Genomic DNA, 144,179 nt, shown 5'->3' on the forward strand with positions numbered 1-144,179 from the left:
CCGGTCTAACCGGTCCAGGGCCCGGTCTAACCGATATCCAGAGGCGCAGTCAGACCAGCCTGAGTCCCGGTCTGACCGCCGGGGTAATACCTAGTCGGACCGGCCATTTGGCCGGTCAGACCGACGGTGAAGTCGCGATCAGACCGGCCATCAGGCCCGGTCAGACCAGCTGTGTGCGCCACTCCATCGGTTCTACTATTTGTTTGATCTATAGGGGCTTGGCTAGCAGTGCTAGAGGCTTTATTTTTACCCACAAAATCGGCCAAGAGAGGGCCGACTTTAAATCTTAAAAACTCATCAAATTTATCCTCAAAAGTTGCATCTAATCTATCTTTAAAAATAGTCATAGATGAATCTATTGTAGATGCTACTTGGTGTTGGATAGATTGTGTTACCTCTTCATTGCTTACCAAATTGGGAGCGAGCCTAGGACGTGGCCTGGGCTTGATGATCACACCTTGACGAGTCCTAGTAGACGCCCTCATCAACGCCTCCTGTGTGAGCTCCTTGATGTACTCCTCCATGGACTTGCGGTCTTCTCCTTCGAAATCATCCAATGTGATTGGTATCACATAGGCCGGCTCCACCTCCACCTTGGATGACGGCGGTTTCGTCATGGCGAAATCGAAGTTGAGTTGACGTTGAACGGATCTCCCCAGCGAAGTCGCCAAAATCGTGTTGGCAACTTTTTGTGATAAGTTGACAACAACGATTGCAACACCTTATGCCTTGCGGTGATCCTAGAGTCACGAACCACCTCGATCTAGCAAAGAGCCAAACCTAGATGGGTTTTGACAAATAAACCGGCTAGCGGAGCCAATTTAAGATAATTACCCGTCTCGTGGGCAAAACGGAAGGTTTTCAGGACAAACCTACAAAGAGATGTTGCACTCTCGCAGCGGCGGCGGACGGTTTACGGCGCAAACCGACAAAGATGGACAAACTAAGAGAAAACTAAAAGCAATATGAAAAACGATTGAATTGATTGATTGTAGATTGGTTTCTTACAATAGAACTGGCCATGTACCTTATATAGGGGTTGGTCTTGCCCTCTACAGGCCCTCCTCCATGTCCAACTTGGGATAGAAACTAAAGGAAACCTGAAACATGCCTTCCCGAGCAAGGAAACCTCGAGACCTGACGAAACACAGTCGGACTCGGACCTGCCGGTCAGACCGGCCACACACCGCCAGTCTGACCGGCCCTCAACTGGCGGTCTGACCGCCCAACACACGGCTGTCAGACCGGCCGACTCGAAGGAAACCGATAGACTTCTAAATTTTGGCAATCTTTCTTATTTTGATCCTAGGTGCCAAATTTGGGTGTAAACACGTACTTAGTACCATTGAAAAAAATTGATGATCTTTAAATATGAGTTTCTATTATTTAAAGATAAAACATACGATTCTATAAATTTACGTAAATATCATTCATGAAACGTCCTATAAATGATCTCAAACCATCATGTGTTACTTGTACAAACACTACTAGACCACCACGTGACACTGTCATTGTATAAATTTACGTAAATATCATCCATTAAATTTTCTATGAAAGCTCTCAAATCGCCATGTGACACTTATACGAACGCTCCTAAGCTGCCACGTGGAACTGTCAAATCTCACCGATGATTTTCACTTTAGCAGTGGATCCGATATTTTAAACCATTATATTATTATATTAGATGTATTTTATTTTAAAAACTAATTCCTTAATCCATATATGTATATGGGAGAATTATATAACTGTACTAGAAAAAAAATACTTGTCCATTGCTACGGATGAAGGCTATTTTAATCTTATTCTTATTATACGGTTTAACTAGGATGAAATTTACTCTGGAAATTCGCTTTTTTTTTTTTGAAAATCATTAGCTGCAATTAGGAGTCTGACTTTCATCTCAAGTTAGCATGCGAGTTTGTTTAAAGATATTTTTTATATAACTATTTTTGTACTTCCAAAAATGAACGAACATAAAAAGTGACTCAAACAAGAATCAATATTTTCAAAAACGAACGAAATTAATAACCGACTCAAACAAGAATGACGTACCAAAATATCGGCAAAAAACTTCTTTAATTTTTATAATAGTGGAGAAGTATCCATACATACGTACGACTGAAAAAAACAATGAAGCTTTACCTACTGTTCATCTAAAGAAACAAATAAACTTACGCACAGACTTACTATAAAGATCAATAAAGCATAAAAAAAACATACGTACTTAGTACCATTGGAGAAAAATGACGATATTTAAAATATGATTTTCTATTATTTAAAGATAAAACGTATCACTCTATAAATTTCCATAAATATCACTGTTGATTTCATTTAAATTGATAGGCCCGATCGATTCTTTAGAACATTGGATAATGTATACATTATATACTAAAAGTCCATTAAACTTCCTAAAAGTGCTCCTATGTTGTCATGTGTTGTTCTACAAATGATACTATGTTCATCACGTGTCAGTCTAATAAATTACTGAAATACTTAAGAAATCTAGAAAAAAACAAAGCAAATTTTCATTAAATTTGATGGACCCATTATTTATAACTATTGGATTATTTTTTTTTAGAAAATCATCTCCTTAACCCGGGCCTACCTAAACCAGTACGTATAAGTTTCATTTTTTTTAAGGAAAAAACAAACGAATATATGTATGTATGCCCCCTCTTCCCTCAATTCTTTTCTCTACATTTTTACCCATTCCTTCTTCTATTTGCATGCTTTATTAGTTAGAAAAGCAACAATTATGTGTAAAACAATAAAGCATCTACATCATATAAATAATTTTTGATCCGTTATGTAAAATCAAAGGTGTTTTTGATTATTATTCTGTGATGAAAAATTGGCATTGAAGATTATTGGTTTTGTTATTTAGAATTTATTCACGAAGTGGATTTCAGAGGTGATTACAGGTTCATTATTTCATGTGACCGATCAGACCGGGCAGGTGTTGCCGGTCAGACCGGCGTGTAATGCGCGGTCAGATCGGCGCAGCCCGCGGTCTGACCGGCCGACTCTGTGTCGGTTTCGGTTTCGAGTTGTTCCGTGATTATGTCATGATTATGGGCTTCTAGATGGATACTATACGTATGTAATACTGTTGTTCGCTACTAATGAGTCAAGTTTGAGATAACTTGGTCTCGGAATATGGTTTCTTTGTTTATTTCATGTGTAGGTGACTTGATACCTCGGGAGAATATTTGCGGTGATGGACCGGAAGTCGGCTTGGGGATAAGACGACGTCCATGGTGGTCAAAGATCATGCGGGATACTTAGGCTAGAGTTGATGCACGTGGTTGATGGAGATTCTATATGGTATACGATGGAGGTATTGTGTACGTATGGGATGCGGAGTCGAATTTGGAAGGAGTCCAAATTTGGTACGATTGGTTATATAAAGTTTCTTTCTTGTACTAGAGGGTTTCCTAAGGTGTTTAGGACTCTTAGTATGAGTTTGGTTCGTGGCTTTAGGCTGCCTACCTCATGTATAAAATAGAGGGGGAGCGTGAGGCTTAGCGGTATCGCTTTCGAGAGCAATTGAGTTGAGTTTTGAGTTAGGGTTTCGAGTTTAGTCGAGATTTTTATAAGGAGTGCTGTTGGGGCACTTTGTAAACACATAGAGAAGTAATAAAGTCGTCATCTACTTTAAGAGTTCTTCGATTTGTGTTTCATCGGGTTTCGGCGGTCTAACCGATGACTCACCGGCGGTTGGACCGGCGACAAGGCGGCGGTCAGACCAGCGGCGGCGACAGGCGCAGCAGGCGACATCGGCGGTCAGACCGGGTAATCTATACCGGTCAGGCTGGCAACATCCACTCGGTCAGACTGGCAGATCAATCTTGGTCAGACTGACTTCCGTCAATTTCGAGGGCAACTTTTATTTCGGCTAAAATTTTTCGGTTTTGGGTATACCAACCATTCACCCCCCTCTGGTTGGCTTAGTTATTGTGATTCGATCCTACACGTTAAATCTTTAAATTATTTATAACTCAATTTACAGTTGAAGATCATATTTCACAATTTAGCTTTTGAAAAGAAATGAAATTTTGGTTTATATTTTGTGACTTTTACGTGCCATTCAAGCAATTGTGAAAAGTATGAAATAATAATAATATAGATTTTATCATCGTATATAACTTCATAATAATTAAACTATGTCCATAATGATAAAAGTAAAATGAATATTCTGTGAGTTTAAAAGCAAAACTTATGCTAAAAGTAAGCAACATTAACATCTAATTCACACAACTAATACTTGATCAGATTATTTTACATTTAAAGACCCATGTCCATGGTAATTCATCTTTGAGAGGAAACATGTCAATTTGGGCAACAATTTTTTAATTTTGTATGCCATTCGAACAAATACAAAATTATAGAATAATTAAATTATATCTATATGGATAAAAGCAAAAGAGCCTATCTCTGACTAATGTTTTTAAAAAATACTCCTCCATTCTAACATTACAATAAGTCAAAATAATGTTATTAGATTGTAGTGTTTATATTTTTAATACCTACTGCGAATATACTATAGGAAAAGACAAGTATCACACAACTAATATTTAATCAGACTATTTTACATTTAAAGACCCATATCCACGGTAATTCATCTTTGAGAAGAAATCTGTCAATTTGGGCAACAATATTTTATTTTTGTATATCATTCGAAAAAATACAAAATTATAGAAAAATAGTGATATAGATTTTATCATCGTATATGATGTCAGAATAATTAAATTATATCTATATGGATAAAAGCAAAATGAACCTAACTCTGAGTAATGTTTTTAAAAAATTACTCGTCCATTCTAACATTACAATAAGTCAAAATAACGTTATTAGAATATAGTGTTTATATTTTTAATATCTACTGCGAATATACCATAGGAAAAGACAAGTAAAAAAAGATAGATTTTAATCATACAATAAAGCATTTATCAATTTTTAGCTAAAAAAGTAATACCAACTAAAACAATATAACCCATAAAAAGAAATATTATAATTATATGCGGCGTAATCTCTTCTCTTCAACTCTCTCTTCCTCTCCTATCTCATTTAATTCCTTCATCTCCTAATTTTTAACTAAGTAAAAAAACAGTCCAATAATTAGAAAGCTAAATGATTATAGTTCTTAAGTTAAATCCAATTTTTACTTTATCTGAATTGTGTTTTATTTATAATTAAATAAATATTTTAAGACCCATGTTACCCACATTCCACTCTATAAAATTAAAAATACATCATTTGAATGTAGACACTGATCCTTCGAATTGTAACCAAATAGCAAAAAGGAAAGAGAACCTAATAATAAAATTAAAATAAGTATTACATCAATGGAAATCATTGTATATCCTCTGAAGTGCACTGAAGGCGTTACGAGTTATGCATTAAATAAAAATAAAACCTTACAGATTGGAAGAAAACCATCTATCCATCAAGTTCTACTTAAATAGGTATATCCTTATTTTTAGCCAATAGATATATTTTTAGAAAAATCTTAAGCCACCATGTGTTACATATTAAAAATTAGAAAAAATGAATAACAAAAGTTGTGAGAAAAACTGGATCATCAGTTTCACTTAAATCATTTAGAAAAAAAAGAAAAAAACCGCTCATGTCCCCTGCACTTCGCCCTCCCCCACACATATGCACAACATGGCACTACCGAAACCTCCCTACTTCGCTTGAGCTCTCCATCTACCCTTCCTGTTTTTATAGCGAGAAATAATCAAAAATATTCAAGCATACATGAATTTTAAGCTATACATTTGATTTCTAATATAAATATTGTTGTATTTATAGTTAAACCAATGATTTAAATATCCATAATGCCTATATTTTGAACTGTTATAAAATAAAGCAACTAACAGAAAATGTCAATAGGGTCTAAATTGAACTGTTTAGAGAAAATGTAATAAGTTAGTAAAAAAATGGTTCTTACATTTCACTAAAATTGGACCGACCTGCATGTTCCATTTTTATAATAATTTTAAAATGCTCAAACATTAATGGTCTTACTTCTATCCTATAGCATAGCATAGCATTATGAGTTCCTCCACATATTATTACACATATAAGCCGCACTAAGGTTTGTAGTATATGGTTTGTTGACAAGTTTATTTGTTACTGTCAGACTTACAATTTTGGATTCATGTTAACTATGTATTTTCTGATGAAAAAGACAGTATAGATCACACATATCACAAGTAAGTGAGGTATAGGATATGTCTTTATTAATTTACTAGCAAAATGCCCGTGCGTTGCACTGGGTAATGTCGTGTTCGATAAATGTTGATTGAATGATTTTTTTAATCACAAAGGTTTTAAACAATTATTCCACGTGTACGTGTATGATATGAACTATGTTCATGACTCGTTAGCGTGATGATTGTATCATGGGAGGAACAAACGGTGAATGCCTTACGTCACTTTTACGCAAGAGTAGATGGACAAAAATTTGTATGATTAAAAAAATTGTATTTAAAATAGGTAAGTTTATTATAAAACTAATGAAAACCAGCTTTTGCATATTTACTCATAGTCTCGTAGTGGTGACACGTGGATGATATATAGCGCATAGACTTTAATATGTCATGTTTCGTAGAAATTTTTATCTCAAACAAATATTAGAGTAAATATTTCGATGATTATGATGTGAAAAATAAAAAAATAGTTAAAAAATATCACTCGTCTGTGAAGTATGTACCTGTACACTTATTTTTCAACGGAAATCAATTTGGTGGATTAGCAAACTATAGGAAATTGAACGCAATTAACAAGTCTACTATAATTGTAGTTTTTTTAAAAAAATATCAGTGGCCTGGTTAGATAGGCTTATCCCTCTCGCTACACATTGCGATTGTCGATTGAAAAGGTTAATGAGAATTTTAATATTGGGATTGCTATACACTATAATTTAAAAGTTGATGAAATTTTTTTCTTGATTTTGCACCGAAAGCCCATTTCTTCCTTCTTATTTAGCCCTACGCTAGTATGCCCTTTCTGTTTTCCCCATATTAGAGCTTAAAATTCGGGATAAAAAAGTCCAGAAAGATCACCAATCGGTCAGATTCGGCCTGGGCGGCTACAGGAGGCGCACGGTGCAATAGATCAGTTCGCATTCGGGAAAAAACAACGACAAAAAACCGGACGAAAACAAAAAAAACAACAGACCAAAATAAATCGGAACCTTTGTGTTTTTTTATTAGGTATATATATACATATAAATATATATTTTCTGAGTAATTGATCATAATTTTCCAGCAATTTTAAATGGATCAAAATAATGCCAAATAAAATTATGTACATAATCAAATGAATTAATTCGGCGAAATTAAATAAAACTTTATTTTGGCCCATTACTTCCATAACCGGCCCAAAAAATTGGCCCGACCCGTTTAGCACATGCGCACGAGCTGATCGCGCGGCGAACGGCCCATCTAACGGCGACGGCCCAATGCGGGGAGAACTCTGCGTGGCCCAGTTGTCTTCCGTGGCCCAACAGCGGTGGTGGCGCAGTTCGGATCGGTCCTGCACCGATGAAATAACCGGCCAGAGGGGGGCATACGAAAACCTTGATGTCCGACGAAATCGCTAGCCGATGAAATCCCCTTTCTCCCCTACTCTCCCTGATCCAATCTCCGTCTTTCTTCGTCTGTCTCCCTCCTCCACCCGAGTTGTCGCCGACCAGATCGACCACCGGCTCTAAGCCATCGTTGCTGCTTGTGTGGATCCGCCGTCGGCGCCTGTTTCCCGTTGTCTCTCCGCCTCTCTCTCACGCAGATCCGCCCTCCCTGTTTTTGTTTGATTTTGCTTAAGCGGGGGAGGACAATGTACGGACTCTCGGACTTACGACCGAAAATACGGAAAAAAAGAGAGGTGATGATCAGAAAGTTATGGATTTTTTAAATATTTAAGATTAAGATTAAGATAATTTTTTTTTGAAAAAACCGACATCTATTATATATTTATGGCAAATTTTGCTACAGAACACTTCGACTTCGTGCTTTTAGCCGTAGGATACTGTCCGAACTCATTTTTGGGGAAAACATTCCATAAACGTGCTAATTTACCAATGGACACCGCGCCGATTAGAATAATAATTTCCAGTTGAAGAGGAGAGAGAAATCGTGTAAAATGTCAAAAATGCCCTTGGGCCCACATGTCAGCTCTCCTATCTCTCTTCTCTTCTCTCTCTATCTTCTCCCAGGCGATGTCGGTCACCGCCGCCGCGCGGCGCCTTCTTGAACCGCACCCACATCCGCTTCAGGTCGCTCGCCGACGGGCGGGAGAAACCAATCGATAGACCTTTCATAATGCTTCAGCTTGGTTCAAATCATAATGTATACTCCAATAGAATCTGGTCAAAATTCATGCCAAGTTCAGGTTTACCAAATAGAATAAATTGACACTTTTTTTCAGGAATTAAAATCAGTACCCATGGCAAATAACCAATTCAGACATATAAAATCAGTAAATAAGTTTACATGCAATGAACCGATTAAGTTGGTTGACAACTAACCTTACATGACTCGATTGCAATGATGTGCACCTGTAGGATGAAGGGGTGCAGGGTTGAGGCTTGCACACAGAACGGTTGATGTGAGGGAGGTATAGATCAGAGGAGAGGCCGGGTTGCAGCGGGGATTGCAAGAGGCCTATCAAGTTTGCAAGAGACTTATGAAAGACAAATCAGAATAGGCACATGAATTATATTAACCACTGCGCCTCCTCACCCAATTGATTTGGCGGTTTCTATTGTAAATACGCGTGATTAAGGGATGAAGTGAATACCGCATGTAACGCCGAACAGGATGAGGGAGGGGGCGGTTGAGGCCGGCATGGCGCTAGGGTTCCCAGCTCCGGCGTGGCTGGCGCGTGGGGGATGGGGGAGGCAGTGCGACGCGGGGAGGGGAAGCGGCTGCATCCGCGGCAGGTCCAGGACGCAGCTCGCGCACGCGTGCATGGGGGGAGAAGCAAGCGTGGCAGAAGGAGATGGAAGGGGAAGCGAGTGGGGGAAGTCGAAGGGAGGGGGAAGCGATGGCGGGCCCGCGGCGCAGCTCGCGCGCGCGCACGGGGCGGAGAAGCGAGCGGGGCCGCTACAAGAATGTTTTTGCTCGTCGTCTCAATGACATGAACAAGAATGTTTTTGCATTTATTTCATGCTCGCTAGATGATGGAAGGTTGCTACTGCGCAAATGTGAGCTCATCTATGTACCACGCCGCTACATCTTTCCATGATTCCATCATCGACTACTGCTCGTCACCTGGTTGCCCTCTCCACTACCAGTCACATGACACAAACCAACCTCTCTATCCTTATAGAAAGATCCAGCAAAGCCACCAGGATCCCAACGTCATCATGAATTTTTGGCTGAATTATTTTTTTCTTTTTTAGTTTAATTCATCTGTGAGTTATATTAACAGTCGTGTGTGATTGAGCCTGTAATGTTTTTCATTCGTACAACCATTTTGTGATACGGATTAACAATACTCCTATATTAGTTTTTACTCTTATACTGTGTATTGAACACATCAGTAACATATTACTGCATAGTGGCTACGAGATCATAGGCTATAACGAGAGGAAGGTGTTGTTTTACTCGTAGATCACGAAGTCTAAACAATATTGATAACTGTGGTAAAAGAATTACTAGCATTGCAAGCTGGTAGTAATTCTTTTACGGACATCTAGGAATGGTGTTGTATGATGACGGGCATTCATGCGAGTAAATTTGTTACTTTTGAATGAGCAGATGTGGTAGGCTGGGAGTAAATGAAAAATTCTATGGAGTAAATTCATTGCTTTTGAAACGTGGATAGACACTAGAAAAACAGAAAACCCGGAAAGAAAAACTACACGATAAATATTTTACTAAAAAGATAAAGAAAACTAAAATGCTAAAGAAAATGCAGAGAAGGAATGAAAGAGGAAAAAATATGGATGGTTAATATTTTTCCGGGCCTTTTGATGAAGCACGGATGAGATGGAAAAGAGAAAAAAGAAACATGGAAGGTGGAGTGATAATAAAAAAGAGAAAACCGGAAGGAGAGAGGGTTGTGCGGTGCTCAAACTAATATTCCACGCGCAGCGCGCGTATTAGCGCCACCGTACAAAAAAATCCATTTTATGGTGTTCTCTATTGGTAGTAAAAAGATCTTGTTTTTATTTTTATATGTTCTAAAGTTGTCGGTAACATTTGGATTTCCAGGAGCTTTTTCTTCTTTTACAAGGTTCTCTTATTGCCATGGTACGCGTTCTTTTTCATTGCCGCTTCCTAAGTAGGGCTTATTCGGTTCACAGGATTTCCAAATCACAGAAATAGAAAAAACGTAGGAATAATATAGGAATCCATGTGTAAAACAAAGGATTGGAACACAGGAATTTTTCCTCCACCGAGCTAAACAAAAGAGGATAGAGTGAATGTTTTCATTCCTATGGAATTAGTATATTTTGGAGGATTTTTGGAGGATTGGCATAGTGTTCCTATGGAAAATTTTCCAATGAATCCTACAAACCGAATGCATGAATATTGCTTATTCCAAAGGAATTGAGATTTCCTTTAGGAATCCTTCAAAACTAATAAGGCCTAAATTTGGGGTATTTGTTTGAGTGACGAAGAACCTTCCCATGCTATTTCTGTCGCCGTTTCTCAGGAAGCCCTCCAGCTGATTCAGCCCTGGGACGAAGTATATAACTAGAAGAGGGATGGATGTTTGGTAGAGCAATTTATTCTGCTTTAATTTACTTGTAGTGAAGAAATTTACTAGGCAATGTGTCTGGCACTAAGTGAGAGCAAGAAATGAAATTAAACAACCCAACATTTGTCGTATGTATGTTGTTCTGCCACCGTACACGGCAAAAAAGAACAAAATACATAATACGTAAAATAGTGCTCAAATAATTCAATTTAAAGTCTTGCTAGTATAATACAAAACCAAACTGGCAGACGCAACGGCACCTGAATGCCGTCGGCACACTACTACAAAACCCTAAATAATAGGTTAAAGGTGTCGGTTTAGAGAAAATCATCACCTATTATCAATTATAAGTACTGGATACTAGACAAAACCAGTACCTATTATCAATTATATAGGTACCAGTTATTAAATCGACATCTATACTATTAGGCATTGGTATTTCCAAGTTGATTCTTACTGTTAAACCAACACCTATAGTTGTTCCCAACCAACACCAATAAGAATTTCGCAATAGTGGCACTCCCGTGCGAATGGCAAGATGGGGTGGGCGCTGCTGGTGCCTACAGAGCACTTCTCTACGGACCCTTTCGCAAGTGCAAAAATTAAAGTTTGGCATCCACATTTTGCTCATTGCGGACTTGACCGTAGTTTACTACTATACTACTATACTGTGCGCCAACCCTATAGTTGCTCATTACGGAAATTGTGGGGGGTATATATTTTCTGGTGAATGTGATGCATGTCCTCTTGTAAACTAGTAGATGAAGACGAAGAAATTTCGCTGTTGTTTTAATGCATTCATAATCATGCTCATTGTTCGCCAGCTTCCGCTCCTGTTTTGATTCAAACATTTCTTCCCAAGAAAATGCTATCTCATTCGTGTCTTCATATTTGGATGAGGAATATCCATCTTATTTGTCACTGCTTCAATTTCAGAATTTGTAACTATTAATGCCAAAACAATTGGATTACTCGAATACTATGTACAATGGGGACACTCGGCTTCATCCGTATCCTTTGTGTTTGTGGTTTATAAGATGATTAGAGCTTGGTGCATGACGATTACAGTCCATGGCTAGAACAGGGAATGGTAAGAATGAGGCATGGAGTGATGTGGTGATGCTGTCTAGATGAGAACTTGTCACGCTCGGAATTTCTATCCAAAATTCCAAACGCTTACATGTGTGTGAACCCTCGTCCAGGAATCAGCCGAGGCACACAATAACAAATTGATAATAGAGTACAATTATTACTCTAATTAATAAGCGAATAAAATGTCATTACAGAGGTAGATAGTTCCTCTCAATCAATAAAGATCTAAGCAGCGGAAAAATAAGATAAACGGCGCAGACGACTCCACTCCACAGGCAGCTTGACCAGGGCTACACCTAATCCTCCACACCATCAGCATCACTGTAGAACTCCTCCTCTGATGAATGATTGCAAGGTGAGTATATGACATACTCAACAAGCCACGCAGCAAATATGCAAGTGCACAGGATAACAAAGGATGGCATAGTAGGGTTTCATTTGCATAAATAGCATTTAATAAACATTTCAGAATTTAATAAAATAGTTAAGTAGTAATTAAAAAATATTAATCCAACGCTATACAACATATCCTGTTGCATAGGCCCAACCATTCTGAACAACCATCCCGGCTGCACAGTTCTATCTCAAAACCAGGAATATACCATTCCAAACCAAGAGCGAATCAAATTATTACCAGTTATAGCATCTTTTATTATGGTGAGAAGTGTGAAACTAATCACGAAAGACATTGTTAGACCCGCCCATAACCGCGGGCACGGCTATTCGAATAGTTTTACTCTGGCCAGAGGTGTACCACTGTACCCACAAGACACAGCCCCACAACATGTCACCATGCGCCTCAATACCACCACGGTACCTCAGAAAGGAGCTGTGACAGTACCCCTCGCACAACACAATCCACCACAGCGCACCATTCCTGGATCATAATCACCCCCTTATAAACAAGGCATGGACTCCCCAGCGACCCCCGTGGGCTTATCTCCGCCACTTCTCAGTCTGGTGCCCCGCAATGAACCATGCTATACAAAAGGTAAAGCCGTTGCCCACGCTGGCTTGTGGTTGGCACGGTTAATGTTTCACAACCAAAACTCGTGAACCGGTCCTTAATTGTCATGAGCACGACCATCAAAACCATGTGCTCACAACCCACCATTATCAGGTTTTAGTTGGCAAATTAATTAATTAACCAATCATGATTAACCATCATGAGCTATCATTAAGCCAACATTGAATAATAGTGAGTTATAAGTTATCCCAATAGTGTGCTAATGTTTCTAAGCATGGCTAAACAATCATATCTAATATCTAGCTGAACCAATATATAAAGCCCAACTAGTCAAGTTATAATAACCCAAGGTATCAAGGAATAAAGTAATCAAGAACAAAAGGGCTATAACAAACAATAGGTTAATTCCACCCAATGACATTCGAAAATAAATGCAATAGTTGAATAGAAACAATAGCTTTAAACGGGATCAACATGCTCAAAGGGTTATTTGGGATCTGTGTGACTTGCCTTGCTGGCCTTGAAACTCTTCAAATTCTTCTCCTGCGAAAACGGACTCTCCGGAAACGTCGGAATCTAAACAGAAAAGAGTAAAATCACCAAAACAGCACATAAACAAGCATGAACAGTACATGTGGATATTTCTAACATGTAGATCTCAATTTTAGAAAAATTTAGAGACTTGAACCAACTAAATCCGAGCTAAGATGAATTAGTTATGAATTTTAAAAGATTAAATCGGATTAAAACACTTGTATGGATTTTAATTGAATTATGACGCAATAATGAATTATTTTTGAAAAGGAAAAGGGAATTACTGCGTCATCGGCTAGGGTTCGCGATGGACTGGGTGCACGGCGACGGCTCACGGAAACGAACGACCGAGACCGATCCATCCAAAAACGAACGGCCGAGATCTATCGGTCCACGACAGGCCTACGACGGATGGCAACGATGACGTCAGCGGTGACGTCACCACCGGCGGCGGCTCGGGCGTGCATGCTCGCCGGCGAATGACGGCACGACAACGCGAACGGAGGGAACCAACACGTAGAGGGCGACGCGGCGAACTCACCAGTGACCAAAACAACGGCGGAAGATCAATGGACGGCGATGGCGTCGAGGAAGAAGCGGCGGCGACCTTCGGCTTGATGACGACGGCGGTGTTCCGGCGGTCGACAGCGACGGCGGAGGGGCGGACGAGGTCGGCGACGACTTGGTGATCACGATGGCGGCCTTCCCGAGCGACGACGACGATGACCGGAGCGGCGGCGGCGCACGGCTGGACGAACGGCAGCGACGGTGGCGCTAGGCTACAGGGTGCTAGGGCTCTACCGGCGACGAGAGGCGAAGGCGAGGGTGGCGGCGGGTAGCGGCGGGCTTGGGGGTCCTTTTATAGGGGCAAGGAGGCGACGGCGAAGGCCCACGGCGACCGGTGACGCGATGGAAGGTTTAGGGTTCGGAGGAGAGAGATCGATCTGAATTGAACTCGAATCCACGGATTTCCAAACCGAATTGGCGACGATTCCATAAGAGAAAAGATAGAGGGGATCCCGGGGATCATTTCCCCTCTATTGATTTCACCGGGAAAGGAAAGGCGCGGCCGAATTTGGAAGGAGACGGCGGCGCTGCTCAGCTAGGGTTTGGGCGCGGCAGCGGCGCGAGGAAGACGAAGACTGACAGGTGGGCCCCACCTGTCAGCGGGCGGACGCGCGCACGGGCGGCTGCTGCCGGACTGGGCCGACTGGGCCGAGGGAGAGAGAGAGAGGTTTTGGGCCGACTTTCGGCCCAAAGCCAAAAGAGAACTTTTAAAACCTTTTCCAATTTAAATTATTCATGAAATGCAATTCCATTTATTAAAAATACTTCCTTAGCTCAAATAAATCCCAGAAAAATCTAGGAATTATAGAATTAAGCAAAGTATTTAATGAAATTTTATCTGGCCCCATTTTATATTGGAATTTATTAATTAAAACTAGATCTTCTCTTCTAGGCTTTTAAAATAAATTCTAATAATTCCAATTTAGACAACAATTTATATATTTGGGATTTTTAGGGTGTGACAGTGCAGAACTCTACTAGACACTTTTAGTTTCTGAATTGCAAATTTATGGGCCTATTTAGTAGATTTCTAACTCCTAAATTTAACTCTAGAAATTAGGTCTGGAGTGGAGTTTTAGAGTTGCCTAAGCCCAGCTCTACCTCTATAGTTCATTTAGTAAGAGAACTCCATCCAGCTCCTCTCACTCCCATTTTACGCATAGTTATTAAGACCGGACTGGTAATCGAACCGGTGAGGCTCTCGATTCAATGGTTCACTGGTTCAACTGGTTGAACCGTTGGTTTAATCCAGTTCAATAACTATTAAATACATTAAGCATTCTATCTAAACACAAAGGACATGATAGCCTGGTGGTTGGGGTGTTTATGGTTCTAGGTTCGAATCCTACCCATGCATATTTTCTTTCATTTTCCCCCAACAGCGGTTTTATTCCCCAATTTAATGGCGTTTTTTCTTTAAAACCAGGCGGTTTTTCTCTAAAACCAGGCAGTCTAACCGGTTCGAATGCTACCCATGCACATTTTCTCTCATTTTTCCCCCAACAGCACCCATGCGCGCGTACAGCAGCCGCCAAGCCTGGTTGGAAGCGGTTTTATTCCCCGGTTTAATGGCGTTTTTTCTCTAAAACCAGGCGGTCTAACCGGTTTATTGCTGGGCCGATTGCATGCCGGTCTTTTTACCTGGACCGGACCGGTTGGGGCATTGGTTCCGGTTTTTCCCCGGTCCAACCGCTGGTCCAGTCCGGTCTTAATAACTAAGATTTTACGTATAGTTGAAACTGTTTGATTGAACTCCAGCTCTAGGAGACATGGAGCTAGAGCTAGACCTGTACCAAACAGATCATATATCTATCTATCTATCTATTATATACTAGAGTCCATTAAACTTCTTACAAACGCTTCAAGCTGCTACGTCGCATCCTAAAAACGCTTCTAAGCCGCCACGTGACACTCTTATAAATTCAAAAGTTTCTTAAAAATTCTATGAAAAAAGAAAACATTTAACCATTGATATTCGTTAAATATAGTGGATCTATTTTTTTAAGAATTTAGATTTATCCGAATACATGTGCAGGCATAAACGTACACACCCGCTTTCTATCTTTCGGTTGTTAAGATATAATCCATGATTTGTTACATATTAATATAACTGACGGTCAACTTAATTCCTTTACTTCTCTCACGAAGGCAAAACCGGTTGCCAAAGAAATTCTGATGCATGTCCCATGTACGGTGATGGATATGAGGTTCATCGGTGGTTTTATGTTAAATTTAAACGATTATATTTCTATTAAATTAACAATTTGAGTTCCATAATTAGACAAATGAATTTTTATCCTAAACCGCCACGTGACGCTCTAATAAATCCTAAAAATTCTATAAATAAACAAAATATCTAACTGTTGGTTTTGATTTAATCTGATGGACCTATCATTATTCGTTTTCACCATTATATCTATCTTAAAAGTCACCAATTAAATATATCCCCAAAACCGTTGCCACTGATCGGTAAGTAGGAAGGAATAAAAAAGTACGGTACGTACATAAGCACGCCCAGCCCCACGTCTTTATTTTCATTTTTTCTTCTTTCTCACTTATTAGATTAGATGAAAAACAAAACTAATAATTTAAGCTCATATGTAAAAATATATGTTATTTTGAGTTGTATTATAACCATATTTATGCTATCGGATCATACATAAAAGATACAAACAAATCGAAAATATAGATTAAATAATTGTATATCACTTTAAGAAATTAGACTTGCATTTTCAAAATTAAAAATAACATAGTAACATTCCCAAATGTCACTCACCCTATTTAAAAAAAATACTGATACAATTAAACAACATTACTAAATACTGATTCTGCTGCCCCCAGACTCTCTCTACCCGTCTCTGTGACTACTACTCTCTGGACTACTTTTTTTAACTCATCCTTCCATTCTTCCTTGTTCAATCGGGCTAACTGTAGCAAGATGTTCCCGATCTATTCGCAGCAAAACATCATACGCTCCAATAATTCTCTCAGTTTTTGTTTTGTTCACAAGTGAATAAATTTGTGCTGCACTCAAAACCTGTTCACAAGTGAAGAGTTGACTAGTTCATAGGATGGAGCATTTTCTAGTTTTTATCCCATTACGTGTCTGAGTATTTCCCTTTTTCCTGGTGAGACAAGAGGCGGCAACATGAGAACTTTGCAATTCTGTCCACCCCAAGAAGCACAAGAAAAGCTAGGCTTGCTACATTTTAGTGTACCATAGCTAGCAGCTCTCTGATTGGTATTTGATCTCGAACCGTAGCCCAGGGAGGAAACCATGATGTTACTTGGACATATGACGTTGATATGCAGGCAAGATGTATGGCTAACTTGCTCAAAATATGACAATAATGTAACTATTTTTACCAGTTTTTTAGTCACTTAATTTGGAGTTACCGACAGATCCATACTTCCATAAGATCTCGACAAATTCCATGCATCTAATCCAAAACAAACTAATTGAATTTTTATAACAAGCTTTAGTCTTTTTTTTTCGAACGGCTGGTCAGAATTGACTGGCGTTATATTGATAGAAGGACAAAAAGTACAAATAGCCAAAGGGCTAAAAAAGAGAAAAACTGTACATGACAACATGCAAACAAGCTTGCACGTAGCCTTCCTAGCTCCTCATGGCAACATTCTCCCAATGTGTTTAGCGCCGGCCATACTCCACCAACCTAATTCCTCTTGGATGCGACTAATCATCTGGTGTACTGTCGCCTCCTTTGCTCTGAAGATTCTTGCATTTCGTTCCTTCCAGATTTCCCAAGCAATGAGCAAGAAGAGAGCTCTGAGTCCTTTCTGTTTTGTTGCTTCCGGGTCGCTTGTTCCTTGTGTCCACCAATCTAAGAGGTTTCTACTTGTGTTCCATTTCGGGATGATGTGCCCTTGGTGCAGCCATGTGAGAATCCCAAACCAGATTTGCTTTGAGACCGGGCATTCAAACAGAAGATGGTCGATTGTTTCGAGATTTCGAAAGCATAGCTGGCAGAAATAATTATTTGGCCATCCCCTGATCTGTAACCGGTCAGTTGTCCACACCCGGTTTTGAAGAACCAACCAACTAAAGATTTTGCACTTTGCCGGAGCCCATGCCTCCCAAGACAACTTTGTTGATGGCGAGAGTACCATTCCATTGAATTGGAATTGGTACGCGGATTTTGCACCGTATTCCCCATTAGTTGTCCATTGCCAAACAATCGAGTCTTGTACCCCCTCTGTTAGTTGTGGGGTGTCACGGGCTAAAATTTCCCAAACATGGAAGAATTCATCAAGAAGAGGAATGGTGAGGCTGTGGCGGACGTCGTTAATCCATCTTCCTTGTTGCAGGGCGTCCTAGACGGTGCAGGTTTTCCTCTTCGAATGCCTATAAAGATTAGGTGCTTGACTTTTTAGGCTTTGGCCACCGATCCAATTTGATTCCCAAAAGCTCGCCTTTTGTCCGTCACCAATTTGGACTCTCGTTGATGCCGCGAAAAGATCCTTATCCAATTCATCACAGGGTGTTTCAGTCCCTATCCAAGGCTTCTTTGGCATCCTCCATTCGAACCATAACCATCTCAGTCAAAGAGCTCTGGCAAACTTTTCTAAGTTCGGAACCCCCAAACCACCGTACCGGACAGGTGAGAAAACTTTAAGCCAATTGACCTTGCATTTTCCGCCATGCATATTCTCATTACCTACCCACAGGAACCGCCTTCTTGCTTTGTCAATTTCTTGAAGAGATTGTTTCGGCGGTTTCAGCACCGTGAGGGTGTAAGTTGGGATGGCACTTAGAACTGAGTTCACCATAATTCGGCGCCCCCCCATGTACAACAATGATGGCTTCCATCCCGAGAACCGACCTTTGATCTTATCCTGGAGAGGCTGGAAATGCACCTTACGTAGGCGGCCAGGAGTGAGTGGTAGCCCTAGGTAAGTTAGTGGGAAGCTGGCTCTTGCCCCCGAATAACTACGCAAGACGTCGTCCAGATCTACTTCCTGGCATCGAATTGGTGCCACCAGACTTTTTCCAAGATTGACGTGCAGCCCTGTTGCCTTGCCAAAGTCCCTAAGCATGGTAATAAGAACATCCACCTCGCTTTGTACAGGGTTGAGAAAAACAGCTGCATCATCTGCATCAAGCGAAGTCCTCAATCTAGCATGGCGACTTCCGATGTTGGTTAGTTGCCCACCTTCGGTCGATAGATGTAGAAGCCTTTGTAGGGGGTCGATAGCCAGGATAAAGAGATAGGGGGATAGGGGGTCCCCTTGCCTCAAGCCACGTCTGTGTGCAATGCATTCCCCCTGGTCTCCATTTAGGACTACCTTGGAAGTGGCGGTGGAAAAGAGCAAACAGATCCAATTTCTCCACTGGGGGCCAAAACCCATGTTTTGCATCAGTTCAAGTAGATATTCCCAGGAGACCGAATCAAAAGCTCTAGCAATGTCTAGCTTGAGAAAAAGTGTTGGCTTTTTGCTGGCATTTAGGTTCCTGAGCACGTTCCGAACATACAGGAAGTTGTCTTGAATGCATCTTTTTTTGATGAAGGCGCTCTGTGCAACAGAGATCAGGCCATCCATCTGCCTGGCAAGCCTTATTGCTAGAACTTTGGATATCAGCTTGGCGACGGAGTGAATGAGGCTGATTGGCCTAAAATCGGTCACCAAGGTAGGGGCATTCCTCTTTGGAAGCAAGGTAATTGCTGCTCTGTTGAGTGCTCCAAAGTTTCATCCTGACAGGTTATACAAACACTGGAAAACATCCATGATATCCTGTTTAATTAGCTGCCAGCATTTCTTGTAGAAGGTACCATTAAAGCCATCTAGACCTGGGGCCTTTTCTGCCGGCATCTGCTTTAAAGCGGCCCAAACTTCCTCCTCTGTAAAAGGTTCATCTAGTTCATCGGGGTTAACCTGTGGTAGATCCATCGCGTTCCAATTTAGGGTGCAATTTCACGCCTCCTTGTTGCCTAGGATTGAGTTGAAATGGTTGAAAAGCGCGTCACTTTTTTCCTCATGTTCTGTCAGGATAGCACTTGTTGTATGGAGTTGGTGAATGTGGTTTTTCCTTCTCCTCGAGTTTGCGTGAATGTGGAAAAACTTTGTGTTGGCATCCCCTTCTTTCAGCCATGTCAATCGCGATATCTGCCTTTTCTTCGACTTTGCCACTGCTGCTAGCCCCAAAATTCTTAGCTTGAGGTCATTCCTGAGCTGGTGTTCATCAGTCGCTTATTATACGATTGAGTTACGGTTATAAATTAGAGATACATAGCTGGATGCATGAGTTGGCAAAATATTCAGTAGTCATTGTTACATATCTAACCAACGAAACAAAAATGTACATAAATCAATCACATGTTTTTCCCCCTTTTTTTTCCCTGAAAACTATCCACGCGTCTACACCAAATTAAGTTCATAACCTCAAGGAGTGATGAGACCCATGGTGGTTTACAGCGCGTCGCAGCCGTTGGAAATCTGTGCCAGTGTCAGCCTGACCGCAACGCAAAAGCCGGTAAGACCATGCTTGCCAGATTGCCACTAATGCTGCAGCACCAAGATGTCAAGTGATCGATGGACTTGAACTGAACGCTCCAGCGGTAATGCTCTCGGCGACTATTTCTTGAGCGACATCTTCTTTTCCCGTGGCCTCTCATTTCTATGGCATTTTTTTTGTTTTCGGTAAGCAATAACCTCAAGCTGATGCAATCGTGGAAGTATATATATAGTTTATGAGAGTTGTTCTATATAGCATATAAATATGGTGGAAATATGGGAATGTGCCACCTGTGAGTATTCCTTTCTCATTTTACATCGTCTCCGTTTGTTCCACTCTTGCAATTCACACTAATGAGGAAGGCCCAGCGTACGAATGGGAGGACGACATATGAACGGTCACAAATGCTTAGTTACCGGAATAGCAACAGTCTCAACATGAGGAGTTGAAATCTTACGAAAGAACAGTGGACCGACAAGCTACAAATGTTGAAAGAATAGTATAACAAAAAGTCAAAAACTTGATGAGCAGATAGCCATATATTTCTCACCTTCGCCTCTTCTAACGGAGTTTCTGTTAGATTTAATTGGGTAATTTATCCATTTAAATCAATTAAATCAAATAAATTTCAAGGCTCATTATGCTAGGAATTCATGTGTATTCATTCTCTTATGGGACATCAATGGGACGAAGAATTTTCAGAATTAATCCATTTGATTAGGGAATTGGTAACTTATATCAATTACTCCTAATTGATGGATGGTTGATGGTTGTGTAGTGGAGGATGGTTCATGGCTAGATGATGACAATTAGTTGCTCTATTCCTCTTCCTATTCCATTGCATTGGTAACCTACACTAATTACTCCTAATTGATGGTTGATTGATGGTTGTGTAGTGGAGGATGGTTGATGGCTAATTGATGAGAATTAGTTACTCTATTCCTCTTCTTATTCCATGACTCTTACTCTTCATCTTCCATTCCTCCTATAAAATGAGAATGGATTTGATCTCCCTAAGGAGAAGTGAGACACACTTTCATCCATTTCCAAGGCTGTTGCTGCTACGGTAATCCCATCCCGACGAGTGTATGCACACGCGTTGGGAGAGTAGGCCTCCGAAACCACGCACTGCTGCGACGTATGCACGGACGGGCGGGCGATCAGGTTTTTGGGGAGCGCAAGACGAGACTACTCACTGTTCATCAACGTCTACTTCGTCTTCACCAACATATCGAGCACTGGAGACAACGGCAACACTAGAGACAAGGAGAAGGAGGTTCCCGTCAACACCAATGAAGGCAATACTGCCTCAAACTCCAGCGGAGGACCATTCGGTATAACCTTCTTATATTATTTCACTTAGAAGTTTTAATGTTAATGTTCATCGCAATGTCAACATTGCGTTATTATGTGATTGTTGATGCTTATTCTACGTTAAGCATACTCATATTGATTACATTCGCCACTATCATTGGATCAAATCCCATTGTAAATATCATGTTTATTATCTTGCTATTTTGGATTAAAATATGCCGAATTATGACCAAATTCTCAACAATCCAAAAACCTGATAGGTCCTTTTAGGTAGTTGGCTTTGCTGCAATACTGAAACCACATGTTTTTGATGGTTCTAACTATAAGAGATGCTAAGCACGTGCACTACTGTGGTTGACAGCGATGCAATGCTTCTATATTTCACGGAAAAAACGAAGTGAACTGCCTCTCTCTCCTGAGGAGGAGGCTAGGTTCGAGGATTCGGATTGCCTGTTCCGTGGAACATTGATCAGTATACTTGCTGACAATATAGTGGACGTGTACATGCACATGCCTTCGGGGAAGGTCATGTGGAATGCATTTGAGGCCAAGTTCGGAGTTTCCGACACCAGCAGCGAGCTGTATGTCATGGAGCAGTTCTATGACTATGAGATGGTCGATTACCGTTCTATAGTGGAACAGGCTCATGAGATTTAGATGCTGACAAAGGAACTTGAGAACAAACAACTGCGAGTTGCCGAACAAGTTTGTGGCGGGTGGCATTATTGCCAAATTTCCACCTTCTTGGTCGGACTTTGCTACTTCTCTAGAACACAAGAGGCAAGAGTTCGGTGTTACTGATCTCATTGGCTCTTTGGGTGTTGAGGAGAAGGCGAGAGCAAAGGACAACAGGGCAAAAATATCGAGGGAGGTTCTAGCGCCAATTTGGTGCAAAAGAAGAACCCTCACGCATCCCACAACAACAACAACAAGAAAGTCAAGCCTGATGTCAAACCAAAGGCTACTACCAATTTTAAGGATAAAGGCAAGGGAAAGGCCAAGGGCGACTGCTTTGTGTGCGGTAAGCCTAGGCATTGGGCCAAGAATTGTCCTAATCGCAAGGACAAGAAGTCTGCCAACATGGTTATTAGCGAGGGCGGAGGAACATCGGGGTATGGTAAATTTTTACCTACAATTCTCTCTGTTTTTCATTCACCTGATTGGTGGGTTGATACTGGTGCTAATATTCATGTGTGTGCTGATATTTCCATGTTTTCTTCTTATCAAGTCGGGAGAGATTCCTCCTTGTTGATGGGAAACGGGTCGCTTGCGGTTGTTCATGGTGTTGGTATGGTCGATTTGAAGTTTACTTCGGGAAAGACCGTGCAGCTAAAGAACGTGCAGCATGTCCCTTTAATAAAGAAGAATCTAGTTAGCAGCTCTCTACTGTGTAGAGATGCTTTTAGACTTGTGTTTGAATCCAATAAATGTGCCGTATCTAAATATGGAACTTTTATTGGAAAAGGTTATGTCAGCGGAGTTCTGTTCCGTTTTTCTTTGGATGACATGCGTAATAATAATAATGATGTGAACCATATTAGCGAGAATGATGAGTTCAATGTGTGGCATTCGCGACTTTGTCATATGAATTTCGGTTGTATGACACGCTTGGCTAATATGAGTTTAATTGCAAAATTCACTTTAGTAAAAGGTTCTAAGTGCCATACTTGTGTTCAATCGAAACAACCTCGCAAACCTCACAATGCATCTGAGGCGAGGAATTTGGCACCCCTAGAACTTGTTCATTTCGATCTGTGTGAAATGAACGGCGTGTTGAGTAAAGAGGGAAAGAAATATTTCATGACACTGATAGATGATTGCACTAGATTTTGCTATGTGTACCTATTGAAAACAAAGGATGAAGCATTGTATTACTTTAAGATCTATAAAGCTGAGGTAGAAAACCATCTTGAAAGGAAAATCAAATGGTTGAGGTCTGATAGGGGTGGAGAGTATTTTTCCAATGAGTTTATGTCCTTTTGCGAAGAGTTTGGAATTATTCATGAGAGGATGCCTCCCTATTCACCCAATCAAATGGGGTAGCCAAAAGAAAGAACCGCACTCTTACTGAGATGGTGAATGCCATGTTAGACACTGCGGGACTTTTCAAGGAATGGTGGGGTGAGGCAATTTTGACTACTTTTCATGTCCTGAATAAAATTCCAGTGAAGCATAAGAAAGTAGCACCGTTCAAGGAATGGGAAAGGAAGAAACTAAATCTCTCATACCTACGCACATGGGGCTGTTTGGCCAAGGTAAATGTACCTATAGCCAAAAAGCGTAAACTTGGACCAAATACCGTAGACTGTGTGTTCCTCGGTTATGCTATCCACAGCGTGGGTTATAGATACTTAATAGTAAACTCTGGAGTACCCGACATACGTGTTGGTATAATTACTGAGTCCAGAGATGCCACATTCTTTGAGTGAATTTCCCATGAAAAATACACCTAGCACATCTAGTCAAGAACCTGTTTTACCCCATGAGCACTTTGCACCGATAGAACACAGTAATCAAACGCCTGAGGAAAATCCTGAGGAGGATAACATTGTATACTCGAAAGAGTAAGAGACAAAGGGTTGCAAAATCCTTTGGAGATGACTACATTGTATACCTCGTGGATGACACTCCAAGAACTATAGAAGAGGCATATTCATCTCCTGACGCTGACTATTGGAAGGAAGCGGTACGCAGTGAAATGGACTCAATTATATCTAATAGTACTTGGGAAGTCGTTGAGCGTCCATATGGGTGCAAGCCTGTAGGATGCAAATTGGTTTTCAAGAAAAAGCTTAGGCCAGATGGTACAATTAAAAAGTACAAGGTAAGGCTTGTGGCCAAGGGTTATAAAAAAAGAAGGTGAGGACTTTTTTGACACCTACTCACCAGTTACCCGCTTGACCACGATTCGAGTACTACTTCATCTGGTAGCCTCTTATGGTCTTCTCGTCCATTAGATGGATGTTAAGATAGGCTTTCTAAATTGAGAGCTGGAAGAGGAGATCTATATGGATCAACCAGACAGGTATGTACTAGAAGGTCAGGATGGAATGGTGTATAAACTGTTGAAATCCTTGTATGGCCTTAAGCAAGCATCTAAGCAATGGCATGAGAAGTTTGGCACAACACTTACATCTGCTGACAAATGTGTGTACTATCTCTATGGCGGGGGAGAGGGAGTGATCTTGTGTTTATATGCCGATGACATATTGATTTTTGGAACCAGCCTCAATGTGATTGAGGAGGTTAAGGACTTTTTGTCCCAAAGCTTTGAAATGAAGGATTTGGGAGTAGCTAATGTTGTTCTTAACATTAAGCTACTGAGAGGAGATGAGGGTGGGATTACACTCGTGCAATCTCACTATGTGGACAATGTTTTGAGTCGCTTTGGTTATAGTGACTGCAAGCCATCTCCTACTCCTTATGACTCTAGTGTGCTTTTAAGGAAAAACCGAAGAATAGCAAGGGATCAATTGAGATACTCCCATATCATTGGTTCATTGATATACTTGGCTAGTGCAACGAGTCCTGACATCTCATTTGCTGTGAGCAAGCTGAGCAGATTTGTTTCAAATCCGGGAGATGATCATTGGCAAGCTCTGGAAAGGGTCATACGCTATCTAAAGGGCACAGTGAGCTATGGAATTCACTATACTGTGTACCCAAAAGTACTGGAAGGGTATAGTGACTCAAACTTGATATCTGATGCTGATGAGATAAAGGCCACAAGTGGATATGTGTTCACACTTGGAGGTGGCGCTGTTTCAGACCATCTTAACGAGGTCAACAATGGAAGCAGAACTCACAGCACTAGATACTGCCACAGTTGAGACTGAGTGGTTTCGTGAACTCCTGATGGATTTGCCGGTGGTTGGAAAACCAGTGCCAGCTATCCTAATGAATTGTGATAATCAAACAGTGATTATTAAGGTGAACAGTTCGAAGGACAACATGAAGTCATCTAGGTATGTAAAGAGAAGACTGAAATCTGTCAGAAAGCAGAAAAACTCCGGAGTGATAGCATTGGACTATGTCCAGACAGCTAAAAATCTGGCAAATCAGTTTACCAAGGGGCTACCACGTAATGTGATAGAAAGTGCATCGAGGGAAATGGACTTGAGACCCACTTAGAGTTGCACAATAGTGGAAACCTGTCAATTGTGATCGGAGATCCCGTGAATTTGGATGGCGAAACAAACTATTGTGTAACCGAAAGAAGAGACCCTTAAATGGGCTCATTTTTATGATGTACTTCTCTTCTATTCTGTATGGTAGGATGGCTTATGCCTCAATGTATTCCGGGTGGCTTTCATTAAGCAGAGATGTTGACCTGCAGAACATCTTAGAAGGAACACACTTATATGAGTTCGACTGCTAGTCACAGTCTATGAGATTTGGGTGATCTCTAGATACTCATGAAAGGCCTGGAGTATGACTTATAAGCTCCAACCTGAGAGAATACTAACGGAATAAATATTTGAATATTATTGTTCCCAAATTGGGCTTAATTGAGTTCAAAATATTTCTTAGTGATGGTGTTGCACAAAAATATTACATTTTGTTAGAATAGTTGTCGTCATGAAAAAAAAACTTTGGTCCTAGGAGTTTAAGTTCTTGTGATGGAATTTTGTTACTCCTCACATGCAACATCGCCAAAAAAGTGAATATTTGTGATAAAAAATTTTAACACTAACTATCATTTATGGCTATAAAGACATCACCATTATTTTAACAATGGAGTATTTCAATCAGCCAAAGGTTCAAAGGTGACATCCAAGTAGTTGTGTGAAACTTTTGTCTATCCAGCCATTACTTCCTTAAGCTTCATCAGATACAAGGTCGCAGATAACTTCGTGTGCTTTACTGTACATCTGGCTTGCAGAGGTGTCTCAAAATCGTTCATCAGCTGAGTAAACTTCTCATGGTCCCTCTCGTTGTAAGTTAGGTCCTCAACATCACGCAACATTACTGGAATAGTCTCATTATTGACATCCTCCCGATCACCAGCCAACGAGGATTGAACAAACATATCATGTTTGTGTTCTTCCTTGTTCAGACCACCGCCAGCTTTATCCCCAATATTCTCTAGCTATTGCTCTCTATGCTTAGTCCAACATGAGTAACCATCCATGAAGCCTCGGTAGATCAGATGCATGCGTGTTTTGGCACTATTCTAAAGCATCTTCTCATTCTTACGATCAAAGTATGGACAAGTCATCCATTCATTGTTTGTTCTGCTCTTGTCTTGCTCTACAACATTTATGAAATCAGCAACGCCCCTTCAATACTCTATGCTAGATCGGTCACTTTTATACATCCATCTTCTATCCATCTGCAATGTATGAAATGAAATTAATGATATGTATATGTAGCTAGTAATTATTACATCGAAGTTATATTGGTAATTTATTATTAACTTGGAATACTTTTTTTTCAAGTGAAGAGCAAAAATTCGCCCCTCTAGCCCTCCCTCCCAAACTATGAATAGTCTGCTATATAGGAATACTATTCTTTCGAAAGTTTGGGAGTATTTATACTATGGGTTATCCGTAACGGGCCGCAAACAAGCCCCAACAAAGATTAAGGATAATCCGTGATAGGCTTCACAGTCATCTTTATCCGGCCTTAACACTAGGCTCGTCACGGATGACCCTCATAGGTAACGGGGGCCGTCACTAATGACCTTAACGGGCAAATCACACCCCATATGAATGTTGGTTATCCGTGAGGGGCCTATCCTGAGGACTAAAATTCTACCTCTCTTGGGCCATCTTTGATGAGGCTTTTTGCAGCTTGATAAAGATGACTATCTTTGTAACGGGTCGCTCATTTCCATCACAGATAGCCTGATTGTGATTCCCGGTTCTGTACTAGTGTGGATATATGCTATGTCCGTATTCATTTTTTAGAAATTCGTTTTTTAGACGGGTTGCAAGAACAAGTTTGAGAGGAGTACAAGAAGACCATGCAGTGGTCCTGACAGCTGATTCATCTTTTTCATCCCAGGATTGATGATTTACACACATATAATACATATATATGATATCAATTTTAGAGAAAGGATACGGTCGGGGCACAGCAGCATCGCTACTAACCATTATTAATTTTAATTTAAAGCTATATATATTCTGCTAGCTAGCCCACACGAGGCGTCTCGGCGACGGTGTCGACGAAGATTCGGACACGGTTGAAGCGAAAATCCTCTGGCACCGCCGTGCCGAATGGCAGCACGACGATGTCGGCGTCGGGCTTGTCCTTGAGAATCACCTTCTTGGCCTCCTCTATGCTCAGCCCAACCACCTCCGGCCACGACGTCTTCGCCGACGAGCTCATCTTCCCTCGTCTCTGCCTGCATGTGGATCGATAAGTTAAATGCCTTAAAGGTAGTTAAATAACTTCTAGCTATATATATATATACACACATGAGAACAAAATATACTTCCTCTATTCTTTAATGAACGGTGTTGCATTGGTTAATTAGTTTATTTAAAAGGAAAATAGAGGCAGTATAAACTAAGGAAAACTAAGGAATTAAAAGGTACTCCACTCACGGTCTGATCGAGTTGGTGATGAAAGAAGCTGATGGCGACAAAATGACTTGTAGAGTTCATCGAGAGCACCGATACAAGGCACGTATTTATAATAGAGTTCCAGAGGCAGGTTTGGATCAGGATTATAGCTTGCCAAGGTGGATCTGACTGTGTACGTGCCTGCATGCATATGCCACACGACGTTGCTGGTCAAGCTGTTTGATCAAAGCGTCGAGTAATTAAGACACAACAGGATCACGTGGCGATCGAGCGGATTAATGTTGACCAAGAGAAAACGAAACCTCCAAAAAGAAAAAGATAGAAACGTGTTTGATGATGGCGTGGCACGCTCGTGGCCCCAGCGGCCGGCCACTACGTACAAAACATTCAACTACCGTGTCACCTACTTTTGCCAAGTTTGAAATGGCACCACCGCACCACCATCGATCAGTCAACAGCTCTGTCCAGTGTCCACACGAACAACAAACCAGTTTGGTTTCTCACACAACAATTCCGCTCCTTTTGTTAAGAAACTACGGGTGATCTCATCCACCCAAGGAAATAGGAACAACGGTTCCTATACTAACCGGTAGAGAAGAGGAGATCGCTCCTCTCTCTCCCTTTAGCGTCCCTCTCGACAACCGACGCGATGTTCCTAAATATCGCGTCCCCTGCAGTTGACACCGCTTCACATTGTATAAATGTACTGTTGATCAATGAGAAATCTATCGATTCGCTCTGTTTGTGTTCAATTCTCTCTCTCGCTCAATCAATTCTATCCACATTCAACACGTTATCAGCACTTTCGCTCTCGCGAAGGAGATCGCGAAGTGAAAGAAGGAAGAAACATCGCTTTTGATCTAACAGAAAAGCGAACAGGAGATTCAACAGAGAAGGTACGATGCCTACCTTTCATTGGATTATGGATGCCGTTCTCGGCCTCCCTCGCAATCAGCGCGCCCGTCGCCTTCACCATCTTCTCCGTCGATCGGAGAGGAGTCGCCGCCACCACCACGGTCGCCACTAACACCATGAACGTCGGGCTAGGGCTGGTGGCCGTCGCCACCACCCTCGCCGACGCATCGTGGTGGCCACTACTCCGGCTGCTCCTCCTCCGCCTCCGTCTCCGGTTGCCGCCGTGCCTCGCCGTATCTGTGTGCAGGGGGTGCAGTACTGCGCCTACCACGGATGGACGGCAGTGGTGACACTGCCCGGCGAGCCATGTGACCTTTCCCTGGAGATGGAGTCGCTGCCGCCACCACTGACCGCCCCTTCACCACCTCCACCGACACCAAGCCGACGCCGACGCCGTTCCCCCACTCCCGCGCTACTGGGGTCCGGCAGAACCGGTACCCTGGCTGCGCGCACGGGGGAGCCGCCCTTCTTCAATCCGTCCTCGTCTCGTCGTCATGCAGGTGAAGCCGCCGTTTGCCGTCCCGGCCTCCGCCACACCTTCATCGCCATTCCCCATGGCTCTCCTAGCCGTACACTCCCTAACGGGGTGCCGGGGAATGGCGTCCGGGCTCGGCCGGCCTCCGATTCCGATGAGGATCGGGAGCCGTCGGCCTAATCCGGCCGGCAAACCGCCGGCGGACGGAGGGGCGGCCGTGGCGGCAGTGGATGGTGGATGGCGACAACGGTGGGTAGCGGATTGTGGATGCAAGCGGTGGTGGACGGCGGCGGATATGGAGGCAGCGGCGGCGGCGCATCATGCATCGGCGCCGTAACGGGGAGATGGGGGCGGCAGATGGTGCGGCGGCGGCAGAGGAAGGGCGGCGCCCCCCTCGGTGGCGTCGTTGGCGCCCCACGGCGGCGGAGGAAGGGCAGCGCCCCCTCGGCGTCCCCTCGGCGGCGTCGGTGGCGCCCAACGGCGGCATCGGTAGCAGCGAAATGGCGGCGGTGTGCGGCGAAAAGGGTGGCGGTTTGAGCGGCGAAAACGGCGGCAGCAGCGAAATCGTGGGGGCGGTTAGGGTTAACCCTAACCCCCCGACGGCTTCCCCTGCCTTTTTGCTGAGGGCCGGATGGGCCGGCCCACCGCCCCCCTTGCCTGCCAGCCTAGTGCCACACGGTGGTAGGCCGAATCCTTTAGATTTCGGCCCACCACCCAATTTACCATTTAATTTTAGTTTTTAATTTTATTTTCAGCAGCAATTACATTTTAGTCCCTAATGTTTTATGTAATTTAGTCGAAGCAGTTCATCAGTTGTACAAACAATTATGTAATGGTCCTATAGACCACTGATGTTATGTGTTTATTAACATAGGTGTTTATTTAAATACCCTGTTTCACTAAATTTATTTGTTGTCTTAATAACATGCCTTTTGCATATTATTTCAAGACACGCTCTACTTTCTCGCTTTATTAATTTACAAAATTCTATAAATTCTGTATTTTGATTTAGCAAATTCTCTTAATTATGTACAACATAATTAATGGAGGATTTAATACATGTTCCACTTCACACTTTGACTTGGAAATTAATCACATGTCGATGGAGTCCTATACTTTGGTCATATCGACCATAACTTAGGCAACGAGTATCTCGCCCATCATCAAGTGGTCTACATTTTGAGATGATTACCCGATGGAGTCCTACAAATTGACCGCACTGGTCATAACCTAGGCAGCGAGCATTTCGCCCATCTCACAGAGGTCTACATCTCACGATGATTACCCACATGTGTTATTTTCCGAGAATATGTTTTGAAAAATGAGATTATTTGAAATTTGGTTGAACACAAGGTAGTGGAGTCCTAAACATTGGCTGCGGTATATTCACCAGAATATATTTGCCTGGAGACCGTGTTTTAGGCAGCAAGTATAACTTGCCCACCATTAAGAGATCTACTCCACTGTTTAATTACTTGGATATTATCCACATTGTGCCACCTAACATTACAGAATATGAAGTCTTACATTTCGCATTGAGATTACAACCACAATATCATGTTTTTATTAATTTACCTCTGTAAATTAATAATGTTAACCATGATTGTAGGGACATGGCAACAAAAGAGTTCGACGAACTCGCCCTCGATGGGACTAACTATCCCATCTGGGCTTCTGATATCAAAATCAATTTTGCCTCTCGGGGGATTTTAAATACAATTGAGGAACCCAATGATGGGGACCCAGCAATTGAGCCCAGGAAGCTCAATACAGCCCTTTTTCTTTTAAGACTCTACATTCACAAGGATCTCAAACATGAATACATGTTAGAGACGAGCCCTCTCAACCTTTGGAAAGCTCTAAAAGAGCGTTATGATCAGCAAAAGGAACTCATTTGGCCTGAGGCTAATTATGAGTGGGTTCATTTACGCCTACAGGACTTTAAAACTATGGCAGAATACAACCATGCTGTTCATAACATTTGTTCCAGGTTGAAGTTTTGTGAACAAGAGCCAACGGAGGTAGAAAAGATAGAGAAAACTCTATCAACTATGCTTCCGGAGGACAGAATACTGACTCAACAGTATCGCGCTAACAATTTCCAGAAACATTCTCTGCTTATACATACATTGACTCAGGCAAAAAGACACCATGAGCTTTCTTTAAAGAATGCCCAATAGCGCCCACCGGGCTCTGCTCCACTGCCTGCACTTCAATGTACAGAATAATGCTGAGAATAAGAAAGGATTCAAAGGAAATTCTTCGAATAATCCTAAGAATCTGACTGGAAAGCACAAACGCAACAACAACAGGCGCAAATTCAAGGGTCGGAAGAAAGGAAAAGGGAAGGGTAAGGCACCACAACCTCGTAGCAATGGCAACAAGCATTGCAACAGGTGTGGATCTGACACTCATGTCGCTAAAGGCTGCCGCATCCCGAAACATCTTGTTCTCTTGTACCAAAAATCCCTCAAGGACAAAAAAATCTTCTGAGAACCCAAGATTTGAAGCCCACTTCAATCTTACACATGAAGAGTGCCCTGAGGTTGCAAGTTCTCACCAGGCTCCTGCTGACCCAGAGAGCAACCTCAATGTTCTCCCAGAAGATGTCGCTCCACTCTCTGCGATGGATGATATGTTCATCGAATACTGCTCAACGGACCCACTTGTTGATGCATTCCACACTTGGCATGATCGACTTGGGCACCCCGGTATCGAGATGATGAGAAAAATTATTGGCAACTCTATTGGTCATCATTTGATCACTGATAAATTTTCCAAACCCTCTGATTTCGTATGCACTGCATGTGCTACTGGGAAACTGATTTTGAGACCATCTTATCTCAAAATTAGAGCAGAACCACTTAAATTCCTTGAACGCATTCAAGGAGATATCTGTGGCCCTATTGTGCCAAAATCTGGACCGTTCAGGTACTTTATGGTTTTTGATTGACGCATCTACTAGATGGTCTCATGTGTGTCTTCTATCGACACAAAACCATGCCTTTGCCAAATTAATGTCTCAAATTATAAGGTTGAAGGCAAATTACCCTGAACATAGGATTCAATCAATCTGTATGGACAATGCTGCCGAATATACATCCCATGCTTTCGATGATTATTGTATGGCATTGGGAATTCAGGTTCAGCACTCTGTTCCATATGTCCACACACAAAATGGTTTGGCTGAATCGTTGATCAAAAGAATTAAGCTTATTGCTCGACCATTATTGATGAATTGCAAATTACCTTCATTGTGTTGGGGTCATGCAGTTCTGCACGCTGCTGACCTTGTCCAACTACGACCAACTGCATATCATGAAACTTCCCCAATGCACTTAGTACGTGGGAATCCTCCAAGTATTTCCCATTTGCGTAAGTTCGGTTGTGTTGTATACATACCGATCTCACCACCACAGCGTACTGCTATGGGCCCACACAGGAAAGTGGGGATCTATGTGGGATTCAAATCTCCGTTGATCATAAAGTATTTAGAACCCTTAACAGGTGATCTATTTACTGCCCGGTTCGCTGACTCTATCTTTGATGAGGAACATTTCCCGGCATTAGGGGGAGACTTCAAGTACCAGAAAGAATGCCACGAAATTAATTGGGATGCCCATGGTATTCCAGCCACAAACTCACGTACTACTGAAACTGATCTTCAAGTTCAGAAAATTATACATTTGCAAAGACTTGCGAATAATCTGCCAGATGCATTTACCAATTATAAAGGTGTGACTAAATCTTTAATTCCTGCTCAGAATGCGCCAGAAAGAGTGGAGGTACCAAATAAAACCACTCAACTTCCACTCACTAAAAAAAGAGGAAGAAGTATGGCCACTCAGCGAGAAACAATTGTTAATAAGCAAAGAAAGACGGTAAATGCAAACCAACCTTTAGTTGGTACACACCAAATTGATACTATATATCAAGCAGATCGTGATAGTCTACAACCTAGCTCGGTGGTGCACAATGTTGAGACTAGGAATTCGGAAGACCATAGACACATTGTTTCAGGAGATCACGATGAGTCTATAAGGGTTGATGAAATTGCCATCAACTACTCTAAAACTGGAGAATCTTTTAATAGAAGAGCTACAATTGTCGATACTAATTTTTCTGAACAAATTGCTGAGTGCCTCCAAGTTGATCCAGAACCTAGGTCTATAAAAGAGTGCCAAAAGGGCTCTCACTGGAACAAATGGAACGACGCAATTGACGTAGAATTAGCCTCGCTTTACAAAAGAGATGTATTCTCGGCTGTAATGCCTACTCCTTGTGGTATCTTTCCTGTGGGATACAAATGGGTTTTCGTCCGGAAACGGAACGAAAACAACGAGGTGGTGAGATATAAAGCAAGGCTTGTAGCATTGGCAGTACAAAATCGTCTCCGATATTTAATATCATTGGCAGTACAAGTGGTATAACTTTCCGATATTTAATATCATTGGCAGTACAAAATCGTCTATTTATGCAGTTGATGGACGTAGTGACAGCATATCTTTATGGGTCGCTTGATTCTGATATTTATATGAAGGTTCCTGATGGAATCGACATCCCGAATCAGAAGGTAAATCGTAACATGTATTGTGTTAAGTTGTAGAAGTCACTTTATGGCTTAAAACAATCGGGCAGGATGTGGTACAACCGATTAAGTGAATTCCTTTCACTAAAGGGATACACTAAAAATGAGGATTGCCCGTGCGTCTTTATCAAAAAGTCCCCCACAAGATTTTGTATTATCTCGGTATATGTCGATGATCTCAACATCATTGGCAATACACAAGATATTAATGAAGCACGTCATCATTTAAAGACGGAATTTGAGATGAAGGATTTGGGTCAAACCAAATTTTTCTTAGGTCTACAACTTGAGCATTTACCTTCTGGAATCCTTGTGCACCAAAGTGCATATACCCAGAAAATTTTGGAGAAATTTAATATGGACAAGTCATATCCTTCCAAAACCCCTATGGTGGTTCGATTTCTAGACGTGGAGAAAGATCCATTTAGACCAAAGGAAGATGGAGAGGATGTACTCAATCAATTCTATCCACATTCAACACCTTTGTTGTAATAATGGTTGGATATATACTGGATGTATACATAGGTCAGAATATTTACTCTTCATTTATATGAGAAAAAGGGACATCCAATAATGTGATCAACCAAGGACAATGATTAATTACTAAAGTGTACACAGTAGTTGATATCCAAAATGGAGATTATATTCAAGAGTACCCCATATGACACTTAGGGTGGGTTTGGTTCACGGTCATGCATGGATGGGATATGGCATCCATATTTTGTTAAATATAGCGATCCAATTTTTTATTTGGTTTATATGGATATGGCGATCCAATTTCTTGTTTGATTGGAGGATGTAGCATGGATGGAAAAAGCCAAAAGTTAGTGAGACCCATTTGTTATATATTATTTTTTTATCAAAATATAATCATCCGAGATATTATTTTAAAGATTTAATTGTAACAAATATAATGGTGTAATCAAATCATAAATTAGATAAACGGTTTAGGACAAAAAATCATTTGGAGCTTGCTTAACCGAAAATCAAACCAACCACAGCCAATCAGAACAGGACACATCACCCAGACCAAAACTGGATGGCTTCATCCAGCCAAATCGGTCGGATGCACTCATCCAGCATATTGCGAAAATATTCTCTATTCTGGGCCGCCCCATACACCATGCCATCCAACCAAACACCACAGAAAATCAGGCGGCCATCTCCCATCCAGGCTCATCCACCCAACCAAAATTACTATATACACACTAACTAAAATACCCCATGGGTTCATAAGGATGAGCTAATATCACATTATACTATCAATTGGACATACAACTAATTGTTAATTGCCAATACTAAATGTGGATCATGAATGACTCTATCAGCAACGAATGGATGGTATCCTTGAGATTGCGGCAATTTGTGAAGTTGTCCTCTTGGTTGTACATGAATTCCATCGTCCTTGTCGAAGTTGAATATCCTCTCCAATAGGTGCTTTGAATAGACATTGTTAATTTGGATTCAACCACTCGCTGGTAAAATCTTTCAGTATGTTCATCTTCTCACGTGCCACTTTAATTGAGTCATTGTGCTCCTTCATGTACCTAGTGTCCTATTGCTCACCTAGTGTTCAGCAGGCCGCTCGCCTCCGTCACGGATAGCCCGATTGAGATGTCCGGTTTTGTACTTGTCGATCATGCAAAACAATGTAACATTTATCACGAGTTTAGGCCTATAGAACTAAATATACATTTTTAAGTTAAATGGTTGTTGAAGATCTTCAGGTTCTTAAATTGTTTCACTATGTGCTCGTAGTAAGCGCATAGTAATGCTTAATGCTTGGTCTTCTTAATAGTAAGCCCTCGCATCTGCTGAGTGCTGACCATGGAAAAAAATACCAGAACCAAGAAGATATGACATATGCAATACAACATTTATAATCATTTATTATATAGGATCTGAATTAATTTTCAGTAATAATACTCCCTCCGTCCCATAACATAAGGGATTTTGAGTTTTTCTTGTAACGTTTGACAACTCGTCTTATTCAAAATTTTTTGAAATTATTATTTATTTTATTTGTGACTAACTTTATTATCTACAGTACTTTAAGCACAACTTTTCATTTTTTATATTTGCAAAAAAAAATTGAATAAGATGAGTGGTCAAACGTTGTAAGCAAAAACTGAAAATCTCTTATGTTATGGGACGGAGGGAGTATATATTAAGGTACTACTTAGAAAGTGGAATGCAAAACTTCTACTTGCTTTTGAAATCAATGAGCACTGTACATTTGAGTGTAACTCGAATATTACCGTTTTTTTTAGAAAGAATGTATCAATATCAAAGTAGCAGTTTGTATATTGTAGATAGTTTTGGGTGAAATTACATGCCTATATCAGGCCTTTTGACATAATATAGAAGTGAATTCGAAATTTTAGTAATTGCTTAGCTTCTTCTTATTGACTACTCAAGTTTTATGAGATCAGAGAAACAGGAAAGGCGTCGTCTTTGAACCTATGTTTGCACGTCAAGACAAACATCCTATGCGTACCACAGCATGGCCACCCCAGAGCACGCCGCCCCCCCCCCCCTGGGGTGGTGGGGCCTCCCGTCCCAAACCCCAGGCATCCTCAGGCCTGAGGCCTGGCCCAGCACGAAGGCGAACAAACGCATTGTGCGCGAAAGCCACAAGCAGAAGGCGAATAGAACACGATGCCGCGATTGCCACCGCCCACGTCTTCTGATCTTCTCCTCACGGCGCCGAATTCGCGCGGCGCAACAGCGCAAGGCCACGCATCGGAGCGCCGGCGGCCGGCTTCCCATTTTCCTTCCACTACTCCGCACAACGGTCGATGGCAGTAGGGCACGAGGTGCAGCATGACTCTGCGATCGCCTAGCGCCGCTGCTGCTGCCGCTGCCGCTGCCGTCTACCGCCTCTTATTTCAGGTATTACTATTAGCTAGGATCCTATGCACTTGTGCACTTACACATGGCAGCTGGATTAGCTTCGCCTGCTTCCGTTATGTATAGTGAATTTTTTGTGGAAATAATATTATTTTAATAGAAAATCACAAAATTATAGGTCGGTTAGACAAAATCGTAAGTTTAGCACCCTGTCGAACTGGGGCAGTTCAAAAGGGTACCTGTCAAACTGGGGCAGTTCGATAGGGCAGTTCGACAGGTAATAAAATAACTTAAAAAAAAGAAAAAACACTGTAGCGACAATGTGTGGTACCCACCTGTTCATGAACGAGATGGTGGATGTTCGGTAAAACCATATCAACGATCAGACGAGCTCGTCATTTAACAGCGGGTAAATTAGAACCATGCCATTATAATTTAGCTAAGTTTGAGATATGTCATCGGTATCTCAATAACATGTAGGACCCACATGAGTCAATGACATGTGGGTCAGAATAGCATATCTTAAATTTTATAAAATTATAATGACATGATTCCAATTTTCCCTTTAACAGCAGGTACTTGCCCTTCCCCTGCGTCGTGCCAGTGCTACACGGAGGCACACCACGAGCATGAGCTTGAGCAAGCTGATCACCGGAGGCCATAGGCTTTGCTACTACCACCAATTAACCAACCAACCCTTTGGAGACCGTGGTGATGGGCTTGGCGGTGAGGATGGGGGAGGTATCGTCGCCGACGATGTGCTGTAGGGATCAAGCAATCGAGGTCGGGGTCCGCTGCGGACATCCACCGTCGTGGTCGCGCTCCAAACGCTCGAGCTGGTGTGGCGGGAGCTGTGCTCGGACATCCACCACGGCGCCGTGTCGCCGGTGCGGTGACCATGCCGTCCGTCCGATAAGCCGTGGGTTCCCGCCTCACCGTGCCACAACCCACCCTCGGCGACATGTTGAAGCGCAGGATGATTCCGTCGTCGGCTCTGCCAGCCACCGCGCGCGCCAGTCGCTACCCATCTCCTCACTGTGCACTCTTCTCGAGAGATGGGGAAGAGAGAACGAAGAGGGAGAGGCATAGGATGGTTTAGATGGCTATAAAATCCGAGGCCTGACGCCCAGCCCATGAACGGCCATTTGGCCTAGCCCAAGCACGGCATGACACGATTGGTGTTGGGCCCGTGCTTGGGCCGATGCCTTGGCAGGGTGGGCTGGCCCGGCACGGCATGGCACGGTCGAAGAGAAATAGTTGAGGGACCCAAAATAGACTTAAATCAAATATATAAGGCATGACCTAAAGAGAGGGATACAAAATAGACTTATTCTAGCCACATGAGACACAACATAAAGAGATGAGGATGAAAAAATAGACTTATTATATGGAGGAGCACGATGGACTATTGTGCCTTCGGGCCGGCCCAGCGCGGCACGCACAGTCGAGAAAATAGTTGAGGGGTCCAAAATAGACTCAAATCTAATATATAAGGCATTGCCTAAAGACAGGGATACAAAATAGACTTATTCCAGCCACATAAGACACAATATAAAGAGATGAGGACGGAAAAATAGACTTATTATATGGAGAAGCATGATGGACTATCGTGCCTTCGGGCCGGCCCGGTACGACCCGAGACTTATTGGGTCGTGCGTGCAGCCCATGTGCAGGCACGGCCTAGCCCGACATGTAGGTCGAGTCGTGCTAGCCCGACTAGCCTCGGCCCAGGATGAAGAATAGATGGCCCGCTGACATGTGAGGTCCACGTGGGTCACACTTGTTATGTCAGCTAAAACTGGTCACAATATTTTCGAGAGATCAAAGTTAATATGGTTCTGTGAGTTAAGGGATGTCACAATACCAGCTATTCATGATAGAAATACCAGCATGACAAATTTCAGACTGAAGGACAAATTGAGAGAACTAAAGTGAACTTATTCCAAAATGAAAAGCAGAAGCAATGGGTGGGCCGGAAAAATGGCGAACCGTGTGATCGCACGCCACGTCGGCCAGCCGTACCTTGTACCGTGAGGCCTGCTGCGCGAGTACTATTGGGCTGCATCCTGGGCTTCCGCCTGTTTCAGTGAGGCGGCCCGCGGCCTACTGCCATAAGCTTCTTTTCCTTCTAATGCTACAAAAGTGTGCATGGAGTTTGAAGAAACGATTTTGCTAAATATTTATTGACAAATTTTTCTCCAAAAATTTAACAGATGTAATTACAGTACAATCGTAGTGTATTACACTGTAACTTGCATGTAATTACACTGTAACTATAGTGTAACTTGTATCTAACTTTCAAAAATCTCTCCGTAACATGTTATTTCGGTAAAATGGAGGTCGTGGGAACAAATTCTTTCATATATGTGTGTGCTATGATTTGTTTTCTTCCTCACCAAAACAAATCTTGTAATAGATCTAACGATTTAAAATTATGTGAAACTTACATATAAGTTATACTGTAGTTACATGCAAGTTACAGTATAATTATATATAAGTTACAGTGTAATTACACTATGATTGTACTATAATTATATCTGTCAAATTTTTGAGGAAAAATTTGTTTTGAGGAAAAATTTGTCGACAAATGTACAGGCAGTCCCACAAGAACAGCTGGGTTACCTTATAGGAACAGCTGCCCAAACATGGAGCGTTTCCACCAAAAATGGGATAGCTGAATTCAACATGACCCACAATTCATGAACTGGGTCATGTTTTTTTCATGGCACACTCGAACGAAGACACGAAATTGACAACCAAATCAAATTAGTCTGACTTCAATCCAATATCAGTCAGGACAAGACTCAAACAACTTCTGCCCCTCAATTCGGAGAAAATCAGTTCAAATCAAACCGGAAATTTCAACATCAGATTTTTGACAAAATCATCAAAAGGATGGCATAAACACAGCCCAATCCTAACAAAACTACAATGGAGCGCAAAATAACAGATGGCCATGGCAGGGATTGATAACATAACAGATGCAGAGTAACTAATCCCTGTCCAATGTTAAGAAAACATTTAACAGATCGCTCAAAACACCCAAGCAAATAGGATGTTAAGCGCAACAAGAACTCAGTGGTCAATGCTCAGATGATGACGATTCAAAGTTTTAGTTTCAGTCTGTTCCTCGTTTCTTCAACCACTCAAGTGCCAAACACAGCAAGATCATCGCCGGGATTACATCTGAGATAAATAGCCAAAAATTTCACCATATTCACAGCCATCAATCAGGCCACCAAAACAAACCAAGAACTAAGCAATTTTTTTCTTGTTTCTTCCTACTGCTTAACGCAACAACACACCTTGGTCCAAAATAAACAGCTAAATATCCTACTAGTGCATAAGACAAGATGACGAATGCAGGCGGCGGCGGCGGCGGAGGAGGAGGAAGGGGGCTCAGTTGTCGTCGTCGTCGGCGTGGGACGCCTTGGATGACCCGGCCTTCTTGGGGAGGAGGTGCTGGTGGATGTTGGGCATGACGCCGCCGCTGGCGATGGTGGCGCCGCCGAGCAGCTTGGTGAGCTCCTCGTCGTTGCGCACCGCGAGCTGGATGTGGCGCGGCACAATGCGGGTCTTCTTGTTGTCCCTCGCCGCGTTCCCGGCGAGCTCCAGCACCTGACGAACACCACCACAAGGCCAAATTTAATCTAGTGTATCACAAATTCGATCCCCACAAGAGACCCAATCCCCACGGATTCGCGGCAATATCGCATATCGAACGGATCCAAGAACACGGAGACAATGGCGACCTAGATCCCCAAATCAATCGCCATCAAATCAGATCCAATCCGAGAACGGGTGGGTACAGGAGCGAATACCTCGGCGGCGAGGTACTCGAGGACGGCGGCGAGGTAGACGGGAGCGCCGGCGCCGACGCGCTCGGCGTACTTGCCGGCCTTGAGGAACCTGGCGATCCTCCCGACGGGGAACTGCAGCCCGGCCTTGGAGCTCCTCGACGTCGCCTTCTTCGCGGCCCCGGCGCCGATCGCCTTCCCGCGTCCCGCCATCCTATACCCCACCCACCGACGAGAGAAGAAACCGGCTGCGCGAGCGAGATCGACGCGGCGGCGGAGGCGGAGGAAGCGCGCGGCGAGGCGAGGGGAGGCGGCGGATGAGACGATGTTAGTGGTCGGGGGCGAGAGAGAGATATATATATAGGGTTGGTTTTGGGTGGTGGGTGCGGGTGGCTAGCCAATGGGAGGCGATCACGCGGATCGTGGACGTGGGCCGTCGGATGCGATGGGACGGACGGCGGAGGATGCGCGTCGGGGATTTCGGTGGATCCGGAAGCGGCGGGAAGACGGGCGGAGTTTTCGGTTTGGGAGGGAGGGAGGGAGGTGCGCGCGAAGACGGAGACGGCGGATCGGTGACGTGGCTCTCTGGTTTTCGTGTCGGACCCACTGGTCGATCTCTCGTCGTGGTTCGAGTTTTGTATGCTGTGGCAAATTGGCAAATAGGGAGACAGGGAGGGACGTGAAGGAGAGTATGCAACGGCGCAAACGCGTAGTAGAAAGCAATGAGGGAGTAGCTATTTTCGGCGTAGATTTATTTTTTTTCACGTACCGTTTGTCTTAAATAAGTACAACTATTATCCATTTAATTTAATAATTTCATCTATTTTTTTCTTTTTTCAACATATTATATAACCCCATGCTACAGAGTAGTCCAACAAGGTTGTATAATTCAGTGTATAAAGTGGAGATACAAAGTCTAGAGGTGAGACTCTCTTGTCTTATTCAATCCATTCACCAAGTGTACAAATGACTGGCCCCTCCTCTTTTTATATAATGCATTCGCAAATATGCAAGGTTCGGTGATGGGTCCAATTAGTGTATTTAGACTAGGCCTTCATGGACTCCCCCTTGACACTCACCGTGTGATGTCTATGCCCTATTAAAGCTTCAAAAAAACCCAGTCGGATAAATTGGAGAAATAGTACATAGCGTACGCATATACTCCCTCCGTACTCGTAAAGGAAGTCGTTTAGTACAATGTTTAAGTCAAACCTTAAGAATATAAATCATGAATAACTCTCAAGTTATTGAGTTTGAAAATGTAAAAATTATATCGATAGATTTATCTTGAAAAATACCTTCATAAAAGTATACATATATCACTTTTCAATAAATATTTTTATAGAAACAAGAAGTCAAAGTTGTGTTCTATACACCATGTCGCTGTCTAAAACGATTTCCTTTACGAGTACGAAGGGAGTATGTCGCACGAATTGCCTCATTAAAACCCTTAATAAGAAACTAGAGGAAAACTTGTCACACCCTAAAAATCCTAAATATATAAATTGTTGTTTAATTGGAATTATTAGAATTTATTTTAAAAAGCCTAGAAGAGAAGATCTAGTTTTAATTAATAAATTCCAATATAAAATGAGGCCAGATAAAATTTCATTAAATACTTTGCTTAATTCTATAATTCCTAGATTTTTCTGGGATTTATTTGAGCTAAGGAAGTATTTTTAATAAATGGAATTGCATTTCATGAATAATTTAAATTGAAAAAGGTTTTTAAAAGTCTTTTGGCTTTGGGCCGAAAGTCGGCCCAAAACCTCTCTCTCTCCCTCGGCCCAGTCGGCCCAATCCGGCAGCAGCCGCCCGCGCGCGCGTCCGCCCGCTGACAGGTGGGGCCCACCTGTCAGTCTTCGTCTTCCTCGCGCCGCTGCCGCCGCCCGAGCCCTATCGCCGCGCCGCCGTCATCTCCTTCCAAATTCGGCCACGCCTTTCCGTTTCCGGTGAAATCAATAGAGGGGAAATGATCTTCGGGATCTCTACCTTTCCTCTTTTGGAATCGTCGGCTAAAATCGTTTGGAAATCCGTGGATTCGATCTCGAATCGGATTCGTCTCTCTCCCCGAACCCTAGACCTTCCTTCGCCGTCGCCGGTCACCGTGGGCCTCCAACGCTGCCTCCTAGCCCCTATAAAAGGACCCCCAAGCCCGTCGCTACCCGCCGCCACCCTCGCCTTCGCCTCTCGTCGCCGGTAGAGCCCTAGCATCGTGTAGCCTAGCGCCGCCGTCGCCGCCGCAGCTCCAGCCGTGCGCCGCCGTCGCTCCGGTCGTCGTCGCTGCTCGAGGAGGTCGCCGTCGTGGTCACCAAGCCGTCGCCGATCTCGTCCACCCCTTCGCCGTCGCCGTAGGTCGCCGGAGCACCGCCGTCGTTGTCAAGCCGAAGGTTGCCGCCGCTTCTTCCTCGACGCCGTCGCCGTCCGTTGATCTTCCGCCGTTGTTTTGGTCACCGGTAAGTTCGCCACGTTGCCCTCTACGAGTTGGTGTCCTCCGTTCGCGTCGTCGCGCCGTTGTTCGCCGGCGAGCTTGCCGCCCGAGCCGCCGCCGGTGATGACGTCATTGCCGACGTCATCGTTGCCGTCCGTCGTAGACCGGTCGTAGACCGTTAGATCTTGGCCGTTCGTTGTGGATAGGATCGATCTCGGCCGTTCGTTTCCGTGAGCTGCCGCCGTGCACTCGGTCCACCGCGAACCCTACTCGCTGACGCAATAATTCCCTTTTCCTTTTTAAAAATAATTCATTATTGCGTCATAATTCAATTAAAATCCATATAAGTGTTTTAATCCGATTTAATCTTTAAAAATTCATAACTAATTCATCTTAGCTCGGATTTAGTTGGTTCAAGTCTCTAAATTTTTCTAAAATTGAGATCTACATGTTGAAAATATCCACATGTACTGTTCATGCTGGTTTGTGTTCTGTTTTGGTGATTTTGCTCTTTTCTGTTTAGGTTCCGACGTTTTCGGAGAGTCTGAGTTTGCAGGAGAGGATTTTGAAGAGTTCCAAGGCCAGTAAGGCAAGTCACACAGATCCCAAACAACCCTTTGAGCATGTTGATCACGTTTAAAGCTATTGTTTCTATTCAACTATTGCATTTATTTTCAAATGTCATTGGGTGGAATTAACCTATTGTTTGTTATAGCCCTTTTGTTCTTGATTACTTTATTCCTTGATACCTTGGGTTATTATAATTTGACTAGTTGGGCTATATATAGTGGTTCAGCTAGATATTAGATATGATTGCTTAGCCATGCTTAGAAACATTAGCACACTATTGGGATAACTTATGACTCACTATTACTTAATGATGGCTTAATGATAGTTCACGATGGTCAATCGTGATTGGTTAATTAATTACTTGCCAACTAAAACTTGATAATGGTGGGTTGTGAGCACATGGTTTTGAGAGTCGTGCTCATGACAATTAAGAACCGGTTCACGAGTTTTGGTTGTGAAACATTAACCGTGCCAACCACAAGCCAGCGTGGGCAACGGCTTTACCTTTTGTATAGCATGGTTCATTGCGGAGCACCAGACTGAGAAGTGGCGGAGATAAGCCCACGGGGGTCGTTGGGGAGTCTATGCCTTGTTTATAAAGGGGTGATTATGATCCAGGAACGGTGCACTGCTTTGAATTGTGTTGTGCGAGGGGTACTGTCACAGCTCCTTTCCAAGGTACCGTGGTGGTATTGAGGCACATGGTGACATGTCGTGGGGCTGTGTCTTGTGGGTACAGTGGTACACCTCTGGCCAGAGTAAAACTATTCGAATAGCCGTGCCCGCGGTTAAGGGCGGGTCTAACAATGTCTTTCGTGATTAGTCTCACACTTCTCATCATAATAAAAGATGCTATAACTGGTAATAATTTGATTAGCTCCTGGTTTGGAATGGTATATTCCTGGTTTGGAGATAGAACTGTGCAGCCGGGATGGTTGTTCAGAATGGTTGGGCCTATGCAACAGGGTATGTTGTATAGCATTGGATTAATATTGTTTAATTATTACTTAACTGTTTTATTAAATTCTGAAATGTTTATTAAATGCTGTTTATGCAAATGAAACCCTCCTATGCCATCCTTTGTTATCCTGTGCACTTGCATATTTGCTGCGTGGCTTGCTGAGTATGTCATATACTCACCTTGCAATCATTCATCAGAGGAGGAGTTCTACAGTGATGCTGATGGTGTGGAGGATTAGGTGTAGCCCTAGTCAAGCTGCCTGTGGAGTGGAGTCGTCTGCGTCGTTTATCTTATTTTTTCCGCTGCTTAGATCTTTATTGATTGAGAGGAACTATCTACCTCTGTAATGACATTTTATTCGCTTATTAATTAGAGTGATAATTGTACTCTATTATCAATTTGTTATTGTGTGCCTCGGCTGATTCCTGGACGAGGGTTCACACACATGTAAGCGTTTGGAATTTTGGATAGAAATTCCGGGCGTGACAAAACTTATCCAAGAGAAAAAGAGTACAATCTATCCAAATTATTGCTTTGATTTTTGTAATTGGTTTTGGGTACTTGATTATTCAGATCAAGCTTTTGTTAATAGACATGCAAAATATCCCCCTAAATTTTGCATCTCTTTTAAGTGTGAACCATCAAAACTCGTTGCGTGTATCATTTTTTTCAGACATAGTGCGAGTGATGTTCCAATGGTCAAATCTTGCATGTCTATGACTTGTAGAGTTTGTATAGTCTATCAGTGCTGATGCGACACACATATCATTATCTTCTTAATAATGATTTTGGGGTTTGGACAAAGTTAGAACCATGTTACTTGCTAGAAATGGCGAACTATGTCCATGGAACTTATGTATTTTCATATTCTAACATAGTATGGTTCACTCTTCACATGTTGTAGGCTTACAGGCCTAAGCAACATAGGTTTCTCCCAATTTTATCTTAAACTCGTTCCAAAAGAGTGAGCTTTTATTTTTTATATGATGATATTCGGATCATCATCTTGGTTTGGGGCTTTTAATACTTGTATGCGAGTGCTCAATCCAAAAATATCTTTAGCCATTCATTATCAACTATAGGTCAACTTGCAGGTTGATTTTCAACCATAGGTCAATGCCAATGAGTTTCTGTTGTATGAAGAGAATATTGCCCATAATAGGTTTCATTACCAATTTCCGGTACCTAGTGCTTTTTCTCATTGTGCAGGTGCCAATATGTGTGATCTTGCTAGATTGGTTTGGGAAGAGCGTAGTGTCAAATAGACACAATTGCAGCTATTTCATAAGCGCATTATGTATCGGATGATCCTTTCAAAGGACTAAATATGTATGTGAGTATTACCGTTTCTTTTTCGAGCATACCTTTCAAGATATGTGGGAATTAATGTAATGCTCAGTTTGATGCACATCGAAGGTTCGGTGGTATGCGTGACCAAAGCAACTACATGGTATACAACCGATGCAATTATGGCGCATGGTCGGAGCGACCACAAGGTATACAACCGATGCAATTATGGCGCATGGTCGGAGTAGCATGGCGCGTTGCTAGCGCAGCATGATTCGTCCAGTGCTCGGTATAGCGGGTTTGCGAGTTAGTGCATAGTACGACATCTAGTGTGCGACGCTAGTAGCGGCCCTTGCACGCGTCATGGTTCATGCCGATGCATGGCACAAGTTTGGCGCGAGGCGCTCAGACAGTGCGCGTGACAAATATGCCATTGTTGTGTTCCAATAGACGATGTGAGATTGTTTGTACTATATTCATTTTTAAGATTCTAAATTTCAAGAGAAGTTGGCTATGAAATAGTCTACTTTAGCCTAGATTTCTTAGTGTGGACATTAATCTCACATGCTTTGGTGGTGAGTATGCTTTTCTCATCTTCCAATTCCTACATGGGAACTTTTGTGCGAGAGTTTTGCCATTCTCAAGCTATATCCTTCATAATCATTGTGTGCGACTGTGAAGTCTTTGTATCGACTGGACTTTGTCGTGTGTCTCTTGAGATTATACTTTGTGGTGCTTCTATCCACAATGTTTCTCTTCACTTTAAGCTATGCATATTATCTATGTAAATAAATTAAAACATTATTATTTCCAGACAAGGAGTAAAACTTCATCATAGAGCAAAATGAAAGATAATATTGGATTGAGAAAAATGGCCGATTGGCCAAAACCCTAGCCCTAAAACCCATTTCCTTTCTTCCAATCCCCTTTCTTCTACTCCTAATGGCGACAACAGCGGCGAATCGGGTGAGGCATCGGAGTGCCGGCGATGTGCGAGGCGGTGGTTGTGGTGCCCAGCAGCGTGCAACGAAGGGGTCGTGGCCGACCGAGTTACCCGGTGCTCGTGCAACACACTGGTGCCGTAGGAGCCCTAGTCAAATATCGTGACGGTGAGTGCGTAGCAAGGCTAATGCTAGTGCAACAGTGCAATCTCGATTGTCCTCCACGTGCGGCAAAACATGACGGTGAGTCTCAACCTTGCATGGCCCATGAGAGTAGGCGCAAGGCCGATCCATGACAACGGCGGGTTGCGTGCACAGCGGTGCTCGCGTTATGATTCGAGGAATCGGTAAGACATCAATCTTATCCTCTTAGGGATTTGCAGGGATTGTGGGGAATTTTTGGGTTCTAATTTGGGGATTTTCTTGAATTAGCATTTGTGAAAATTAGAGATTTTGGTTATCCGCTGCAATTCTCCTCCTAATTTCTACCCAAGCAGTAATCGATCTTAAAATGCAGACACAAATTTAATTAGTCATGGGCATCAAGAAATTAAAACCTAATCGAACCTAACTAATCATAATCTGATGATAATTAAGGACTAACTAACATAAATCGAAACCAAATTTTGCATCAAACCGACACTCAATAGATAGAGGCTTAGATGCATCTTATGGCTTCTAAATGGGATGATGGGATCATGAGGCTAAATCATAAGTGCTTAGCCTAACATGATCACCATAATACAGAAACTTAGGGTGACTGACCATTATTGGAAGCCATGGATGCCGTAGTTGTCCTGAGGTTGCCGATGGCCGGAGTGGATGTAGAGATAGCAGTTCCTCGAACCGCTCCGGTGTTCGGTGTAGAGAAAGTAGTCGTAGCAGCGGGGTAGGTAAGGTCACCGGCTTGATCTGTAGGGATTGCCGGCGATCAATTGCAAGATGGCGACGTCCTTCGGGGTGCCACCTGCACTGGCATGGTACCGCCGTTTGATGACCCTTCAGCACTTAGTAAAGGATCGAGATTAGTTAGTGTTTATCGAGAACGAGATGATCGTGTAGCGATCGTCACCATGACACGACGCTGGCGTTCCCTTTTTATATGGCGCTGTGGGTATCGGGGGTAATCCCAAAAGGAATGTTCATGCATGACCAATCACGTTAATGCGTTATTATGGAAATAACTATGAATTAATCGCGTTAATCTCGCATGGGTAATGGGTGGAAAAGCAACGTGTGTGATTGTCTCCCGGTTTCCATACTGAGAGTCAATTTTCCCAACAATCACCTCGTCTCGACCGTTTTCTAACCACGCTCTATTTCTTTTCCTACCTTTTTTCGTATTTTTTATTGGAATGCACTGACACTTTGCTTGTAAATAATAAAGGCGGTTAGCGTACTAGTTTGGTGTATTTTGCTATATCATTGCACATGGAAAGGGATCCTCTGACTTAACTGCTGTGCAGTTGAGTCACTGACATGTGGGCCATAGCAAAGTGGGACCCATATGCCAGTGACTCAACTGCATGTGCAGTTAAGTCAAAGGATCTGCTTCCCATTGCACATACACACTAACACATGGGGAATATACATTGTTGAGGAAGGCACGAGCGCTCGATAGCTTTGCCTCATAAAAAATAATTGACTCTTTGTGCTCACACATACGTGGCTTCGTTTTGTAGTAGAAACGAATGACATGTCTAGCGAGTGCATCGGATTGCCCAGTGCATGCATTAGAGTGGTATAAAATTTGGTATGGTTATGTGCGACTTATCTGGTTCAGATACGAGTTGTGGAGACCGTGACGGTGTTCTGATCACATACCCCGATATCTCTGTATTTCATCATCATTTATAGTCTATTTCACTCGTCGGCGTGCACTGGTAATCAGGAGATCAGGTCTACCTAACTATCGCTTTTAAAGTCCTAGAAGGGTGAATGGTGAATGAGATTTTTGGGAAGCACTACGCATGATTTCTCACTGTCCATTCACCACGGCCCATGTTGCTCACCCGTGGCGTATCGTCCAACATCCTATACAGTGAGCTGTCCACGTGATACCTGGTGCGCCTATTAGGGTGTATTTTGTTGGAGGAATATCCCTAGATGGGAGATGACGATTCAGTTTTTGAGTGTGTTTGGTTGGTGGACAAGGGTGGATAGGGCGACCTGAAAAGGAAATATTCCACGAAGATGCTAGATAAGTGTATCGGCTGGATGAGGATATCCACCTTTGCTAATCTTGATCATTAGTAATTGATTAACAATAATTAATGTATTGTGTTGTTAATTAGTAATTAACTTATCAAAATTAGTGTTGATTAGATATAATTAGTTTATTTTGTTGTTAATTAGTATAAAGAATGGCTATAGTCATGATAATTAACATATTTTACTATTAATTAATATGTTATTGTTTTTCATTCAATCCATTCTCATTCTCATGTACCTAACAAAAAAAACTGGATTGTGATATCCACCCAACCAAATAAAAAATTAGACCCCACCATATCTGATGTCTATATCCTATCCAACCTTCACCACGAACCAAACACGTCCTTAATGGAGTCCAGAGATCATCCAGAACAGAACCACCAGTACGCATTTATTATATTAAGTTCCACATTTTTTTAATCAGTTTGTCTTTGTTTAACGCCAAGATTTATTGATGACATAAATTAAATCTCTATATACATGCTTATACTTTCAGCAAGAACTATCTTTGGCATCCAATGCATTAGCTCACGCTCGGCTCGCCGGCTAGCTAGGAATGCAGCTAGCAGCCGCAGCGCTGCTGGACGAGGGTGCACTTGCCGGCAGGGTCGCAGTTGAAGGTGGAGCTGCAGCTAGTGAGCTGGCAGTTGCTCGGGTTCGCCTTCGAGCAGCACCGGCACTGCAGGCACAACGGCGCCGCCAACGTCCCTACTACGCCGCTGCCGCCGCCGCCGGCGATGGCCACCACCACCGGCTTCGCCGTCTTCATCGGCACCATGTCATCCAGCTGATCCAACGCCCATGCTAGTTAATTGATCGATATACATGCATACACACAACATAGTCAGTTAAATGTCATCCGATCCGTCAGAAAATACAGTACAAGTTCATAGAAGAAACCAGATTGAGCTTAGAATACCTCGGGACTGCACGGCGACGACGATGAGGAGGACGGCGACCAAACTCGAGAGAGGGGAGGTCATCCTCCTGCGGCAGTTCGCCATGGCTGTTTCGGTCGATCCCTATATATACCACGCTGTTGAATGATAACAACTTGGGAATGCCAACGCTTGAGGAGATCGAATGGCGAGGGACGACGAGATGTGCTCGTTTATATATAGCGACGACATGTTGCATGCCGAGGGAACAATATAATTCCTAACGTCCATATGCATACATTTAGAGGGCTGTAAATCTATCTATCTATCTATCTATCTATCTATCTATCTATCTATCTATCTATCTATCTATCTATCTATCTATCTATACCTCTCTCTCTATATATATATATATATATATAACATATTTAACTAAAAACTTTTTATATGTAATAATAATAACAATAACAATAATATATATATATATATATATATATTAATTATACACTTTTCAGGAGCTTTAATAATAATAATTATTATTATTGTTATTATTATTACATATAAAAAGTTTTTAGTTAAATATGTTGGTTATTTATAGCGGCTTAGGATAAAAAAGATTTCATTTCATTTATAACTTTCAAATTATTAATTTTAGAATTAAATTAATAGGGAGCTATTAATTTATGAAACTCATATTTATGAATTCAAAATTATTTACGACCTATAGGGTTTAGGTTGAAAACAAGACTCAATGCTATCAATTACAATTTGCAATTATCAGTTTAGAATTTTAAATCAAATTAATTTTATATTATAAATCATTTTGATCTTTCTTCTAGTCGAACTTATTTATGTTTAATCAAGATTATAAATACTTCGTATATCTATTAATTCTAAGTTCTAGAAAAAACAAATCATGATAGTCCTTAGTTTTGCCTATCCTTACCTTGCCTCTCTCCCCTCTCTGTTGCGATGCGGTGGTGGATCGGGTGAGGGAGGCGGTTGCTGATCCGACTTGTTGTGTCACGTCCTGTTCTTTAAATTTTTAAATTTGCCTAATTTTAGAAATTCAAATTCGTGTTTATTCATGTAAAATAGCTTAAAGAAAACTTCATAAAAATGGCCTAATTACTAAATAAATTAATTAATGCCGTGCTAGTATTCTTTCTTTTGTTAATTGGAGTTATTTGACTAAAATTTCACATTCGAGAACAATTACTCAACGATTCCAAATCCTCCAAAATTTGAAATTTCCAGAGAAATCCTGTTCCTCATCTTTCCTTCCTGCTTCCTCCCAATACGTCCTGTTCTTCTGTTGTTCTTTCATTCTCCTCCCCCCTCCCCCCCCCCCCGACACACACATGTTAATTCTATCGGTTAGGCTGATTTGATGGGGCCTCACCGAAATGCTGAAATTTCGAAAATTTCGGTCCGAAATTTTCAAAATTTTGAACAAAATTTAGTTGAATTTGAACAAATATTACCAAAATTTATGAAAAAATTTAAAATTTCGGCCGAAGTAATATCGTATCGGAGGGGGTCCGAACTTTCCAACCCTGGACACACACATACGAAACATTTCTATTTCGGACCAGCTATTCTTTTATTTCCCATCACTAATGTCTTCCTCTCCCCGTCAATTTCACATTTTCACTCCTTCAACATCAAAAATTGAATCATAATAATCACCCAAGTCCGTTTTCAAATTCAAAGCCACCATGCGACCCACCTTGACGCACGCTGCCGCCTGCCACAAACCAAAGCACCACGTTGTTTCTTTTCGTCCTCAAGTTACGTCGGTTTCTGCTTTGTCATGAAGTTCCTTGCATCAATCCCCACTAATCTCTCTTCCTCTCCCTCATAATTCTCTCTCTTCAAATACCAGATCGAAACTGAATAAACTTGATGAGCTTTTATCCGTTTTTCCAATTCCTATGAGGCTATGACCCCTCCTCTTTCGGCTGTCCACCTCCCTCGCCATGTATAAATACCGGTGCTGTCGCTCTTTTGTTTCCTTTCACGTAGGTTGGTGAGTAGGGGTGTAAGTGGGTAAACCGTGAACCCGCTTATATATCAAAATAAACTGGTTCGTGTTTTATTTGATCGTAAGTGTGTTTCGCAGGTTAGCTACTTACACCCTTATAGATCGGTGAGCACCAACGCTAGTCTGCCATTGCCGTTCACTGGTCTAGTCCACATTGTGTCGTCTTCTCGTTGGGAGCTCCCTCAACTGCGGGTGAGTGGTGCCCTCAGCGTCGTCATTGGGTGGCGAGCTTCACCGCATGATCGCCATTGCATTTCTTGCGCCACCACCATCTACGAGAGCTCGTGCTCCTTTGCCGTCTTCTCAATCCTTCCCTTCGCTAGGAGACGTCGTTGTTGCCATTTCTTGGCAGCAGAACACCTGTCTATACTATGTCCTACACCCAGGGATATTTTACTTCCCTTGGGTTGCTTTAGCAGCTCTAGGGAACAGTTTAAAACTCTAGGGGATCGATCCATGGAATTCTCGTATAGACATAGGACCAATTTACCATAAACCCCACTGGGTTTTTGGTAGTAGTGTAGTAGGAATCAAATCTAACCATCCATTGCTATGGGTTTGCTATCGTTTGTTTAATGCCAAGATTTATTGATGAGATGAATCAAATCTATACAAGCTTATACTTTCAACACGAACTATCCATGGGTAACCATGCATCAGTTCATGCATCAGCATCAGTAGCTAGGCTTGCAGCTAGCAGCCGCAGCGCTGCTGAACGAGGGTACACTTGCCGGCGGGGTCGCAGTTGAAGGTGGAGCTACAGCTAGTGAGCTCGCAGTTGCTCGGGTTCGTCTTCGAGCAGCACCGGCACTGCAGGCACAACGGCGCCGCCAACGTCCCTACTACGCCGCCGCCACCGATGGCCACCACCACCGGCTTCGCCGGCTTCGTCGGCACCATGTCGTCCGCCACCTGGGCATCCAGCGCCCATGCTAGTTGATTGATACACGCACACACACCGTGGTAAATTAAATGTGTAATCCGTCAAGAATTACATTACAAGTTCAGAGATGAATCCAGATCGAGCTTAGAATATATACCTTGGGATTGCACGGCGACGACGATGAGGAGGAGGACGGGGGACGAAGCTCGAGAGAGGGGAGGTCATGCTCCTGCAGTAGTTCGCCATTGCTGATTCGATGGATATTACGCTGTTGAATGATGTAAATTTGGAAATGGGAATGGTTGAGGAGACCGAGTGGCGAGTGACGACGAGATATACTCGTTTATATAAGCGAGGAGGCGTTTGCATGCCAAGGCAAGAATTCATTTCCTGCTAACGTTGATATGCATAAATTTAGAGGGGCGTTTAATAGATTAATTCTATCCTAATTTGAGCAAAACGCTACTTCATCGAATTCATGAAGCTCTGCGAAATGTATCGATTGGAGCTCATTGTAGATAGACGATTTTCAAATGGACCATCAAAGCTCTGCTAAATGTATAGATTCCGTGCCTAAGTGCTTATCTCGAACAGTTTCCATACCAGCTTTCTTCTTGTTCTGATCACTTCTCTCTTTGGAGATATGCAATTAGTTCCTTCCATATTGCAAAACCTTATCCATTTCTTTAGAGGAAGAAACTTACTTTCTTGACGATTCAAAACGAGCTAGATGGAGGTGGGGGCTAATCGAAGCCCTTAATTACAACTTGGGCCTAAGTTGTCAAACATAGGGACATATTGAAGGGAAAAGAATCCATTTTGTTTCCCCCAACCATAGGCCCGGCTTGTTCACATCTCTTACCCGCAAAACCAGATAGAAAGCCTCGCTCGCCTATCAATACTGGATTGTTTTGTCTTATCGAGCAGTTTGCATGTATGTTTCGTCCTACAAAGTGCCCACATGCATGGCACATTGACTTGATTTTTGACCGATGTGACGACTACATGGCAGTTCTAAGGAAAAAGTAAAAAATATATAGCTAGACCCATGTAAGGCCCATATGTCAGTGACCACCATCTGTCTCCCATTCCCCCCTCTCCTATTAATTACTGGACTAATGCGGTGGTGAATTGAGGAAGGGAGGAGGTTGCTCGTCCAAGGGTTGTGTCACATCCCTTTTTCAAATTTGCCTAATTTTGAAAATTCACATTCATATTTATTCGCTTAAATTTTTTTAATGGAAACTTCATAAATGAAATATGGTTTAATTTGACTAAATCAATCCTCCTCTATCTTTTCTCCTAATAAATCTCCAAAAATCTCAAAGGGAATCCCACTGATTTTGTCGCTGTTCCATCTTGGTCAACTCGAGATAAACCCTAGTTTCTTCGCTGCCTCTAGCTATCAAATCCCCACCGGTCACTTCCTCCTTGGCTAATAAATAGCATCCCCTTGTCCGAGCTCGTCCCATACCCCAGCCGCCTTCCCGCATGCTCATTCTCTCTCCTCCACCATCGGCGCCGCTCCGGCCGAGCAGTATCATTGCCCCGGTAATCGTCAGTCAATGCCACCTCCTCCTTCGGCACTGCAGCAGCCGTGCGACCGGCCTCCACTTCCCGGAAGACTAAGACCACCGAAAGTTCCAAGTGCTCCTACTGCCCGTCGTCTCTAGCCGAGCTGCGCCGATGATCCCCGCCGAAGCCGCCATCGGCATCTGAAGGACACAGGGAAACTCGGTCACCACCTCTTCTTTCTCAAGTCTTGTTAGAGCACTGTCATTGTCGTTGACCCTTGAAGCCCGTCGCTGGCCACCGTTCATCCTCATCAGTGGTTGCCAAAGTGTTGTTAAGTGTCGCCTCACCATTCCTTGTCCATTGGTGTCCTCAGTGTCTCGCTCCTTTGTTCGCCGTGTGCCGCTGCTCCTGGGTCTGCCTTTGTTGATCCAACATGGTTGCCACATCAGCATTTTATCAGCTAATCCGTCCTCTGTGGCTGCCACCCAGGCTCCACGTGGCACCTCTCTGCATCACTAGATCAGAATTGATCTGAATAGTCAGATTATTTCGGTCAACAGTGGCCAATTTATCTTAGGCATCCATCTCTATGGACCATAGTGGACCTCCTCTATGGACTAGATCCATGGTAGACCCATTGCATCCTCTCTATGACATGCGGGTCCCTCTTGTCAGTGACCTTAGCCTATCCTCTCTATATGGCATGCAATAAACAGTTTAATTGTTTTCTATCTCTTCTTCTTCTTCTTCTTCTTCACAAACATGATACATTCCTCATTCCTCATTCATCATATCCAACGATCAATATTCATCTATAACAGATCGAATGGGTGAGATTGTGTCACACCCAGAAATTCTCGAACCAGAATTTCTAAGCTGAATGTGCATTAAATCCTTGTCCAGGACCAGCCAGGGTACACAAACGACAATTGTTGACATACAGACCCACGTCTTACAAAAATATAAAAGATTATAAATGCAGCGGGAAAGATAAAAGTGAGCTAAACCAGGAAGCTTGACTTCAGCAGCGGGCGACTCCACTCCACAGGCAAACCTTGACGGCAGCGACGAAACCAACCTCTCTGAGACGGCTCCAACTGAGAAGAACTTCAACTCTAGTGTGGGGGAAAAGAGAGCAAGACTGAGTACTACCCACTGTACTCAGCAAGTCATACCGGAAGAGGAGGTATGATGCAGGATATAACCAAAGGAAGCTAGGGGTTCTTTTGCATAAAGCAGGCATTTCAAAGCAGTAGTTGGAAGCAGTAAAACAGCTGTAGTAATTAATCAATATTAACCAATCATTGTCCAACGCTACACCACGTTGCAACAGGCCCAACCAACCACCTGAACTACACCAGTTCATTAAGCTAAACTAGGGGTGAGACTAATCACGGTGAATCTGGTTGATCGCCCATAACCGCGGGCACGGCTATTCGAATAGTTTTACTCTGGCCAGAGGTGTACAATTGTACCCACAAGACACGATTCCACACATGTCGCCATGCCCCGAAGTATCACCATGATACTGCAAAGGGGGAAATCGTGACAAGACCCTCCACATAACCCTCCCCTAACCATCCACACCACGCTAAGGTTTCACCCCCACCCCTCAAAAGGCAGTGGGCGGTCCCCTCTTGCGCCGCGGTGAATCCGGCAGCTGGACAACCGAACACCTCGGCCGACCCAATTCCATCACGCCCATTCTCGCCACCGGTGCCTAGGAAAGGGTCGAGCTATACTTCAGATCAAGCAGTTACCCACTCCCGCTTGTGGTAAGCACGGTAAGTCTCCCAGGGTTTCCCGTGAACCGGTCCTTAACTGCCATGGGTGCGACCAGCAAAACCATGCACTCACAGCCCGCCATTTAGAATATTTTAATTAACTGACACCCTTGCGGTGGCACCAATCTAAAGCTATGCCAATAGTCAGAGTCTATGTAATAATGTGATCCCCATTTGTGTACTAGTTGAACTAAGCATGGCTAAGCATTTCCTAAGCCAACATCTAGTCATTTTGATACCCAAGTTATCAATGGCATAAGGTAACCAATATGTGGCTGAGGAATAGGACCCATCCCACATTACATTGTAAAAGAATGCAACATTTAATAGAAATGCGGGATATTTGTAAATTGGGTACAATATGATCAAACGTATTGCATGACTTGCCTTGCTCTCGAACTGATGAGACCTCAGCAACGTCTTCGAGAAACCGCGGATCGACGAAACGGCCAAAACCTATGCGACAAACAAAGCACACAAGCAAAACATGCTATAAGACTATAGAAACAGGAAACAAAACCATTTTTAATAGATTCTTTGCATTTTTCTTGATTTACTGAGACTTGAATGGACTTAAACGGAGCTCGGATGAATTACTTATGTATTTTAGAAGATAAATTGTGTTTTTACTAATAAAGAAAAAGTCCTTAATTAATTATTGCGCAATAATATCCAGGGCTGACGTCATCCAGGGGGCGCCGACAGGCGGGGCCCACGGGTCAGCGGCTCAAAGGGGAGAGGAAGGGGGCGCCGGCATATGGGCCCCACGGGCAGTGGCTCAAGGTGGCCGGTCTACCGTGGACCGGGACCACGCGGGTGGTCCACCGCCGGTCCACGGGACCGACGGTCCGGATCGGCCGGGAGGCCGATCGGACGGCACGGCGGCGGCTAGGCACGGCTCAGCTCGGCTTCATATCCGGCCGGCCGGCCATGGCAACCGGCGGCGACGCGCACGGTCGCCGGCGACGGCAATCGGCGGCGCGGGAAGCGACGGCAGACGGGGTACAGGACGGCGGCGTCGACCGAAGGCGACGGCAAGCGCGTGGAGAGAGGCGGCGCAAATGAGAGAGAGGGGAAGAGGGAGGAGGGGGGGATCCTCACCGGTGAGTATGGCGGCCGGAGCGGAGGATGAAGGTGGCGGCGACGACCTGGTGACGAGGAGGGGTGGACGGGCGGCGGCGGCACCTACGGAGGGAGTTGAGAAGGATTAGGAGTAGAGAGAGTGACCACGGCGGCCACCATTGTTGGCCGGAGACGAAGGAGAATGGATAGCTCACCGGCTCGCGAGGGAGATGGGGTTCCGGTGGGGTTCCGGTGACGCGAGGCGGTGGCCGAGATGGCCCACACGGCGGCGGAGCTAGCGGCGGCGGCGGCTTGGCGCGGCGGCGGCCCTAGTGGCGACGGCACGCGGCCGGTGATGGGCGGCGGCGGCGGAGCTCGGCGAGCGCGGCGCGACGGCTGTAGAGGGCGTGGGAGAGGACGGTGAATGGGGGAAATGAGAGAGAGAGCTCGAGTGAGGGTTTTTATGGGCGAGGGAGGGGCGGAAACGGCCGGGAAACCCCCCGATTTGGCCGGCGACGTGGGGGGAGAGAGAGAGAGAGAGTGGGGGGGGGGAATTCAAATCGAATCCCGCCCATTTGCGGGCGCGCGTGCGGGCAGGAATGGCGGGGAGGGCGGCGACGTGGGGACGTGGAGTGGGGGCGCGGCATGGAGCGGAGAAGGCGGCGGCGTGGACGGTTTCGGCGGCGGTTGCCGTCGTGGGGCGGGCGGCTGGAGGAAGGGGACGACCTGACAGGTGGGCCCCACCTGTCAGCGTCCCGGAGAGAGGGGAAAGGGGAACGGGCCGGCCCAAAGGAAGGAGGCCGAGCACGGGAGGGAGTGGGCCGACGGCCCAATAGAGAAAAAAGAAGGAAAAGAAAAAGAAAAAGAAGAAAGGATTTTTCCTGGGATTTAAAATTGCACTTTGGTGATTTTTAATTGGTTAAAATTATTTCCAAGGCTCTGAAAATTCCACTAAAAATCTTGTTAATGCATTGGAGCATGGGGAACAATTCCACCACGCTATTTCCGATTATTAATTGCATTTATTAATTATGGAATTAGCTCTAGGTTAATTAAGATAATTTCTTCAGACGATTTATTTAACAAATATTTACAGCAAGGAAAAAGGGGGAAACTTCTGGGCGTGACAGATTGCCTCCCCTTCCCCCACCGCATTTCTCCCCTTCGCTTGCCAAATCCCACGCCCCACCCACACTCTCTGCCCTGCCTAACCCCTAATCAATAGGAAAAAAATGTTGCCTTAGCTCATCACCATCTCGCACATGCATTTATTTATAAATAAATAAATATAATATAATACGGTTTTTTTTGTTACGAGGTTCATCTTAAACCTACATTCTTAAAGCATTTGTAGGATCGAATAGCAAGAACTAAACTAGCCGAAAATCTAAACTTTTAATGGAATTAAAAGTTACCCTAGAATCCGATGTAGATCGGTCTGGCCGGGGTTGATCCGCCGGTCTGACCGCGCCTATGCCGCTGGTCTAACCGGTGTTGATCTCCCAGCCGAACCGCCCTGCGATCGCCTCTGCCTCCTGTCGCTGCCGCCGGTCTGACCGACACGTTCCTGTCGGTCTAATCGGTGCGATGCCGTTGTTGACGGTCATTATAGACTAGTTTCGACCGTCAATATGCTTGCAATGCATATTTATTTTAGAATAATATATTTCCACTTGTACTTGGAGTATTATTTGTTTGCAGAGATTAGCACATAAATGAATAAGAAATGAAGTAAAACTCACTCCTAAGCAAGCTCAAGGCAATATCTTGGCGAGGAATAAATATACACTTCGAGTGATTGAGAGAATCATTTGAGGAACTTGGATTTTATTTGCAAAATCATTTGAAAAATTTTGGAATAAGAGTTAAGCAAAGAATGAGAGAATGATACTCTATGATCTGTTCTGTCTCCAACCACTCAAGGCGACTGTTGGTATTTGTTAACGACATTACTAGAAGTGTAATTCCTAGCAATAACGTAGAAATACTCATGGTATATTATGGTTACATAATTCATCCGCAAGCGCATGGATATATCATTGTAGCATTTCACCCAAGAGTATTCCAAGAGTATCGTATTTGTTTAATCCCGTGGAAAGATTATAATAGAGAGAACTATACTAATATCTTATATTTTACTTGTAATAATCAAAGTCTAAGCAGTGGTTAAGATAATGGATAGGGTAGAGTGACACACAACAAGAGTAGAAAGAATCTATTCCTACACTTCTAATATACATACACATTATATACACATCCTAGTTATACGATTACTTAGCTAATACCCTCTTTCCAACGCCCTCCTAGTGCTTCGAGAAGCTAGCACTGATTGCCGAGTTTCTTACGATAACCCGTCATAATCATCCAACCGGGGCTAAACACGGAGGAGTACCCTCCGCAGGAAAGTAACTTAGGATTATATATACACGTGGAGGAATACTCATACTGAGCTGTCACCATTAGCAGCCCACCTCGACAAATTCGCATTATATAACCCCAAATAATAATATCCAGCAATCTAAACACCACGCTTAACTTACCAAATACTACTATAATATCATCGTCATGACATAGAATAATCGTATACACGATCATTATACCCACACCATTGCATTTCCCAGATAAGCTAGCATCATAATCAATATAATTTGGATATATAATAAAGTTGGTATTCATATACAATACCAAAGTATTATAAAGAAGAATATTCTATTAAAAGTACAAGTCTTACAAAAGAGAGTAGAGCTACTAGAACCATACCTGAATCCTTCCGAAGACTTCTAGGACTAAGACTCTTATTCTATTCCTACTCCACTAACTTTAGAACACTAGTAAACTAGAGAGAGAGCTTGATTCTTCTTGCTTGAGGTGTGTGTTGGAGGAAGTGAGGTGAATGCCTTTTATAGCTGAGTTATGACGGTTGGAAAGGTCGTTAATACCCTCCAACCGTCATAGGGAGTCCATCTGAGCCGTCTAGTCAAAACCTGAATCGATTGGCGCTACGGCTGGTTAGGTTCGGCCGAACCCAGGGGTGGCCCAACCGGCCCACAATTTGGTCGATGGCCTCCTTTTCTGTTCCTCACTTCAGACTCGTGAATTTTGGCTCAGTTGGTCATGTCATTTCTGAGTTCTTGGCCCATCCATCCATATGTTTGATTCTCGATAACGTCCGATTGAATGATCGTCAAATTATTGTCGATTCTCCTCCATTTTATGTTTATTCTCTACAAAAGGTTTGAAAGCCTAGTGCTAGTGGAAAATATCTTATTCTAACACAAATACGCATTGCAAGCATAACTAGTTCTCCTTTATTTTAGTAATATTGACGGGCGAAATTGATCGATAGCGACCGTCAACAGTGACGAGAAGCATGTGTTCCACGGGGATTGGGCTTATGGGTAAGCCACCGTGCCTACTTACTAATATGAGAGAGAGTACTCAAACTTTGCACTTGTACATTTGAGATATACATCATGGTAGAAACTCCTGATCAACAACCAAGTTTATTTTTCCGAGTCATTTACTCGGGACAAGCAAAGTTTCAAGCTTGGGCGGATTTGTTGACGATCGTTATAGACCAGTTTCGATCGTCAATATAACTAAAAATAAAGGAGAACTAGCTATGCTTGCAATGCATATTTATTTTAGAATAATTTATTTCCACTTGTACTTAGAGTATTATTTGTTTGCAGAGATTAGCACATAAATGAAGAAGAAATGAAGAAAAACTCACTCCTAAGCAAGCTCAAGGATAAAGGGGCCCACATGTCAGGTGCAACCATCCTAGATACCGCCATAACTATCATAAACGCCATGAGGACTTACCTGTCAACCCCTCTACCAAATCTGGAGGTCTACTGGGCCGGCCCAGGTTCGGCCGAACCCTGACAGTGGCCGTTCAGTTCGTCCCTCCACGTGGACGCTTCAGATGCACTCCCAATGACTATTGCGGGGCATTTCTGACAATTTCAACTGCCATAACCGTCATTGGGAGGCTATATAAAGGGGTCACTTCTTCATTCCATCACACACTCAAGCAAGAAGCTTTGATCTCTATCTCAAGTTTAGTTTAGTGCTCTAGTGCTAAGTGGAATAGAATAGGATAGTTCTCGGAGTCCTCGAGTCTTCAGAAGATTTCGGTATGACTCTAGTAGTTTTTCTTTCTTATTTTGTAAGACTTCCAGAATTAATAGAATATTCTTCTTTATATACCTTTGGTACTTTACTTTATCTGAGTACTGGTTTTACATTGTATTTGTGTTGATATAGTTGTGTGACTAGCCTACCAGAGAGGTGCAATGGTGTGGGTTTAATGTTCATGCAAATGATTGCTCTATATTATTCTAGAGGATACAGAGTAATATTTGACAATATAAGCATGGTGCTTAGATTATTATATATCATTAATTGGGCATATATGATGCGGGACAGTAGAAGTGGGATGCTGATGGTGACAGCTCAGTACGGGCATTCCTCTACGTTAATATATATTCCTAAGACAATTTTCTGGGGAGGTTACTGCTCCGTATTTAGCCCCAGTTGGACGGCCATGACAGGTTGTCGTAAGAAACTCGGCAACCCGGGGTGGTCTCTCGAAGCCCTAGGAGGGCACTGTTAGGGGGTATTGGTCAATAAAACTGTACACTAGCAAATGTAAACTAAAGTTGAGTGTATATTAGAAGTAAAGGAATGATTACTTTTCTATTTCTTCTTCCACATTAGCCTAGAATTATTTAAATGAAAGAATCTAAGTCCTTCTGCTTCGTGTCACTCTACCATATAATTAAAGTAACCCATGTTTAGACTTTGATATATATATATATATATATATATATATATATATATATATATATATATGTAATATATATAAGTTATTAGCAGATTTCTCTTTCTTATAAATCTTCCATTGGGATTAAACAAATACGATACCTTGGAATACTTCCGGGTGAAATGCTACAATAGTATATCCGTGCGCTTGCGGATTACTTCTGTAACCATAAATATACCAGGGCCATTTCCACACCATTGCTGGGAATTCATATTTCTAGTAATGTCGTTAAGAAATACCAATAGCTGTCAGTCTGACCGTCGGTGTCCCGCCGGTTGGACCGCCGAACCCGAGCAAACACAAATCGAAGATCTCTCTCAAAATAGATTGAAACTTTATTACTTCTCTCCGTGTTTACAAAGTGCAACAACAACACTCTTCACGAAAATCTCGACTACACTCGAAACCCTAACTTTTCTCTCAACTCAACTCTCTCAAAAACGATACCAAGAGGACACACCCTCCCTCTCTTTATATACCTGAGATAGGTAGCCTAAAGCCACGAACCAACCTTGTACTAGAAGTCCTAATCCCATAGAAAACCTTCCCGTATAAGAAATAAACTTTACATACTCCAATTATACCAAATTTGGACTATTTTCAAATTCGACTCCACATCCCATACGCACACAATATCTCCATCGTATGCCATATGGAATCTTCACCAACCACGTGCATTGATCTTTAGTCTAAGCATCCTGCATGATATCCTGATCGTCCGGACGTCATCTTCTCCCAAGTTGACTCCCGATCCATCACCGGCAACACTCACCCGAGGCATCAAAACCACCTATACATGCATCAACCAAGAAACCATATTCGAGCACAAGTTCTCACCAACCTGACTCATTGTTAGCAAACAACAGTATTGCATATTCATAGTACCCATCTAGAAGTGATAAACATGAATTATCCACGGATATCCAGCGAAACAATCCGAAACCGAAACCGACACAGAGTTGGCTGGTCAGACCGTGGGCTGGCCGGTCTGACTGCACGCATAGCTCCGATCTGACCGGTCCAAACAGTCAGCAGCAGTTCCTGTTCATCACCTACAAATCAATCATCTCCAAAACCACTTCGCTAATAATCTTCAAATATCAAAACCAATAATATCAAATGCCAATTGTTCATCTCAGAATAAGGACCAGACACACTTTGATTTTACAGCATTGATTACAATGCTCATCCCCAACTAGGACATTTCACCAGTTAGGCTGCCAGGAAGTCATTCCTTCGCCTATGCTATAGTCCCTATGCACTTACGTTAGGTGTTGCCTCTTTATTTATCGGAGTGCTTATGATATGAGTCCGAATATAATTCTATTCTAACATTTATGAAAACTACAAGTCCTGCTCATCGACTACATTCACATATTCATCTCAAACTCAACATGTTTTCTTCCTACATCTCATGGAATAGGTTCTCCGAGGCAATGCATTCAGGAAGTAAAAGCCTCTCAGCTTGATGTTGTCATTGGATCCAACCACGAAAGCTATCTTGTTACAATGACATCATTGACCACATGTAATAGGCAGGGGCAAAGCTAGGTAGGAGGGGGGAGGGTGCCCAGGAACCAGTTAAGAAAAATTTTTTAGCTACAATTCATCTATGTTCACAATATGTCCACCGGTACCCCCTCAATTCAAACTCGAGACTCGCTCCGGTGCTTTCTACTTGGAGTAGAAATTAATCCGTGCCATTGATCGTATTTAATCGTAGGGTTGAGATCTAGTTCTACTCCCACCCGATTTTATTGGAGAAGAAATGTGGAGGGCTATATTTGTCCAGCGATAATAATTCACGTAGGGGTATTATCGTAAACTGTCATTATCTAACTGTTCACCCTCTCCCTATCCTATCCTAATCGATGCCATTCCCCTCCATTTGCCGTCGAAGACGAAGGCCAGCGTGCTTATCGTCTGCGAGCCAACGACGAACTGATTGATTTGGAGACAATCGTCAGATATGTTCATGAGAAAAATGTTTACTAATATCTGAAGATTAATCTGTTCTTGCTTATGATGACCATCGTACCGGAACGCCTTTGTGGATGGTGCTGATGACGGCGGCATCGCTGGTGAAAACGCCGGCGCCGAACCACATGCCGGTGGCGAGGAAGGCCGTCAGCCCGACGCCGAGGACGATGGCAAGTTGCAGCACGCGGGCGGTGGTCACCGCCACCTTGTAGTGATCCTTCTTTGCAAACGCGCTGGCAAGCAAGGCCTGAGGTTGATTGATCAATTTAAGCAAAGTTAATTAAGCAGCCATGCATATATCATCGGAATGTAGGCTAAGCTATGTAGGTAGGTAGCTAGCTAGCTCACCTGGCCGGCGAGGAGCGACGTGGCGAGCCAGACCTGGGCGCAGATCAGGAACGCCGCCATGGCCGTCGCGCCGTGGCGCGCCACCAGCGTCACGCAGAACGTCACGGCCACCACTCTCGTAAGGATATTAGGAGATTACTTACCTGTCCTTTAAAATATACGATCCAGATTAATTCTGCTCGGAGTAGAATACTTCAAGTATATTGCATCGGAGCATCACTCTTCAAACTCAGGTACTCATATTAGCTTAAACTTGATCTAAAATAGAGTAAAGCAAGCGAATGATACCCCTTCCCTTTTTGTTCCAGCTGCACCCCTGGTAATAGGAACCAACAAGTTCAGCTTGGGCAAGCCGTATCACGGATAGCAAAAAAGATACAAAGTGCTGGCTATGGCAGCTAGGGGAAGACGATGGGAGTTCTAAGATCCCTACTTTGCCCTTCTTGCTGGAGTATTTCCTGTTAGTAGATCGAAAGGTTGCAACACAGATCTCCAGCCACGACATGAAGGTCCAATTCTTCTGGTTGAGAGGGACAACACGATGGGAAGGAGGGTAGGTAATCCGTTCTTGCTGGCTCCGACTCAGACCACCGGTTGTCACCATCTTTGGTTACCATTTGCAGCAGGGAAGAAATAACAGCCCCAAAAACTTAACGAAGGGGTTAAAAGACATTAATGCTCGCAAGCGACAGGTTTGCTTGTATACAAAGCAAGATGTAGATGGAAAGGCAAAAAAATAAAAAAATAAAAAAAATTGACTGGTACTATACTAGTGGTGGCCCTGTCAGTTACTTCCAAGTTGCTGTCCTTTAGGTCTCTTCTACTAAAATGATGACAACAAATCTACGCAGCTGCCTGCTTTTGTCATTGTAATCTAATACTGATGCCTAATTGAATGTTCGTCGCAATCAGTTTCTAGGGAGGAAAAAAGGTTCCTGGTCAATTCGGTTGCTAAAAACTTAATTTATTAGGGCAGCGTAGTGTGTCAGCTGTCTTGTGGAAGTCCTGGACTTTTTACAGTCCTCTGCTTTTAACTGACAAAAATCCATTACTATCCTTCTGCTGTTATCTTTCAATAAACCAAGGGAATTTTAGTTTGTTCTAAAAATCAATTTTCCCTAGGCTACCCAGTCATCACTCAGCTCATGATGTATCAAAAAAAATCTCTATTATATTTGGAATTACTTTCGTGATTATGATATTATATTAGAGTCGTTTAGAATACCAAACTTTTTCCTACTAATTTTGTAGGCTTCTAACATAAGTTAACTTCAAATATAATCACTCTGTGAATATAGGTATTGTGCATATGAAAATGATCACATTTGAAGTAACAAAAATTTTACAATTTTAAACTTATGCAACAATTTTTCGATTTATGCTAAGAATGAAGTCATCAAAGTTACATCTTATTGACTTTTTACAGTCTAAAATGATACATATTTGTGACTCGAGGGAGTATATCATCATTGCTTAGGACTGTAAAACCACTCTGAATTAAAGCAAGACTTATGACATGCAGTCACGCACCCAAGTCTTTTGTGTCTCTTTCAGGCCAATATTGTTATGTGCCAGCTGCTGATAATATTATTGGTTCTCATCTTGACTTTTATCACCAGCTTAGATTCGTCAAAAGTTATGACATTCAACCACACACATCACACATCCGTTGGCTTCTTCCAAAGAGATTCCTACACCATCTGCTAAACACTTTCACCGATGGCAGAAGCAATCTTCTCGGCAATTGTTGGCGATGTGATCGGCAGAGTGATATCCCTTGTTGTCAGTAATTTCAATGGAGATCACAGCACTGAAGTCAAGTTACAGAGGATATGCCGCATGCTGATCAAGATCCATAGCGTAGTTGAGGAGGCCAAAGGGAGGCAGATCACCAACCATGGCACCCTCGAGTGGCTCTCGGAGCTCATCGATGGCGCATACCAAGGCCGTTACTTGCTCGACACGATCGGATGCGGGGAGCCTGATCTTGATGACAAGAATCGCGATGAGGTAGATCCCAAGCCTTTCTCCTTGTCCAAGTTCAATCCTGCAAAGCGTGTGCGCGTCGCGGCTTTCACCGTGAGGAACATACTGTCTCGCCACGACATCGGTGTTGATGAGATTGATAGGGTGGTTGAGAGCTTGCAGAGCATGTGTGGTGATCTCAAGGAGTTCATGATGCTCCTTCAGGCCTGCCAGCCGATTCATCGGCCTCTAGCTACCAACATCTTCATCGAGGGGCAGATGTTCGGCCGACATGTCAAAAAGGAGATGATCATCAACTTCTTGCTGCATGAGGATGATCTACCAAGAGGAAAACTTGGTGTTCTTCCGATTCTAGGCGATATCGGGGTCGGGAAGACCACCCTAGTACAGCATGCCTGTGATGATGCTAGGGTGCGCAGCCACTTCACAACAATCTTGCTGTTCAATTTCTCACACACCTACAAGATGGAGATGTGTGAACCAAAGCCTGTTCTACGGCCTAAACATGTCATCGGAGATGTTGGAAATTCAGATGATCCACTACATGAACTGGAGCAGAGTTTCTTCAACAAGAGGTTCTTGATTGTTTTCGAGGATGTTGACATACACAAGAAGAACATGCTTGAGGAGCTCCTGAAAAGCCTGAGTTGTGGCAAACAAGGTAGCAAGATCATAGTCACAACCAGCAACAAGCATGTCACTACAATTGGAACAGTGCAGCCTATCAAACTGAAGTTTTTGCCCTGCCCAGAGTACTGGTTCTTCTTCAAAGCGCATGCCTTCGCCGGCACAGATGTCCAGGAGAACCCTAGGCTGGTGGCAGCAGGAAAATCGATCGCCGCGAAGCTGAACGGATCATTCTTCGGCGCAAAGATCATCGGGGCGATTCTGAAAGAAAATCCAGATCCTAAATTCTGGTGTACGGTTCTTCAGAGAGATATTGGGGGGCTGTCATTGTTGGGTGATGGACTTGGCTACATTGCTGATTTAGTGGAAATTTTGCTGCCAAGTCGCCTATCCGTGAAGGAGGTCTTCGTCTCCAAGAACTCATTGTCCTCTGAGACAGAGTTGGCTAGGCTGCAGGGTCTGTGCTTGCCATGTCCTAGCTCTGCCCCTCTAGCCACTCATAGCAGTGAGCTCAGCTTAGCAAAAGCAACCAGCTATGAAAGAGTGTTGCTGTGCAAGGCAGTGTTGCCATTCTACTCCTTGTACTACACTGCTAAGTGTGCTGTGGACTCTGAGAACTGTTACTCAAAGTTTAGTGTTGTTTAGTTCATTTATAGGGTTGCATCTTATTGCCTAATTCAAAAATTTCTGTTTTGTTCCATGTTTGATGTAACCAGTGCTCTTCTCTTCTATACAAGTACTAATTGAACTTCACAGTTCTCTCTTTGTTGCATCTTGCAGACTTTTCGCATGACGCTTTTCTTTTATTCTTGCTATGCTGTTCGCCCTTTCTTGTCCATATATTTTATTTTTAATTATTTATATAGTTTTTGAGTAGATTACAATACTTTGGTAGTATTGCTCCTTTCATTTTGAGATGTTTAAGGGGTGCTCGGCTGCACTGGCTGCAATTGTAGCCGCAACTGCGCAGCTGCCACAGCCAAGGCCTCGCAGCAGGCCCCTTGGATGCAGAAAGCAATAATGGTTATACAAAGGACAATCATCTAGTACGTCACAGATGATTAGTGTACGAGTATCTGAAGAAAGATGAATTCATTTCATGCTATCCTCTACTTTGTAACAAAAATAGTCTATTTCTACCTTCCTACCGCCTATTCTCGCTCACAAATTGACAAATTTTATCCTTTAAATACCCCTTAATTTCCCTTTATTTACCACTGCGGTATTGCTGACATTTTGGTCTTTTACCCTCACTCTTATTTTGTTTACCAATGGCAAAAAAATTACGCTTTATGCGATAGAGGGAGAACTAAATTTGTACCATCAAAACTCAGAGTGGGACAAGTGAACATAACTGTCTCATAGTAGTTTCATTCTATTTTAAGTTTTAGACTACAAACAGTCACAGGGTGGATCTAGCATAGGAGCGACGGGAGCTCGAGCCTCCACTACTACTGACAATAGGATCATGGAAGCTCCTATGAAATTCTCACTAAAACTTTTTGTCATACATACATGTAAATGGGATTATATCTTTATCTAGTTTATTCAGACCACTAATTCTTCTTGATACGCTACTGAGCAGTCAAGTCAGATTATATGATTTTAACAGTTTACTTCACAGCAAAAGAATGGTAAGACCTTAAATCACTAATATGTCAAACAATATTGTTATATTAAGAATCGATATGAGTAAATAACATTGGTATATTTTTAATGAAAAAAATACTTTCATATAGCTAATATTTTTAATGATTATATACATATATGAACAGAAAAGATTTCAAAAGAAACGTGTGGATGACCGTGTTAATGCCATAAATGACAAGTAAAACAAAAGTAGTACACTGTAGCAGCTTATACTGTTTTACTTTTAATATAAAGTCACAGTAGGACATGTGGACGTACTATGCTTTGTTGTGTGCTTGGCAGAGTCGATGGACTGATGGCAACCTTTGCAGAAATGATGGTACACAAACAGGAATACGAAAAAAAATATAACAACATACCACAAAATAAATATCACATGAAAGATGTGTCCGCTGACTATCTATTTGTTCTGTCACAAAATATAATTTTTAGCAATAAACATAGACAAGCATATATCTAAATATATGGTTAAGTTACTATAGTTTGGGATGGGGTAGTACGAAGTTTCTACACACAATTGCAACATCGTCAATGTATCATCACCCGACCTGAATTTCATCAGCTGTCCTCTTCACCAGTTCTTACAGACCTGCAGCACCACCTTACAAGGTCGCTGGCCTCCACAGGATTAGCTTTCAAGCAAGCTACCCAACCATAAATATCCTGCATCCATCCATCCCATCTCTTCTCCAAGCTGCCACTCAAAATGAGACCAATTATCTGAATTTGCATCTCTCTCTCTCTCCCTTGATTTTACACAATTCCCCAAGTCAAGATCCGTCTCTTCTGCTGCTTTGCTTTATATACACCCCATTAGTCCACTCCACCACCCCATAGTATATTCTCTCCTCACTTAAACTAATCATCTCTCTCTCTCTCTCCCCCTCCAAATTGTCAATCTCATTTCTGAACTCATGTTCAGGTTTGACCTTGCAAAATAGCAGTAGCTACTATTCATCCAGGAATAGGAGTTGCAGGGGAGGCATGAGGCTGATTGGGAGAGGAAAGAGTTCCAAGGCCAAGAAGGGCTCTTCAACTCCATTGCAATCCAAGGAGAAGATTGCTGCAAATGTGGAGACTGTTGCTGTTGGTTCCAACAACAGGCAAGTGGCACCTGATGATAACATGCCCCTGGGAGAAGCTGGCTATGGTAAATGTCTTCTGTTCTTCTTACGTTTGTTCTGTTCTGATCTTGGAGTTCTTCGCATTCTTGTTATTGCAGTTGTTGTTGTCGTCATCGTCGTCGTTGTTGTTTGGCGAATCTTTATGATATGTTTGTGCTATTGCAATAGTTTCGGTGGCTTTAGTGATCTGTACTTGTGCTTTCGAGTTAGCGATCATACTGTATTGTTGTTATTGTGAAAAGGGTAATATCTTATTTTCAAAAAGTTGATTGAATGGCTTACAAATGGTTGCACTGTATTTTGATTCAGGTGTTTCTTATGTCAGATTTGCTTCTGTTGCTCGGACATATATAAAGTTAAAGCCCCGCCAGCTTGCTTGTTCAGTTCTATATCTAAGATGGTGCAAATTAACTCGAGTAGTAGTTTATCACAGTTCTACATCTAAGATACTCCAGTAATTAATTATCCCAGTGTCACTTTGAGCATGCTGAGGGACTTGAAATAATCATGTCCCAATTGTAGAATGTTTTTCTTTCCTTAAATATACTGGATTTTGTTTCACAAAAGAGAAGATAAGGCCATGACCACAATACGTTTTCAATCGATGTCATCTGTCAATTCCATTACAAAGTGGTTATGGCCAAATTCAATGTTTTAGTGGAAGATCTCTGAAATGACATATGATATGTAGATAAGTATCATTGAATTTTAATGATATCCAAATATATTATTAAGAATTAAGATGATAGTCAATGTATGCGTAAATCTGGAAACTAATTGCCCAGTTTAGTGCTATCTGTCTGGGTTGACACACTAGCCAATGATCAGCAAACCTGAAGCACAAGCTGCCAAGCACTTTATTTTCTTCCTGTTTAAGAGAAAGTATGATTATCTAGTTTCAGCAAAAACATGATCCAGTACTGATCGACAATCCACTACTTTTTCTGATTTTGGATTTTGAACTTTTGTTTGCACGCTTTCCAATCTTCGCGTTTCGTGCAAAAAAAATTATATAGAAAAAATTCAGAGAATATTTTTCTGAAACATTTTTCAACTTTATAGTAGTTAATTCATACATTTCTACCCTCAAATAGCTATCACAAAAATCAGATTATCTATCAATCCATCAATTTCGGCTATCACGAACATGGAAATCCCTTGCAAAATCCATTTTGACGATGGAAGTTCAGCTATCAGTTTTCCTGTGATTTGAGTGATTTTGACGATGGAAGTTCAGTTATCAGTTTTCCTGTGATTTGAGTGTTTCAGTACCAAAGTACGGACACGACATAATTAATGTAAACGCAGTTCGTTAAGAGAGATCATTCCATCCATGTCTTTCACACCAGAAATGATATGGTCCCCTGAAGAAATCAAGCACCGAAAAAAAATATAATCAGAGAGAGGTGATCAGTTGCTGACACTTCTCTGCATCTCTTGATGATTCTAGTTAGAGAGGGCAGGAAGCATGCACACATCCTTCCTTAGTGGCACACAATCCAGGTCCAATGGGCAGTTGAGCAGCTCATGTTTTGAACATTATTGTTCTTGGACTGATTCAATGCTGGTCACTGTTTAGTTCTCTGTAGCTTTCAGAGTATTAACTTCTTGATTGACCTGTGCAGCTAGCAGCAGAGATGAGGTTTTCTTTGAAGCTTGCCCTTGGTTAGAGTCTGACTGCGAGGATGAATTCTACAGTATCAATGGAGGTAACGAAAAATATTACATGTGTGAAAGAAAAAGTTAATTCAGAAACAGAACAGTTAGATTTTTGTCTATATCTAATCTTTGGTTTGATTCAGCTTCATCCTGATACATATTTTTCCATTCTAGGATTTACCCCAACCAAATATTTACTGCTGCATGTTTCAAATATCAATAGCATTTTATTGTTTGTGCGAGTCGTGGTATGTAGGGCTTTTAAATGAATTTTACTACGGAGGCATACTCAAACTTCAAAACTCGAATCTGACATTTCATTTGGGTTTTTGGATAAAACGACTGACTTGACAGAAATCAATTTACTGAAACGGTTGCTTTCATGGTTGCATGGAAATCAGGGTGTTACATTGCCTGAACATAACATTCAGATATTTATCCATATCTAGTCTTTGATTTGATTCAACTTCATCCCCCAACCAAATCTTCATTTCAGCCTGGTTCAAATATGAAATAACATTTCATTTTCATCTGATTTGTGCATCATCAGATGGCACCCCTGCAAGATCATTCAGAACGAACTCCAGCAACCATGCGATACAACCTGAACCTCGCAAGCTGCCCACACTGGGTGCCATCCTGAAGGCCGAGCCGCTGAGGCCGCCACCACCACCGCAGGAGACGCAGCCAACGCCGCCGTCGCCGGCGACGACAATGCGACTCGCCGACCTCCTCCGGGAGAGGCAAGAATCGTTCACCTGCTACGACGGCCCTGCCTGCGCCATCTCCCGGACGGGCTCCTCCTGCGGCGCCGGCAACGGCGAGCAGTGGAGCCATTGCTGCATTCCGAGCTTCGTCCCGCGTACCAGTGTGAGCTACGCGAAGGGGAGGAGGAAGCGCAGGTGAAGAAGCGATCGATCGAGAGAGTGTGCAAAGAAATCAAGTGGTTTTTGGGATGATAATTGTTCAGAATGTGCAGTGTCTCAGAGAGAGTCCACCTGCTTGTGTATTGTAACAACAACTACAGTACAACGACGTTAATTAGCCGCCCAAATCAAATGTATATATGTGATGTGACAGTGAGATACCTACCAAAATACTCCAAATAGGAAAGACCACCTCTTGGGTGCGATGTCAGGCAATCAGGCATGATGATCTCGATGCTGCTGTTGGGCTTAGTATGCACTGGGATCGATTTGGTGTCACATGGCATGGACAGGGGTAAGAATGTCCCAAAGTAAGATGAGTGATTTTATGATCCTCGAGGAGAACCTAAGAGGCATATCACATTTTCTATTTCTAGTCTAAAATTTGGATCCTTGTATGTATTAGAAGTTACCGAAATTCACTTTGGAAATTTCGGTACCTCTTGGTACCTCATGAAATTCCCTCTGAGATGTGGAGTTGCCAAACCAACAAGTGTGCGCAGGATTTAGTCCGAAAGAGTCCTTTAGTTTATCATTGTAAAAATAATCTTGAAAAGTTTTATAATTAAAGGTTTTTCTTTATAACATGGGTGGTGGCATGAGGAGGCATGGTAGTGACAATGCAGCATTTTACATGGGAATAGGAATAGGTACATTTTACCCTCCTCAATTATTGTATCTCTCTGCTAACACCCTTCAACTCCAAAACAGGGTATTCAACCCCTCTCAACGAAGAAACAGGTGGTTTTCACAGTATCGAAGTGGTTTCGTTTGTGCGGCAGTCAATGCCACTTCTTCCTCCTCTCCTCTCTGTTTCATCGAAATGGATAGAATTTGGATGGATAGTTATCATACTATATCCTAAACCATATTATTAAAGCAGATTCGGAGCGGGTGCGGATGCGAAATGGATTGTTCTGCATGTCGGAAAGGGTGTGAAGCCGGTGCGGACTTGGCTGGGAAACAGATTCAAATCATTAGATTTGGCATGTATATTAAACCAATATAACATTCAGTCATCAATTCAACATGCATCAAGACAATAATGATATAATATTTCACAAGCCCTTAATAATAAAATCACATGACACATCTACAACATGGGACAAATGACAGCACAAATCACAATATCACATTAACTGATTATCATGTTTATTGTCCAAAAGAAGCACTTAATTCACACAGGACATCACATATCATAATATCATATGACACATAGCCCTATTGCAGGTCCATAAATAATGTCCAATTGTATAGACAAATAAAATACTAGAACTAATAAGTCACAATTTGCTAGCTGATGTTAAGTAGTGCCAATAGAGTGGTCGCATAGTCAAATAAAAACCGGATTATCTACAAAACAGTCTATCGGATAATCCACATCTACCGGATATTACCAATACCACATCCGGCTACATATTCACAACCGAATCCATATCCGTCGGATATCTACAAACCCTTTTCATATCCTCACTTCGGACTGATTCGGAGCGGATCGGATTGGATCCTCACTCAAGCTAGAACTTTGCACTAGGTCAGTGAGCTCAGCACCCATTGCCACCTTTTCCACGGGCATGCTCGTTGCCTCCTCATTTTGACTCCACCTATGTATTTCATCACATCTCCATTCCCACCTCCGGTGCACGTTAACCTAGGACTCCACCACCACCTCATATCCCAAATGGAATTCAAGCTCTGAGCGGTGCGAGAGGGTGGAGGATGGAGAATAGACGTGCCATAGCCAGCACAACCGAAATCCACCCGGGAGGCCATGCTGGACTTGAACTAGACCAGGTGACGCATCGAGGATGCATTAATACGTACGTATAGCAGACTGGTAGAGGATGAAGAATGGACAAGGTGTCAATGGTTGATCTCGGTCAAGCTCGAGCCGGAGACGTAGATAGTTGTGGGGCTCTAGCTTGATCCCACCTTCATCAGTGAGCCCAAGCCTCCTTCATAGATTGACGGCACAACCACCCTCTAGCGGCGGCAGTAGCTCCCGGGGAGGAGAGGAGCACAAGGCAACGGTGGTCCTTTGGAAGGCAGAAGAGGTGAGGTGGAGGCCAAGGCCGAGGAGAGGTGAACCTTGGGGGTGGTGCAAGCAGCGACGGAGGACAGAAGGGTGTCCACGAGCTCCACCACCTCGAGCTCACTGTTGGATTACTTGTGCTCAGCCACCACCTTGGGCTATCAGTGCTTGCCCCCACCTCAACCTCCAAGTGCTTCCGCCACGGGCTCCACCTTGAGGGTCCATCCCTCCTCTCCGCCGGCTTCTCCCTCCGTTGTCACTACTGCAACTTCATTTGCCACAAGAGCGATCTTCGATCCGAGCATGCGAGAGAGGGAGAGAAAAGGGACAGCTCGGGGATCTAGGGGAGGAAATGAGAGAGGTGGGTGACAAGTGGGTCTAGGGGTGGACAGGAAGCTTGTGGCTCGTTAGCTCGCTCGGCTCGTGACAAGCTTGACTCGGCTCGTTTGATTTTCCTAACGAGCTGAGAGATAACGAGCCAGCTCAAGCTGGATCGCGAGCCGCTCGCAAGCCTTAATGAGCCAGGGCACATGAGCTGTGGGCCTTTGGAATTGGATTTTGGCAGAGAATGGAGGCCCAACAGCCCAACTCGGCAGCAAAAAACACTAGTGACTGATCCCGATCCCGATCTGGTGTGGCCAATTCCGATCAATCCCCTTCTCTCGTTCTCATCCTCCCCGCCACCAGCCACCACCCGCCAACCGCCACCGCCAAGCGCCGCCACCAACCGTCACCCGCCAGCCACCACCGCCAAGCGCTGCCGCCACGCTCCGCCGCCAGCCGCCAGCCGCCACCGCCGCCACCAGCCACCTACCGGCCTCCGCCGCCGCATCCGGCCACTCCTCAGTCACCGTCCACCGAAGGAACTCAACGCCGCCAACCCCATGGCCATCGGCGCCGCCGCCGCGGGAGCACCACCGCCCACCGCACCAAGCACTCTCTGCCGCCACCGCCCGCCACTCTCTGCGCCGCCGCCACCCGCCATCTCGCCATGCACGCCGCTGCTTACTGCGAGTCTGCCATGGAGCTGGGTTGTTGGTTTGGCTCGCAAGCCGAACGAGCCAGCTCAAGCTTTCAAACGAGCCGAGCCGAGCTTGGTTTCTAGCTCGTTAGGATAATGAACCGAGCCGAGCCGAGCCAGTTCGTTATCCTAACGAGCTAGACCGAGCCGAGCCGAGCTGGCTCGCTATCCACCCCTAAGTGGGTCCTAGTTTTTTTTTAACATGTTTTGCTGAGTAGATGCAACCTAAGCACCACGTAAGCAAGTACCCATGGTTTGGGTACGTATTATTGTTAGGAATCTAGCAAGTACAAATTATGCAATGATGGACATAATTAACCGTAAATACGAGTACCCATGTTAAATTTTGGATTTGAACATGGGTGGACTTGTTCAACCACAGGTAACCAAACCAGTTAAGCTACGCATCCTTCGATGGTACACCTGTGGACGCATATATCTATATATATCCACTATCCACTCCCTCTCAACATGATCATCAGTACATTCACATTCTCATACCGAGTGATGCCAAAGCGACAAGAGTATAAGTTGAAAAAAAAGAGGCCGGCCTAGGAATGAGTTGTATGAGGAAAACGTCTTCACCGTGATAGTTTTTCTGCACAGCTTGCTATGGTGGTTTCACCTCGTTTGTGCTGTTTCGTGCGCCTGCTTAGTGACCTTCCAGGCCTCATCAGTGAACTGAGCATAGGATTGCAACCTGTAAGACATGGAGGGCTCGAGGTCACGTAGCTGTACGCTAAAAGTTACACTTAATTGATGTAATTTGTTTAATCTTGAAATTTTATCTGTTCTTTTAATTAATTAAAAGGGGTTAAGGTGACAAGCCTACAACTCAAGCCATGTGGTGTGCACCCCACTAGACCCTCACTCGATCAGGATTCCTTGATGCAGACAATTTGTCCCATTAATGCAGATAATGGAAGCTGTATGAGTGTATGTCCATTTTGAACTGTGCCAACTTATATGGTTAATTTCATTGCTATGCATAGGGATCACATTGGGGGGGGGGGGGTTATGATTTTAGTAATGGAGATCCAATTTCAACTTAAAGACTGAGGGACTGCTTGGGAATTCTGTATATCTTACCGTAGTAATTAAAGTGCAACTGTGATTTTCGTTATCTACAAAGATACCAGTGGAATGGAAATCCCTGGTAAACTGGCCGTTTGGGAAATGGATTACCAGCGAAACATGCATTTTCAAAAAAAAATAAAAAATGATTGCCTAGCAATGACGGAGAACTCAAAATCAATTCGTCAAAGCGTGAGTATTGCATTGATAATGATAAAAATAGATCAACGGGTACTAAAATTCAGCAACAGATTCTAACCAAATCATGGGCATACCGACAATTGAGGCTGGCATGAAAAGTCATGTGACAATAGAGATGGCAGCACCAGCATGGATTGAAATTGGCGGAGACGGCTCCAGCTTCAGCTCTGTCTCCACTGATTTATTTTTAGATTTTGCATATATTTTATGCCATTAATACACATTTTCAATGTTCTATCGATAATATAAGTTGGTCTATATATTTTGCATATATAGATAATATCATGTGTTCAACGTCTCATGCATACGAGAGAAACCATTTAGCAATGTTCGATTGAAAAAAGCAAAGAAACATATGAACACATGATAATAAAGCTATAAAGCCCAAATAATACTAATATAAGTTGGTAGAACCATCGAAAAAATATAGATGATTTTAAAAATAGGATTTTCTATACCATAAAATAAAATTTATTACTCCAAAAATAAAAATGCAAGTTAAACTAGATAAATATAAAAAACAAATTAAATGTGTTTACACACAAAGTTTTTTAGATTATTTTTAAATTCTATAGTCAACTTATAATCAGGTGTATTCAAATCTTGATAACATATAATAGTTATATTATAACTAAATACATTATAGCACCTGGAGCTAACATATAATAAGCAATATCATAATACTTTTTTAAATAATTTAGGTGGCATATAATAATTAATCTCATGATAATCTTCAAAATAATTTCACATCATAATTTATGGTCAAATATCACTTAACAATTATATAACACTAACTGAAATCTACATGCATGAAAAATGAAACAACATTATGTTTTTTAATTATATCTGATTTAATTTTTGTTTGTGTGAGATTGAGATTCTCAAAGTTTATTTTTATTTTTCATAACTATTGGATTGGTATGCTCAGGCAATGATCTTGCTATAATACGACCCCTTAATCTATCACAAGAATTATGGTCATATACGTTTTTTCTTTGCCAAATAGGTTTGATAACAAATGAACAATCCTATAACATGAGCATGAAACTATTCATGATATTTTCTCTTATAGTAGAGGAATTATAATATAATGGTCATAAGTGATAATTGATGAATGTAATGCCATAAACCACAGTGACATAACTATAAGTGCACCTCAACAAATTAGTTATTATAAATAATTTTGGGAAATAAATACAATTTTAGAATTAGTAAAGGTGTCTCATGCAATTATGGACAATAGGTGATGAAAACAAACAAGATGCTAAAATATAGATCTTTGTCAAAATATAAACAATGATATAATAATCTGAACATTGTCACGGTCACGTGTTTGTTTAGCTATATATATTTTTAGTGATCAACTTCACTCATTTCTAAAGATGACATTGTATTTGTACCATAAAAATTAAGCAGTTTTGATTAACACCATAAACAAAATTGTGTCTAAACAAAACATAAAGAAACTATATTTTATGGGAAGAACCAAATAACTATTTGCATCATATCCATCTTCTCTTTGTTTCCCTAGAGGGCACCGAGCATGGATACCACAACTATAGCATGGGGCACACATATGGTTGACTTGAGGCAGGCTCAGTGGAGGCCACCATTGATAATAGTGTTTAACTTCCTACTTACTGGTGCAATAGTCTTTAAGGGTGTCGATAGTGAACTAGGATTAATTAAAATTGTGCTCCACAATGGTCGTGAGGCTGTGAGAGGCACGACTATGTCGACCCATGCTTGAAGGAATCTTGATGGTTCCCCCCATTAGAGGGGCATGTCTATTTTTTAACGGTGCTATCCTAATAACCAATAGAAGAGTTAGTTTTAGAATACTTATCCGTAGATTTAGAAATAAGTGTTGGCATAAACATTTAGGTAAATAATTGAAATAAAGTTTTATGTATTAATGATGTATTAGACTTATTTTGGTGGTTTAGATGGAGTTCCATTTATTAAAATCATATCTATGTTTTAAGAACAATGATAATAAGTAATGGTGATAATAGGAGAGTTTACACTTACCTGGACAAAAGTGAATTTTGATTAAATCTAAGAGACATTCTTATCATTTATATTAAAGTCTACGGTCTATTTCACAACATAATTTTTTATTACTACGAGGCAAAATCTATAATTTGTTATATATATATGGTGAGATATGACTTAATTCTCTTAGTATTATTTATATAATCAATAAATAAGATGCCTGTGCATCTGCACGGGCTTCCTTTCTAGTTGTCTATAAAAGGAATACTAAAAGAAGCCATATCTATAAGAAATAGACCATAGATTTTGATATATACTAAATGATCAGAATAGCAATCATATCCAACCAAAAATCACTTTATCCTGGTTATATATAAATTCATCATTCACCACAACTTATTATTATTGTCTTGAAATATGAGTGTCTTTTTAATAGATGGAATTGCAGCTGTATGCAAAAATAAACCCTATACATCATTAATACCATAAGAAGATAATCTCCACATCATACCAAGTGCCCATGTCTCACAGGCGTCCAAATTTATATATAAATATTTAAAAATACCGCTTCTACCAATTAATAGGATAAAATAATTAAACTTTTATATGAATTCTCCTTTGACGATCGGGTGAAGCCAACTTAGCCGCTAAGGAGTTTTCTCTAGTGCCTTGATTCATGGGTCCCACATTATTATAGTCGTGCTCCTCAAGATGAGTGTGGAGCATAATTTTATCAGCAAGTAGGCCAGTTAAGCTCTATTGTCAATGATAACCTCTTACTCGGACCACCTTAACTGAATAATGAATACTCCTATATAATTACTACAATGTAGCCAGTTGAGATCTACACTTGGCATCCTTTAGGGAATGAGTGAAAGAAATGAAGGTGATAAAAAAAATTTTCTTTTGTGTCTTGAGTTTATTTATTGTATAGAGTAAACATAATTTGTTTAAGGTGTTCATCAATAGTACTAAATTTTAGTGCTATTAGTGAGACTAAAAATATAAGTGCTCGCCACCACCTCAACCTCTGAGTGCTTCCGCCATCGGGCTCCTCCCTGCAGCAACTGCATTTTCCATGAGAGCGATCTCCGATCCGAGCAAGTGAGAGAGGGAGAGAAAGGGGACAGCTTGGGGATCTAGGGGCGGAAAAGAGAGAGGAGGATGACAAGTGGGTCCTAGTTTATTTTAACACGTTTTGCTGAGTAGATGCCACCTAAGCATCATGTAGGAAAGTGTCACCTATGTTTGCTCTGAGGGAGTGAATTTAAATGGATTTGAGAGTTGAGAGGGTTCAATATCCGATTTTATAGTTGAGGGTTGTATTTTAGACAAACACAACAATTGAGAGGAATAAAATGGACTAATCCTTTTAACATGTGGTTTGGTAGGTATTGTTGTTAGGGTTATCTAGTCAATGACCTGTACATCGCACGGGCCATAAAATTTATGTTTTGTGTAAATTTTGTAAGAACTGAGGTTTTTAGGCATCTGTGTAACACAAACACCATTTGTTGCATTTTATTTCAAGGAACCTATGTTTTACAGCAAAATAGTCATATTCCATTATTATACATGGTATTGTTTATGTGTGTATTCACAATTATTTAACGTTTTGCATTATTTAATTACTGTTCTTGGCAAGTTTAATAATTTGCAGCATTAAACCGTTTAATTTATTTTTAGATTTTGCATATATTACAGAATACACAAGTTCTCTGATTTTGCATACGTCATTCTCACTAAATACACAAGTTGTTCTACTTGTTTACACCCATCACCTAAGTTTACGTACCTTGAGTATATTTTACTGGTTACAATATATTCTGGTGTTACAAATATCATTATTCTTTACATTTTTGGGGTTTCTTTTTTATCTTAGTTTAATTACTGTTGCAAGATTTTTTACTCACGAAAATATTTTTTTAGAATATATTTGGTTCATTTATTTTTACATTTTGTGCAAACATTATGACATATATAATACACACTTTCCATGTTCTATCGATAATAGTGCGAATTTTTCCATGGGAGGAAATATCTTATATGTAAGAATGTAGCTGTTTGTGTCATAATTTGGCAAAGAGTTAGTTTTATTTTAGTAGGTCAGATTATTTTGAATAGCTGGTGTATTTTTGAGTGGTTTCCTTGAAAGGTCAAATTTAGTGTGGGTGTGGGTGCAGGTGCAGGAATCAGTAATGCACTGGAAGATTGTGTTTGCAAATCACTAAGTTATTGCAGCAGTTGACTCTGCTTGGAGATGGAGCGCATCAGTGTTGTGTGCATGCAAAGGTGCAGTCGATGCCTTGCCTGGAGTTGACGCCTCGATGGAGATGCAAGTAGATGGTATGCAGTTGTGTGCAAGTAGATTATATGCGGCCGGAGCGGCAGTGGTGGTTGACGACGAATTGTGTTGGTTACATCTGACCGGCTGATCGCACGAGACGATGAGAACGTAGCAGAAGACATGGTCTGGAATTTGTGTGCAGAGAATACAACCGGATTGGTAAAACTGCATCCAGGATGAAGACCAAAAAACCGCCAGGCGGATCTTCACGCGGTAGGCAACGTATTTTACAGATATGTTAATATTCCTATTATTTGGATAGGACACCAAAGACCAGACTGCTATATATATAGCGCATTGCTGATTAGATTGAGAACCCCCAAAAATTATCAATCTACTATTTTGTTATTTTCTATTTTGTTTTTACGGCTGAGTTCTGACAACCCTAGAATTTAGTTAATCTTTACTGTTTTGCGCTGAAAAACGGTCGTGTTTCTCCACGAAAGTGAGGAGGTTATCCTTTGCTAATTTGCTCCGAAACTAGTCGTTCGTCATCGTGTAAGTACAATATTTATCTTTGCTAATTTACTTGTAAATTAGTCGTGTTATTCTACGAAAGTGAATTATTCTCAAAGTCAGGTTTTGATCTATCGATTTTGGCGACTCTGTTGATTACACCGCAAATCATTAGGTGATTTTGTGTTAGCCACGAAAAAGCGATTAATGCAGTGATGGACATACGCAACCTTTTTCAATGAAGCTGATTATATATATTTATGTCATCCATGCACAATCACATAACCATATTCAATGGTTCACTTTTTTTAATAGAAACACAATACAAACGCAGGTGCCCGCTCACCCATATGAACGCACACATGTACACCCTATCTATATGAGTACCTCTGAAAAATTGGGCCGGCATATCTTGAGATTGACCAAGTCACTACAAGTGTTGTCAACGGATACGTTGCTTACCACTGAAAGAATAATTAGCCGTAAATACGAGCACACATATAACATCTAGGATTTGAACCACTGAAAGAATAATTAGCCGTAAATACGAGCACACATGTAAAATCTAGGATTTGAATCTGGTTCCGCCACAAAAACCTAACCAGTTGAGCTGCGCACCCTTCACCGATTCACCTAATTAACCATGTGTTCACATATATCTATATATATATATCCACCTTCCACTCCCTCTCAACATGATGATCAGTACATTCACAGTCTCATACCGAGTGATGCAAAAGCGACATGAGTATAAGTGAAAAAAATAAAGGTCGGCTAGGAATGAGTTGTATGAGGAAAACGTCTTCACCGTGATAGTTTATCTGCACAGCTTGCTATGGTGGTTTCACTTCGTTTGTGTTGTTTCGCGTGCCTGCTTAGTGACCTTCCAGGGCTCCTCAGTGTGCTGGACCTGGGATTGAACCTCTAAGACATCGAGCTCATGTAGTTGTTGCATCAATCTCTTGAAGCGGTGCCTCAGTGCCATGGGCAGGGGCGCCCACGTGCACACATTGGCTAAGAGTGACACTCAATTAATGTAATTTGTTTAATCTTGAAATTTTATCTGTTTTTTATAAGTTACAATGGGTTAAGGAGACAAGCCTGCAACTCATGCCATGTGGTGTGCACTCCATCAGACCCTCACTCGATAAGGATTCCTTCATGCAGACAATTTATCCCATTAATGCAGATAATGGAAGTTGTATGAGTGTATGTCCATTATGAACTATGGTAACTTATATAGTTAATTTCATTGCTATGCATAGGGATCACATTGGAGGGAAATAATTTTAATAATGGAGGTCCAATTTCAACTTACAGACTGAGAGACGGCTTGGGAATTCTCAATATCTCTACCGTCGTAATTAAAGTGTAACTATAATTTTCGTTGTCTAGAAAGATGCCAGTGGAATGGAAATCCCTGGTAATCTAGCCGTTGGGAAATGGATTACCAGTGAAACATGCATTTTCAAAAAAAAAAAATGATTGCCTAGCAGGGATCGAGAACTCAAAAACAATTGATCAAAGCGTGAGTATTGCATCGACAGTGATCAAAATAGATCAACGGGTACAGGAATTCAGCAATAGATTCCAACCAAATCCTGGGCATACAGACAATTGACGCAGGCATGAAAAGTCATGTGACAATAGAGATGGCAGCACCAGCATGGATTGACATTGGCAGAGACGGCTCTAGCTTCAGCTTTAGCTCCGTCTCCACCAATTTATTTTTGGATTTTGCATATATTATGCCATTAATATAGATTTTCCATGTTCTATCGATAATATTAGTCTTTTTTTTTCATGGGAAGAAACATCTTTTCTGTACAAATCCTGTAAGGACAAATTAATGTTGTGATGGAAGACATCTTTTTTTCCAGAAGCTCATTTATGTGATGCATCAACGATCAGTCGTTCACATAGCCATATTCACTAGTTCACCTACCCATGTATCTATATATATCCCATCTTCCGCTCCCTCTCAACATGATCAGTTTATCACTCGTCCCATACGCCATGCACACAAATTAACATCGCGGAGATGATCGAGCAAGACCAATTCGATGCCAAAACTACGTGTCTAGTACCATGTGTGAAATTGAGGCCTAGGAATGAGCTGTATCTGGAAAACGTCTTGATCATGGTAGCTTGTTTTCACAGCTCGACACCATCGTTAGAGCTCTTGTGTGCTTTTTCACACGCCAGCACAGTATGAAACTTCAGGGCTCAGCTGTAGATGGGACACTGGGAGCAGTAGATGGGACACGGGCCGGGAAGCAAGCCTCCACGAGCCAACATTGCCACGGCGTCAAGCTTAATTGATCTGGTGCCGCAGTACCCTGGGCTGTGTCCGATACTTCCGTAATCCAACTCACTCCCTCTCGGTTTCACATGCGCACGCTTCCTAAACGGTATATTTTTTTGCAAAAATTTACTATGTGAAAGTTGCTTTAAAAATTCATATTAATCTATTTTTTTAAAAAAATTAGCTAAATACTTAATTAATTATACGCTAATGAGTCGCTCTATTTTACATGCAATACAGATTAGTTCCCATCAGTAGCAACGAACGCAGAAGGGGACGGCCATTCGCTGCCAGTGTAAGATAACTATAATTTTGTGTTAACGAAAAATACCAGCGAAGATAGAAAACCCCGGTAATTTTGATTGTTTGGGAGATGCATGGATTACCGGTGAAAATATGTATTTTCCAAAAAAAAACAGAGAGAGAGATCATGATAGCTACCTAGCAGGAAAAGAGAACTCAAAATTGATCAATTTGTCAAAGCGTCAGAAATAATAATCAAAATAGATCAACAAGTGGAAGGGCGAACGAACACCAGTAGACGCCGTGGAAGTGGGAAGAGTGGAGTGCTCATTGATCGGCCTTGTTGGCTGAGGACTCCTGGGTGTGGGCTCAATGGGAGTTTCTCCCTCGGTTTTAATTTTTTTTAATAAGACGTATGGTCAAACGTTGTGCGAAAAGTTAAAATGGAGGGGTACTATTTTTCTACGCCTAATGGGCCTTCTCCAATAGATTTTTATCTAAAAACTGGCTCATCCAAGCACATATTGTGTTGGTTCATCTTGAAATATTACATGGTGGTATTTTTCACCTGTTTTGTGCAAAATATTGAGCTTTAGTGCAGACCCTAAAGTTTTTTTTTTCTTAAAAAAGTATCATGCAGGTTCCAAGTCGGTAGACAGTTAGATTAATTTTTATTTAGATAAAGCCCATGTTTGACTCTTAGCCTCTAAACTAGAGTATAATGCGCGTTGGGATAGTATTTCTGATAAACCTTTTTTGTCCCCCTAAAGCACAAGAGAATTGCGCTTCATTTCTTTTAGAAGAGAAGAAGAATAAAGAGGGGAAAATGATCCCACCCTAAGAGCATCTCCAACAGATGTACAAAATTAAAACCCCACATATCCTATATTGGGGACAGAAAAAAAAATATTTGACCCAAAATACACTCCTTTAAAAGATGCCTAAAATATTGGTTCCCAAAATTTTAAAATTTACCACATCATCATTAGTGGGCCTTCTCAACTAATTTTCTAGGCGCTCGCTAAAATCGCGCGCGAGCGCGTGGTGGAGGAGATCGCAATGCGCGTGGAGGACTGGACCTGGTCGATCGTGATCCTAGTCGCGCGGGAGATCACGTGTGAGCAAGTATAAACCAGGGAACGACGGCGAGTGAGAGATACTCAAAGCAGGCAACGGCAGTGAGCTGCAAGGATTGGTGACAGTCACAAGCACTTGTGCGTTTAAACCATTCTAGCACAGGTTGCAAAATTTTGCTAACAATTCTTTGTTATATTTCCTTTTTCTCACGTTTCTGATCTGACAATGTATTTATGGAAAAATCTTGATTTGATATGATGAATAAATATTTAGAAAAACGAAATTTCTAGCTGATCATTCTACATGACAGTGTCATTAATCTGCAGGTTAGAATTATAGGCAACCCTCATGTTAGGATTTTCTTCTATCAATCATGTCTTTTTTATATATATTTTGATCTGACAATGTCGCTAGGTGAAAACTTATTTAGTTGTGATGATTAATGGTTGGCCAGTTGATTTGATCCGTGATGAGTCGTCCTCGCTCCTCAGATCAACGGCTTGTGGATGAATCATCCGACATGATGATTTTTTTTGGGGGGCGCAACACAAAACCTGCATAGCTATTGGCACTTTGACAATGCACCAAAACATGGTGGGTCTGTGATGGGACATGAAGTGGTTGATCACAACAGAGAAGCACGTCACTTGAGATTATACCAATACTATTTTTCTGATAATCCTACCTATGGCCCAGTTTTATTCAGACGCAGGTTTGTATTAAGCCTATTTTATTTGATCGACCTTTATTATATGAATAGCCAATTATTTATGTCTGCGCAGGAATAGAATGAGCAGACATAAATAATGAGGCATAAGTAATGGAGAAAAAAACAGAGACATGCTCATTCTATTCCTGCGCAGACATAAATAATAAGGCATACGTATCTATTCATATAATAAAGATAGATCAAATTAAATTGGCTTAATACAAACCTGTGCCTGAATAAAACTGGGCTATAGGTAGGATTATCAGAAAAATGGTCTTGGTATAATCTCAATTGACGTGCTTCTTCTTTTGCGATCAACCACTTCATGTCCCATCATAGACACACAGTGTTTTGGTGCATCATCAAAGTGTCAATAGCGATGCAGGATTTGTGTTGCGCCCCAAAAGAAAATCATCATCGTCGGACGATGATTCATCCACAAGCCGTTGATACGAGGAGCGAGGACGACTCATCACGGATCAAATCAACTGGCCAACCATTAAACATCACAACTAAATAAGTTCTCACCTAGCGATATTGTCAGATCAAAATATAAAAAAAAAACGTGATTGATAGAAGAAAATCCTAACATGATGGTCGTCTATAATTTTAACCTGCAGATTGATGACACTGCCATGTAGAGGATCAGCTAGACTTTTCGTTTTTTTCCAAATATTTATTCATCATATCAAATTAAGTTTTTTTCCATAAAAACATTGTCAGATCAGAAACATAAAAAAATGAAATACAACAAAGCATTGTTAGCAAAATTTTGCTACCTGTGCTAGAATGGTTCAAACGCACAAGGGCTTGTGCCTGTCACCAATCCTTGCTGCTCGCTGCCGTTGCCTGCTTGACTATCTCACTCGCTGTTGCTGACTGGTTAATTTGTACTTGCTAACTCGTGATCTCCCGCGCGACTAGGATCACGATCGACCAAGTAGTCCAGGTCCAGTCCTCCGTGCGCATTGCGATCGCCCCCTCCGCGCTCGCAGGCAATTTTAACGAGCGGGTAGAAAATTAGTTGAAAAGGCCCACTAATGATGATGTGGCAAATTTTAAAATTTTGAGAACCAATATTTTAGGCATCTCTTGGAGAAGGATTGTATTTTGGGCCTTTTTTATTTTGGGCTGTCCCCAAAATAGGATTTTTATGTTTCTAATTTTATATATCTGTTGGAGATGCTCTAAGAGGCAGAAAATAAATTCCATGTTAAAAAGTCTAACGACCATACAGAACCAAATGGACGAACTAAGCATCTTGGGCGACTGACCGGACAAGAAAGACCAACACAGTTATTTCTGGTAAACATTGTACGCTCCCGGTGCATACAACTCGAATGGAGGTGATATGGGCATACAACCCAACACAGTTATAGAGAAAACCAAAAATCCCAGATTCCATCAGCCCAACCAGGTCGATCGGCCCAGGAAGAGCTCAACGCGTACGGCGGCCTGTGACTCCGTCACCCTGTAGTATATCCGAGAACTATGGCCTGTTAAACTTTGCTCTAGGATCACCTAGGTTAGATCTAGGTCAGGTGGTTCTATTTGGGTTGATGTTTGAACAATAGAGATTGAAAAGGGAGAGGGTTTAGATAGACCGACCGGTTGAGGTGTTGGAGGATGAAGAAGCGTCGGCCATCGTCGTCGTCGTCGCGTGGTTGTCGCGGATGCGGCGCCGGTGAGGTTGACGGCGATGATGGCTGCGGTAGTGGCGGTCGTAGATGTCCCGGCGATGAGGCGTGGCGCGGCGGTGGCGTTTCCCGTCACTGGCTGCGCCCCCTCTCGATCAGTTAGGGTTTGTGGGGTGGAGTGGCGGCGGCGACGAACCTCGTACCGTGTGCCGCCCCGACCTCCACCCCTTTTATATGGCGCTCAGTGTGACGGGGGCCCACCAGCTATTGGACTGGCCGCCCCCGAACAGGGCGCGGTCAAGGTCCGTTGTGCCGTTGGGCCCGACGGATGGGAGATCTATCTAACATTCTCCCCCTTGATCTCACTATTTCTTTTAGCTTTTTCTATTCCATCACAGATTTGTAAATAGAGCATGTTTCATCGTCACGGTCAATCACCGATGGATTCGACAGCCACTATACATATCTCTATTCAGAAACAGATACTTTTACTTTTGGGCCCTGTAGTCCAGGATTCATAAGGCTTCCCTTAAACCCATGCCAGCTACATGTTCCTTGAACATGTTGGGTGGTAGGCCTTTCGTGAGCGGATCCGCGAGCATCCTTTCTGTTCTAATGTGCTCGAGACTGATTGTTTGATCCCAGACTTTGTCCTTCACAACATAGTACTTTATGTCAATGTGTTTGGCAGCACCACTTGACTGATTGTTGTGAGCATACATTACCGCGGGTTTGTTATCGCAGTATAACTTTAGTGGTTTCTTAATACTGTCAACCACCTTTAAACCGGGTATGAACTTCTTTAGCCAGTTCACCTGCCCCGTTGCCTCATTTGCCTCATAGCATGCTATAAACTCGGCATACATAGTAGACCCTGCAGTGATAGTCTGTTTTGAGCTTTTCTATGAAATAGCTCCTCCTGCCAAGGTAAACACGTATCCCGATGTTGACTTTGTATTATCTTTTCAAAGTCAAAATCTGAATACCCCACTATCTGGAGTGATTCTGATCTTCTGTAAGACAGCATGAGGCCTTTTGTTCCTTGCAAATAACGCAAGACTTTCTTTACCAATTTCCAGTGCTCTGGGCCTGGATTACTCTGAAATCTGCCAAGTAACCAGGTAACAAATGCCAAGTCAGATCGTGTGCACACTTTCGCGTACTGTAGGCTTCCTATAGCTGACGCATATGGCTTTGTTTTCACTTCATTGAGCTCATACTAATTTCTGGGACATTGCGATGCCCCATACTTTTCGCCTTTCACTATAGGAGCAGGTGTCGCATCGCATCTGTACTTGTTGAATTTCTTCAACACCTTTTCTATATATGCCTTTTGAGAAAGTCCTAATGCATACTTTGTTCTATCTCGGTGAATCTCTATGCCCAAAACATATGAAGCCTCACCGAGGTCTTTCATGTTAAAGTTTGAGAACAAGAATTTCTTTGTTTCCTGCAGTAGACTGACACCACTACTAGCCAGTAGAATGTCATCCACATACAGAATTAGAAAAATGAATCTCCCATTCTTAAACTTTGAATAAATACAGTTGTCCTCGACATTCTCTTGAAACCAAAATTTCTTTATTGTCCCGTCAAACTTCAAATGCCACTGTCTCAAAGCTTACTTTAATCCATAAATGGATCTCTTTAGACGGCATCCCATATTTTCGTTTCCTTTCATGACAAAACCTTTCGGTTGCGCCATGCATACTTTTTCCTCCAAATCTCCATTTATAAATGCCGTTTTTACATCTATCTGATGTAATTCCAAATCATAATGTGCCACCAGTGCCATTATAATCCTGAAGGAATCTTTACAAGAGACGGGAGAAAATGTCTCATTGTAATCAATCCCTTCTCGTTGCGTGAAGCCTTTTGCCACAAGTCACGCTTTAAACTTTTCTATATTCCCTCTGGAGTCATATTTGGTTTTGTAGACCCATTTACAGCCTACTGTTTTGGCTCCTTTAGGAATTTCTTCTAAATCCCAAACATCGTTTAGTTTCATTGATTTCATTTCATCTTTCATGGCTTCCAACCATTTAGATGAGCGAGCGCTTCTCATGGCCTCTTCATATGAGGTGGGATCATCCTCCACATGCGACTCTTCTATATTATAAACATTATAGTCATCACGGATAGCCGATCTTCTGACTCTTTCAGACCTTCTAGGGGCCTCCACATTTGGCACATCCTGTACCTGAGGCTCTTGTTGAGTCTCCTGTACTAGCACATTATCTGTTTGAGGCTGTTGCAGTTCCTCCTATGGTGTGGCAACTATTTCTGTTGAATCATGTATAACAGGTTCCTCATTTTCATTCATTGTTGCTATAGGAGAGGTAACAACAGGTGCTGGTACCGCAATGACAGGCATTGTAGGCACAACATCAGCAGGTAGAGAGAAGAAAGGTTCCTGAGTCGACGGAGCGGGTATAGACACCCGCCTCTCCTCAAGATCAATTTCTCGAACTACCGAGCTCCCCCTAATCATTTCGTCTTCCAAGAAGATGGCATGTCTCATTTCTACAAACTTTGTATAACTGTTTGGACAGTAGAAACGATAGCCCTTTGATATTCCAGGATAGCCAATAAAATGGCAGCTGACTGTTTTGGGATCCAACTTCCCAATGTTTGGGTTAAATACTTTAGCCTCTACAGGACTCCCCCACACACGGAGGTGAGCTAGCGAGGGTACTCTTCCTGTCCATAGCTCATATGGTGTTTTGGGCACCGATTTGCTTGGAACTCTGTTGAGAATATGAATGGCGGTTTTTAACGCCTCCATCCATAAACCCAGTGGTAGTGTGGAGTAGCTCATCATGCTGTGCACCATATCCATAAGGGTACGGTTACGCCTTTCAGCTACCCCATTCTATTGAGGTTCGCCCGGTGTTGAGTACTGCTACTATTCCATTCTCTAGCAAGAACCTTGCAAAAGGTCCAGGGACTTGCCCATAAGGCATATGTCGACCATAGTACTCCCCCCCATGGTCAGATCTTACCACTTTAATCTTTATAACATGCTGATTTTCAACTTCAACTTTGAATATCTTAAATTTATCCAATGCTTCTGATCGCTCTTTAATTGGATAAATATAACCATAGCGGGAGTAATCATCTGTGAATGTTACGAACGAGTCATAGCCATCCACACTTTTCACAAGAAATGGACCACAAATATCTGTATGAATGATCTCTAAAATTCCTGCGCTTCGTTTTGCACCCTTTTTGATGCTCTTTACAAATTTTCCTTTAATGCATTCTATGCATTGTTCTAAGTCTGAGAACTCCAATGGACGAAGAATTTCATTCTTAACGAGTCTCTCAATTCTCCCCCTCGAAATATGGCCCAAACGTCAGTGCCATAATTTCGATGAGACATCGGGAGTTCGCTTTCTTTTCATGTTTTCTTTTGTCAACGAGGACACAACATTCACATTCTCAGAAAGAGATAACACATAAAGCTCGTCTCGCAACACAGCAAGACCAATACATGCATTATTATACCATAGTTCACATTTGCCACTTCCAAAGCGGCAATCATATCCATCAAAATCTAACTTTGATACACTTATTAAGTTTCTTTGCAAAGAAGGAACATAAAAGACATTTCGAAGTAAAAGTGTGAAGCCATTCGCGAGCTCTAGAGGAAGATCTCCAACAGCTTCAACTTTTTCTTCAACTCCATTGGCAACTCTAATGGAGCTTTCACTTCTTTGCATAGTCCTCGTCGAACGGAATGCCTTTAAACAATTACAAGCATGAATAGTTGCTCCAGAATCAATCCACCATGTAGATCTAGAGTAACCAACATAATGAGATTCATTTACAAATGTAATAATGTTCTCATCTTTCCTTGCCATGATCATTTTCAAGAAGTCAGGACAGTCTTTCTTATAATGTCCTATCTTCTTGCAGTGGAGACACTGATCTTTCTCAACAGCGAACTGTTGTTGCTGAGGTAGATGCTGAGACTGTTTAGCTTTTGAGGTGGGAGACTTGTGGTTCTTTTTCTTGTTATCTTTAACATAGTTAATTGAACCACCATTTGACTCTTTGATTCTCTCCTCCTCTTGCACATAATTAGCGATGAGCTTTTCAAAGTTCCATTTCTCTAGACTTATGTTGTAGTTGATAATAAAATTGTCAAACTGCTTTGGCAATGAGGCCATAACCAGATGGACCAGAAAGTCATCTGTTATGCCCAAATCCATTGGCTTCAACTTGGAAGCCATGTTGCTCATCCTAAGAATGTGGTCTCTAACACCACCTCCATGGTACCTCTCTGTCACAAGCTGCTTGATCAGCTGTGTAGCATAAGTCTTTGAAAAGCCAGTGAACTGACTTTTTATTCTTTCAAGGTACTCTGAGACAGCGTCACACTCTGGAATTGAGCCTAATATTGTGGGCTCAATCGTGTTCTTTACCACAGCCAAACATTTCTTGTTGGCTAAGGACCATTTCTTTTGTTCAATGTCATACGACATGACGAGAGGAGCATTGTCCCTCTGACTCTTTTGCCAGTCAGCATCTGACTCATTTTCACCTTTGATAAGTTCAACAGGTTCTACAGGACATGGGGTAGTCAACACCCAGTCCACCTCTCCCATGATAAAAGCAAGGTCGAGTTTTCTTTTCCATTCTGCGTAGTTATCTCCTTGTAGGGTCGGAATATCTTTAATGCAACCCATCAAGGAGTAGCCACCTGAAATAATCATGTATGGTGAGAACAAAATTAACATTAAAATATTACGCATTAAGCCTACATCACCGTTGGGCAGAATTAGACATAACACATATAACCATAACTATAACATTGCAATTATCAACGTTGGTCAGAAAATTACAACATCATAGCACATAATTAATGTTCCTAAAATTAAATTCTCCCGTTGGTTCGAAATTTAATTTTAGAAACACTAATTTTCATCAATTTCATCTATTTGTAGCAGAAGATCTATATAAAAATCATATGAACAGTAGCAAAACTCTATAATTTACTCTCTGTGAAAATTCTCCCGTTGGTTCAAATTTAAACAGAGGTAAAACATGCAAATAAAACTATTCAAACTCTATTGAAATTTGCATGAAAATTGACAAAATTTAAAAAGAAAAATGCTACCGTTCTCTTTTCTACATTTTTGGCCCCCGAGGGACCTCAAACGGACTTTTCTCGGTCGGCCCACGGCCTTTTGGCGTGCGCGGGCGCTCCCCCTTTTCCCCCAGGCCGCAACATGGGCCTGGGCCAGGAAACCGCCGCGCGCGCGCCCCTCTTGGGCCGCTTTCAGCCCGGCCGCCGTCGGCCGTCCGATCGGCTAAGGTTTAGATCCAACGGCCGGGCGCCGAGATCAGAGGGACAAAACCCCGACCTCAGCCTCCGGCCGGCCGAACCCTAGCCTCTCTTCTCTTCTCTCTCGCGTGACCGCATGGAGCGGCGTCGCCGTCGCCGGCGACCTTCGCGCCGGCGCGCCATGGCCGGCGTGCTTTTCTCTTCTCTTCTCCCCCCACCGTCTCTCGCCCTCCACCCACGTGAAGTGAGAGAGAGAACAGCGACGATGGAGGTGGCGGCGCCGCCGCGGGATCTCTCACCGGCACGCGCGTGCACCCGCGGGTGCGCGCACGGCCGTCGAGTGGCTCTTCGGCGGTGCCTCTTTGCCCCTCCCCCCTCTGTTGCCGGCGTCAACGACGGCCGGCGACGAGGTAAGATTAGGGTTAGGGTTTTCGGTTCTTTTGATCCGTGCAGATCTTGTGCTTTTCTTTCTTTTGATTTCTTTCCCCGAACCGATCTAATCACTAGGAACGCTCTGATACCAATGTTAAACTTTGCTCTAGGATCACCTAGGTTAGATCTAGGTCGGGTGGTTCTATTTGGGTAGATGTTTGAACAATAGAGATTGAAAAGGGAGAGGGTTTAGATAGACCGACCGGTTGAGGTGTTGGAGGATGAAGAAGCGTCGGCCATCGTCGTCATCGTCGCGCGGTTGTCGCGGATGCGGCGCCGGTGAGGTCATCGGCGATGACGACTGCGGCAGTGGCGGTCGTAGATGTCCCGGCGATGAGGCGTGACGTGGCGGTGGCGTTTCCCGTCACTGGCTGCGCCCCCTCTCGATCGGTTAGGGTTTGTGGGGTGGAGTGGCGGCGGCGACGAACCTCGTACCGTGTGCCGCCCCGGCCTCCACCCCTTTCATATGGCGCAGTGTGATGGGGGCCCACCAGCCATTGGGCTTGGCGCCCCCGACCACGGCGCGGTCAAGGTCCGTTGTGCCGTTGGGCCCGACGGATGGGAGATCTATCTAACATGGCCACCACGGTCGCCAGCGCAACACCTCAGTCACCTGCCACTCAGCCGGTCGGCTACCTCAACGCCGGTCACAAGTGGCCGGGCTTCTCATCAGCAGTCAGCTCCTTCCTCGGCTTCTTCAATTTCAGGTTCAAATATAGGACCCCCGTTTGATCGATCGGGCTCCAACTTCTAAATTTAACTCTAAGAGTTGATTCCGGAATAGAGTCATGGAGCTGTCTAACTTCACGTCTAGTTCATTTTTAAAGAGCACATCACTCAATTTCACTCTCATTTTGGATGGAGTTTAAACCGTTTGGTTGGGATTCCGTCTAAGAGGAAATAGAGCTGACGCTGTGCCAAACGGGCCTTCAAAAACCACTTTGTGCGTTGTCCGTACTTCAAAAGGGCTCTAGTTGACTAGTTCAGCCCTAGTACTCTTAGGGGTAGATGTGTACGTAGTGTGCTTCTTGAAAAATGGCTCAGTTCTTTATGGCCTACGTTGCCAGTAATGAATATCAGAAAAATCACTGGACAAATCCGTGCATGTGTCAGTTATACTTGTTTCGTTGTAAGTAATATAATGCTATTTTTATCCGGTCTCAAACACTAGTACCACTTGTTATTTTCAGAGAGAGGCTTGATGGAGATCATTAGTTAGTTTAGCAGCAACTGGTACCCACAAGTCAGCAACTCGATCAGCGACGGCCAACAAGAAATCAAGTCAACTCATACTTTTTTTTTCCTCGAATACACAGGAATCAACTTACATTTCATACTTTAGCACTCCGTAAAACGTTGTTATATTTAACTCCGGGAGGGAAAATATCTCGTGTGGTAATATATTCTTCAGGTTGTTTTCAGCTGGTGCTGCTCGGTGTGACACTGTCCTATCTGAAGATTAAATTTTGTGTTTTGAAATTTAAGCTGCACAAGTGGTAGGGCAGTTTCACTGTCAACTCAGGTTACTGATCTGCAATTAACTTGTATATGTGCTGTCTGGGTTTGATTTGGCCCTGATGTTGGGGATCAGGTAATCTACTAGAAAGTAGACGCGTCCGTGGGCGCGCGTGCTATTATAATCTGTCTTATTTAATGATTTTTTTTTCGGGCTTACGAAAAAATCTAATATAAATTGCTTCCTGCTGATAAATGGATGAAGATAATATTAGCAAGAATTACTTTAGATATTAAGTGTTCAATGGAAAAGAATGCGAGCAGGTTGATATTGGTATTATGGAAAAGGTCGTCACCGCAATTCTACCACACCCATCTACACAGCATGGTCCTTCATAAATTTAATCTATCTTTTTTGCATCATAAATTTAATTTATTTCCTAGATTTTCATTAATAAACTTGCAAAAGCCTAAATTATTGAGTACTTAACACGGGTGATATAGAGAGAATTAGATGTTATATGTCATTAATATGTGCGTGTGTACATCCATAGGGTCACACATTGCTATACGATATTTATCTAAAAAATATATGCTTTTGATTTTATTTTCTCACGTTGGTTAATTGATTTGTACAGTTTTTTCGAAGGTTTGTTTCTCCATGTTATTCAGAATTGTAATAATTCTTCTTTTTTTTCATCACGGTAAAGCTAGCTACATATAGTTTTTTTTAGGTTATTCCTAAATGATCTACATATTTGTGTTCATTTATTTATTCGTTATTTGGGCATTAGAGTAAATGGACATTGATGCATGCATCCATGCACACAAGTATTTATAACCCATATGCAATATCTTGATTTGCTATTGGCTAGAAAATATTGGGGATGGTGCATGCATTAAATTTATTGCTATAGTAAATATAATATGAGAGAGTTATTATTTTTTTTCTTGGTGTAGCTATTAATTTGGAATGGAGGGAGTAACTGGTTAGTTTGGTGGGCTGCATCGCGTGAGGCCTTGGCCCAGGTGTGCTTGTACGTGCGCGTGATTGATTTATCGCTTAATCCAGAACAGCCGCGTCACTGCCATGTACATGACGAAAAAGAAACGCAACAATCCAGTAGTAGTTATTTCACCGTTTTTCATCCACGTGTCGCTAGTTAGTTGGCGATCAATCGACCAATCAGCTGACGCGAACGCAGCCAGCATTACCGAGATTTAGATACTCTCGTGCGCGGGAGTATCCTCGAACCATGCCGCGCCACGTGGCGTTGGTGTTCGGCCGGGAACGCGCATGGAATTCGGTATTAGAGATATCAAACCTTCCTTCTAATGGAATTGCATTCAACTCTCTGCATGTTCTGAAGAGACAAAATGTATCACTAGTGGCAGTTTAATAGTACATGCAGACTACTGACTACGGATTTTGATCTCTCTGTCTAAACCTCTGCTTTGCTTTGCTTTGCTTCTCTGATGCTTGATTGAACACAACCATGCACAGCAAGCTAAAACTGAAGTGCCAAGAGATAATCCATTGTAAGCCAAACAAGTTGATAAGAAACTGTAGTTTCTTTGAAGCATAGACCTGAATACTTCCATTATATTAAAAAAATGTTGATACGAAATCCTTTGAATGAGACATAGCAGAGGAGTACGATCTTGATTTGGCACCGGTCATGCAACCTTCACTGAAACAGTTTTTGCATAATTTCTGTCCCATTATAAATATGTCATTTTCGTCCTAATTTGGATTGTCTTAGCCTTATCCTGATACGGTATCAATATGTCTTAGCGATACAAAATTTTACTAGCGTTCTTCCTTGTACTATATGTAGAACATCTTTGTGGTCCAGCAAAGAGTACCGGCCGGTACTGGTACCGCTCGGTACCAGTACACATCTGGCCGTTCATTCCTGTATGGGTAGGATGGGGAATAGAAATTCGCTCGGCGCTCGCTCGGTCCTTCTCCTTCCACAGCCGCGCCTGCGCCCTCAATCCATCGTCCCCACGCGCTTCCTTCCGCCCCCACACACTTTCCTCCGCAGCCCAACGCCGGAAATTGATTAATGTTCGAATTGCTATGGAGAGATTTCTTTAGTAAAATTGATTTCTCCTTCTCCGCCGCTGCCCAACGCCGCCCAACCCTAACCCCCCATATCATCGTCTGCGTCGTCCTTCGTCGCTCCTCGGCGCAAGGGTTCAACTCGAACTCGCGGCGCAGGAGCATGTACACGGCGACAGCAGCGCAGAGGATAACGGCGGCGGTGGCGGCAGAGCAACATGGGAGTGAAAGGCAAGGAGAGCAAATACTAGGGTTCGAGCGAGCTGCCAGCCCCGATCCATCCCTCCTGATCCATCCAGCAGCAACGCGAAGTTACAATAATACCCTTCCAACCAATTTGTCTAGGCGGTACCGCATCAGGGACATTCTTGGTACCGGGCGTTACCAAACAATCCCAGCCGTTGGATCAGGCCAGATCCAATGGCCAACATTCAGTACCGCCTTGGTACCGCCCGGTACCGTTGGACGGTAAAAAATCTCCTATATGTAAGATACTTTTTGTGAAGAAAAAAGAGACATACAATGTGAATTTTCTTTGCCTGTACATGGACATTTTGATTTTTTTTTTCATAATGTATATATATTTACAAACTATTACGATGCAAACAGGTCGGCAATGCCACCAAGTAACCGCTGTAAATTATAACTTTTTTTTTCACTGGAACGCTTGTCTGCTGTCCCCTACTGAAACTGAAAGTGATCTCCCTAATTCAAAATTGCAGATATTTTCCTGCAAAAGATCAGCGCATATCAACAGCTTGATATCAATCACCCACCCTCATAAAAACAATTCAACCCCTCCAAATCTGCATCTCGATCATGCTGACATTAATAAATAAACCAGCAACTAGAGTGCATGCAATGTCGAACATTGCTTATTACAGTTAGCACGTAGTACTATATAGTACACGTCGCGTCATCGTCGATCATGGCACATATAAAACTTGACACAAGATGGTGATAGCCAATTTCTTGAAGTCAGTTTAGTTATCTGTATTGAAAAAAAACATATATTGCAAGTGGTTTATTCCAAGGTCGTTGGTGCTTATCCATGTTGCATACTAAAATATCTTGATCACGCAAGCTAAACCTACTTTGGCATCAGCTATATAGTTTGAGCTTTGAAGCTCAGGGATATGTAATTGTTGCAAACAATGCGACAATATGAACGAGTCTTTCAAGCTTAATTTCCAAAATAGAATTTTCTGAAAATACAACCCGCAGTCGTATAATTGTCATTGTTGTCTGAAATTACTCTAGTGCTGTGAGCACAGAGTTTTAAGAAAAAAACGTATTGGATGTCATATTCATATGAAATCTGTATGATGTTCGTTTCGAAAAAGAAATATGTACTATGTCTCACCAAATTGGAATTTGTTGACAAAGATGATTCCACAGTGTTGTTGACTTTGTTTCTGCATGAAGCACGAGAACCGTAAAATAATACTATTTGGATGGGAATTTCAACTGCTGGATGGTGGAAGTAATATGTACAATGTCCTATATAAGTGATTTTGACATGACTAACGTTAATTAATTGTGTCCTTTAATATTAAGAGGAAGCAAATAGATTTTTAAAATAATGGGTCCACCAATTTAAATGAAAATCAATGGTGAGATTATAAAATGCCACGTGGCGATCTAGGAGCGTTTGTAGGAGCGCCACATGGCGGTTTAGGAGCGTTTATAAGAAGATTAATGGACTTTTAGTATATAACTAGGAAGGTAGCCAGCACATTCACGTGGGCATGTATTGTACAGAGGATTAAACTTTTCGGTTTAGCCAATTTGATCGGGTATCTCCAAAATTTCCGAAATTTTGGTCCGAAATTTTGGACAAAATTTAGTTGAATTTGAACAAATATTACCAAAATTCATGAAAAAAAAATTTCGGCAGAAATAATATCGTATCGGAGGGGTCTGAAATGACCGAATTTTCCGACCATGATTGTACATTGCGTTTGAAATATATATATAAACAAAATATAAATCGGCTGACACCTCCCATGTTTAAAAGTACTTTTGTTATTTGAATACGACACATCAGGTGAAGCCTACGCTGTTCTTCGGCATTTTGCTTTGATAATTTTTCCAAGATGTTTGTTAGGTTTAAAAATATATCATATTTAATACATCTGTATAAATAATTATCTATGATCTCTTTATTATATAGAAGGAAGTTCGATTTAGTTTGTTTGGAAAACATGTCTAACAAATCAAGTGTAAATTAGAAGTAAGGTGTTTGGCCCTTTTTTTAATAGAATGTTTACTTGCTTTTTTTTTACAAATTTTAAAGAACTATATTGTTAATAAATATGTTTTATTTGTACCATCAAGTAGTTCTCCTTCTAGTAGGTTTAAGTTGATGCAAGTTGTTACATACTTACATATAAATTAATAAAGACATATCATATGCCTCGCTTCCTTCTGATCTGTGTGATCTATACTATCTTTTTCAAAAGAATATACCTAGTTAACATGAATCCAAAATTTTAAATTTAATAGTAACAAATATAACTTTTCAAAGAACTATATACTACGAACCATAGTGCGGTTTATATATGTAATAATATATGGAGAAACTCATAATAATATGATATAGGATAGATGTAAGGCCATTAATGTCTAAGCATTTTAAAATTGTTATGAAAATGGAACATGCAATGGTTGGTTCAATTTTAGTGAAATGTAAAAACCCTTTTTTTTTACGAACTTATTGCATTTTTTATTACCTGCTTTATTTTATATTTTATACCAGATCAAAATATAGGCTTTTTGGATCTTTAAATCATTGTTTTAATTATAAATATATACAACAATATTTAGATTAGAATGCATATCTTGAAATTTATGCATGTTTTGATATTTTTTATTACTTTTGGCTATATAAACAGGAAGGGGTAGAGTGGGGAGCTCAAGCCGAGAAGGTATGGGTTGAGTAGTGCCGTGTTGTGTGTATGTTTGGGAGGAGGGCAAACTGGAGGGCTGTTTTTTTTCTATTTTATCTAAATGATTTAAGTAAAACCGATGATTTATTTTTTTCTCAATTTTTTTGTTATTTTTTTAATTTTTAAGACGTAACACATTGCGGCATAAGATTTTCTAAAAAGTATATCTACTGGTTGAAAATAATGGATCTACCTATTTAAGTTGAAACTGATGGTCAGATGATATTTCTTCCAATTTGTAAAGTTTTATTTTTATTTAAGGCGTAACACGTGACGCCTTAAGTGCGCTCAGAGGATGTACAATGATTTATGATAATATAATACTTATTTTCATTTAGTATTATGGTATGTCTTTTTTCTATTTGGTTACCATGCAAAGGAACGGTGTCTAATAAATCACGTATTTTCATTTTTATAGAGTGAAATATGGGTAACATGGATAAATTATCTATTTAATTATAAATAAAGGAAAAATTCAAATAAACTAACATTATGATTTAACTTAAGAATTATAATCATTTGGCTTTCTAGTTATTGATCTTTTTTACTTAGTTAAAAATTAGGAGACAAAGAAATTAAATGAGTGAGGAGAGGAAGAGAGAGTTAAAGGGAAGAGATCGTGCGTGCATATAATTGTAATAATTATTTTTACCGGGTTGTAGTGTTTTAGTTGCAATTACTTTTTTAACTAAAAATTGAAAAACAATTTATTGATTGATTAAAATCTTTCCTTTTTTACTTGTCTTCTCTAGTATATTCACAGTAGATATTAAAAATAGGAACTATAATCTAATAATGTTATTTTGGCTTATTCTAATGTTATAATGGGGGAGTAGCTTTTTAAAGCATTCCTCAGAGTTAGGTTCATTTTACTTTTATCCATATAGATCTAATTTAATTATTCCAAAGTCAGATATGGTGACAAAATATGTACCATTATCTTTCTATAATTTTATAATTGTTCAAATGGCACATAAAAATCAGAAAATTATAGCCCCAAAGTGACATATTTCTTCTCAAAGTTGATATTACAGTGGATATGTAAAATAATAATGTCAAAATGTAAAATAAGTTCATGAGTTCATGAAATATTAGTTGTGTGAGTTAGATGTTATAGTTGCTTATTTTTTGCACAAGTTTTGCTTTCTAACTAACATATTTTGGAAACATTACTCATAGTATATTCATTTTACTTTTATGATTGTAGACCTAATTTAATTATTATGAAGTTATATATGATGATAAAATCTATATTATTATAATTATTTTATATGTTTTTATAATTGCTTGAATGGCACGCAAAAGTTAGAAAATCTAAACCAAAATGGCATTTTTTAAAAGCTAAATTGTAGTGAAATATGGTCTTCAACTGTAAATTTAGTTATAAACAATCTAAAGATTTACGCGGATCAGAAATTAGTTGTATGATTTAGAAGCTTAATTGTTTAACACAAAATTATTGCTTATCTAACTAATAAGCCATGAAATAGGAGAAGGAATAGGTGAAAAGTGAAGAAATGAATTGAAGGAAGAGGAGGCGTACATACATACGTTTGTTTTTGTAAAAAAAAAAGAAACTTATACATACAGGCTTAGGTGGGCCCGGGTTTAGGAGAGGAATTTTTTCTTGAAAATTAATCTAATGGTTGTAAATAATTGTTCCACCAAATTTAATGAAAATATGTTTTGTTATTTTAGAATTTTTAAGAATTTCACTAATTTATTGGAGCATCACATGGCAACTTAGGAGCGTTTGTAGGATGTCATATGGCGAATTAGGAGCATTTTTGGGAAATTTAATGGACTTTTAGACATCTAATCTGATGTTCTAAAACATTAATCAGGTCCACCAATTTAAATGAAAATAGACGGTGATATTTATATAAATTTATAGAGTAATATGTTTTATCATTAAATAATAGTAAATCCTATTTTAAATATCATCATTTTTTTCTTATTGATTTTATGGTAATTCCGTGCGTCGTTTTTTCCGACGCGAACAGTAGATAAGCTTCATTGGTTTCTTCAGTTGTACATACGTAAGTTTTTCCCATATACATAAATACGTAATATTTAGGACGATTTTTTTTAAGATTTTGACCTTTCTCTTAAAAGTTTTATTTACGACTTTATTTTTTAAGATGGTTGTATATATTTGTGTTGTAAAGACCTTCAGAACAAATAAACTCTAGACTCAAACCAGTCAAAACCATGGAATCAAGTAGATATATGAATTAAAAATTATAGCAATTAATTTGAACTTATCTAACTTTTGATTCCTTTTATCTGAAATTGATTGCTTAAAAATAGGAATAGAGAATAGGAGAGGAGGGTATGGGGTGGACGGACGTACGTACGTAGGTAGGTACGTATATAGGAGGTGGTGGGGTAAGGGTGGGGTGGGATTTAAATTTAATATAATAGTCTAAAATCTCGGGTCCATCAATTTAAGTGAAAATGGCCGGTTAGATTTGATAGAGCCACGTGGCGGCCTAGGAGTATTTGTAGGAGCACCACGTGACGGCTTAAGAGCGTTTGTAGGAAGTTTAATGAACTTTTAGTATATAATAGATAGATAGATAGATAGATAGATAGATAGATAGATAGATAGATAGATAGATATTGCCATCTTGCCAAAATTTTGGCATAGCCAAAACTTGTTAAGGTTTATTTTGGCTATAATTTAAACAAGCCCGAAATCAACAAATAGACAAAAAATGGAAAAAGAAAGAAAAAAACAGAGATCTAGGCAACAAGGAACTGAAACGTGTAAAAGAAAACAATTACTCCGTTGCAATCTTGATGCGTGTCCCTTGGTTGATTACATCAGGCATAGCTAGATGTGTGATTTTACAAGGGTATCGATTATTCCAGCAGCCTCAGAAAGAGAAGCAAGAAAAAAAACACTAAGACCCCGGAATTATGCACGAATTTTGGACAATTCAACTATACTCGTGCTGTCTTGCATAACACGCCTGCATTATTAGGACGGACGTGTGCAGTAGAGTGGCCACTAGATCGCACTTTTAATTATTTTGTTCCTCAACTGAAGGGGCTCCATCTTGATCTGAGATCATGCTCAATTGGTGTGTTTTTCTTACACTAGCATATTGCCTGTGCGTTGTGACAGGATTTTAATCGATGAAAATGATTATTAATCTGCTATTATCATTATTTTCTGTATACATCGTCTCTTAAATTCTACTCCATTCGTTTCAGATTATAAGACTTTATAGTATTGCCCATATTCATATAGATGTTAATGAATCTAGACACAAGTCTTATATATAAGACAGAGAAAGTACATATTTATAATTAGCATATGAGTCATATAGCCTCTCACGGATATCATTTTCCTTGCCACAAAATATAGAGATGGTGATGGTGCGGTTGACATGTGGACCATTTGGCCCCATATGTCCTTTGTTCACTCCAATAAGGCAGGGAGTTTGTGGTGGTTGTGGTAGATTCATCATTCATCACCACCACTATTCCTTTTTTAAACTAGTATAGATACCACTATGTCAACTTGCCAGATTAGGATTGTACTAATGTTTCAACCTACAATGCGACTTGCCCAATTTCTTTTGGATCTTTGAAAATGAAGTGAAACCATCTTCAATTCAAATCCATGAAAAATAAGGAAAACAAAAAAATTGAATTCAGTTTTGTCTTTTTGAATCAACACAGAGTGATCAAACCCAAACAGTATAAATAAAAGGCTGAAATAGAATATTCTGTATTTCAACGTGACCGTACAGGTTAAACGATGGTTTTCATACGTTAAGTCATATCTGAAAACAAATCAACACACACGATAAAATGAAAACTAGACAAATAGAGATCCATGTAACAAGGATTTGAAATATCTCTTTAAAAAAGAATTGCTCTATTGCATCATGGTTGTGTCCCTTTTGATTACATCTGGCATAGTTACATGTGTGATTTTACATTGGCAGCAATTATTCAAGCACTCTCAGAAGAGCAGCAAATAATAATCCTGAATCTACTTACAGAGAAGAGGATAACTGAAAAAAAAAAGAAAAAAAACTCAAAGCCTCATAAAAGCTGTATATGCAGGTGACTCTGATATTTGGCTTCAAGACAATAAAGATGGATTAACTCTCAAAAATGGTTCCTCTCAATGTGTTTTCCTCTTGCTTGCAAGGTGTGGAAATGCACCGAGGATGTTGTGTGCTATCAGGTCCTGCCTTGTCAAGATCCCCACAATTGGAGATATCTGAAATTAAAAAAAAAAACATAAGTTTCATCACCGAACTATGCACAAATTGAGTTCAACAAATGATCACTAACCCGTATTCTACAAAGCAAAGCAAAATTCTAGAAATGATAAGACACTGATAAGACACTAAATCCCCAGTTCTGTAACAAAAGACCAGGACAGAACACAGATTCTGCACATATCTGATTTATCAAGCACATACAGAATCCAGAGATTATTGTGATCTTAGAACAACATTTACTTGCATTGTGATCCAGGAATGTAGTTGGAAAATAATAAGTAAATTAATAAACAAATACTTACTCCGTTTCAGGTTATAAAACGCTTTGACTTTAATCAAAGTTAAACTGTTTCAAGTTTGACTAAATTCATAGACAAATATGATAATATTTATAATACTAAATAAGTTTCATCAAACCAATAATTGAATATATATTTATAATAAATTTGTCTTGGTTGAAAATGTTATTATTATTTTTTCTATAAACTTTAATCAAACTTAAAACAGTTTGACTTGGATCGTCTTGTAACCAGGGAGTAAAATTCAGTCTGTGTTTTGGCGCTGACCTCGGGTCCTTGGAACTTGGGCATGATGAGCATGTGGCGGAGCGCGACGGAGCGGAACAGCACGACGGCCTTCGCCACCGACATGGTCTCCACCACGGTGTACGGCGTCGTGTTCGTCAGCGGGTGGAGGTCCACGTACATCCCCATCTCCTCCGGCGAGATCTCCAGCTCGTCCACGCCGCCGCACTTGTCCGCGAGCTCCGCCGAGCTGAACATCTCGCGGGCCTCCCACTCCTCCGTCCTCCTCCTCTCCGGCAGGAACCACCGCTTCCTCAGCGCGGCGACGAGGTGCGACCGGAGCACCAGCCCGTGCAGCTCCGATACCCCGGGCCGCGGCCGGTCCAGCACCGGGAACCCGTTGTGCCGCGTCGCCCGGAGCGCCTCCACCACCGTGGACACGCGCTCCACCACCTGGAGCGCCACGGCGCGGGGCTTGGCGGCGGCGAGCTCGCCGACGGTGAGGTCCTTCATCCACGGCTCCGGCTTCGCCTCCAGGAACGGGAGGCCCTTGAGGTCGAGGATGATCTCGTAGATGCTGGGGTTGAACGCGTCGCCGACGGTCTTGGCGATGAGGAGGACGAACATGGTGATTGGGAGGAGGAGGAGGTTGTTGGTGAGCTCGAGGAAGATGACGACGAGCGACACGGTCATCCGCATGGACCCCGACATGAGCGCCGCCGCGCCGAGCACGGCGTATAGGCCGTGGTCGATGCGGGCGAACCGCGACAGCACGAGCGCCGTGACGCGGCCGTAGGCGGAGCCCATGAGGATGATGGGGAGGAAGAGCCCCGAGGGGACGGCGATGCCGAAGGTGAAGAGGCCCAGGACGCAGTAGACGGCGAAGAAGATGAGCAGCGAGTCGAGCCTGAACTCGCCGGCGGTGCCCGTGGAGAAGATGTTCCGCGTCGCGTCGACGTTGGTGGCGTGGAGGAGGGTGGCGAGGTCGTTGTAGTGGCCCTCGGGGCAGTTGAACCGCTTGAAGTTGCCGCTCTTCCCCAGCGTCGGGCACGCGCCGCCGAACGCCGGGTCGCACGGCGTGCACGGCACGGCGAACGGCGTCACGTACAGCAGCGCCGACGTGAGCGCGCACACGGCGAGCGCCAGGGCGAGCTTCGCGGCGCGGCCCTTCTCGTTGATGAGGTTGTACACGCGGAGCACCTTGTGGAGGACGTGGTTGTACAGCGCGCCGAGGACGCCGCCAAGCACGCCGACGATGGTCACCGGGAGGAGGTCGCCGGCGTGGTACCGGACGGCGACGTCGCCGACGTCGAACAGGATGAGCCCGCCCTCGCCGAACAGACCGCACCGCCCGTTCCTGCACACCTCGATGAACCCGCGGAGGACGACGACGACGGTGGCCGTGCTGAAGAAGGTGCGCCACAGCAGCGCGCTCCGCCACCACGTCGCCACCTCCTCCAGCGCGAACAGCACGCCGCCGACGGGCGCCCGGAACGCCGCGCACACGCCCGACGACGCGCCGCAGGTGATCAGGTCGCGCCGGTCGCGGTCGTTGTCGAAGTAGCGCAGCCACCGCAACCGGAGGCGGTGCCGGCCGGAGCCGCCCTGGCTCAGCAAGTTCGCCAGGCACGCGCCGATGTGCACCAGTGGCCCTTCCTTCCCGAGATCCAGCCCCGACGACACCGCGCAGATGCTACCGATGATCTGCGATGATCATACATTTTTTTCTACTCGTCAGTGTGTGCGCGTCTGCCGTTTAATCGAAAAAAAAATGTTGTTCCGACACGTTGGAGAAGTGTGACATTTTTTTTTTGTGACCTTGACAATGAGCTGCGGCGCGCCGAACATGTTGGGCGTGTCGACGCCGTTGAGGTAGGCCTTGATCTCCGGGATGCCGGGGCCGGCGGCGGTCGGGGCGAAGACGACGCAGAGCATGGCGGCGATGAACGTCAGGCCGAAGTTGACGCCGGCGAAATACAAGAAACCGGCCCAGTATCTGCAGTAGGGTGACGGCAAATTTTTCACCATCAAGAACTCGTCGCCGGCGATGAGGAAGAAGAAGGAGGAGTTGTGGGCTTAACTTTTCTTGCGGACGAGCTGCACCATGTGGAGCATCTTGAGGCCGGAGATGTTCTCGATGGCGAGGTTGATGAGCGACGCGATGACGCCGGTGAGGAGGCCGACGAGGAACGCCATGGCCCACTTGAGGAAGATGTACTGCAGCACCTCCACGTTCGATCGCCTCCTCCAGTCGTGCTTGAACAGATCATTCTCGATAATTCTACCAAATTCACACATCACAAATTGAAAAAAAATGCAAGAACAGATTAATTAAACCAACCGATCGAGAATCAACAAATCAAGAATCCAAGAATTGATGGACTCGTGATCGAGCACGGTGAATTAGACATGGAGGAGGAGGAGGAGAAAATGCTCACTCGTAGTCGAGGCTCTCGATGTGGGAGACCTTGGCGCCAACCATGGCGAGGTGGCTGGCCGTTAGCGTGTTGCTCCGCTTCAGAAGCGGCTGCTCCAGCGAGCTCATGGCCGCATTGCCCGTGCACCCGGGGTCCTCGGCGTCGGTGACTCCGTCCTCGAGCTTGCGCTCCGGCTCGCCGGCGGCGAGCCTCGGGCTCTGCTCCTCCTCCATGGACAGAGCTCTGCTTCTTGGAGCAGCTCAGAAACAACAAGATGAGATATGTGTGTGTATGTGTGTTGGGACAATTGGAGGGAGGGGACCGTTTCAATGCTCTTATCTGTGGTTCTGCAAGCAATAGTGGTGAGGTGTCCTCATATAGGGGAATAAAATATTTATTTTGGGGGTGTTTTTGCAAAAAAAAATATTGTTGTTTTGCCTAGTTGATCATTTCACATGGATTTGAAATTTTCATGTTTGATTGAGTTTATGTTGGCAATTTGGTGCAAGATAGGGCCATTGGATTAGTCTGATGAAGAACAAATTCTTTGCATTGAGGGGGCAGGGGCATGCCCTTTGGGGAGCTAGGAAGGGTTTCTCTTTTGCATAAAGTGAAGGGTGAAATGTAGACAGCTCACTTGATGCCCACTTGGTCTTGGACTCTTGGTGACAATTATTATTTTTACTATGGACAAATGGGATCTTGTGAAGTGGATTCAGAGAACCATCTCAAAGGATGCCAACAACAAAGCAACAGTGGTTGTCAGTATCTATGCTGGGTTGAACTTTCCAAAGGTTTTGGCTCAGATATATTCAGGGTTGATAAGGTTGCCATTTGATTAATTAGCAGGTCCATCCTGCAAATCATCAACAATTGGAATGTTGTCTTGCTAACCATTCTATCATTCTTTGCCAAAAAAGGAAAAAGAAAAAGAGAAGCCATTCTATCATCAGACAACACTTGCTCTTCTAGATATGAGATGCAAAAAATTCAGCTTCTGTTCAACTCCATTTTGATTTGTCTAATAAAATTTCTGTCCCTAATATAGCGCGCTATGAGTCTATCTTGCTATTTCACGTCAAAATAATTTTCAGTCCCTAAGAAAACCAGGTTACAAAGTGTCAATGGAGTTGATGGAGAACTAAAAAATCCGGTTGTGCCAATGCAAGAGTTGTGGTAAGATGACATGACCATGAAACAGAAGAAATGTGATTATTCTTATTTTTCACAACAGCGATGCTTATAGTCATAGGTACAAGTTAAGAAAGTCCAACAGAGTACAATAATTTGTGGGACCTAAAGATGAATTTCTTATGTTTGGAGACTTACATGTCAATTCCTCTAAGGTTTAAACTTACCATTCTTTTTGTACATAGCATGATGTAGTGCACTTTTGTCTTCAAAACGTGTCTAATACGCAGTACCTGAATCACTAAGTATGTCTCAGTAATAATATGTTTGCATGTGTCTGACAAGCATCAGTTAAATCTTTGTCTAAAAGTATCAGTTAAATACTTTATGCTCTGTCTGCCACACGTGCTTATCAGGCAAAAACACTGTTTATGATTATGATTTACTACGGTCACTGTTTGGTTGAGATCCTTCGATGTTTCTCCGTAGTTATGGTGAAAGCTCAAGAAGGCAAGCATATCTATTTTAATCATTACTGTATATGTCCATTTAAGTTCAGGGATTAGATCGTATTATCTGTTAGATGTGAAAGGATATTAATTGAATTTAACTGGAACCACTGTCTCGTTTATTCAAATAAGAAAACTCTAGTATTGAATAGCTGATTATGCTGTTGTTACAATAATAGTAAAATTTTAAGATATTTATTTATGACTAATATATAATTCTATATATAAACCTGTCCTTATGCCTTGTGATTTGTGAGGCAGCAGAGAAATGGTTGGTTTATCGATAATCAAAATGACCAGAACAAATAATTCTTTTTTTATAAGAGAAGATCAAATAATTCAATTAGTGCATATGAAGATGAAATGACCACATTTCTTGTGTTCCCGCAAACAGCTGCTGAAGAGAAAATACTTATCCAACGCGAAAGGACATATGCTTAATTCATCTCCATTTTTTCTGTTCAGAATATATATATATATATAGATGCTTAGCAAAAGTTGATCAAGTATTAGTCTTCTAAACTTTATGTTTAATTATACGCATGTTTCATACGGCTGCCTAGATGTTTCTGGAGATAATAAAGAGACCACATTGACATTGCCTTGGGCTGGCCTAGAGGAGTGGCAATAATTCAATTGAATACATAAATGTTTAATCTTTAAACTGTTTTTTTATGACGTCCCAGAAAACCCTCACAAGAAAAGATAATGTTACAGGTCATATTTATTTTGTTTATGTTTAATTGTTAGCCACGTATTACTATCTAGTTCTTATTCATTGTGAATTAATTATCACACAGAATATTTCGTCAGACAAAATCAAATATGCAGAAGAAAAAGTTATAATTTATTTGGCTTCAGTCCTATCACAAATGTGTTGGACTTGTCATTAACTATGAATATTTTTATTCAAAACAAAAAATTTGAAAGCTTCAAATATTAATGATACTTGTCACCGTTTAGGAACTTCAATAGGCGATTAACATATATAGCCCAACCCGTCTCTTCGGAGAAATCCGATAAATTAGAACGCCACAAGGACACAAGAAAATGGTTTGGATTAAGCTATATCCTTTTTACAAATTTTTGTTGACTCTCTTAGGTTATGCTCTGAGCAATTCATACTGGCATCATTGATTCTTTTCTAAATGTAAATCATTCTAGAACGCATAAAAACGCTATATTTTTTCTCTTCCACCCTGCTTACCAAATGGAACCGCTCCCCTTAATAATTAAACTACTATTTTTTTTTTGCTGTAGTATAACTGAAGGGCAAGAAAGTAATTTGATCAACATTCTTTGTGCGCGACACAAATTCAAGGCTGATTATTATATATGTAATTTGGGGGAGGGGGTACAATTCGGTCCATATTACCTTGCAGTTCAATTCCTTTCTTCTTTTCCTTCCTTTTCAAGCTTTTATCACATGAATTTATTTGTCCATCTCATCTCCTTTACATTCTCCTGAACCATCTGGAAAAATGAATCATGCTCTGAAGATAAGAGCAAAATGAAGCTTACCAACTAGAAAAGCTAAGAAGTGGTTGAGGTCCACAAATCTGCACACTGCTACCACTGATAGCAGCACACATGCAGAACAAACACAGCCGTACCACCGTCTATTTTGTTTTCGCTTTTGCTAGTTGCTCTTCTGTCTCTTCAGGGCTCCCAAAGGGACATTTGGACACACATGGATAAGAGCTCATCATTATCAAGATCTAGTACTCATTTGCCCTTTACCTGTTCTTTTCTGCTTTGTCTAGGCATAAGCCAACTCACATGAAAAGTTAGCCCTTTAGGATTAAAGGAAGATATAAACATTACATTGAAACAAACATGGATGCATGTTGTATTTGGGAATCAATCAGCCACTGATTTGGAACATCAAAAGATACAAGGCATGATTGGTGCCAATTTAAAACCCAATTTTAGAAAATAATTAAGGGCTTTTTCGTTGCTTTTGCTTCTTAGGATTTGCCTTTTGTGTTTGAGAGCAAGAGAAATGAAAAGATTGAGAAGATACACAAAACTAATTGAGCTATTAGCGCACAATTAATCGAGTATTAATTATTTTAAACTTGAAAAATAAACTAATATGTGTCGACATTTGATGTTGCGATTCCGATATTTGCATAGTATGGGGATCGTTGGTACTAGGATATATGCGAGATTGAGGTAAAAGAGACGGAGACGAGGATTTTTATACAGGTTCGGGCCCTTGAATTGTCAGGTAATAACCCTACATCCTGTTGGCCGAAGCCGGTCGTTGCTCTTATTCACCATAATCACACTAGTATAATATTTGGGGTAGCCTATCTAACTGTTGTCGACATGGCGGCCGTGAAACCATCCCGTAGTCGACAACAGGGTAGTCTTCCTCCTCGAGTTCGTGCCCAGCGAGATCAGAGACAGCGCTAGATCCCTACAGCCGGCCTCTGTAGGTACCGGATAGGGTTGGACCGGGCATATCTCTGATGTCGATATTCGGCGGCTTGTCTTGACGTATGTTGGCTTGTATGTTGTGGCTTCTGTTGTTCCATGTCCCCTCTCCTCCTAGGGGGCCTTGTATTTATACCCATAGGTGTCTCCTTGTCCAAGTAGAACTAGGGAAACCAATATGGATACAATCCGAGTAGTACTTGTCGTTTCCATGTAGAATTCTAGTCATCCTTCCTTATGCGGAACTCCTTCTATATCCGAAGGTTGTTTCCGTATAAGACATGTATGTGGTGGGTCCTGCCGAGATTTAGTTAACTACTTATTAGGTACGTGGTATCCATAACCCTGACAATATGATTTTTTTTCAAGCAATTTTTCTATAGATATTTTTTAAAAAGTAAAATATTGTTTAGCAGTTTGGAAAGCGACTATTCCTTTTTTTTTTCCTACTATCGAACGCAGAGAAGTATAAAAACATTTCCCAAAAGTTAGTTTTTATCACCAGTAATTTAACTTCGGTTTACACTTCTGTTCTTCGTAGCTATAGCTCTTCCACCTTTTATTGGAGGATTTCCCGTGGCATTGGCAAAGGTAGAGAGTCGTAATTCGAAGTAAATGTGTGCAAACGTAACTGAAAATTTGAATGCCACATTCCTGCATGCATATATATTTTCCTATCTTCTTGTACTATTTTATATTCTTGATCGAGAGTTGTACACGTCTCCATCCCTATAATATTGCTTTCATTTCACTACTACCCCCATAGGTTAGCAGCAGCATTGGGTCATCCGGCCATCAAATTTTTGCTGAATCGATCGATCTCTCTGACCAGGTTCCTTTGTCTGCCATCCCTGATTGCCGAGTAGAATAAATAATTCGTGTGACTCGGAGAAATGGGCGAGGGAGCAAGCAATGTCCGTGGACCATGGAAATGGCGATGCAAGGAAGGGTTTGTGTTTAGTTCACACCAAAATTGAAAGTTTGGTTGAAATTAAAACGATGTGATAGAAAAGTTGGAAGTTTATGTGTGTAGGAAAATTTTAATGTGATAGAAAAATTGGAAGTTTGAAGAATTATTTTGGAACTAAAGACGACGCAAGTGACAGGTAGTCGAAGTCGACGACGGATCGATGCATGATTTCGGCAATAAAAATAGTAAAACGGGGTCCAATAATGCAGCGTGTGAGGCAGGACAGGTAGGCAGGGAGGCTCACGATCCCAGGCTTCCAAGTCACATGGATTGTGACCGGTGATTGGGCAGTCAGGACACCCAAAAACGGCCTTCTGTTGTCCCAAGGGCCGGTTTTATCCACACCTAAAAGCGGCCCCTTGGTTGTTTCTCCGTTTTGCCACTGGTTGTTTGCTTGTTTGTCGTCAATGCCACCGGTTTGAGGAGGTTCAGCTAGCCTTCAGGCTTTCCTCATAGCCAAAAATGTCAATTTTTCACGGTGTTAATTACGTGGAAATCATGTAAATTCATGTGCATTCTTCAGATTCATTTCATTTATGCTGGATTAAAAATAAAATATATCACCAATTATAAGTGATGGAGAGAAATCGCTCAATAGCAAAATAAGACGGTTAAATAACTACAAGGGAAATTAGTTCTTTGACGATTAATTTTGATATAAAAATGTTTTTTCACCACAATGTAGTAATTGTGGCCAATTCTGAAGTTGCCACTAGTCGCCACTGATAATCGAGCCACAAATAATATAGCGATGATTTTTTGTTCGCCACATATATTTATAAGTATTAGTGATGATAAAATTTATCACTGATAATTGTTACATAAAAAATGACATGCCGTCACAAATAAGTTTAGAATGGTGGCGATAGTTTCATCACTTACGATTTTTATGGTGGCACCAAAAATTGCCACATTTTAGTAGATAATTATGATTGAAATTGTCACTATCATGATTTACAAATGTGATTATTTATGTGGTCACTTCTTCTGTTAGATCTGTGGCAGTGTTATGTCACTTTTGATGTTTTAAGTGGTGAAATTGCTTCTCACCTTTGCATCATTAATTTTCGCTGATTAAAACACGAATAATAGTGATGTGTTTAATGTCACAAATGAATAGTTCGTGTTCATTTTTTATCACAAATAATCATTTTTTGTGGTGAGTACAACAATAGAAAATAAGTATATTTTCAGTGTTTTGAATGTACACTAATATAAACAGTAGATGTGGCCTCCTAGGCGCCACGTGACAGCTAACTTGAGACATTTATATTTATTCATACTAGGTGATTCCCCGCGCTTTGCTGCGGGAATTACTAACTAATTCTCAATATGTTTTTTGACATATTGATAAGTATATTAAATATGATAAAATGATAGATCGATTTGTCAAAATATTGTGCAAATGATGTGAGGGGTGATAATTGGATATGCTTGCATGTTGTATGCTTGCATGAGGTTAAATATGTAATTATTGATAGTGGGTGATGATGTTCCACAGTCAATATTCCACCGTCAATAGATTAGACATCAAGTGTGATATACATACTCTTTTCATTTTGACTTTTTTATTAGTCATTCTTTTTAAAGTTTGATCTAGTTTATAAAAAAAATACAATAACATTTGTAAAAGGAAAAAGTACGAATAACCCCCTGAAGTATTGGGTAAGTATGAATTTGAACCCCCCCCGAGCAGCTTTGTAAGCGATTTTGGTCTACGTGGCAGTCCAGTCAGCAAGTTTTTTAATAAATAAAGGATAGGGCCCACCTGTCAGACATAATATTCTCTCTCTCTCTTTCCCTCTCACCCCCTCTCTCTCTCTCTCCCGTTAGATGCCAGCGGCTGCGGCTCACGCGCCGGCGGCAGTGGGCGCCTCCTCCGCCGCCGTCCTAATGGCCTCCCTGAGACGGCACAACGATGGTCAGAGCGGCGGCGGCAGGCCATGGGTGGAGCGGTTGTGGCGGCAAGCCGCAGGCAAAGCGGCGGGGCGAACCAGTGGTGGCAGAGCGGGACGGGCAGAGAGGAAGGAGGTGACTAGGCCAGGGAGCGGGCTGAGGAGGGAGGAGACCGGCGAGGGAACGGGGAGGCTGGGAGAGTCATCGGAGTCATCCCCCAGCCGCCGCCGTCGTCGTTCGAGCCGCTCCCGCCGGAGTACGATGAGCCCAACCATACTCGTTGCTGCGACGACCACCTCTGGCCCGATGACGACCACTATGCCCCGCTACCCTTCCCCGACGCCTGCTGTTGCTCGGATCTAGCGCGGCGGCGGAGAGAAGCGCCGCCCGCCTCCTCCCTCTCGACGCGCTCGCCGCATCCCCTCCGCGGGCGCTTGCCGGCATCCCAGCTCGTCTTGACAGCCTCCCCTCTTTTGTCCCCTCCTCCCGCCGCCCCGAGCTCCGGCGGGCGTGGTGGGGAAAGCGAGACGGGCGACAGGTGCCGAGGACATTGAAGATGATGACGGCGAGCTCGGGCGCGGTGGCGGCATGGCGACGGCCACGACCATGTCGACCCACCACTGTGCGCGCTGACCTCCCGACGGCCCGAGAGAGAGGGGTGACATTGGGGCACTTCGCCGCCCTCGCCACTTTGCCGCCCTCCGCCTCGACAGGGGGGCACAGGCGCCGTCACGCTCACTGGCCACCGGCCGCCTCTCCACCACGCCCGCCACGCCCGCCGCTTGCCTCGGCCCCACCACTCCCTGCCACGCTCGCTGCCCGTCCGCGCACCGCTGCTGCTGCCAATTGCCTGTCGACACGCGCCTGAGAGAGAGAAGGGGGGAGGGGGAAGACTGAAGAGAGGTAATGACAGGTGGGCCCTATATTTTTCTTTTATTTTTTTTGCTGATCGGATTTCCACGTCGACGCCATGTGCATGTCACGTAGGAGCAAAACCGCTCAGTATTGAGTCCGGGGGGGGGGGGTGGTAATTCAGCCGGTATCAATAGTTTGAGGTGTAATATGTTCGGTTTTGGTTCGGGGGGGGGGGAGAGAGTAATTCGTACTATCGCAATTGTTTGGGGTGGAAGGGGGGGGGGTAAAACATACTTTTTTCCTTTGTAAAAAAAAAGACATGTTATCAACATATGTTCAATTTTACATTAAATGAAACAATTTGGTGGTGTAGATGTTGTTAAATTTTTCTATAAACTTGATCATTACTAAATAAGTACTAGAAAAAATCAAAATGACTTATAACATAAAAACGGAGTGAGTATAGTCTGCACTGTGCTCTTTAATGTTATCTATCCATTTCGAAACAAGGGTTGCAATCAATTCTCCTATCTATGTTTTATAACTCAAACATTATTTATTCATATTAGAAACAAAGTACATGGTTTATAGCATTGGTAAATCCATCACCACAAACATTTATCCCCTAGCGTGATAGAGAAAATGACCAGAGACCCACAGCGAACCTTTGTGATAGTAATAAAGTGTGGCGTGGAGGCTTTGGAGCACAAATCCCTACTACTATAAAGAGGAAGTCATCCTCCTCCACCTTCTCGTAAAAACATCTTTCCTAACAAAACCCGTCCACCCTAAAAAAAATGTTTTCTAATAAAACCAACCATATTCCCAAAAATGAACAGTCCACTAGATCTAAATCCTCCCACTAAACCGAATAAAAAAATTCATTGCAACAGAAAACAAGGTGAGTGGCAAAACCGACAAAAAAAACATTGTAACCCTCCACATATGAATGATAAACTAAAGATCTCTAAATGGAAAATGGCTGAAGGTTGAAGAAACTGTTTAACTGAGACCCTCCAATTTTTTATCTTGGATCCGCCCCTGATATGTTGCACACTACACGGCTCACACGGGAGGTGCCCACATGGCACAAGATGATGATGATGAGGCTTGGACGGAATTCTTGTCGGCGAATTCGGTTCTCCACGTACGCAGCAGAGAGATGGACGTTAATAACAAATCTAGCGAGAACATGGGCCAATGCATTATGGAGCTTTTCTTGGCAAATAAGATAGTTATAATATTCCAGATCGGCTTGTCTCTTTTCTGTTCTCATGTGCAAGCAAACGTAGGTATACTAGGAGACGAATAAAATTTTCAATTCTCATGTGCAAACCAACATAGGTATGGTAGGAGATGAATAAAGTTTAAATTCATATGTGCAGGTGAACGTAGATATTGTAGGTTACGTCAAAAAAAAACGTAGATATTGTAGGAGATGAATAAAAATTTTGGAGCGAGCAGAGCTGGTAGAGAATCAATGGAATCGATGTGTGGAAAGAAAAATATACATTATTTTTTAGCCACGGTTGGCCACGAGGTACCACGCAGTCCTAGGGCCGGCCGCGTGTGACCAATAAAGATGCCTTGCATGCATACGTGTTGTTTGGTCATGCGGTTAAGCCATGGGACTGATATGCCGATGTCGGATTTATCCCTGCACGGTGATACGTGTATATTTTTACAATTTTTTTAAAGACAAGTATATAACTAGAAAAACATTAAAAATAGTCTTTTTTCTCTATGTGTGCATGGTAATCGTCCCTTGGGAATCGATGGGTCAACCGTCGGAATTTTATGATATTTTGCTCCCATTTGGAATAGTTGGAGATTTTAAGAGACACAGTTGATGACAATCTGTAAAATACTCTCTTCGTTTCTAAATATTTGACGCTGTTGGCTTTTTTAAATATATTTGACCGTTCGTCTTATTAAAGAAATTTAAGTAATTATTAATTCTTTTTGTTAAATATACTTTCATGTATATAAATAATTTTACATATTTCATAAATTTTTTTTGAATAAGACGAACGGTCAAATATATGCTAAAAAATCAACGATGTCAAATATTTAGAAAAGGAGGGAGTAGGCCTTTATATTTTTCTTGCTATAGCTCAAAAGCTAGATAAGAAATGTATTGCTTAGAAAAGCTGAATATTTCAAGAGGAACTGCAGCTGAACTGCTTTTGAGTGCTCATATAATCACGTCCATGGTATTAAACAGATCCCCATATATGATGAAATTTGATTTTGGTGTAGTAGAGTTACTATGCCGCATTATGCAGGCAGGACAAATAGAACTGCAGGACAGTGGTCCAGCAACAGAAGCAACGAAACGAAGAAAGTAGCGTTGAGACAAGTTTTTGCACTGCAGTAATTCTCGGAGGCCAAAATCCATATGAAATTATGAATGTGGAGATCTTCGTGACATAATTCTGACAGGGAAAAATGGCAGGAGGTTCCATGGGCTCAGGCCTAGCCCATACTTCTTATCAGAGCCAGGCAAAACCTGAAGTCCAGCTCCAGCCTCTTTTGGACTCCACCCAAAAATTCATAAGATGAACTACAGAGGTGGAACACCTCCTCCACCTCTTGAAGTTAAATTTAGAAGCTAGAGCCATACCAAACGGACCATAAAATCGGAGGGACATGAAGAAACCAATTGTTGAGCACACCTCACAGTATCACGCGAAGACAAGAAACCGCTATTGCAAAGTGGATAAACAACCAAGATATACAATTCTATCTCAACACCCACCATGTTGTGCACTATATCTAGTATAAAGCCAGCCCGTAGCCCAGTAATGATAAACTGTAGGTATATGAAATGAAAAACGTAAAAACATCAGAATGAACGTGCAAAACAAAGAATTGAAAAACTTAAGAGAAGTATGAGATGTGTTGTTTGGATCACAGCAATTGGGTAAACACAGGAACCTTGCAAAACAACTAGAAAGTATAATTCCCTTGGTTAATGTATGATGGTTTGGGTCATTTTGGTGCTTCGTTACTTGGTTTGCCCTGGGCTTAGCAGATGAATTGAAAAACGAATTCTTTGCAAAATGTTTCAATTTCTATGGAAACTGTGAAAAAGAATACAAATGAATGAATAGTACCAACTCCTATAGGTTTTGAATTCCCCCAGCTTTCCTAAAAAATTCCTACAAACCAGAGTAGCCCTGAAATATTTTGCAGCAGAGTGAAACCCTTGAAGCAAAAGTAGAAAATAAAACCCTGAAATTTCTATTCTATCAGCATTCAGTTTACATTCAGAGAGATTTCACTACGATTAATAACCTCTGTATGAATAAATGATTCCATGTTCCCCAAAACACATCAACATAATACCAGAGTCCCTGACACTGCAAAACAAAAAGTACTGATATACCTTGTTTCCAAACCACCTCATCAACTTCCAAGGGCAGATTGAATAGTTGGAATAGCATAAAAAACATGCATTTCAAATCACCATAAATTCACAACTTAAGAATGGATACTGATACATGTCTAAACATAATGGCTTTTAATCTTCAAAGCTAAATTGTTGGGTGCAACTGCAAACAATATGATGACATCAACTTCAATCAACATGAGAAATTAAAATGAGGTGCAGAACTACAAACAGAAGATTCAAGGTGCAGCCGTAGATGTTTTGTTATGTTAAAATGAGGTGACAAGTCATCCATAATTGGCAATAGAAGATTTAAGAAACAATAGGAATTGATCCAAACTGACAAAAAATCAAGTACAGGAATACATGCCCTGTTTGGAATAGCTTAACTCAAGTTTTTTTGGACTGGATTTTTCTAGGTCCAGAAATTTGCGGAGTTGGACCACCTGTGAGATTAAGCTTGTTAAAACAAGAAATTTTGTTAACATTTGAGATCAGAAAGAGGATCCTTCAATTTAATCTACAAACTCTACTTTCTATACAAATGCAGTAAGTAGTTGGAACCAAGCCAAACTGAGCCACAGTATTCACCATGACATTTTGATATTATGCAGATGATCCTTGTTGCTAAATTTTTTATATTGAATTCTAGATTTCCAGTATAACCAACACAGAATCCATGAAACAATACTTGAGTGAACAAGGGGTAAATCTTACAAGGACAGAATAAAACATTGACAGAGCAGAACAGAAAAGGCTGATATTGTAGATGGATGAGTGTTTACAGACAAGAGTAAGCACAAATAGTCAGGAATGCTTAGTTTACGACCTTAACTTAAATTGATCATGCTATTGAAGGTCATCAATCAAGAAAAAAATGTCAAGAAACAACACTCGATAAGAAAACATCACAACTACCTTAACACAATGAATTTGGTTTCTAGGTAATTTCTGCTGAATTGTAGTCCTTAGCATACTATGATCCATTATGTGCACAAGCGGTACCAGCCACTGGTTGAATTAACCACAAAACAGATTTTAAAAGTATCAGGCAGCAGGGGCAGAAAACTTATCATAAGGTGGGCAACACCAAAGTGCAGCGAGGACAACTTTGTTTGCCAAGCATCTCTGCCAGTTTCAATGTCACAGTTGCAATAATTAGTTCAAAAGCTCATGCAGTCATGCTCTTGTCTAAGACTATTACCACATACCGATTTTCTGGGCAATTAAAGCAGATAACAGGTGACCAGCAAGCAAGCTAATTCTCACTTCTCAGCAACATGCTATGTACCACAAGTATGTAGCATCCCCATAATCAAAAGTTGAGCAATTATAATATCATCATAAGAACAAGTGTCCACAGATTAACCGATCAATCAAGAACATCTGCTACCCTGAACCTGAAGGCTACTACTTGTTCTTGCCGGCCTTCTTCTTACCCACGGTGGAAGGGGTGGCGCTGACCTGCGGGCGCGGGTGGCGGTCGGCCTCGGCGGCGTCGAGCCACTTGAGCGGGTGGCGGTTGAAGAAGGGCCAGTTCGGGACGGTGACGAGCGCGGTGAGGACGACCCCGCCGGCGTAGACGAGCAGCATGAGCTGGAAGTCCGCCATGGCGTAGCCCACCACGAACGCCGCCACCGCCGACGCCACCAGCAGCAGCTGCATCAGCATCTCCGCGAGCTTCTGCCCCTGCCAATCCATCTGCGAGCAAGCACACACGGGGATCAGGCGAGGCGGATCTTGGATGGATGGATGGATGGATCTTGGGTGCGCTGATGAGGAAGAAGGGGGATCTGAGGGAAAGAAGGACGGGGTGCCCGGATAGGATGGAGGAGGAGGGGTTGGTTACCTTGGGTGATTCGGCCGGCGGCGGGAGGGGGAGTAGCCGGAGGAGAGGACGACGGCGGGGAGGAGTAATGGAGCGGATCTGTTCGGAATGCGCGGCGGCGGCATCTACGGGGAGTAAGGTCCCCGAGGCTGTCTGTGCTGGGCAAGCCCAGGGCCATTCAAGGCCCGGTTGGACAGAGTGATGGGATGGGTCGTGTTGGGTTGGGCTGCGCTGTTTTTCTAATCCTATCTTAGTAAAAAGTATACCGAAGGTACCTCAACTTGTCATTGAGTTACAAAATCGTCCTCCAACCGCAAAACCAGATATCCGACGTCGCTTAACTAATCAAAACCGGCCACAATAGGTCCTTTGGTGGTTTTGATCCCGATTTTATCCTACATGGCGGCTGAGTCAGTATGGGACCCGCATGGACCCCGCCTATCAACATGCCATGTGAGCACCCTCTCTCTTCCCCTTTTATCCATTCCTCCTCTCTCTCTCACTCTTCTCTTGGCAAGCCGATCGGTAGCTGGGAAGAGGCCGCCGAGCCGAGGTGGCGGCGGCGAAGCGGTCCCGCATGGGCGGCCGCTGCGGCGTTGGGCGTGGAGGCCGACGAGGACGTGATGCGGTGATGATGCTGGTCCTCCCATCCTCATCCACCGCGCCGCCATTGCTGCCGACGCCACAGACGGCTCGCCTGCTCCCGTGCCGCCGGCCACCGGCGAGAACGTGCGAAGGAGGAGGTGGGGAGGTCGACAGCGAGCACGCGTAAAGAGGGAGGATGCGGCGTGGGAGCCGCAGTGCCCGTCCGCACGGGGCCGCTTCGCCAGCGGCGGCGACGCAGCCGATGCCATTCGCGACCTACCACCACCTTGATTAGGCGTCCTTCTTCGGATCTTGCTCGCCCGTGACGCCTTCATCCTTCTTCGGAGCGACGACGGGCGGTGGGCGGAGTAGAGGGACGATGGGCGGTGGGCGATGCGACGTGTGCCCGCAGGGCGAGGAGGGGCTGCTCGCTGCGGCCGGGCGAGGAGGGAGGCAGTGCGCGGTAGCCGGGTGAGGAGGGGCGGTGCGCGGTGGCAGAGGAGGGAGGCAACGCACGGCGGCGGGGCGAGGAGAGGTTGCGCGCAGCGGCTGGGCATCGCAGGCGGAGCAGCCGACGGCGTGGAGCTGCCACGCTCGCTGGTGAACTTTCCCTCCTCCTGACGGCAACGACGACAATAACCGGAGGCAGACCTCTACACCATCGACACCAAAGGCGAAGACGAAGAGGATGCTGACGGTAGACGGGCTGTCACACCCTGAAGCTCTTCTCCCAAGCCCAAATTTAATTAATAAATGGTATTGAGAAATTACCGGTGTAAAAGCAAGAGAGAAACCCTAATTGAATTAATGCAAATAATAAACGGAAATGGCATGTGGAATTTTTCTTGAGTTCTACATGTCAAAATATGCTAACAGGATTTTTAGTGAAATTTTCAGAGCTCTAGAAATAATTTTAACCAATTAAAAATGAGCACAAGCATTATTTAATCCCTGGAAATTCTTTTCCCCTTTCTCCTTTTTCTTTCTCCCTCTTTTTCCTAATGGGCCGCCGGCCCATTCCCTATCCTTCTCCCTCCCGCACCCTTGCTGGGCCGGCCGAAGGCCACGGCCTAGCAGCCGCCCGCACCCCCCTCCTCTCTCTCTCCCGGGGTCGCCGACAGGTGGGGCCCACCTGTAGGGCCCGTCTACAACCTCCACCCGGAGGAGGAGGCCGGCCTCCCCAACCGCCACTCCCACCTCTCCCTCGCCTCCCGGGCCACGTCGCCCATGTCGCCGCCTTCCCCCGCGCCTCCCCGCGCCTACTCCCTCTCTCTCCCGCCCGCGCCCGCGCCGACACGGCCGGGATTCTTTTTTTGAATCCCGCCGGCCACACCCTCTCTCCACCCCATACTACTCCGGTGAAATCGGGCCATTTCCTGCTCCCCCGAGCCCTCTCTTCCCCTATTTAAGCATCACTGCACCTCCCTCTCCCTTTTTCCCCATTTCGCCGAGCCTCTTCGTGCTCTCCTCCGCCCTAGCGCCGCTGCCCTCCTCTCCGCCGCCGCCACCGCCGCTCCAGTCGCCGCTAGCAGCCGCTAGCCGTCGCGTCGAGCCGCGCCGTCGACACCGTCGTGTTCGCCGTCGTGCGGGCCGCCTCGTCCACCCCTCCTCCGTCGGAATCCACCGCCGGAACTCCTCCTTCGTTGCGCGCCGGTGAGCACCGCCATGGCCGCCGCCTTCGGCTGGCGTTCCCGCTCTCGATGATCTCTCTCTCCCTCTCTAATCTTCCCTATTTTTGTTCCTTAGGTCCTCTTGAAGCCCGTCCGCCTCTCGCCGTCCGCCGTCCGCTGCTCGCCGCGGCATTCGCTGTCGGTAAGGAACCCCCTCCCATCCCTCTCTCTCTCTCCCATACTGTCGACGCTGTTTTGTCGCGTCGCCTCGCTTTGGGGCCGTGCCGCCGTGCGTCGCCGTATAGCCGCCGCCGCCCCGCCGCTGTCTGCCGCATCGCCGCCGCCGTCCGCCGGTCGCTGCCGGTGCCGCGCTGTCGCCGCGTGGCCGCCAGGAACGTGTCGTGGGGCTGTGTCTTGTGGGTACAGGTGTACACATCTGATCAGAGTAATACTATTCGAATAGCCATGCCCGCGGTTATGGGCGGTCAACCAGATTCACCGTGATTAGTCTCACCCTAGTTTAGTCTAATGGAATTGATTAGTTCAAGAGGATGGTTGGGTCTGTTGCAACGTGGTGTAGCGTTGGACAGTGGATGGTAAATATTGTTTAATTATTACAACTGTTTTACTGCTTTCAACTACTGTTTATAAATGCTCGCTTTATGCAAATGAACCGCTCTAGCTACCCTTTGGTTATATCCTACATCATACCCCCTCTTTCGGTATGACTTGCTGAGTACGGTGGTTGTACTCAGTCTTGCTCTACTTTTCCCCAACCCCTGAGTTTGAGTATGCGTCAGATGGTGTGTTTTCGGAGGAGTAGGCTTCATCCGTGCCGTCGAGGATGCCTGTGGAGTGGTGTTCCCGCTGCAATCTAAGTCAAGGCTTAGCTCTAGTTATCTTTTATTTTCCGCTGCATTTATGTAAGACTTTTATAATATTTGTAAGACGTGGATCTGTATGTCAACTTTATCGTTTGTGTACCCCGGCCGGTCCTGGACGGGGGTTTTAATGCACATTCTACTTGGCATCTTGGGTACCTACCTCGCCAACATGGTGGTTGAGGCATCTGGAGGCACCGCTAACCACGCCTGCTAGGAGGCGGCATACCTGATGATGGCCAGGCTTCGTGACCGCCACAGCTACACCTTCCGCAGCACGGCATACCGCTTCCACCCTCGCCGAGCAGATGATGACGACTTCAGTACCTTCCACCCGACGGCTGGCGAGAACGACACCACCTTCAGCCACATTTGTGCCGTGATGAAGGGGATGGACAGGATGCACTCTGACCTGGACAAGGCATCCAAGGCCTTGAATGATGGAAAACTTGTGAGGATTATAGCCTTGAAGGATGAGATAACGCGCCTGAAGTAGGAGAACGCTCAGCTGAGGGGTCTCCCAGCTCCAGGAGGGGTCCGGATCCGCACCACGCCCGGCAAGACTACCACTGCACCCGTGCGCACTCAGCTTGCGCCCAGGAACCCACCTCCTCCAGCACCTTCCGCATCACCAGCACCTCTCGCAGCTCCAGCTCTAGCTCCTGCTCCAGTGTCAGCCCCCGTGTCCGCCCTCTCCTTCGCTCCAGCTTCAGCCTTTAGGGGTCCAGCCAGTGGCAATGGAGGTTGGTTGCCTGCTACTCCCAGTGGCAGCCGCGACCGCAACAGCAGTTCCAGCAGCTTAGAGCCGGGCAGTGGCGAGACGTACCTGCAGGACTCCAAGAGCCGCTCAGAGGGACCAGGAGACGAGCAGGAGGACGCCTTCGACTCCACTGACCGCAGGAGCCGTTCCGAGCATTAGGCTCATTTTCAGTTAGCATATCGTTCTGCTTAGTAATTGTCTGTTAGTTTGTGTGTTTAGGTTTGTTCACTTGTGGGTCAGTCGACGGTCGATATCATATGCCTATGATATGGCTGTCCTAATAAGGATTTGCTTGCTGTTTTAAGTGTTTTAATTTAGATCAGAACAATTGCAGTTTAAATTTCTATTTAATAAAGCTTAGTTCCTGAGCATCTACTCTTCCCCTCCGTCTGCTCCTCCTTCAGATGGTCTACACCAGGAATGGCGGCCGCACAGCGGGTGAGGGCAGCAGTGGCGAAGAACGCGCCGATGGTGGACACCCCAACAGCGCCTCCGGCAATGGTTCGCCACCGCTCCCCGAGAACCCAATGCTTGCACAAGTGATGGCCCATCAGACCCAGATGATGGCGGCCATGATGCAGCAGATGTAGCAGCAGCACCAGCAAATGCACCAGAGGATGCAGCAGCAGGCTGATCAGCACCAGCAGCAGTTTGGTCCCCCTCCCCCTCAGTCCAAGCCGCCAGAGTTTCTACGCGTCAGGCCACCCACCTTCTCTAGCACCACCAACCCCATGGAGGCAAATGACTGGCTCCATGCCATAGAGAAGAAGCTCAACCTTCTGCAGTGCAATGATCAGTAGAAGGTCGCCTTCGCCACACACCAGCTCCAGGGTCCCGCATCAGCTTGGTGGGACAACCACGTGGCAACCCGTCCGCCAGGCACAGAAGTCACTTGGGTGAAGTTCTGTCGCAGCTTCAAGAAGGCGCAGGTGCCAGACGGGGTCGTGGCACAAAAGAAGAGAAAATTCCGGGCACTCAACCAGGGCAACAGGACAGTGACTGAGTACCTGCATGAGTTCAATCGCCTAGCGCGATATGCATCGGAGGATGTCCGCACCGACGCAGAGAAGCAGGAGAAGTTCCTATCAGGCCTGGATGATGAGCTGACCAATCAACTGATTTCCGGGGATTACGCTGACTTCGAGAAGCTAGTAGACAAGGCAATCCGCCAGGAGGATCAGCGCAACAAGCTGGACAGGAAGAGGAAGGCCGCCTAGTTTAGGGCACACCGGGGAGGTCACCATAGGCTGCGCTTCACTCCCAGACAGCAGGGTGGACCCACCACCATGATTGTTCGCCAGCACCACCCCTATTCTTCCGGCAACTTCCACCAGGGTGCCAGTGGATGTCAGAACCACCAGGGAGGTCAGCCTAACCGCAGTGCAGCTCCGCGCCTACCAATGGCACCAGCACAGCCAACTCCACCAACTCAAGCCAAGAAGGAGACCAGAGCAAAGCCAGGGTCCTGCTACAACTGTGGCGAGCATGGCCACTTTGCTGACAAGTGCCCAAAGCCAAGGCGTGCCGGACCAAGGTTTTCTCAAGCTCGCGTCAACCACGCGTCCGCAGAAGAGGCACAAGTAGCACCAGAGGTCGTACTGGGTACGTTTCCTGTTAACTCAATCCCTGCAACAGTACTTTTCGATTCTGGTGCAACGCATTCTTTCATTTCCAAGAGGTTTCTTGGGATACATGGGGTAAGAAAAGAGGAGCTTAGTACACCAATGAGGGTTCATACCCCGGGAAATAGTTCAACCACGGTCAGTTATAGCCCTTCAGTGCTAATAGAAATCCACAAATCACAATTTCTAGCCAACCTCATCCTTCTTGAATCCAAAGACCTACATGTTATTCTTGGGATGGATTGGCTGACCAAGTTCAAGGGTGTCATTGATTGTGCAAATCGCACAGTCACCTTGATCAATGAGAAGGGAGAAACAGTGGTGTACAAGTCACCAGTCTCACCGAAGCAGGGAATCTCCTTGAATCAAATTAAGGTGGAAAATCCGGTGGTCACCGAGGAGAAGAGTTTGAGGAAATTGGAAGGTATTCCCATCATCTGCGAGTATCCAGAAGTGTTCCCCGATGTAACGCCCCGATTTTCGTTCGGGATTAAAAATCATTAAATAATGCATTTTCTAAAAATTAAATAAAAGTTAATCAATTTAATCAAGTGAATTATTGGGCGAATTAAAATTTTCCCTTAAAAGATCATTGGCCGAGAATATTTTGTAATATTCTTTGTGCCCTAAAACACTCTCCGGATTTTTCCGTGAATTTTCGGAGCTCAAGAAATAATTTTAAAAGCACAAAATTCATTTTAACCAATTAAAAAAAAAGAAAACAAATAAAATCCCCTCCCCTCCCTTTTGGGCTTGGCCCAAGCCTTCCCCTCCTCTCCCGTGGGCCGCGTGCCTCCTCCCTCTCTCGGCCGGCCCGCGCCTTGCGAAAGTCTGCTTTACGTCCCCCGGTTTCCCTCCTCTCTCTCCATCCGGCCGACAGGTGGGACCGTGGACCCCACCTGTCAGCTCCTCCTCCTACCTCTCGCCAGCCAACCCCAACCGCCATTGCCGGCCACGTCCCGCCAAATCCGGCGCCCTCCCGCTCGCGCCTTCGCGCCCAAACCAAGTAAAATCGGTTCCTCACCACCTCCTCCACCAAATCCCTCACTTTTCCCCAATTTTTGGCGCCAAATCGAGCCCCCACTTCGCCCACGATGTCGCCCACGTCGCCGGCCGTTGCCGCCTCAAATCCGCCACGTCCGGCCACGATTTCTCCTCCCCAATCCTATAAAAACGATCCCTGGAGCATCCTCTCTCTTTTCCCCTCCTCACCCGAGCCCGCCGCGCTCTCTCTCGCCCTCCCCACGCCGCTCCCGCGCGCCGCCGCTCGCCGTCGACTTCCCGCCGCGCGCCGCCGCCGCTCCAGACACCGCTGCGTTGCGCCGCCACCACCGTTAGCCTCGTTGTCCCGAGCTCCATCCCGACATCCACTTTATTTCCCAGAACCACCGCCGTGATGCCGTGCCCGCGCACAACCCGAGCCGCCGCCGCTTTTGCCGCCTCCGGCCGCCTCTTGCTGTAGCGCCCAGGCCAGCTGCGCCTCGTCCGCTGCTCGGTCGTCGTCTTCCGCCGCTCCAACCCATCCTCTAAGTTCGCCTGTGAGCTCTACCTCTTGTCGTCGCCATCGGCCTTCATTTCCAGTCACCCCGCATCGGTCCTCCCCTCCCTAACTCCCTCTTCTCCTTCTGAAGGTCAAGGGCGACCCCGTCCGCCCTCCGTCCTCGCAAGCCGCCATCGGGCAATTGTCGTCGCTGTCATCTTCCTCCGCGCCGGCCGCCGCTTCCGGTGAGGACCTCTCCTCCCTTCCCATTTTTTCCCGTCCCCCTTTCTTGCCGACTGCCGCCTCTTGGGGTGCGTCGCCGTCCCCGTGCGCGCCGCTGTCCTCCGGCCGCCCGCCGCCGTTCCACGTCGCCGGCTGCTGCCGCCGGTGGCCGCATGCCGCCGCCGCGCCTTGGCTCGGCCGGGCCGGCTTCGTGCCGCGCCTGTGCCCCTGGCTGCCGCTCCTCTCGGCCGCCCGATCGGCTCAGGCCGATCTGGGCTGTCCACTTGGTGGACGCGCACCCGAGGCCACGTGTGGACCATGTCCACCGTGCGCCCTCCCCCTTTGAGTCGCTGACATGTGGGGCCCGCGTGTCGGCGCCGGCCGCCCCTTGCTGACGTCAGCGAGGTCCATTTCCTTTGTAAAAATAAATAATAATTGCGCAATAAATCGAGTTTAATTCTAGAAATTCATTTAAATGGCTCAAAACTTCTAAAATTCATATCTAATTCATACGAACTCCAAATTGGGCCATTCAACTTGCAAAATTCATCTAAAATTGATCTCTATATGTTTGTTTACTTTTTATGTACTATTCCCTTGGTTTTTATTAGAGTTTTTCCTTGTTTTGCGTGCCAGCGTGTAGTTCCCGTCGTTTCGGAAGTCCGCGGTCGCGAGGAAAAGAGTTCGGAAGATCAAAGTGAAGAAGCAAGGCAAGTCACACATTCCCCTTGAGCATGTTGATCCCAATTTACAAATGTTTTATTGTTTGCAAATAAATATGCATATTTTGCTAATTACATGGGGTCATGGTTTTACATATCTGCTCGCTTGTGCCATATTTACTTGATATATGTCCTTTGTCAACATTGGGCAATAAATCGACTAGCTCATGTTACTTATGTGGCCTAGCTAGAACTATATGCTTAGCCATGCTTAATTACCACTAGCTTAGTTGATGGGATAATTACCGTATTAGACCTTTTAGTATCAGAATGAGCTGCGTGCTCGAGACATCTGGCCATGCTTACTGGTCGTAATTATCCAACTAAAATGCGACTGAATGGTGGGCTGTGGGTGCATGGTTTTGCTGGTCGCACCCATGGCAGTTAAGGACCGGTTCGTGGGATGCCCTGGAAGAACTTATCGTACTTACCACAAGCCAGCGTGGGGAACGGCTGGGCTTGTAGTGTAGCTTTCCTCTAGTCAACGCATCCAGGCAAGGGTGGGCGTGATGGAGCGGGGCGGGCCCTGCGACAGCCTCTGTCGCTTCCGGATTCACCTAGGCACGAGAGGGGACTGCCCGTTGCCCGCTGGGGACGGGGGTGAAACCTGAGGTGTGGTGTGCTTGGCTAGAGGGGGTTATGCGAAGGGTCCTGTCACGGCCTCTTTCCGGTATGTCGTGGTGGCATGTCGGTGCACGGAAACGTGTCGTGGGGCTGTGTCTTGTGGGTACAGTTGTACACCTCTGATCAGAGTAAAACTATTCGAATAGCCGTGCCCGCGATTATGGGCGGTCGACCAGATTCACCGTGATTAGTCCCATCTTAATAAATCGACCCAATACACTGTAGTTCTGGTGGGTTGGTTGGGCCTGTTCAACGTGGTGTAGCGTTGATCAGTGGAGATGTAATGTTACTTTAATTACTCAATAGTTTTACTGTTTTGCTCAATAAAATGTTTTACAACCGCCTTTATGCAAATAGCCACAAACCATCCTTGTATCCCCTTGCACATCTGCATCGTTGGTGTGGCTTGCTAAGTACGGTGGTTGTACTCAGCCTTGCTATTATTTTCCCCTTTTTAGAAGTGTAGTGCTTCTGAGCTGAAGACGAAGTTAGAAGACCAAGGCTCTGACCCTAGTTGAGTTTTGCCTGTGGAGTGGAGCTGATGCCCCGCTAGGATCGCTTTTTTCCGCTGCTGCTGCTTTTGTTTCGGTGTGAGGACTAAGTGCCTCTTCTGTAAGTATTTTACGTTTTATTTACGTTTGGAACTGTATATTACTTGTCGTTTTGTGTACCCTGGCTGGTCCTGGACAGGGATTTAATACACAAAATAGTCTGGAAATTTGGGCTAAATTTCTGGGCGTGACAAAGTGGTATCAGAGCCAACTTGATTATAGGTTGAGCCAAATGGTCAAACCCTAAGGACAAGTTTTCTGAAAACCCTATTTGCAAAATGTCTCCTCTTGCCCTTCGGCATTTCTTTGCGAAATGGTTTTTAAATTTCTCCTCCCTGCCCCTCCAATTCTTTTAGTTGTCAAACCTGGAGGACAAACCGCCAGCGTCATGCCTGTTCGGAAGTCAAGTCGAGCCTCAAGCTTCGTGCAAAGAGCGAAAAGATCTGCCCAGAGTCGTCGTTCCGCGAAGATTAAAGAAGAGTTTCCCCAGAGATGACCTAAACCCAATCTGTCCCAGAAGAGTAGTTTCGTTAGCTTCTAGATCGTGTGTTGTTTGCTTGTGTGTAGGGGTATGGTTTGCGTCATTGGTGGGGATGCGACCATACTAGGTTGTTTGCTTAAGCAACTTGAATCAATAAAAATCTACTCACAACAGATCATTAGTCAAGTGGTTTAAGGTCTTATCTTTAGCAACCCCTCTCTTCCACCTCTCTTCCGCCCTGGCAGAAGATGGACAGTGTTAGAGAGAAGAGCAACGATGGTGTATTAAAGTCACAGATCAATGGTTCAGTTGAAAGCTGCAAGGTACCCCAATGCCAGAAGAACCCCTGCTCCTGATTAACTTTTGGTGTCCAAGACCAGATGATGGGTGTATTGATGCAGGAGATGCAAAGCTTGATGCAAGGTCAGATGTAGCGGAAGTAACTCCAGCCGCAGTGTGTTGAGGTCAGAATCAGTGGATCAGTCCGAGACAACAAGCTACCAGCTGAGTCAGAGCACCTCGCTCTGGTCAGATTATGGTTAGCCAAGGTCAGATGATGGATGTGTCAGATGTTGATGCAGCAACCACAGAGTCCGATGCAACAGATGCAACGACAGTGTCTCCAACAACAGGTACAAGCTCAGATGCAAGCCGGAATCAGGATCAGAGCCAAAGCCAGTTTGTTTTCCAAGAGCAAGCACCCGCAACCCCAAATAGTAGACCACCAAGCCCTTAGCAGACCAGCACAGCCAAGCCGCCACTAATCCTAGGAGCAACAAGTGATACCTACAGAAGGTATGGGTTTCGAGGGCACCGATAAAGATTCTATTGTTTCGCTAGCAACTGCTTCAAGGCTACAGAATCAGCATTAGTAGGGCAATCAATGTCAGGGAATCAGTGATCTACTTTAACTACAGAGAGACAGCTCAATTCTTCAGCAGCGACTGCAGTCAATGTCTCAAGCATCAGACTTCAATGTGGTTATCAACATCAGCCATGCACCTCATGCTGCTCCAGCTCAGTGGTCTGGCAAGAAATTAATAGAAGAGTTGCACCAACAGTGAGAAGGTCTCGTTCCTTTCAGCTACCAAGAGGATTGATGGTTGTCTTAGGAACGTCATCAGTCAAAGTTTTGTTCTTATGGGAGCTTCAGCTCGTAACCAACAAAAGGACAAGTCAACCATGTCAGAATCACAATGGGTAAATGTGCTACCGATTAGCAGTTCGGTAAGCAAGAGTCAACAATTGTGCACAGGCCTTTGGTGTTCAAATACCGTCCTCATGCATAGAAGTTCCAATCCAGTGATATAGTTGGAAGGGGAATATTGAATAGAGTAGGAGTCAAGCGGTTCTTTCCTTTTCACCTTTGAGTATGCAAAAGCAAGTTAACATGTGTATCTGCAAGTTACAAGAAACCAAGAGTTTCCCTTCTAACTCATCGCACTTTTGTTGTGCTCCAAAACCTGTTTGCGAGCCAGTAAAGAAAGGATTAACCAATGAAGTGACAATGGTTGGATCCATAGCGCTCGACACTATGAAATCTCTCTAAAGGCAGTATCAAGGGTATTCAAGTGTAAGGAGTAATGAAAAAAAAATTCAGAAGTAACACCATACAAGGAATCTTGGGAACTCTCTACTCGTGGAAACCGTTAGAGAATGGTAAGCTGCAATTACACCTTAGTGGTACGATTACGAATCATGGATGGTTCTCCATAAGTTCGAAGCAACCACTATGAATTCCAGAAATCCTCATGATGTTTCTCGGAAGTTGGCAGAAATTGTTCCATACATGGGCGAGAAATATACAAGAATCAGGGTGTGTGGCAGAGAACCTCTTTTCTACATATCAGCTTTACCGAAGATATGAATGTGAAGTTGTTATCATCAGAGAGTAGAAACTCTCGGCAGCATCAAAGTCAGTTTTCGGCAGACGCCCAGATTGCAGTATTTTGGGGAAAGCAGTTGCAGGGCTTATAGTACGTCAACCCAGGAAGAGTCAACAAAGGAGGATCGACGAAGTGTAATGTCGTGTCAAGAGAAGGACTCTTGAGTTTGATCTGCTAAGTGATCAGTGCTTGTTTCACAGAGTGACAGCTATGCAATCTGTTTAAGCATATGGTACCGAAGTCAGGCCAGAAGCATGTTAGTTATGCCAGCAGTAGAACTGACGGGGAAGTAGTCAAGAGTTAGTAAGATCAGGAGCTAAATGAGAATTTCTTTATGAGGAGTTTCCTATCAACAACTGAGGGTTAAGTTCCAAGTCTTGTCCTGGATGAAAGTGCATCGTCATTGCTTTATTTTGATTGATCGATGAAGTTTTCTATTTTCAAAGTCAGGGCCATTCGTAAATTCGAGAAGTGTCGATTTTTCTTCAAGGACAATAGTTCAATTATTCCCGGTCACGCGAAAGTATGACTACTCTCTATAAGGGGGGTAGGTCGCAGAGATGAGTTTTGGTTCACCTCGTTGCCGTTTCCCTTAAAGATTCAACCCAGTGCAGCAAGTTGGTTAGTACTTGAAAGAGCCAGCTGCAAGGCGTCAGCAGAGTAACACTGATCCCAAGTTGTCTAATTGAATTCGAAGGTACGCCGGTGAGGCCAGGTCAACCGTTTGGCTTAAAGAAGTAGCATCAGGAACAGCCGCAATCCAGACAAGGACAGACCAAGCCAATTTCCTGAAAATACTTGTGGTTTGAATCAAGAGCAAGTCAAGCAAAGTCATTGTCTGTGGGTTACGGAAGTCAGTTTCAAGGTTTTGGAAAAACTACACCGATCCCCGGTCAGCAAAGTGAATCCTCAGTTTATCTAATTGCCAGCATTAGCAATTCAGTCCAAAAAAAATAGAAGTTCTACGAGCACTAGCAGTTCTGGTCAAGGTCAGACTAATCAGAGTCGGTACGTCAGTTTATGGGAAGCAACAGAACAGCAAGCTTATGCAGGTTTGGTTCATCGAGCAATCGGTCAGTTGAATCAGAAAGAGGCAGCATGTGTAAGCAGATCAGTCAGACCGCTCGCCAGCACCAGCTTTCTTTCTAGCCATCCCAGAATCTCGGGACGAGATTCCTATAAGGGGGGTAGATTTGTAACGCCCCGATTTTCGTTCGGGATTAAAAATCATTAAATAATGCATTTTCTAAAAATTAAATAAAAGTTAATCAATTTAATCAAGTGAATTATTGGGCGAATTAAAATTTTCCCTTAAAAGATCATTGGCCGAGAATATTTTGTAATATTCTTTGTGCCCTAAAACACTCTCCGGATTTTTCCGTGAATTTTCGGAGCTCAAGAAATAATTTTAAAAGCACAAAGTTCATTTTAACCAATTAAAAAAAAAGAAAACAAATAAAATCCCCTCCCCTCCCTTTTGGGCTTGGCCCAAGCCTTCCCCTCCTCTCCCGTGGGCCGCGCGCCTCCTCCCTCTCTCGGCCGGCCCGCGCCTTGCGAAAGTCTGCTTTACGTCCCCCGGTTTCCCTCCTCTCTCTCCATCCGGCCGACAGGTGGGACCGTGGACCCCACCTGTCAGCTCCTCCTCCTACCTCTCGCCGGCCAACCCCAACCGCCATTACCGGCCACGTCCCACCAAATCCGGTGCCCTCCCGCTCGCGCCTTCGCGCCCAAACCAAGTAAAATCGGTTCCTCACCACCTCCTCCACCAAATCCCTCACTTTTCCCCAATTTTTGGCGCCAAATCGAGCCCCCACTTCGCCCACGATGTCGCCCACGTCGCCGGCCGTTGCCGCCTCAAATCCACCACGTCCGGCCACGATTTCTCCTCCCCAATCCTATAAAAACGATCCCCGGAGCATCCTCTCTCTTTTCCCCTCCTCACCCGAGCCCGCCGCGCTCTCTCTCGCCCTCCCCACGCCGCTCCCGCGCGCCGCCGCTCGCCGTCGACTTCCAGCCGCGCGCCGTCGCCGCTCCAGACACCGCCGCGTTGCGCCGCCACCACCGTTAGCCTCGTTGTCCCGAGCTCCATCCCGGCATCCACTTTATTTCCCAGAACCACTGCCGTGATGCCGTGCCCGCGCGCAACCCGAGCCGCCGCCGCTTTTGCCGCCTCCAGCCGCCTCTTGCTGCAGCGCCCAGGCCAGCCGCGCCTCGTCCGCTGCACGGTCGTCGTCTTCCGCCGCTCCAACCCATCCTCTAAGTTCGCCTGTGAGCTCTACCTCTTGTCGTCGCCATCGGCCTTCATTTCCAATCACCCCGCATCAGTCCTCCCCTCCCTAACTCCCTCTTCTCCTTCTGAAGGTCAAGGGCGACCCCGTCCGCCCTCCGTCCTCGCAAGCCGCCATCGGGCAATCGTCGTCGCCGTCATCTTCCTCCGCGCCGGCCGCCGCTTCCGGTAAGGACCTCTCCTCTCTTCCCTTTTTTTTCCGTCCCCCTTTCTTGCCGACCGCCGCCTCTTGGGGTGCGTCGCCGTCCCCGTGCGCGCCGCTGTCCTCCGGCCGCCCGCCGCCGTTCCACGTCGCCGGCTGCTGCCGCCGGTGGCCGCATGCTGCCGCCGCGCCTTGGCTCGGCCGGGCCGGCTTCGTGTCGCGCCTGTGCCCCTGGCTGCCGCTCCCCTCGGCCGCCCGATCGGCTCAGGCCGATCTGGGCCGTCCACGTGGTGGACGCGCACCCGAGGCCACGTGTGGACCATGTCCACCGTGCGCCCTCCCCCTTTGACTCGCTGACGTGTGGGGCCCGCGTGTCGGCACCGGCCGCCCCTTGCTGACGTCAGCGAGGTCCATTTCCTTTGTAAAAATAAATAATAATTGCGCAATAAATCGAGTTTAATTCTAGAAATTCATTTAAATGGCTCAAAACTTCTAAAATTGATATCTAATTCATACGAACTCCAAATTAGGCCATTCAACTTGCAAAATTCATCTAAAATTGATCTCTACATGTTTGTTTACTTTTTATGTAGTGTTGCCTTGGTTTTTATTAGAGTTTTTCCTTGTTTTGCATGCCAGCGTGTAGTTCCCGTCGTTTCGGAAGTCCGCGGTCGCGAGGAAAAGAGTTCGGAAGATCAAAGTGAAGAAGCAAGGCAAGTCACACATTCCCCTTGAGCATGTTGATCCCAATTTACAAATGTTTTACTGTTTGCAAATAAATATGCATATTTTGCTAATTACATGGGGTCAGGGTTTTACCTATCTGCTCGCTTGTGCCATATTTACTTGATATATGTCCTTTGTCAACATTGGGTAATAAATGGACTAGCTCATGTTACTTATGTGACCTAGCTAGAACTATATGCTTAGCCATGCTTAATTACCACTAGCTCAGTTGATGGGATAATTACCGTATTAGACCTTTTAGTATCAGAATGAGCTGCGTGCTCGAGACATCTGGCCATGCTTCATGGTCGTAATTATCCAACTAAAATGCGACTGAATGGTGGGCTGTGGGTGCATGGTTTTGCTGGTCGCACCCATGGCAGTTAAGGACCGGTTCGCGGGATGCCCTGGAAGAACTTATCGTACTTACCACAAGCCAGCGTGGGCAACGGCTGGGCTTGTAGTGTAGCTTTCCTCTAGTCGACGCATCCAGGCAAGGGTGGGCGTGATGGAGCGGGGCGGGCCCTGCGACGGCCTCTGTCGCTTCCGGATTCACCTAGGCACGAGAGGGGACTGCCCGTTACCCGCTGGGGACGGGGGTGAAACCTGAGGTGTGGTGTGCTTGGCTAGAGGGGGTTATGCGAAGGGTCCTGTCACGGCCTCTTTCCGGTATGTCATGGTGGCATGTCGGCGCACGGAAACGTGTCGTGTGGCTGTGTCTTGTGGGTATAGTTGTACACCTCTGATCAAAGTAAAACTATTCGAATAGCCGTGCCCGCGGTTATGGTGTGAGGACTAAGTGCCTCTTCTGTAAGTATTTTACGCTTTATTTACGTTTGGAACTGTATATTACTTGTCGTTTTGTGTACCCTGGCTGGTCCTGGACAGGGATTTAATACACAAAATAGTCTGGAAATTTGGGCTAAATTTCTGGGCGTGACACCCGAGGACCTCACCACTATGCCACCCTAGAGAGAGATCGAGTTCCGAATTGATTTGGCACCGGGAACTGCTCCAATTTACAAGAGGCCATACAGAATGGCAGCAAACAAGCTAGCGGAGGTCAAGAAGCAAGTGGATGAACAACTGCAAAAAGGGTACATTCAGCCGAGTACTTCACCTTGGGGTGCTCCGGTCATTTTTGTCGAGAAGAAGGACAAGACGAGGAGAATGTGCGTCGATTATCGCGCACTCAATGAGGTCATAATCAAGAACAAATATCCTTTGCCGTGGATTGATGATCTGTTTGATCAACTGAAAGGAGCTAAGGTGTTTTCCAAGACAGACCTGCGATCAGGCTATCACCAGTTGAGAATTCGGGAAGAGGACATTCCCAAGACAGCGTTCACCACTCGGTATGGGTTGTATGAGTGCACGGTTATGTCTTTTGGACTCACCAATGCACCTGCATTCTTCATGAACCTGATGAACAAAGTGCTCATGGAATTTCTGTATAAGTTTGTCGTGGTATTCATTGATGACATTCTTATCTATTCCAAATTGGAAGAAGAGCATGAGCAACATCTTCATCTGGTACTCAAGAAGTTGCAAGAGCACCAGCTTTGTGCCAAGTTCAGCAAATGCGACTTCTGGTTATCAGAGGTCAAATTCTTGGGTCACGTCATTACAGCTTAGGGTGTGGCAGTTGATCCATCGAATGTGGAGTCAGTTACCAAGTGGACCCCACCTAAGACAGTGTCATAGATTCGGAGTTTCCTTGGACTTGCGGGTTATTACCGTCAGTTCATTGAAAATTTCTCCAGGATTGCCAGACCTATGATTCAGTTGCTTAAGAAAGACGAGAAATTCAAGTGGGCAGCCGAGTGTGGCAAGAGTTTTGAGGAGCTCAAGAAGAAATTAGTGTCTGCTCCAGTTCTGATTCTGCCCGATCAGACGAAAGACTTCCAAGTCTATTGCGACGCGTCCCGCCAAGGGCTAGGATGTGTTCTGATGCAAGAAGGTCAAGTGGTCGCATACGCCTCGCGGCAATTGCGCCCATATGAAAGCAATTACCCTACTCATGATCTAGAGTTGGCAGCAGTGGTCCACCCTCTAAAAATGTGGCGGCACTACCTCATCGGTAACCGTTGTGAAGTTTACACGGATCACAAGAGTCTGAAGTATATCTTCACCCAGCCTGATTTGAATCTCCGACAGCGAAGATGGTTAGAGTTGATAAAATATTACGACATGGGGATACACTATCATCCAGGCAAAGCTAATGTGGTAGCAGATGCTCTGAGCAGGAAAAGCTACTGCAACGCCTTGGGTATTGGAGACATGAGTGACAAGTTGCTACAAGAGCTTGAACATCTCAACTTGGGAATTGTAGAACATGGGTACGTGGCTGCCCTGGAGGCACGGCTTACGCTCGTGGACCAAGTCCGAGCAGCTCAGGTAAATGATCTTGAAATAGCTGAGCTGAAAAAGAATATGAGGGTCGGAAAAGCCCGGGACTTCCATGAAGATGAACACGGCACAATCTAGTTGGGAGAAAGATTATGCGTACCTGATGACAAAGAGCTGAAAGACCTGGTACTCAGCGAGGCTCATCAGACTCAATACTCCATTCATCCAGGCAGTACCCAAGGAGGAGGCCGGCCTCCCCAACCACCACTCCCGCCTCTCCCTCGCCTCCCGGGCCACGTCGCCCACGTCGCCGCCTTCCCCCGCGCCTCCCCACGTCTACTCCCTCTATCTCCCGCCCACGCCCGCGCCGAAATGGCCTGCACCTCCCCGCGCCTACTCCCTCTCTCTCCCGCCTGCGCCCGCGCCGAAACGGCCGGGATTCAATTTTTGAATCCCGACGGCCACACCCTCTCTCCACCCCCCACTACTCCGGTGAAATCGGGCCATTTCCCGCTCCCCCGAGCCCTCTCTTCCTCTATTTAAGCATCACCGCACCTCCCTCTCCCTTTTTCCCCATTTCGACGAGCCTCCCCGTGCTCTCCTCCGCCCTAGCACCGCTGCCCTCCTCTCCGCCACCGCCGCCGCCGCTCCGGTCGCTGCAAGCCGTTGTTGCCGAGCCGCGCCGTCGACGCCGTCACATTCGCCGTCGTGCGGGCCGCCTCATCCACCTCTCCTCTGTCGGAATCTACCGCCAGAACTCCTCCTTCGTTGCGCGCCGGTGAGCACCGCCATGGCCGCCGCCTTTGGCCGGCGTTCCCGCTCTCGATGATCTCTCTCTCCCTCTCTAATCTTCCCCATTTTTGTTCCTTAGGTTCTCTTGAAGCCCGTCCGCCTCTCGTCGTCCGCCGTCCGCCGCTCGCCGCGCCGTTCGCCGTCGGTGAGGAACCCCCACCCATCCCTCTCTCTCTCCCGTACTGCCGCCGCCGGTTTGTCGTGTCGCCTCGCTTTGGGGCTGTGCCGCCGTGCATCGCCGTGTAGCCACCGCCGCGCCGCCGCTGTCTACCGCATCGCCGCCGCCGTCCGCCGGTCGCCGCCGGTGCCGCGCCGTCGCCGAGTGGCCGCTGGGCCGGCTTGAGCCGTCCGTGCGCGCCGCCGCGTGCTGCCCCGCCGTGGCTGCCACGTCGGCGCCACGTCAGCACCACGTGGTGCGCCGCCTCCCTCCCGGTCCGAGAACCCGGTCCTTCGCGGACCGGCATCCCGAGCCTATGACATGTGGGGCCCACCTGTCGGCGCTGCTCTCTCTCTCCGATGACATCGCCAGGGTTAAATATTATGCAATAAATCAATTAAGGACTTTTCTGTTTATAGTAAAATCACAGTGAATCTTCTAAAATTCATAGAAAATTCATCCGTGCTCCGTTTAAGCCCATTCAAGTCTTAGTAAATCAAGAAAAATGCAAAGAATCCATTAAAAATGGTTTTGTTCTCTATTTCAGTAGTCTTACAGCCTGTTTGCATTGTTTGCTTTGTATGTCGCTTAGATTCTGGCTCTCCCGACGCTCCGGTGTACATTGAGATAGTTGCCGAGGTTCCTCCAGTAGCAGAGCAAGGCAAGTCATGCTTGTCACTTGAACATATTGATCCCATAATGCAAATGCTCTATTGTTTTTCTTTAAATACTGAATTGTTTTATAATGTTACTATGGAATGGTTACCTACTGTTTCAGCCATGCTATTTGTACCATGCTCCTTTGTTAGCTTGGGATATAATATGAATAGATATTGGATTAGGGAATGCTTAGCCATGCTTAATTCAAGTAGCACACAATGGGCCCCGCAAAAAAAAGTAGCACACAATGGGGGAATTACATTAATGCATAGATATCAGATTCTAGTATTGATGTTGGTTTAGTGCCACCATTCCGGTGTTGGTTAATTAAAAGATACAAAATGGTGGGCTGTGGGTGCATGGTTTTGATGGTTGCGCCCATGGCACTTAAGGACAGGTTCACGGGAAACCCTGGAAGAATTCCTCGTACTTACCACAACCAGCGTGGGCAACGGCTGGGCTTGTAGTGTAGCTTTCCTCTAGCTGACGCATCCTGGCAAGGGTGAGCGTGTTGGAGTTCGGATGGGCCCTGCGATGGCCTATGCGGCTTTCAGATTCACCTAGGCACGATAGGGGACTGCCTGCTACCTTGCAAGGAGTGGGGGTGAAACCTGAGGTGTGGTGTGTTTGGTTAGAGGGTGTTATGCGAAGGGTCCTGTCACGACCTCTTTTCGGTATGTCGTGGTGGCATGTCGGCACACGGGAACGTGTCGTGGGGCTGTGTCTTGTGGGTACAGTTGTACACCTCTGATCAGAGTAAAACTATTCGAATAGTCGTGCCCGCGGTTATGGGCGGTCAACCAGATTCACCGTGATTAGTCTCACCCTAGTTTAGTCTAATGGAATTGATTAGTTCAGGTGGATGGTTGGGCCTGTTGCAATGTGGTGTAGCGTTGGACAATGGATGGTAAATATTGTTTAATTATTACAACTGTTTTACTGCTTTCAACTACTGTTTATAAATGCTCGCTTTATGCAAATGAATCGCTCTAGCTACCCTTTGGTTATATCCTGCATCATACCCCCTGTTCCGGTATGACTTGCTAAGTATGGTGGTTGTACTCAGTCTTGCTCTACTTTTCCCCAACCCCAGAGTTTGAGTATGCGTCAGATGGTGGCTTTTCCGGGGAGTAGGCTTCGTCCGTGCTGTCGAGGATGCCTGTGGAGTGGTGTTCCCGCTGCAATCCAAGTCAAGGCTTAGCTCCAGTTATCTTTTATTTTCTGCTGCATTTATGTAAGACTTTTATAATGTTTGTAAGACGTGGATCTGTATGTCAACTTTGTCGTTTGTGTACCCCGGCCGGTCCTAGACGGGGGTTTTAATGCACATTCTCTTTGGAATTCTATTCGGGAATTTCTGGGCGTGACACGGGCGGAGGCGTTGAAGATGAGCATGACCGCGGGCTCCGTACCGGGAGCCGGAGCCCGCCTTCCATTCTCCAGCAAGCATGCAGCTCCACGCCGTCGGCTGCTCCGCTTGTGCTGCCCAGCCACCGCGTGCCGCCCCTTCTCGCCCAGCCACCGCGCGCCGCCTCCTTCTTCGCCCGCACGTGAGCTACCCCTCCTCGCTTGGCCGCCGCGAGATGCTCCGCCCACCGTCCGCCGTCGCTCCGCCTACTGCTCCCCTCTGCCCGCCGCTCGCCGTTCTGTACGAGTCCGGGATAGAGAGGGGGGGATAGAGAGAAGAGGGGGCTGACATGTGGGACCACATGGTCCCCACCTTTTCTTATTTTTTGTGTGGTTGACATGTGGGTCCCATGGTTTTTTAATTATTTTTCTGGGATCCAATTGCCACATAAGTGCCACGTCAATACCACGTGGGATGAGGACCTAGTCAAAGGGAGCCACGTAGGCGCCACATCATCCAACACCGGGCACAATACTTCCGAGGTACCTTTTCTGCACGGTTTTATAAGTTGAGGGATGTGTTGTATCCGGTTTTCTAGACTGAGGATGAAAAAAAGACTGGGCGACAAATTAAGGGACCTAAACTGAACTTATTCCCCCTATAGTTCAACAAAGAAATAAGTTCACCTGTCGTCCCTCAACATTACACCGAGTTTGTGGAAATACGAGAAATCTTCACCCCTAAATTATACAAAACCGTTCAATTTAGATCCCATGGCAGTATAGAAGCCTGGTTTCGCTACGTGGCATCCCACTCAGCAAAAAAAATATTAATAAATATATGGGACCTATGTAAGTGAGAGAAAAAATGATGTGGGCCCCACATCTCTTCTTTCCTTTTTCTCTTCTCTCCTCTCTTCTCATTTGCTTTCTTCTCTCCACCACGCGCGGCGGCCGGTGGCAGAGCAGGCCTGGCGGCGCGCCGAGCGGACACTGCAGCCAGCGCAGCGAGAATGACGATGCACAGAGTGGTCGCAGCAACGGGCGAGCGCGCGGGGAAGAAGAGGGAGACGGGGAAAGGAGGCGGCCGACACGATGGCGCCGGCGATAGAGGTGGAGAGAGGCGGCCACGTGACGGCGCTGGCGGGAGAGGGGGAGAGAGGCGGCCGGTGCGACCGCTCGTGACGGCAGGGGAGGCGCCCAGCACGGGCGGGAGAGGGGAACAGAAGTGGCCAGCGACGGCGAGGCGAGAGAGGCGACCGTGTGTTGCAACGGGTGAAATCTATTTTAATGTTATTATTGTTATATGGTTTAGTTTAGATGAAATTCACTATGAGAGTTCGCTTGGATATATATATTTCTAGAAAATCATGAGCTGCAGTTAGGAGTCCGATCGTCTCAAGTTAGCATGCAAGTTTCTTTAAACATATTTCTTACATGATTCCTGCTGTATTACCAAAAGCGAACGATCTTAAAAACCGACTTAAATACGGATATGTATTTCTAAAAGCAAACAAAGTTAAAAACTGACCCATACACGAATGACGTATCAAAATACCGGCAAAAATATCTTCAACTTTTATAAAAAAAATGCCCTTGTGTTGCAACGGGTGAAGTCTATTTTAATCTTATTATTGTTATAAGGTTTAGCTGCTTAAAACCTAATTCTGAACAAACATGTAGCTATTTCATTTGACATTTTTAAAGTAATAAGAAACTCTTACACTTTTAAGCCTTTGGTCTTTTTAAAGCTATGAGACACTCTTACATTGTTTAACCAAAGAGGCTAGATTGGAGTAGCTTATTCGGAGATACAACTCTATATAAGCCAAAAAGTCGGCTTAAAAATTTAAGCCAATAAGCCTATGCATTGTCACATCCGGAATTTCTAATCAAAATTCCAAACGCTTACATGTGTGTAAACCCTCGTCCACGAATCAGCCGAGGCACACAATAACAAATTGATAATAGAGTACAATTATTACTCTAATTAATAAGCGAATAAAATGTTATTACAGAGGTAGATAGTTCCTCTGTCACGCCCGGAATTTCTATCCAAAATTCCAAACGCTTACATGTGTGTAAACCCTCGTCCAGGAATCAGCCGAGGCACATAATAACAAATTGATAATAGAGTACAATTATTACTCTAATTAATAAGCGAATAAAATGTCATTACAGAGGTAGATAGTTCCTCTCAATCAATAAAGTTCTGAGCAGTGGAAAAAAAAAAGAAATAGCGCAGGCGACTCCTCTCCATAGGCAGCTTGACCAGGGCTACGCCTAATCATCCACACCATCAGCATCACTGTAGAACTCCTCCTCTGATGAATGATTGCAAGGTGAGTATATGACATACTCAGCAAGCCACGCAGCAAATATGCAAGTGCACAGGATAACAAAGGATGGCATAGTATAGTCTCATTTGCATAAATAGCATTTAATAAATATTTCAGAATTTAATAAAACAGTAGAGTAGAGTATTAATTAAACAATATTAATCCAACGCTATACAGCATACCCTGTTGCATAGGCCCAACCGTTCTGAACAACCAATCCCAGTTGCACAGTTCTATCTCCAAACCAGGAATTAACCATTCCAAACCAGGAGCTAAACAAGTTATTACCAAGTACAGCATCATTTATTATGGTGAGAAGTGTGAAACTAATCACGAAAGACATTGTTAGACCCGCCCATAACCGCGGGCACGGCTATTTGAATAGTTCAAACTCTGGCCAGAGGTGTACCACTGTACCCACAAGGCACAACCTCAACATCATGTCAACCATGCGTCGCGATACTTGACAAGTACCCGAATAGAGATTGTGACAATACCCTCTATATAATATAATTCAAAGCAGTGCACTGTTCCCGGATCATAATCACCCCCTTATAAACAAGGTATGGACTCCCCAGCGACCCCCGTTGGCTTATCTCCGCCACTTCACAGTCTGGTGCTCTACGATGAACCATACTATACAGAAAGTAAAGCCGTTGCCCACGCTGGCTTGTGGTTGGCATGGTAAATGTTTCACAACCGAAAATCGTGAACCGGTCCTTAATTGTCATGAGCACGACCATCAAAACCATATGCTCACAACCCACCATTATCAGGTTTTAGTTGGCAAATTAATTACTTAACCAATCATGATTAACCATCATGATCTATCATTAAGTTATCATTAAATAATAGTGAAGCATAAGTTATTCTAGTAGTGTGCTAATGTTTCTAAGCATGGCTAAGCAATCATATCTAATATCTAGCTGAACTAATATGTAAAGCTCAACTAGTCAAATTATAATAACCCACGGTATCAAAGAATAAAGTAATCAAGAACAAAAAGGGCTATAACAAAACAATAGGTTATTTCCACCCAATGACATTCAAAAATATATGCAGTAGTTGAATAGAAACAATAGCTTTAAACAGGATCAACATGCTCAAAGGGTTGTTTGGGATCTGTGTGACTTGTCTTGCTGGCCTTGGAACTCTTCAAACTCTTCTCCTGCAAATTTGGACTCTCCGGGAACGTCGGAATCTAAAGAGAAAAGAGCAAAATCACCAAAACAACACATAAACAAGCATGAACAGTACATGTGGATATTTTTAACATGTAGATCTCAATTTTAGAAAAATTTAGAGACTTGAACCAACTAAATCCGAGCTAAGATGAATTAGTTATGAATTTTCAAAGATTAAATCAGATTAAATCATTTATATAGATTTTAATGGAATTATGACGCAATAATGAATTATTTTTGAAAAGAAAAAGGGGATTATTGCATCAGCGGCTAGGGTTTACGGTGGACCGGGTGCACGGCGGCGGCTCACGGAAACGAACGGCCGAGGTCGATCCTATCCAAAACGAACGGCCGAGATCTAATCGGTTCATCGCGGGTCCACGGCGACCGGCAACGATGATGTCGGCGATGACGTCCTCACCGGCGGCGGCTCGAACGCGCATGCTCGCCAGCGAACGACGGCGCGGCGGTGCAAACGGAGGGCACCAGCACGTAGAGGGCGACGCGGCGATCCTTACCGAGGCACGAACGGCGGCGAGCAGCGACCGGACGATGACGGCGACGAGGAAGAAGCGGCGGCGACGGTCAGCTCGACGACGACGGCGGCCTTCCAACGATCCTCGGCGACGACGGAGGGGTGGACGAGGACGGCGACGGCTTGGCAATCACGATAGCGGCCTTCCCGAGCGACGACGACGACCGGAGCGACGGCGGTGCTCGGCTAAACTCGCGGCGGCGACGGCGGCGCACAGTTGAACGCGGTTAG

The 144,179-nt window shown here is 43.7% G+C and overlaps 9 protein-coding genes, 1 long non-coding RNA gene and 1 pseudogene across 13 annotated transcripts; 3 read left to right on the forward strand and 8 right to left on the reverse strand.

Moving 5' to 3' along the window:
* Nucleotides 1-27,615: 27,615 nt before the first annotated feature.
* On the reverse strand, nt 27,616-28,271 carry LOC4352127 (subtilisin-chymotrypsin inhibitor-2A). The gene is made up of 2 exons (XM_066306254.1): nt 28,214-28,271; nt 27,616-28,011 (listed from the first exon to the last, which is right to left on the reverse strand). Exon 2 carries the CDS (start codon nt 27,993-27,995, stop codon nt 27,798-27,800), a length of 198 nt encoding a protein of 65 aa, XP_066162351.1. The 5' UTR covers nt 27,996-28,011; nt 28,214-28,271; the 3' UTR covers nt 27,616-27,797.
* An 11,577-nt stretch (nt 28,272-39,848) lies between these two features.
* Nucleotides 39,849-41,147, reverse strand: LOC4352128 (probable histone H2A.7). Its single transcript, NM_001423492.1, has 2 exons — nt 40,842-41,147; nt 39,849-40,638 (listed from the first exon to the last, which is right to left on the reverse strand). The coding sequence occupies exons 1-2, from the start codon at nt 41,028-41,030 to the stop codon at nt 40,420-40,422; spliced, it is 408 nt and encodes a 135-aa protein (NP_001410421.1). The 5' UTR covers nt 41,031-41,147; the 3' UTR covers nt 39,849-40,419.
* Nucleotides 41,148-49,590: 8,443 nt separating this feature from the next.
* LOC4352129 (uncharacterized) lies at nt 49,591-50,330 on the reverse strand. The gene is made up of 2 exons (XM_015764115.3): nt 50,141-50,330; nt 49,591-50,025 (listed from the first exon to the last, which is right to left on the reverse strand). The coding sequence occupies exons 1-2, from the start codon at nt 50,223-50,225 to the stop codon at nt 49,784-49,786; spliced, it is 327 nt and encodes a 108-aa protein (XP_015619601.1). The 5' UTR covers nt 50,226-50,330; the 3' UTR covers nt 49,591-49,783.
* A 2,506-nt stretch (nt 50,331-52,836) lies between these two features.
* LOC107279773 (uncharacterized) lies at nt 52,837-53,272 on the reverse strand (annotated as a pseudogene).
* A 9,256-nt stretch (nt 53,273-62,528) lies between these two features.
* On the reverse strand, nt 62,529-65,117 carry LOC107277806 (protein DETOXIFICATION 42). 3 transcript variants are annotated; one of them, XM_066306188.1, is made up of 4 exons: nt 64,832-65,117; nt 64,544-64,686; nt 64,254-64,442; nt 62,529-63,256 (listed from the first exon to the last, which is right to left on the reverse strand). In XM_066306188.1, the coding sequence occupies exons 2-4, from the start codon at nt 64,601-64,603 to the stop codon at nt 63,125-63,127; spliced, it is 381 nt and encodes a 126-aa protein (XP_066162285.1). In that variant the 5' UTR covers nt 64,604-64,686; nt 64,832-65,117; the 3' UTR covers nt 62,529-63,124. The 3 variants fall into 3 exon arrangements, with proteins under 3 accessions (XP_066162285.1, XP_066162284.1, XP_015618873.1); XM_066306187.1 differs by having other exon boundaries at nt 64,544-65,116; XM_015763387.3 differs by having other exon boundaries at nt 62,529-64,156; nt 64,544-65,091.
* Nucleotides 65,118-66,059: 942 nt separating this feature from the next.
* Nucleotides 66,060-67,928, forward strand: LOC4352130 (disease resistance protein RGA2). The gene has a single exon (XM_015763079.3). The coding sequence runs from the start codon at nt 66,263-66,265 to the stop codon at nt 67,799-67,801; it is 1,539 nt and encodes a 512-aa protein (XP_015618565.1). The 5' UTR covers nt 66,060-66,262; the 3' UTR covers nt 67,802-67,928.
* A 1,322-nt stretch (nt 67,929-69,250) lies between these two features.
* Nucleotides 69,251-72,899, forward strand: LOC4352131 (uncharacterized protein At3g27210). The gene is made up of 3 exons (XM_066306492.1): nt 69,251-69,956; nt 71,556-71,639; nt 72,140-72,899. Exons 1-3 carry the CDS (start codon nt 69,791-69,793, stop codon nt 72,493-72,495), a joined length of 606 nt encoding a protein of 201 aa, XP_066162589.1. The 5' UTR covers nt 69,251-69,790; the 3' UTR covers nt 72,496-72,899.
* Nucleotides 72,900-91,320: 18,421 nt separating this feature from the next.
* LOC136354554 (uncharacterized) lies at nt 91,321-92,222 on the reverse strand. The gene is made up of 2 exons (XM_066306058.1): nt 91,499-92,222; nt 91,321-91,355 (listed from the first exon to the last, which is right to left on the reverse strand). The coding sequence occupies exons 1-2, from the start codon at nt 92,220-92,222 to the stop codon at nt 91,321-91,323; spliced, it is 759 nt and encodes a 252-aa protein (XP_066162155.1).
* An 11,446-nt stretch (nt 92,223-103,668) lies between these two features.
* On the reverse strand, nt 103,669-107,338 carry LOC4352132 (chloride channel protein CLC-b). Of its 2 annotated transcripts, XM_015765176.3 has the most exons (5): nt 107,009-107,338; nt 106,651-106,851; nt 106,389-106,566; nt 104,613-106,274; nt 103,669-104,042 (listed from the first exon to the last, which is right to left on the reverse strand). In XM_015765176.3, the coding sequence occupies exons 1-5, from the start codon at nt 107,218-107,220 to the stop codon at nt 103,944-103,946; spliced, it is 2,352 nt and encodes a 783-aa protein (XP_015620662.1). In that variant the 5' UTR covers nt 107,221-107,338; the 3' UTR covers nt 103,669-103,943. The 2 variants fall into 2 exon arrangements, with proteins under 2 accessions (XP_015620662.1, XP_066162563.1); XM_066306466.1 differs by lacking the exon at nt 107,009-107,338 and having other exon boundaries at nt 106,652-106,848.
* Nucleotides 107,339-119,421: 12,083 nt separating this feature from the next.
* On the reverse strand, nt 119,422-120,157 carry LOC4352133 (signal peptidase complex subunit 1). The gene is made up of 2 exons (XM_015763042.3): nt 120,028-120,157; nt 119,422-119,879 (listed from the first exon to the last, which is right to left on the reverse strand). The coding sequence occupies exon 2, from the start codon at nt 119,877-119,879 to the stop codon at nt 119,589-119,591; it is 291 nt and encodes a 96-aa protein (XP_015618528.1). The 5' UTR covers nt 120,028-120,157; the 3' UTR covers nt 119,422-119,588.
* Nucleotides 120,158-133,109: 12,952 nt separating this feature from the next.
* Nucleotides 133,110-139,887, forward strand: LOC112937483 (uncharacterized). Its single transcript, XR_003240122.2, has 5 exons — nt 133,110-133,698; nt 133,792-133,885; nt 134,499-134,572; nt 138,476-138,544; nt 139,637-139,887. It is a non-coding gene; the product is annotated as an uncharacterized lncRNA (long non-coding RNA).
* The last annotated feature ends 4,292 nt before the right edge of the window (nt 139,888-144,179 follow it).

Source organism: Oryza sativa, chromosome 12, assembly GCF_034140825.1.
Source record: "Oryza sativa Japonica Group chromosome 12, ASM3414082v1".
Taxonomy (NCBI): Eukaryota; Viridiplantae; Streptophyta; class Magnoliopsida; order Poales; family Poaceae; genus Oryza; species Oryza sativa.

Excerpts from the sequence above, each read along its gene's own strand:
- LOC4352127 (XM_066306254.1), bottom strand. The coding sequence starts at position 27,995 with ATGAGCTCGTCGGCGAAGACGTCGTGGCCGGAGGTGGTTGGGCTGAGC.
- LOC4352128 (NM_001423492.1), bottom strand. The coding sequence starts at position 41,030 with ATGGCGGGACGCGGGAAGGCGATCGGCGCCGGGGCCGCGAAGAAGGCG. Across the intron at positions 40,639-40,841 it reads TCGAGTACCTCGCCGCCGAG|GTGCTGGAGCTCGCCGGGAA; the intron begins GTATTCGCTCCT and ends GGTGTTCGTCAG.
- LOC4352129 (XM_015764115.3), bottom strand. The coding sequence starts at position 50,225 with ATGGCGAACTGCCGCAGGAGGATGACCTCCCCTCTCTCGAGTTTGGTC. Across the intron at positions 50,026-50,140 it reads CGTCGCCGTGCAGTCCCGAG|CATGGGCGTTGGATCAGCTG; the intron begins GTATTCTAAGCT and ends TCAATTAACTAG.
- LOC107277806 (XM_066306188.1), bottom strand. The coding sequence starts at position 64,603 with ATGGCGGCGTTCCTGATCTGCGCCCAGGTCTGGCTCGCCACGTCGCTC. Across the intron at positions 64,443-64,543 it reads CGTCGCTCCTCGCCGGCCAG|GCCTTGCTTGCCAGCGCGTT; the intron begins GTGAGCTAGCTA and ends AATCAACCTCAG. Across the intron at positions 63,257-64,253 it reads CCATCCACAAAGGCGTTCCG|GAACTGCTGCTGACTGTTTG; the intron begins GTACGATGGTCA and ends GGTGATGAACAG.
- LOC4352130 (XM_015763079.3), top strand. The coding sequence starts at position 66,263 with ATGGCAGAAGCAATCTTCTCGGCAATTGTTGGCGATGTGATCGGCAGA.
- LOC4352131 (XM_066306492.1), top strand. The coding sequence starts at position 69,791 with ATGAGGCTGATTGGGAGAGGAAAGAGTTCCAAGGCCAAGAAGGGCTCT. Across the intron at positions 69,957-71,555 it reads CCTGGGAGAAGCTGGCTATG|CTAGCAGCAGAGATGAGGTT; the intron begins GTAAATGTCTTC and ends TGACCTGTGCAG. Across the intron at positions 71,640-72,139 it reads ATTCTACAGTATCAATGGAG|ATGGCACCCCTGCAAGATCA; the intron begins GTAACGAAAAAT and ends GTGCATCATCAG.
- LOC136354554 (XM_066306058.1), bottom strand. The coding sequence starts at position 92,222 with ATGGGAGAGGTGGACTGGGTGTTGACTACCCCATGTCCTGTAGAACCT. Across the intron at positions 91,356-91,498 it reads AGGACATTATAAGAAAGACT|GCATTCCGTTCGACGAGGAC; the intron begins GTCCTGACTTCT and ends AATTGTTTAAAG.
- LOC4352132 (XM_015765176.3), bottom strand. The coding sequence starts at position 107,220 with ATGGAGGAGGAGCAGAGCCCGAGGCTCGCCGCCGGCGAGCCGGAGCGC. Across the intron at positions 106,852-107,008 it reads ATCGAGAGCCTCGACTACGA|AATTATCGAGAATGATCTGT; the intron begins GTGAGCATTTTC and ends TGAATTTGGTAG. Across the intron at positions 104,043-104,612 it reads CCAAGTTCCAAGGACCCGAG|ATATCTCCAATTGTGGGGAT; the intron begins GTCAGCGCCAAA and ends TTTTAATTTCAG.
- LOC4352133 (XM_015763042.3), bottom strand. The coding sequence starts at position 119,879 with ATGGATTGGCAGGGGCAGAAGCTCGCGGAGATGCTGATGCAGCTGCTG.